Source organism: Podarcis vaucheri (genome assembly GCF_965113315.1).
Source record: "Podarcis vaucheri genome assembly, chromosome: 1".
NCBI classification, from domain to species: domain Eukaryota; kingdom Metazoa; phylum Chordata; class Lepidosauria; order Squamata; family Lacertidae; genus Podarcis; species Podarcis vaucheri.
The window spans coordinates 15,763,180-15,907,358 of record NC_138759.1 but is presented as its reverse complement, the minus strand read 5'-3'; the positions used below and the strand labels follow the sequence as shown (position 1 = coordinate 15,907,358).

Genomic DNA, 144,179 nt, shown 5'->3' with positions numbered 1-144,179 from the left:
CCTACATGTTAAAAACAACAACAACAACATCTCATTGAGAAAACCACAGGTAGCCATGATGGACCCACAGTAAGGTGGGAGTGGGGGCACAATCCAAAGCTAACTGTAGGCTAATAGTAATATGTAACAATGAAGTTAGTTTGAATCAGTTAAAACTTTATGACTTGGATCACAGGGACACACCAGATTTAGGGTGGTATGGGCAGTCGTCCCCCCGGCCAGGCGTCAAGCTGAGGGGGCACAAAAGAACAACAAGCTATATTTATGCAGGTACTTATTCAAAGTACCAAAGGTGTTATGTATTGAAGTTCTCACCCTGGCCACCAGGGATATTGTGTATATAGTTTTCACTCAGGTCCATGTAAGTTAATTTAGGTGTTAAGTTAATTTGTTGTTCATTTGTTGTTACAATGCTGACAGCCAGTTGCCTACAAAAGCAGGCTATCTGAGCTGTTCAGTTCAGTTCAGTTCAGTTCAGTTCAGTTCAGTTCCAGCTTACTTATAAAGAACTACTTGGAGAAATCTCTGTGTTGTCTGCTATGTCCACCCACTACTTAACAAAAAGGAATATTGCGAAGATAAGAAATATTTAGGGGGGGGGAGTGCCAAATTTTGCCCTCACTCATGATGCCATATTAGCAAAATCTGCCCCTGGCTAGGAGTTACCAGTCTAATGACTTCATTGGTGCCCCCAGGAACGGCCCCCCTGACTCGGAGCTTCTTCTTTCTTATAAAGTACGTCTCTGCCCCCCCCGAAATAAACTTATGAAGCAAAACATGCATGTACCCTTCTAAGCGACTGCTGTGAAATGAGTTACCTGGCTGCTCACGTCTGTCAGTGTTATTAGTCAAGATGGAGATGCTATCAGGCAAGTTGTTTAGACACAAAGCAATAGGATTCCCTGGGATCCTAAATTGCTGCTGTTTCTCCCTCCCCTTTAACACCCTTTTCCCGCTTCTGTCTTATTTTCTAGGCATAAATTCAGCAGGCTAAGCCTCTTCTTGTATGGAAATATGATTATAGAAACCTACTTGAGGAATGCTCTCCCCAGAGAGGCTTGCCTGGTGCCTTCATTACATATCTTTAGGCACCAGGCAAAAGCATTTCTCTTCTCACAGGCCTTTGGCTAATTAAATAATCTATGATCTTTTAAACTGTGGGTGGGGATTATTGTTTTTTGGTTGGCATTATGCACCTTTGTGTTTTTATATTTGTAAACCGCCCTGTTATCCTTGGGTAAAGGTGGTATAGAAATTTAATAAATAATACTAATAATATGGGGGGAAAGCTTCGCCGTGACTGAACTCTCTCTAGTCTGTTATGCCTTGATCCCCATGGCAGCCATTTTGTGTTATGCCACCGCCCCATGGCAGCCATTTTGTGTGATATGCCACAGCAGAGCTTTTTCACGTTGACGACACACTTTTTAGACATGCATCCTTTCGCAACACAGTAATTCAGATTTACTAGCAAACCAGAGGTTAAACTAACTCCTTTCCAGCCCTGGGAGGAACACAGGGAGTGCTTGCGCGACACACCTACACACTGCAACTGACACACTAATGTGTTGCAGCACGCAGTTTAGAAAGCTCTGTGCTGCAACCCCATGGCAGCCATTTTGTGTTGGGCACCCACAGCACTGTTTCAAAATTCAAAATGGTTGCCAGCCCCTGCAGTGAGCCAAACTATAGCTTTCAGGCTCCAGGAGAGTCACTTTGCTTCTCCCTGGTCCATTTTATTGCCACACTGCACTGAGCTAAGCCAACATTTGACTTGGCATGTTATTAGAACCTGGGTTCCTGGTTAAGCCCTCTCATCCCTGAACTATGAGCTGTAGCTGGGGGGGGGGAGGGAGGGGGTTGAAATTCAATTCAGTCCACATTTATAGGCAAATCTACCTAATTTGCCTTTTCCGAAACAATGCAAAGTAAAATGCAGCCATCCCTCGAAAGTCACACTTTTCTGAATTTTGCAACGCAGTTCTCCCTCCAACTAATGTGCACAAAAACGTACATATTAGTGAAAACAGCATATACAAAGGCATCATATACGGGGAAACTCCTTTGCAAAGAAATCTTTGCTTTGCAAAGAAAGTGTATTAGGCAAGATTCTATCCAAAGACGTGTATTTTGGAAGCAATTTGCACTGAGCTGCTGCTGAATTTTCATGAGGACTTGCTTCTTAAAATAAATATGCAAATTGAGGTGGAAATGTGGAGGACTGAACTTATGGTGGGGGAAATGAGAAACCGAGAGAAACTGAAATTGACAGATTTGCCCATTCTTAGCTGTAATTTACTTCTTGGCTACAGCTTATGGCATGGGTAGGCAAACTAAGGCCCCGGGGCCGGATCCAGCCCAATCGCTTTCTAAATCCGGCTCACGGACGGTCTGGGAATCAGCGTGTTCTTACACGAGTAGAATGTGTCCTTTTATTTAAAATGCATCTCTGGGTTATTTGTGGGGCATAGGAATTTGTTCATTTCCCCCCCAAAATATAGCCCGGCCCTCCACAAGGTCTGAGGGACAGTGGACCGGCCCCCTGCTGAAAAGGTTTGCTGACCCCTGGCTTATGGTTAATGATCTGGCTGGCATCCATCTATCTCAAGAGACAATGGAGGAGTGCACCTTTGGGGGATGAAGTCAAACCGTGGGAAGATTACAATGGCTGTAGAGACTGATGTGGGAGAGACATGTTTTGTTGCAGCTGGGGCAGGCAGATGAAGGCATCTGGTTGTATTGCTGCAGGTGCAACAGGGCGTTTCTTCTCTCTGGGCTCCTCCCAGTGCTCATTCCTCCTTTGGTCACTGCTGTGGCTACACAACCTGTCTGTCTGTCTCCAGGCCCTGTGGTCATCTGCAAGGGATTGCTACCTAGCAGGGTTGAGGTTGCCAGCCTTCATGTTGGCAAGGGATATCTTTGTGACACAGAGTTGGTCTGCCAGCGGGCCTGGTGCCTGAAGCCAGCTCCCCACAGAGCACATCCTTGGGATCCTGCCATCTTCCATGCTGTGGATATGACCAAGCCAGCTTAGATGTCGCTGAGACAGGAATGCGAACATGCTGGGAATGTTGGGCTTGGGACAGCTTGTGGTTAGTGAGGAGAGTGCTTAATTATAAGTCCTGGTTCCGATGATATGGGCAACACAGCAGTAAAAAAGATGAGGAGCACTGCATGGTTGCCCAGTCACAGTGAACTACGGTTTGGCCTACCGTGTTGCATGAACCAAGCCTACGACAGCCTGAAAGTTAAGCAAAAGAAAAACTAGCCAGGGCAGAGGAGGAAGGGATGTGCCTGGGCTAGAAGAGAGAGAAGGCTGTGCTTTACACAGGGCCAGATTTAGGTCTGAGGTGGCCCTAAGCTACTGAAGGTAATGGGGCCCTTTGTATGTCCAGCTGTCCTTTGTCAACAACAAATTGCCGCTGTTTTTTGTGTTGAATATATGCTATATGGTCATTTATGGACCTAATAGGTATCTAAAGCCATTTGCACATAACAAAATATGTATTTTATCAAAGTAATTGATATAGAAATGAGAAAACCAGTGATATTTTAGGGAGCAGGCTAGCAGGCGAGGCCCATTACTTACCTCATAGGAGCTTACAAAACACAAAACACTGGTGCCGTACATAGGTTTTATTTTATTTGTTTTTTTATCTTATATTTTGTAAATGTAGATCCAGTTGTCTTCCCCTTTGATTTTTTTGGGTGCCCCCCAAGAGAGTGGGGCCCTAAGCTATAGCTTGTTTAGCTTATACATAAATCCGGCACTGGCCCTACAGTCCAAAAGTATTAAGAGAAATGGCAGTGGTGTCACACTAAAAAATATTGCTCCTATGCTGACACTTTTTTTCTGGAATTGTCATTCTTTATTTTCACAATTTTTACAGATATTTCAAGAGATGTGATCATCAGTTCTTGTTGCAGTTCAGTGTGTTCTCCTGTTACTTTCTCTTGAGATCTCAAGTTTTTGTTTTGCCGTAGAATAGAATTACAGCACCACCCTGTCCGCGGTGTATCCTGTCCTTCAAAGTATTATTAAGTCTGTTCAGGACTCTGGTGCCTTTAATTAAGTTTCCTGTTTGCAGATCCCACCTGTTTTATTGCTTCCTGTTGAACTTGGCTGAGGAACTCGGTGATTTTGAATAAACTCTTAATAACCCCTTGGATCTCGTCTCTTAATTGTCCCAGCTGTAGTTTCTGTTCCCTGGTGAGGGGCAAGGAGGTAGACTTTTGTTATTGGTTTCCTATTCAGATTTAATAAAGCCATGTTGCTCTTGCTATAAAAGTGAAAAGTGAAATAAAGCTTTTCCTCTTGCAGAAACTGGTGCTGAGGCAATTAAGGGAGGCTATTCAAGGAATAGTTCAGAGGGCATATTCCTCATTAATCACCCCAGCCATGTTCAACAAGAAGTAATAAAACGGACAGGAGATGTACACAGGAACCTTTTAACGAACACTGGAAAGGAACTTTGTGGAATGAGACTTAAAGAGCAATCCTCACCTCTCCTTGAAGGTTGGGTGAAAGAGGTTCAGGACACTGACACTTAGGACACTGACAAACTGGAACGTGTCCAGAGGAGGGCAACCAAAATGGTCAAAGGCCTGGAAACGATGCCTTATGAGGAACGGCTAAGGGAGCTGGGCATGTTTAGCCTGGAGAAGAGGAGGTTAAGGGGTGATATGATAGCCATGTTCAAATATATAAAAGGATGTCACATAGAGGAGGGAGAAAGGTTGTTTTCTGCTGCTCCAGAGAAGCGGACACGGAGCAATGGATCCAAACTACAAGAAAGAAGATTCCACCTAAACATTAGGAAGAACTTCCTGACAGTAAGAGCTGTTCGACAGTGGAATTTGCTGCCAAGGAGTGTGGTGAAGTCTCCTACTTTGGAGGTCTTTAAGCAGAGGCTTGACAACCATATGTCAGGAGTGCTCTGATGGTGTTTCCTGCTTGGCAGGGGGTTGGACTCGATGGCCCTTGTGGTCTCTTCCAACTCTATGATTCTATGATTCTATGATCACCTTGCCAACAAAGGTCCGTTTAGTAAACGCTATGGTTTTCCCAGTAGTGATGTATGGAAGTGAGAGCTGGACCATAAAGAAGACTGATTGCCAGAGAATTGATGCTTTGAATTATGGTGCTGGAGGAGACTCTTGAGAGTCCCATGGACTGTAAGAAGATCAAATCAGCCCCGAGTGCTCACTGGAAGGACAGATCCTGAAGCTGAGGCTCCAATACTTTGGCCACCTCATGAGAAGGGAAGACTCCCTGGAAAAGACCCTGATGCTGGGAAAGATTGAGGGCACTAGGAGAAGGGGACGACAGAGGACAAGATGGTTGGACAGTGTTCTCGAAGCTACCAGCATGAGTTTGACCAAACTGCAGGAGGCAGTGGAAGACAGGAGTGCCTTGCATGCTCTGGTCGATGGGGTCATGGAGAGTCGGACACGACTAAACAACTAAACAACAACAAATGCCAGACCGTGGTTTAATAGAATTACAGTGGTACCTCAGGTTAAGAACTTAATTCATTCTGGAGGTCCGTTCTTAACCTGAAACTGTTCTTAACCTGAGGCTAATGGGGCCTCCTGCTCCCGCCACGCCGCCGTTTCTGTTTTCATCCTGAAGCAAAGTTCTTAACCCAAGGTACTATTTCTGTAACCCGAAGCGTCTGTAACCCAAGGTACCACTGTATAGAATTTAGAGTTGGAAGGGATCCCAAGGGTCATCTAATCCAATCCCCTGCAATGCAGGAATAATAGCTGAGTATTGCCTACTCTGTATTTGGCCACGAGTCGGACACGACTAAACGACTAAACAACAACAACAACATTGCCTACTCTGTCTGGGGTTTCAGACAGGGGACATTCCCAGCGAGACCTGGAGATGCCAGAAATTGAACTCAGGACCTTCCAATGTAAAGAAGATGTCCTACCACTTAAGGCAGCTCCACACAAAGTGCAATGGTGGTGAGTACAGAGGGCCTGAATGACTCTGGCAAGATCTGATTTTGTCAGGAAAGGTCATGGCTGGTGAACTATGGATTTACAAGGGGTTGGACAAATTCATGGAGGGCGAGGCTATCGATGGCAAGTAGCCACCATGGCCATGCTCTGCCTCCATGGTCGGGCAGTGATGCTTCGGAGTGCTGGTTGATGGAAATCACAGAGAATGCTCCTGCGCCTGGGTCCTGCTGGAGGGTTTCCTGCAGACACCTGGGTGGCCCCTGTGGGAACGGGATGCTGGATAAAGTGGGTCATTGGCCTGATCCAGCACCCTTTCTTATGTTCTAACCAGCCAAAATTGGAAAAAGGCACCCATCCCCACTGATTCCAAGAATGCTAGACGAAGAAGTACCCTCACACTGGAACTGTGCATTGCTATTCCAGTGTCATGAACAAACAAGTTTTCCTTCCAAGAATGTTTGGATCTTTCTAGTAGCTGTTATTTGGAATTACAGTGGTACCTCAGGTTAAGTGCTTAATTTGTCCCGGAAGTTCGTACTTAACCTGAAACTGTTCTTAACCTGAAGCATCACTTTAGCTAATGGGGCCTCAAGCTGCTGTCGCGCCGCTGGAGCACAATTTCTATTCTCATTCTGAAGCAAAGTTCTTAACCTGAAGCACTATTTCTGGGTTAGCGGAGTCTGTAACCTGAAGCGTATGTAACCCGAGGTACCACTGTATCTTATAGGTTTAACTAGACTTTTGCTTCTTCTGCTGGTTTTGTGAATCCCTTTCTACACACACACACACACACACACACACACACACACACACACTGCTGTCTCTTCCAACTCTGTGATTCTATGATTCTATGATTCTATGATTCTAGGTTAGATTGGAGTGAAAGCCCCCCTCTGATGGTGGAAAAGAGTTTTGCTAGGTGGTGCAGCAAATCTATTCTAGAGGCCCTTGGAATACCCACTGAAAACTCTGTAGTCACAGATCTATCGTTTCCAGTGTTTCTGCTGGAGGTGGAGGAGAAAAATCTGATATTTTGGAGCGGCCTTGGGGCCACCAGATTCAAAAACCCCTTGTTTCCCTGATGCCAGTGAGAGGGGGAAAACAGAAAAATAAATGAAAAAATAGCACAGTGGGGAAACAAGCAACACCACCCACACCCACACCACCCACACTTTCGGGGACTGGGGTGTGCACTGGGGGGGGGACTAGAGTCTGACTCAGGAGAGGGGGGCAGTAGTCTGTGGGGAACTGTACCAGCCAGGAAGCAAGAGTTGGAGGCAGGGGGAGGTTCAGAGCTGGAGGGTGGAGCACAGGATGGGTTGGAAGAAGAGGAAGAAGAGGTAGGCCAAGCAAGCGAAGGGCCAGGTGCTCCCCTAACCTCTCCTGCACCACAGTCTCCCAGAACCAGGAGCGGAGTGAAAAGGGAGGAGCAGAGGAAGCTTCCACGCAGGCACAATCTCTGGCTGCATGCACACAGCCCATTATGGGAAGGTACATAAACTAGTGGAGGGGGAGTGGTCCCCAGTAGCTGCAAATGCTCCATAGAGTAGGGTTACCAGACGTCCCCAGTTCCTGGGGACAGTCCCTGGATTTGCAAATCTGTCCCCGGGAAATGTGGCAGCAGCAGTCTCAGCAGCCCAGAGCCAGCCTGGTAGTGCAGTTGGCTCTGGCTGGCTTCAAGAACTGCTTGCTGCCGCCGCCACTGCCGAAGGGGAACCAGGGACATCCGGCGGTACAGATCTCCTGCTCCCTTCCCCCTTTGTTTTGAGGGATCGGAGGAGGCTCGGGAGTCGCAGGTGGGTGGCCGTTGCCCAGGAGGGGCGCAAGGCACGCGGTTTCTCTGCCGGGTAAGGTGCAAAGCCCTTATTTTGCACCCTGTGAAACATAAATGTGCAGAATTTTCAAAAAACTGGGCAATGGCCACCCTACGACTCCCGAGCCTCCCCCATCAGTCAAAACAAAAGGGGAAGGGGGGAGGAGATGGGGGGGCTCGGGAGTCGTGGGCTGGTGGCCATTGCCCAGTTTTTTTAAAAAAACTGCACATTTATCTTTCACAGGGTGCAAAAGAAGGGCTTTGCACCTTTATACAATATGCATGTGTGCTTGGGCCCAGGGTCTTTTCCCTCACCATCCCCACTACTGACTCCTGTTGCTACTCAGCTTCAAAAAAAAAAAAAAAAGTGTCCCCGGATTCATTGAAAAACATTTGGTAACCATACCATGGGACGTGGGTGGTGCTGTGGGTTAAGCCACAGAGCCTAGGATTTGCCGATCAGAAGGTTGGTGGTTTGAATCCCTGCGACGGGGTGAGCTCCCATTGCTCAGTCCCTGCTCCTGCCAACCTAGCAGTTCAAAAGCATGTCAAAGCTCAAGTAGATAAATAGGTACTGCTCTGGCAGGAAGTTAAACGGTGTTTCCGTGTGCTGCTCTGGTTCGCCAGAAGCGGCTTAGTCATGCTGGCCACATGACCCAGAAGCTGTATGCCGGCTCCCTCGGCCAATAAAGCGAGATGAGCGCTGCAACCCCAGAGTCGGTCATGACTGGACCTAATGGTCAGGGGTCCCTTTACCTTTAACCATACCATAGAGCAGTGACCAGGGAATAGCTGCCTAGATGCGAGATTGGTGTGTGTAGGTCTTCAGAGCTGTAGAAGCGACTTTAAATGTCAGCTTTGACAATAAAGAGCTAACTCTCTGTCCTGTGCATTTCCTGGAGGGGAAGTGCCCTTGGCACTGGCTAGGGCAAGCTATCACAGCTTTGAAGGTGATGTTGGCTCTGCGGTGTATCTCACATACGCATTTAGGATCGTTCTGTCCATAGCGGGAAAACCTTATAGAAGGATCTCAACCACGGGGAACGGTTGTGAGGAACCTCCATTATAATCCCACCTCCAACTAATTATGGAGAAGCAATGCCTAACTGGCCCTACGGAGATCTAGCATGTGGGCCATCATCATTAGATCAGGGCGTGCAGAAAGAAAGAAAGAAAGAAAGAAAGAAAGAAAGAAAGGCAGAATAAATCCCTCCGGTTGCACCAAAGATATGACAGCAGAGATGCGTGGCTGTTCTCTGCATGAAAATGTACAAGCCAGCAGTGATTCAGCTCTAGCATGGATAGGAGCGCACAGGTCCCTGGCAGTGAGGTAGTTCCTATCTAAATGCCTTTGTTGGAACAAACTTAAAGGTCACCCAAAGAGAAGCAACATTATGAGTTCATTAATTAAAAGTTTTAATCTGGCTGTGTTTTAAGCATGTAGAGAAGCGGGGCAAAGAATGCTGGTGGAAAAGATGGGGAAGGAAGGAAGTTCTAGCTTGCAGTTTTGTAAGGCTGTGCACCTGCAACATTTTATTTTAGAATCAATGGACTTTCAGAACTTGTTTTTCCTCCTACATAGCCCACATATAGCCTAGGTCTATGGCAAGCTTTTTTTTTGCCCCTGGAAAGTGCTTCTTGAGAAACTAGTTCATTCCAAAAATAAAAGCTCATCGCAGAAGGATTCTGCATGACTGCAGTGTGTTCATCTGAGAACAAATGTAGGTGGTTGCAGCTATGTGTATGCTTATCCGCACCTGAACACCCTGCAAGCTTCCTGGAAAAACTGGGACATCCCATTTCCCCCCCCTCCTGTGAGATCATGGCGGCTATTTTGGTCGCCGTGATTTTGCGTGATTTTGCGCTGCAGTCTCACCCCGAGAAAAGTGCCCTTGGGGCTCCATGATATTGTGCAGGCCACGTGACTCATGTGGGACCACAGACAGGAAGACACACGTCCTAATTTTGAGGCTGAATGTGTTGGAGGGTATGCCTCTGCCCAATGACATTGTGGGTGGGTGCACACCAACCTCACAATTGCCACTTCCATCTTCATTCACCTGGGCCATGTGCAGAGAAGGAAATGAAACAGATAATCTAACCAAAGGGAAGGTTTGCAAACGCATAACAAGTAACCATTCTTTTGGACGTCAGGATCTTCTTCTTGTTGTTGTTTAGTCGTTTAGTCGTGTCCGACTCTTCGTGACCCCATGGACCAGAGCACGCCAGGCACTCCTGTCTTCCACTGCCTCCCACAGTTTGGTCAAACTCATGTTGGTGTTGGGATACTGCCGGGAAGACGGGCGCATCAGGCAGGCATCAGGCAGGCCCCCAGTTGGCTCCAGCCACCAGCCGGCAGCCGGTCTCCCTTGGAACAGCATCAATCAGTGACACGAGCCTCAGATACGTTTAGAGACCTGTGCACGCTCTATCACCAGAGTGTGTAAATCTTCTCACAGCAGAAGAGGTGGACAGAGAAATGTGTAAGCATAATGCACAGCATTTTATTCAGCATTGTTCAGGAACAGAGGAAAACATGTCTGCTTCCCTTCGTCTCCAGCAAAACAGCAGTAAGCAAAAGCAATATACAAACGGAAATTCCCAGCAGATCTATGCTGGAAGTAAACAGGTATGTGACACTCAACAGTCATGCCTGTACCCTTTTAAGATGGAATAGAACTATATCTTAACATCTGGTAGCTTCGAGAACACTGTCCAACAGAAAGTAGCATGCTGAGGATGACCACGAGTGATTCTGGATTGAGAAAAACTACGGTATATTTTCGCGCTACAAATGGGTTCATTTGCACACAGCCTAAGTCTTAAAATGGATTGGTGGATTTTAAAAAGACATATTCTGCTCACCATTGCGTTCTCCTGCTCCTGTTCTTTTACATGTTTATTCTTTGCACTGTTGGCCCTTAATGGTGATCACGCACTGCAATCCCTATGCACATTGTCTTGATGGGAGTAACCTCAACTGAAATCAGTGAGATTTTCTTAGCTTCTGCTATTTATTAATTGAACCTTAGGACTTAAGCAGAAGAGCTGGGTTGTTTTTTAATGATTCCAAAGTCTGTGCCGAGTGCACTTTTGTAATTGTGCGGCATGAATGCCACCCAATCTACACTGTCCTTTGTGTAGCCTATAACATCACCGAATCTTGCCAGTGAAGGGTGCAGGAGCAAAGCTGGGTCAAACATGCTTCTGAATACATGTGCATGGGATGGGGTAGGGGAATATAAATCATTCTCCCACAAGATTAACATAATGTCCCCTATCCCTATTCAACAGCATTCAACACTGTAAATATTCTCCTATTCAATAGTGCAAATAGGAACGGCTTGCCCATTTAACTAGCAAAGTGTACCTATTTAATTGGTACAACATATTTTCCGTGACCGTGTGTGTCATCCGGCCCTCTGCCAAATTTCAACGGAACAAGGAACTCTTGGGTGACTTGCAAACAAGTGAATTTTGAAGTGCCAATAGTGTTTCCTGCAAAAGTTAATTTTTTTTAGTAGTTAAGAGTGTCAGACTAGGACCTGGAAAAAAAGGGTTTGAATCTCTACTCAGCTATGAAGCTCCCTGGGTGATTTTGGGCCATTTGCAGTCCTTCAGCCTAATCTACCTCGCAGGACTGTTGTGATCTATTCCAAGGATTACCCTTAGACAAGTTAAAAGCAGAACAAAAGTTACATCCCATCAGTCTGCTTACTTTAATTTTTCTCTTTTTGCTGCCGCAGTCAAAAATCAGAAGGTGCCAGGGTTCAGTCTTTCCAATGTTGGCGAGGTGTGTATTGTGTTGTGTTGGCATCCGACTGCCTTGGGAGACGATGGAAGAATGTGCCTTTGTGGGTGAAGTCAAACCATTGGAAGAGGTAAAGCCTGCTGTGGCTGCAGAGGCCGATACAGGAGAGACATGTTTTGTTGCATCTGGGGCAGATGAAGGTGTCCGGTTTCTCTGGGGCAGATGCGCCATGGCGCTTCCTCTCTCTGTGCTCCGTTTATTTATTTTCCATTACGTTTATTCTCCCCTGTATTTCCATTTAAATTACAGTAATTCTTTCTAAATCTGCATCTACACATATAAATTAGTATATGCACATCCTATGCGAACCTGTAGCCTCTCTATTAGCGATGGGTAGGCATCATTCTTGGCTGGCAAGGTCTAATACTAATTAAGCTGTTCTGCTCTTTAGCAAACACTGCTCTGATGACCCCATCGCTCTGTCTCTTCCTCCCTGGTGCGAAGTGACACATGCCTCCAGGGGTATTCCAAGGTTAATTCAAGGAGCAAAGGGAATTAATAATACGTTTTAGTGATTCACCTGAGCCATGGTGGGAACAGGCATAGAGAAATCTCTCCCGCTTTCGGCAGGCTTTGATCTGCTTCGGGGAGCTGAAGGCAAGCATCCCTTCTGCAGCCTGTTAAAAAAGTGCCGCAGGTATCCAGGCAACATTCCTGCTCCGGAGCTCAGAGAAAAAGAAAGCTATCAAGAAATATCTGCTAACTGATACAGAGTTCAGATGTGTCCCTTTGCCTGGTTTGGCCTCTTTCAAGTCCCAGTTCAAGGGAGCAGTGGGTGTGGAAGACTTCAACTGCTGGCACTTCCAGACCCTTGCTATTTGGGGGCAGGATTCAATCCCATGCCAGCAAATTCACAATTAAAGCTGACGTGGAGCTTGTGCACATTCATTGTGCGTAATAATGGAGGCTGTAAAGAAGGTGCTGGTAGCTGTTGGGTCTCGAACCTTTGGTGGGTTAAGGACTTCCCCTGCATGCGAAGACAGGCTTGGGTGGATTTTAAAAGAATAAAAACTGCTCCTTTTCCCTTATGAGGTACCCAAGAGCCTGTATAGAGTCCTTTTTTAGGTTGTCTATCAGTAGGAGAAAATAACAGAGGCCAGCCAGAGAATATTGAGAAGCAAAGCAGCTAGTAAGCCTGATCTTTATTAACTGTTGCAACAGGGTGCTCCCCTCACACGCAGGAGAGAGGAGGAGGACCCAGAACAAAGGTGTGCCTGCCCTTATACAGTGGTACCTCGGGTTAAGTACTTAATTCATTCCAGAGGTCCGTTCTTAACCTGAAACTTCTTAACCTGAAGCACCACTTTAGCTAATGGGGCCTCCCGCTGCTGCCGCGCTGCAGCCACGCGATTTCTGTTCTCATCCTGAAGCAAAGTTCTTAACCCGAGGTATTATTTCTGGGTTAGCGGAGTCTGTAACCTGAAGCGTATGTAACCCGAGGTACCACTGTATAGACTTTTGGAATTGCCCACCCTCAAACTCCAGACCACCCACAGAAACATCATGCCTACATCACAGAAGGGGTGTAGCCCAAGACCACCCCCCAGATACATCATACCTACATCACAGAAAAGGCGGTCAACAACAGAAATCTGAGTGTGTTGTTTATCTCCTGTCTGGCAAGTTACCTGATTGCATTATCTGGGTTTTGGCCACTCTTTTGTTATAACTACTTAATTCCTGAATCTAGGTCACAGGCTCACCCTGTTCATATCTTGAATGTGCCCTTAAGACAAGATTTGTGAGGACAGGATTTGTGAGGAAAGAGACAATGGGGAGGTTTCTCACTTTGACCTTGAGGAAATATTTGAGGTCAATTTGTTCAGGACCTTGTCTATGGGGTTTCAGACATGTGGTTTATATATACAGTTATGAACATTATATATATATATATATATATAATGTATTATATATATATATATATATATATATATATATAATATATATATATATATATAATTATATATATATATATATATATATATATATGCAGGTTTTGGTGTCTTCGGGTTAGAATTCATATAACAGGACCAATAATGGGTCCTTTGCTCCTTTGCACTGAAATGAATGGGGTGGAATAATGTAATTACTCCTGCCCCCATTCATTCATTCAAGACATTTATATGCTGCTTCATTATTCAAATGAGGAAACAATCCACAGAAAACAGGACAACAAAACAATAAAAAATTATCACAAAACCAGAACACTACCTTAAAATGCCAGCTGGAACAAGGAAGTCTTCATCATGTGCCCGAAATTCAGCAAGGAGGGCAATGACAACCTTATGTAGGTAAATTGCATGATTTCCTCACAGCAAGACACATAACTTTGGTTTTGCCCAAAGATGAACAGCAGCGCAATAGAAACCTGAGCTTAGAATGCAGGGTCTCGCTGCATTAACACTCCCCAAGATCTTGTTTTTCCTTCAGATTTCCAGGAAAGTCCCAAAGCCCAGCACAGGGCAAGACATGTCTCTTTCTCTGTGAAATATACTCGGAGTCAAGAGTGGATTTCATGCTCTTTATTCAGCTCATAGTGTTGAGGAGGAATGGAGGTTCCCCCAGAATGTCTGCTTTATATACATTATTTACACAATGGGCCCCACGTGATTGGCTAATTCCGGGATTCTCCTGTAGGCCAATCAGGTTGTGGATTCACTTCCACCTGGAGCTGGATTGGGTGGCTCCTGTGGACCAATCAGACTGCTGCACTCTGAATCCTATTGTTCTAGAACCAATCAGACTGCTGCATTTTGGATCCTGTTCAACTCAGTACTTCTGTGGAACGCCCTCCCACCAGATGTCAAAGAGAAAAATAACCACCAAACTTTTAGAAGACATCTAAAGGCAGCCCTGTTTAACTTTTAGAAGACATCTAAAGGCAGCCCTCTTCCCAGGAGAGTTCAGGAAAATGCCTACCCCTTTTCCTGGGGACATCATAACTTGGCTCATTCTTTGAGATGCTGATGAGCACATAACTGGCCACCTAAAGCCATTACCTTGACAAAGGGACTAGTTGGCAGGCTTCCCCCAATATACATGCTACCCTCACAGGTACAATTTGACAGTTTGTAAGGGTGACAGCAGTCACAAACTTAAAAGATACCTTCTTCTTGGGAGAAAAGCAATGACAAACCTAGACAGCATCTTAAAAAGCAGAGACATCATCTTTCCAACAAAGGTCTGTATAGCTATAGCTGTGGTTTTTCCAGTAGTGATGTATGGAAGTGAGAGCTGGACCATAAAAAAGGCTGATCTCCGAAGAATTGATGCTTTTGAATTATGGTGCTGGAAGAGACTCTGGAGAGTCCCATGGACTGCAAGAAGATCCAACCTATCCATTCTGAAGGAAATCAGCCCTGAGTGCTCACTGGAAGGACAGATCCTGAAGCTGAGGCTCCAATACTTTGGCCACATGATGAGAAGAGAAGACTCCCTGGAAAAGACCCTGCTGTTGGGAAAGATTGAGGGCACAAAGAGAAGGGGATGACAGAGGACGAGATGGTTGGACAGTGTTCTCAAAGCTATTAACATGAGTTTGACCAAACTGTGGGAGGCAGTGGAAGACAGGAGTGCCTGGCGTGCTCTGGTCCTTGGGGTCACGAAGAGTCGGACACAACTAAATGACTAAACAACAACAACAAAGGGCTACCCAGGGCATCATCCAGACTGACCCCCGCAACTCCTAACAATACATTTGTTTGAAAGAAAGTCAGAACCTGTCCCGCCCTGTGGTACCTAAAACTATTATCTCAAACAGCTCCCCACCACCACCTCCAGCTTTCCAGAGTCATTTGAATCTCCCTTTGTATGCAGTGCATTTGGAGAGACGACTTAAAACTCCATTTAAGAGGGTGAGGAGGGGGGAACAGTTTGAAAACAACATGGATTCCAAGGGGGCTTATTAGAGAGGCATTAAGCAGCAAGACGAAAAGGCAACGCTTGCATCTGTTCTTTGGTAAGCTGTAAATCGCCCTGCCTCCTCCAGTGATTGGCAGAGTTCGTGGTTTGTTGGGTAATTATTGCCCTGCATTAGATGCTAAGCTGCTAAATAGTTTCATTTTGTTTTGTAAAAAGGAGGACCCCCCCCCCCATTAACAGTGAGCAGCTAGAGAGCAGTCCGAGATGAGTTGTGGAGCAAAATAAAACAAAACCCGTTCCTTAACCGGGTAATAGTAATAGTAATTTATTATTTGTTCCCCACCCACTCTGGGCGGCTTCTAACAAAGATTAAAAATACATTAAAATGTCACCCATTAAAAACTTCCCTGAGCAGGGCTGCCTTCAGATGTCTTCTAAATGTCAGGTAGTTGTTTATCTCTTTGACATCTGATGGGAAGGTGTTCCACAGGGAGGGCGCCACTACCGAGAAGGCCCTCTGCCTGGTTCCCTGTAGCTTAGCTTCTCGCAGTGAGGGAACTGCCAGAAGGCCCTCGGCACTGGACCTCAGTGTCTGGGCAGAATGATGGGGGTGGAGACGCTCCTTCAGGTACCGAGGTCTTTGGTCTTTCAGATTTCAGCGGCGCCCTGTGCAGGGCCAAAATTGGACAGCCCTATGCCCCCTCGCCTTCTGTTCTGCTCAATTCAGTAACTATGCTATAGCTGAAATGCCCGGCAGTGCCCTCTCGGGTTGGCGCCCAGTGCAGTAGAACCAGTTACACAGCCCTGAATCTGCATCTACCTTAATAGTAGGTAATTCAGTGACAGCTTTAAAAGAAAACTAAGGACCTTTAGGAAGGCAGAAAGCTGCTTTATAATGAATCAGACCGTTGGCCCATCTAGCTCAGTGTTGTCTACACTGACTGGCAGAAGCTTTCCAGAGTTTCAGGCAGCAGCCTTTCCACACTGTCACCTAGAGAAACTGCAGACTGAAACTGGGACCTTCTGCATGCAAAGGAATTCTGGCCCTTTCCCTTCTCTCCCCCCCCCCCGTTTTTGAGGCCCTGTCTCATTGGCTGCTGAGTACAGTGTCACAGTTTTATCAACTATAGCCAGGGTGGCCACTTTCTCCTCTGGTGGCAGCAGCCAAGAAGGAATTGAGACAATTGTGAAAGTAGCAGGGGATGTCCTCTTTTCCCGGACACCACAGCTCTGACTTCCTCATCATTGGTGTCTTCTGATATTACCTGTATTTAAAACACACACACACAGAGAGAGAGAGAGAGAGAGAGAGAGAGAGAGAAACAGAAAGAGAGGAAAAGAGGAATCTGCCAACTCAGATGTGCCAACTCTTTGGGGCTGAGGCCTCTACAGCCCCCACAATGTCCACTGGGACGGGGCTCAACCTCTTCCCCCAACCTTGAGGAGCCCTGGCGGCATGTCGTCGTGTACTGTGCAGCATCAGGAGAAGTTGTGTGGACCAGCATGGCTTCGCACATGAATGTCGCATTGGGAGGAGGCCTGGTCAGCCCCCCCCCCAAATGTTGGGTGCAACTTGACACCTGTGAGCTGCCTTGCACCTAATTGGATCACTGTCCCAGCCAGCCTAGTAATATAGACCAGGACAGGCAGCAGTTGTGCGGGTTTCAGGCTGGGGACAATCCCAGCTCTACTGGAAGATGCCAAGAACTGAACCTGGAATGTTCTGCATGCAAGGCAGTTGCTGTAAACTACAGCAACGTGCATTTTCTGTATCACACCTGATTTCACCCTAAGTCAGTAACACATAGCTGTCAACTGTTCCCTTTTCTTGTGAGGAATCCTATTCGGAATAAGGGAATTTCCCCTTAAAAAAGGGAAACGTTGACAGCTATGTATTAACAGTTTCAGTCAAGCAAAGTGGCCCAGATTTTTTAAACACACAGGAGAGAGAGAGAGAGAGAGAGAGAGAGAGAGAGAGAGAGAGAGAGAACCCTCTGAATCCAGAGCGTTTTGTGAACATTGTTTCAGAACAGACAAGAATAGCTGCAGCAGCAACAAGAACAGGGCTTGTTAATAACATCAGATGCCATCTAGATTTGTCAAAATTTGGCATCCCTGGCTATACACATGCCTGCAAAAAGTGCATATGAGTACATGGGGGGGGGGGAGAGAACTGGATGGTTTAATGAGGTTGCTTCTAATTTTTCCAGTTACTGCATAAACCTAGTATTAGCTGAAAAAAGGCAAGACCATTGCCACAATAAACCAGATAAGCCCAGTCTGCACATTCAAAAGCTTTTTCTTAACTACCACCATCAGTTGGTAGAGCGCAAGACCCCTAATCTCAGGGTCGTGGGTCCAAACCCCACACTGGGCAAAAGATTCCTGCACTGCAGCGGGTTGGACTAGATGACCTTTGTGGTCCCTTCCAAATCTACAATTCCACGGTTCTATTATTTTGGGCTGCAGGCATTACGGTGCATGTTAGAATGCTCCCAGGTTTAAAGCAAGCAAGCAAACAAACTACTGCATATAAATTCTGGCATTTCAAGAAGCAGGAATCAGCTTCTCTCTTCTCCCTGCCATGCTAATGTTCTGCACATGAGGCGAAGAGTTCTTTTCCCACAGGAGTGGAAAGACGCAGTCCTTCCCTGCATCCTATTACTCAGGAAAAGCTTCACTTCTTGATCCTGCCAACTATATGAACTGGTCCTTGCAGTCGATGGCAAGGGTTGCCTTCTGATCACCAGTGGTCCGCAAGCTTCTATTCATGTGGTCCACGATGTGTCTTCTATAAGAAGTACTTATAATCTGGATTCTATGGAATTCAAATAGCAATACAATAGATTGCATGATAAGAATGCAAATATAATATAAATATAAAGAAGCAATGCAAATATAATTGAAGATGGCCCAGCAGCATTTAGCACAGTGCATTGCAACTGCGATTAACGAGCAGGGGGGAAATAATAATTAAGTGGTCCGCAAAAACCTTCAGCAATTTCCAAGTGATCCATGGGGGGCAAAGTTTGGGAACTGCTGATCTGTGTGTGTGTATTCTGGGTGTGTGCCCCCCTCCTGCCCCCCTAGTATTTGCATGCTAGAAGAAAAGGTCAACTGGCTCCTGTGTATTTGCCAGCATTGAATTACAAGCTGTTGGGATACAGTGTGAAAGCAAGCACATTATTCCCAGCTTTCCACCACCACCACCTACAAGGAAACGGGCTGGCAGCAAGAGTGGTACAGATTGCTTACAGAGCCATGCAGCTCTAAAAGTCACATCGATTTGCTGCGAGCTACGAGGTGACACCCACATCCGTTGCCAGTGTAAGCTCAGTTTGTGGGCCGGAAGGCCAAAACAATGCAGCCCTGCCCCCTTCTTTCCCCACTTCTCCCTTGCACAACAGCCCCAGATGCAGCTTCATTGAAGGCTCAACCCGGAGAGGGGCCAAATCTTAAAGCGTCCTCGGAGCTGAAGCAAACAACACCGTTTTGCTCCAGGGAGGAAAAGGAGTATGTGGGGAAACTTGCAAACAAGACCAGCTCAAACGACACAGAATAGAGAGGTTGCAGATGTGTCATTCCTTTAAATCTCATCTGCCTCCCAAAAAAATCTTGGGAACTGTAGTTTGTCCCTCGCAGAGCTACGATTCCCGGCACCCTTAACAAACTACAGTGGCCAGGAGTCTGGAGTGCTTTAAAGATGCGGTGTGGACATAGCACAAGTTAAACCATTGATCTATCCAACTCAGTACAGTGGTACCTCGGGTTACATACGCTTCAGGTTACACACGCTTCAGGTTACAGACTCTGCTAACCCAGAAATAATACCTCGGGTTAAGAACTTTGCTTCAGGATGAGAACAGAAATCGTGCTCCGGCGGCGCGGCAGCAGCAGGAGGCCCCATTAGCTAAAGTGGTGCTTCAGGGTAAGAACAGTTTCAGGTTAAGAACGGACCTCCGGAACGAATTAAGTGCTTAACCCAAGATACCACTATATTGATTACACCAGGGTTTGCTGACCTTTCTGAGTCCTGGGACATATGGGCAGCTTCCGTTCTGACTTGAAATGTTAATCTTGGGCTACTCAGAATAAGAATAAGAATTTATACCCCACCCATCTGGCTGGGTTTCCCAAGCCACTCTGAGCGGCTTCCAACCGAATATTAAAAACAATACGGCATCAGACATTAAAAACTTCCCTAAACAGGCCTGCCTTCAGGTTTCTTTTAGAAGTAAAACAGTTGTTTATTGCCTTGACATCTGCTGGGAGGGCGTTCCACAGGGCAGGCGCCACTACCAAGAAGGCCCTCTGCCTGGGTCCCTGTAACCTCACTTCTTGCAGCAAGGGAACCAACAGAAGACCCTCAGCGCTGGATCTCAGTGTCCGGGCTGAACGGTGGGGGTGGAGATGCTCCTTCAGGTATACAGGACCGAGGCTGTTTAGGGCTTTAAAGGTCAGCACCAACATTTTGAATTGTGCTTGGAAACATGCTGGGAGCCAGTGTAGGTCTTTCAAGACCGATGTTATGTGGTCTTGCCGGCCGCTCCCAGTCACCAGTCACCAGTCTAGCTGCTCCCAGTCACCAGTCTAGCTGCTGCATTCTGGATTAATTGCAGTTTCCGAGTCACCTTCAAAGGTAGCCCCACGTAGAGCACATTGCAGTAGTCCAAGCGGGAGGTAACTAGCACATAATGGCAAAAAGCAGCTGAGGGGAGTGCCAGCCTGCAATGCTACCCACCTGAGAGGTGTCCGAACTGCGCTCAGGTGTGCTCTGGCTGGAAAAAAGAAGCAGCCCTGGTTGGAATCCAGATGTGGATCTGTAACATACAAAGATGTCCTAGGAGGCACTCTCAAGTCTAAGGTCATACATTGTCTTCCAGGTGCAGAAACAACACCATTCCTGCTACAGGCTCATTCTTAGGTGGTTTCCAGGCTTTTCAACTTCCATTTACTTTGGCCCACAACATTTGCACTTCTAGAAAGTGATGCTTTTATACGGTGGCTCATTTGCCTACTGGATTTCCTGTTTGTAGCTTCAGGCCTCCACTACTCAACATTTATTGCGCTCCAATGATGGGCCAGCTTCCAGGAAAATGGAATTATTATTTGTCATGTTTATATTTAAAATTTATCAAGTTACCTTTTTGTTATTCTCTCGAGGTGTATGTTTTTTTCTTTTTTTAATGTCACTCACATAAAATGAGCAATAAAATGTTTAAGGTGCGTAAACCAGCAGCACATTAACCCATGATCTGGTGCTTAAAGCTATTTTTGTATTTATTGTTAAATGTACGTCCTACCCTTCCCCGCCAAAGGGTCTAGGGTGGCATTGTAGAGCAGCACAAAATCACAAAGAAGATTTCACAGGCAGACACACTCTAGGGATAACCGTTGTAACGTACAGTTACTGACTCACACTTGTGTGCATGAAAGGGTTAACCTGAGCCCTGCGCTCAAGTTGCCAATGTGGGTGTGGCTTAGCAGGTTCTCAGCAGCCTCTGCTGCCACCCCCTTTCTCTCTCTCTTTGTGCTTCCTGGAACAAGCAAGGAAGGAGCCATGCAGCCATGGTTCCCTGGAAAGTGAACTGAATCTCTCTTTAAAAGATTTTAAAGTCTGTATCTTTGCTAACCCAAAGATTGTATTATCCTTTTTGTATGCAAAACAAGTTATTTTCTTTTAAAAGGTGTTTGGAACTGTATTCTTCATTATTTTTCTGCCAGAGGATGGAAATTTGTTTACTGTAATTTGTTTGCTGAAAACTTGGTGAGTAAAACATTCACACATGCAAGGCTAAGTGTCTGTGATTTATTCTAGCCTAAGTATTTTCATGGCAGACATTTGTTTAAAGGTAGATATAAATCTAACAAAGTTTTAACGTACTACAATTAATCATCATTGTGCTTAACTCTGCTACTGAAGAGTAGGCTCTCTCTTCCAAATCTCTTAATCTGACCCCTATGGACTAATGTGGCCATGTGTCCTATGTTACAGAGGACTGGCCTAAATTTTGAGAAGTTCTCTATTGACAGTCTGGGTCTGGTTTAAAGATCAATAATCAGAAAATGGGAGATCAAGTGGGTCTTGAAATCACATCAACTGTCGACAGATGGACAGCAGACCGGGGTGGGATTCAGTCACATTCTGGCAAATTCAGGTTGCACAGTTATAGTTGACTGAGAAGTCTTGCACAACAAACTCATTTCTCCAACAGATCGGGTTTTGTGTTTGCTTTGCAAAAAGTGATTGAGGGGGAAATGCACCAAAAAGGATGGGGTAACACTTGCTTTGAGACAGCATCATCTAACCTCTCCACAAACAAATCAGGATGATGAATCTTCGTTAAACAGCCAACATCACCTAATCTCCCTGTGAGCAAATGATGATGAACGCTCAATACTCAGATTGTATGGAAATGTCCCGGGGTCACGGTCTTCCCCACTTTCTAATCACACTATAGTAGTTATTTTTCATCTGCATCTGGACATATAAATTACCATGTACATTTTTAAATGGAAACCTGTGACCCTCTTTTTTGATAATGGGTAAGGGGCCACTTTACTATTTTAATCAGTTTCAAATGCATGGAAAAGGGGTGGCTGGGTAAACTCATTAAAAGTTGCAAGAGATGGAGTCCACAATGTTATATCCAGGGCTTTTTCTTCCCAGCTGGAACTCGCCAAAGCTCAGTTCCAGCACCTCTCAGGTAGGAACCATTGCCATTATACGAGAATGAGGGAGGTCTTCATGATGAGTTCCGGCACCTTTTATTCTAGAAAAATAACACTGGTTATGCCTTGAGAGAAAATATTATGAAAATGATATATAGGTGGTACATGACCCCAGTCAAGCTTGCAAAAATCTATCATTTGCCCGATAACAAATGTTGGAAATGTAAAGAAACTGAAGGTACATTCTTTCACCTTTGGTGGACGTGCCCAAGGATTAAGGCTTTCTGGGAGATGATATATAATGAACTGAAAAAGGTATTTAAATATACCTTCTTGAAGAAACCAGAGGCCTTTCTCCTGGGCATGGTCGGCCAATTGGTGCCAAAGAAGGATAGAACTTTCTTTATGTACGCCATAACAGCAGCAAGAATACTTATCTCAAAGTATTGGAAGACACAAGATCTACCCACTTTGGAGGAATGGCAGATGAAGCTGATTGACTGTATGGGGCTGGCAGAAATGACTAGCAGAATCCGTGACCAGGGAGAAGAGTCAGCAGAAGAAGACTGGAAAAAAATTTAAGGACTGTTTACAAAAATACTGTAAAATTAAGGAATGTTGAATGATGTTGGATTGAAATTAAGTGGATTTTAGCTGTAATGGTAAAAGGAATTTGATAAAATGGTCTTCTTTTATTCAAAGTTATAATAATCTAAGATGTTGGAGAGAAAATAAGGCGTTTTTCTTTTTTTTCTTTTTAAACTGTAATGCTTTGAGATAAGGATTTGCTGCATAAATAATCTGAACTAGATATACAAGAAGGGGAGGTGTGAGGAGGTCGGGGAAAGATGTTATGAGAAAATAAGTTGTGAAATTTATGTGTTTTTTGTTTGTTTGCTTTTTTTCTTTTTGCTTGTAAAAATTGGAAACTCTAATAAATATTTTTTTAAAAAATAAATAAATAACACTGGTTATGACTGGATGCTCCATAATTTAAGCCCTTCATATTAGATGGGCATCAACATCCTGAGCAAATCCAAAGAGATCAGCCAGTGCCTCCAAACATATGCTCAGCACCCAGACCATTGCCTGGAAAACAGAGCAACCTCTGAAAGCGCAGAATCTATATTTACAATGGGATAATGCCCTTACAGCTTAGCAACCACCTTGTGAAACAGGTTCAGCTGACACACAGCTGAAGAGAAGTCATCCAGGGAGTTTAGTGGCTGAGCAGATTTAAACCTGTATCCCCCCAGTCCCACATTCTCCACTCTGCCACACTGGCTGTTCCCAAAGAGGAGCCAGAATGCCCATTTCAACATACGGTGGGTGTTATGTACTGGGTTGAATAGGATCCAAAATGCAGCAGTCTGATTGGTCCTAGAACAATAGGATCCAGAATGCAGCAGTCTGATTGGTCCACAGGAGCCATCCAATCCAGCTCCAGGTGGAAGTGAATCCGCAACCTGATTGGCCTACAGGAGAATCCCAGAATTAGCCAATCACGTGGGGCCCATTGTGTAAATAATGTGTATAAAGCAGACATTCTGGAGGAACTTCTATTCCTCCTCACCACTATGAGCTGAATAAAGAGCATGAAATCCACTCTTGACTCTGAGTATATTTCAGTTGGGCAGCTATCTTTACAGCAGGGATTGCCAGCTCAGCAACCTGCCAGTACCTCCAATGGCACCTGTGAACAGTCTCAGTAAATGTTGCCCCAAATATCCATAATGCACAAGAGACTTATTGCTTTTCCTGCTCACTTCCTGTTTGCACTGGTAATAATAATAATAATAATAATAATAATAATAATAATAATAATAATACTTTATTATTTATACTCTGCCCATCTCAGTGTCTGGGCAGAACAATGGGGGTGGAGACGCTCCTTCAGGTATATTGGGCCGAGGCCGTTTAGGGCTTTAAAGGTCAGCACCAACACTTTGAATTGTGCTCAGAAATGGACTGGGAGCCAATGAAGATCTTTCAAGTCCGGTGTTATGTGGTCTCGACGGCCACTCCCAGTCACCAGTCTAGCTGCCGCATTCTGGATTAATTGCAGTTTCCGGGTCACCTTCAAAGGTAGCCCCACATAGAGCACATTGCAGTAGTCCAAGCGGGAGATAACCAGAGCCTGCACCACTCTGGTGAGACAGTCCGTGGGCAGATAGGGTCTCAGCCTGCGTACCAGATGGAGCTGGTAAATAGCTACCCTGGGCACAAAATTGGCCTGCGCCTCCATGGACAGCTCTGAGTCCAAAATGACTCCCAAGCTGCGCATGTGGCTTAGCCTCTCTCCTTTAAATATGCCACATTTCATTGAATGCCGCAATTTGACACCCACCTTCCCATTTGTTCTGAACAAAGAAGAGGCACAAAGATCTCTGTGTGAGCAAGTACAGTATAGGCCGATATAGGTGCCTTTCCCCCATTGTTGTGGTGGGGGAGCAACACATGCCTGCACTGTTTTGTGGCCCTGAATTGGAGCTTCATTAATGTGTAATATTGACATTTTTGGATTCCCTCCAAACCGTGGCTCTCTAGGATTTCAGGGAAGGAACATTCCCAGTCCTTCCTGGACGTGTCAGGAAGTGAACGTGGGATTTTATTGCATGAAAAGACAATATTTTACTAGGCCTTTCCTGTACCTACAAACTGAACGTTGACTGTCAGTTCTGAAGCTGACTTACCCTTCTTGCATAAAGGCAGCAGACTTGATTTGTAATAATGGGTTTGTTTGGATATCTTGAAGTAACGTCATCCTCTGTGTGATGGTGGTGGGTAGATTTATTTGTTTGTTTTTTTAAAAAAGAGAAAAATATGCAAATATCTTAAGACTTGAATAAATAGGAAGGCAGTCCACCAGATGTGGTGGAAATGTCATGGTATTCTAGCAAAATGTCTCCAAAATCCGTCTAGTCTGTTAGAATCCTTACTCAGGTTGAGTATTGTCCTCAGAGGTTTCTTTTTCAAATGACATCTCGATTATTTCTAATACTGGAGGTTTAAATCTAAAGAAGTTGTTTTCAAACTTTCTGGCTTCAGCTCAGGAAACCATTCCCACATCTAATTATCTGACAAGCACCTCTGCAATAGAACTGCCACATCCTGCAGAGGAGCCTGGGAAGTTTTCAAGACCAGAGTTCTTCGATCCTGGGTCCTGTGCTGTGGGATGTTGTTTACTCAGAAGCAAGCTTTGCTGGGTTGATGGGTGGCTTACTCCAAAGTAAATGTACACAGGATCGGAACTCTCTCTCTCTCTCTCTCTCTCTCTCTCTCGATATACATTTTTATTAATTTTCCAATACATTTATACATTTTTAACCAAATTGTAACAAAACATCTCTTTTGGACTTCCTTCAGCTTCCCTGTCAATCATCCATGTTTATCTCTTAATTACGCATTCCCTTTACACATATTGCCATTTGTCTTCCCTCTCCCTTCTATTTCTTTTTTGACAATATCTCTCAGTTTTTACAGCGCCTCTCAAAACCCCACTAGCATTGTTTGTATATTGCATACATTTTTCAGATACTCTACAAACTTTCCCCAGTCTTCGATGAACCTTTGGTCTCGGGCATATCTGATTTTCCCAGTTAATTTGTCCAGTTCCGCATAGTCTGTCAATTTCAATCTCCATTCTTCTATTGTCGGTAATTCCTCTTGTTTCCATTTTTGAGCCAATAAAATCCTTGCCGCTGTAACTGCATACTGAAAGAGTTTACAGTCTTTTCTTCTTATATCTTTCCCTGTAATTCCTAAAAGAAAGGCTTCTGGTTTCTGCACAAAAGTAACATCTTTTTCAATTCATTATAAATCACATCCCAGAAACCTTTCACCTTCTTACATTCCCACCACATATGGTAAAATGTTCCTTCTTTTTCTTTACATTTCCAACACTTATTACATGTCTTATACATTTTTGCTAATTTTACCGGTGTGATATACCATCTGTAAAACATTTTCATAACATTTTCCTTCAACGCAGTACATGCAGTAAATTTCAGATTTTCTTTCCACAATTTTTCCCAATCGTCAAATTGTATATTATAACCAAAGTCTTTGGTCCATTGTATCATTACCGATTTAACCTCTTCATCTTTCATGTTCCATTCCAACAGTATTTTATACATTTTTGACAGAATTTTACATTCATTATTTATTATATCTACTTGAAACTTTGAATCTTTTTCTCCATATCCACATTCTTTTATGTCTTTTTTAAACATTTCATTAACCTGTAGATAATGCAACCAATCATATACATGTTCTTTAATTTGTTCATATGGCTTTAACTTCCATTTCCCCTCCTCTTTAATCACCATTTCACCATATGTAATCCAATTGCCTCTCATATTAATTTTCTTTACACTCATAACTTCTATACAGTGGTTTCGCTCCTTCCTCCTGGGCCGTGTTCAGAAAGTGGTGGGGGGGGGTGAGTGTTCAGACCCCTGGACCCTCACTTGTGGGGTGCCTCAGGGTTCCGTCCTCTCCCCCATGCTTTTTAACATCTATATGAAGCCGCTGGGAGAGATCATCAGGGGGTTTGGACTGGGTGTCCATCAATATGCAGATGATACCCAGCTCTACCTTTCTTTCAAATCAGAACCAGTGAAGGCGGTGAAGGTCCTGTGTGAGTGCCTGGAGGCGGTTGGAGGATGGATGGCGGCTAATGGATTGAAGTTGAATCCTGACAAGACAGAAGTACTGTTTTTGGGGGACAGGGGGCGGGCTGGTGTGGAGGACTCCCTGGTCCTGAATAGGGTAACTGTGCCCCTGAAGGACCAGGTGCGTAGCCTGGGAGTCATTTTGGACTCACAGCTGTCCATGGAGGCGCAGGTCAATTCTGTATCCAGGGCAGCTGTCTACCAACTCCACCTGGTACGCAGGCTGAGACCCTACCTGCCCGCGGACTGTCTGGCCAGAGTGGTGCATACTCTAGTTATCTCCTGCTTGGACTACTGCAATGCGCTCTACATGGGGCTACCTTTGAAGGTGACTCGGAAACTACAGCTAATCCAGAATGCGGCAGCTAGACTGGTGACTGGGGGCGGCCGCCGAGACCACATAACACCGGTCTTGAAAGACCTACATTGGCTCCCAGTACGTTTCCGAGCACAATTCAAAGTGCTGGTGTTGACCTTTAAAGCCCTAAACGGCTTCGGCCCAGTATACCTGAAGGAGCGTCTCCACCTCCATCGTTCTGCCCGGACACTGAGGTCCAGTGCCGAGGGCCTTCTGGCGGTTCCCTCATTACGAGAAGCGAAGTTACAGGGAACCAGGCAGAGGGCCTTTTCGGTGGTGGTGCCCACCCTGTGGAATGCCCTCCCATTGGATGTCAAGGTGATGGACAACTACCTGACATTCAGAAGACATCTTAAGGCGGCCCTATTCAGGGAAGCTTTTAATGTATGATATTTTAGTGTTTTTTGGTTTCTGTGGAAGCCGCCCAGAGTGGCTGGGGAAACCCAGCCAGATGGGCGGGGTACAAATAATAAATTATTATTATTATTATTATTATTATTATTATTATTATTATTATTATTCTAACGGAGATAGCCAGTGTGGAACTTTTGGTTCCAGTAAATTTTTGTACCTGTCCCATACCTCTATCAACGAATTCCTAAAGATGTGGTTCCCAAAACCTTTATGAATTTTCTTCTTATCACACCATAGGTATGCATGCCACCCAAATCTGTTATCAAAACCTTCAAGGTCTAATAATTCCTTATTGTCTAATTTTATCCATTCTTTTAACCAGCAAAGACATACTGCTTCATAATATAGTTTCATATCTGGCAGGGCGAAGCCTCCTCTTTCTTTTACATCTGTTAATAACTTATATTTTATGCTTGGCTTCTTGCCCTGCCAGATATACCCTGAAATCACTTTTTGCCACTCTTTGAAAATCCCTATCCCCTTTATAATGGGGATAGTCTGAAATAAAAATAACATCTTTGGAAGCACACTCATCTTTATCGTGGAAATTCTGCCCCACACCTCTAGATCTTTCTTTATTTCCTTCCAAACCAGTACATAATTATTCTGGAACAGGTCAATATTTTTAGGTGTTAACCAAATCCCCAAATATTTTACTTTTTTCACAACCTCTATCTCTGTCTGTTGTTGCATTGTTTCTATCTTATTTTGTTCCATATTTTTAGCAATTATTTTGGTCTTTTTCTTATTCAATCTAAATCCTGCCATTTTTCCAAATTGTTCTATTTCCTCCAAGACTTCTTTTACACTTTCCAGTGGTTCTTCAATTGTTATAACCAGATCATCGGCAAAGGCTTTCACTTTATATTCATTCTGCCCCACTGTTACACCTTTAATTGATTTATTTTGTCTAATCGCACTTAAAAAGACCCCTAGGACCGTTATAAATAATAATGGCGAGAGCGGACAACCCTGTCTTGTTCCTTTTGATATTTTTATATCCTCTGTAATTACGTTATTGACTAGCAGTTTAGCTCTCTGTTCTGTGTATATTGCCTTAATTCCATTGAAGAACTCTTTCCCCACATCCATACACTCTAAATTTTTCAGCATAAAATCCCATACTATATTATCAAAGGCCTTTTCTGCATCCACAAACATTAATATCGCTTGTTTCTCATTCCTGGCAGTCAGATATTCCAAAATATTAATTATATTCCTGATATTATCTTTCATTTGTCTGCCTGGAAGGAAACCTGCTTGATCTTTATGGATGGTTTTCAACAGTATCTTTTTCATTCTCTTCGCTAAAATTCCTGCAAATATTTTGTAATCCGTATTCAATAATGAAATAGGCATATAATTTTTTACTTGTGTTAAATCCGAATCTTGTTTTGGAATCAAAGTGATAAATGCTTCTTTCCATGTATCTTGGATCTCTCTTTCTTTTAAAATATTATTCATAACTTCTTTCAATGGTGTCGACAACACATATCTCATTTCTTTGTAATAACCTGATGTAAATCCATCTGGTCCCGGGGCCTTTCCTCTCTTCAATTCTTTTATAGCCTCCTTTATCTCGTCCATTTCTATTGGGGCATTCAGCTGGTCTTTTTGTTCTGCCGGGATCACAGGATCGGAACTCTAGACCTGCAGATCCAAATGCATATTGGAGGTACATTTAAAGAAGATTGAAAAATGTTCACTGAATATATGGGGGAAATTGTGTACATTTGAAAACATGGGCAGCATTAAGATAAATTAAACAGTGTAAATAAGTTTTGATGGATGTAATAATGGAATACTGAATGGTTTAAAGGTAAAGGGACTCCTGACCACAGGTCCAGTCATGGCCGACTCTGGGATTGTGGTGCTCATCTTCCTTTACTGACCGAGGGAGCCGGCATACAGCTTCCAGGTCATGTGGCCAGCATGACTAAGCCGCTTCTGGCAAACCAGAGCAGCGCATGGAAATGCCGTTTACCTTCCCGCCGGAGCGCTACCTATTTATGTACTTGAACTTTTGACGGGCTTTCAAACTGCTAGGTTGGCAGGAGCAGGGACCGAGCAATGGGAGCTCACCCTGTCACGGGGATTCGAACCACCGACCTTCTGATTTGCAAGTCCTAGGCTCTGTGGTTTAACCCACAGTGCCACTCGTGTCCCCACTGAATGGTTTAGTATGTATAAAATATGCAGAGATTTATGTTATGCAAAATGAACCATGCAAAGAGAAGAAGGGAAGTCATTGATATTTTGAGGTTGTTTAAATGAATATTCTAAAACGTAAATCAGAAAATTTAATAAGAATTATAGAAAAACACACAAAAATGCATATAGGAGGGAGGGTTGCTTTAAGTCATGGGTAGGCAAACTAAGGCCCGGGGTCCAGATCCGGCCCAATTGCCTTCTAAATCTGGCCCACAGATGGTCTGGGAATCAGTGTGTTTTTACATGAGTAGAATGTGTCCTTTTATTTAAAACGCATCTCTGGGTTATTTGTGGAGTATAGGAATTCGGTCATTCCACCCCCCAAAAAAATAGTCCGGCCCCCCACAAGGTCTAAGGGACAGTGGACCGGCCCCCTGCTGAAAAGTATGCTGACCCCTGTATTAGGGGGAAGTGTGCACAGCCACACCCATATGATGTACATAAATGCATTACATTAGGCTTGCAAAAAATGTTCACATTAGGAGGAATGCGTGTATTAAGAGAAATGTTTATAAATTTTCATTATTTTCATTATTTCCCCCCTTAAAGTTTGCAAACGGATGTGGAAATTGGGTGAACTAGATTGGAATACTGAGAAAAACCAAAATGGTGCATCTCTACCTGGAATAAATTGATAATTTAAGATTCTGACTTCAGTACCCACTAAGTCATGGGTAGGCAAACTAAGGCCCAGGGGCCGGATTCGGCCCAATCATCTTCTGAATCTGGCCCACGGATGGTCCAGGAATCAGTGTGTTTTTACATGAGTAGAATGTGTCCTTTTATTTAAAATGCACCTCTCAGTTATTTGTGGGGCATAGGAATTCGTTCAAACAGGCTGGCCCCCCACAAGGTCTGAGGGACAGTGGACCGGCCCGCTGCTAAAAAACTTTGCTGACCCCTGCTTTAACTCTTTGGCCCCCCCAATTGTCCTGTTTGCACACAGCCTTTTGCACACCGCCAATTTGCAATGGGAGGGAAGTTCCCACTGACATAAATGGGGCAGATTCTTACTGGGGTCATGATGGGACAAAGAGTTACATGCACTGCACCTATGAATGGTTAAACCACGATAACAAAAATGCCAAACTGTGTGACAAACTTACAAGTACTGAGTGCTTAGGCGTGTGCTGCTTGTCCTAGAATTCAGCAAGGATCCTGGCACCTGCCCTGACTTCAATTTTCTAGTCCACTTTAGCCCAGTCATTATAAGTATTACTAATTTCTCTGCTTAGTGTGTCGTAAAGTGCTTTCAGATTAACTCTCTCCCTAATCAAAACAGTTCTGTGAAAAGAGGTCCTTAATATAGACTCTGAACAAATGCTTCTGGAAGGGGAGCACGGCGGCGCTCACGGCAATCGCCTCGAGAATGTGGAATGGATCCCACTGAGAAGACCCAGACCGATCCCTCTCTTTTCTGGCCTTTTGCAGAGGGAGGAGGAAAGGCCGGCTCCTTCCTGGTAGGATTCAACTGCTTAGGATTTGACTTGTTTTCTAATATTTTATTTTGCTTACTTTAAATGTTACACCACACTTTGCACAAGCCGCACGCATGTGTGTGTGCATGTTTTGCAAGACAGATTTTTTAAAATGCACCAAATAACACAACCCTTAAAAATACATATCAAATCACGAAAGAACAATTACTAATAGCAGCAGGTCTATCCTGCTCCAAACACTTGCTGATAAAGTTGTGTCTTAAAACTATAAAATGATGGTGACAAACACACCTCAGTAGGGAGGTAAAGTAAAGGTAAAGGGACCCCTGACCATTAGGTCCAGTCGTGGCCGACTCTGGGGTTGCGCGCTCATCTCGCTTTATTGGCCGAGGGAGCCGGCGTACAGCTTCTGGATGATGAGGCCAGCATGATTAAGTCGCTTCTGGCAAGCCAGAGCAGCACACAGAAACGCCGTTTACCTTCCCGCCAGAGCGGTACCTATTTATCTACTTGCACTTTGACGTGCTTTCGAACTGCTAGATTGGCAGGAGCAGGGACCGAGGAACGGGAGCTCACCCCTGTTGAATGGTTTCTTTAAATGTAAAGGTTCATCATTGTTCCACTCCATGTGTATGTCTTTAAGGGGCCAGAGCAAGGGCCAGAGCAAAATAACGAGACCCAGCTTTACAGCTGTGAAACATAGCAGGTGCTGCTGAGTTGTATTGATTAAGCTGTGTCAGCAATTGGGTGTAGTATATAAGGAGCAGCACCTAGCTCTCCCATTACCCTGGGGGATGAGTTGGTGGTTGGGTCTGGTTTGTTGTTGATGTATTTAGTGTGTAAGGAGTTTTTGTAATTAAAACCTTGTTTAAGTTATTTTTGAGTCCCTTTTTAATGCATGGTCTCCCCAGCAAGCTCTCTGCAGCGCTACTATACTGCAAATAGCCAACAACCCCGTTACGGGGATTTGAACCGCCGACCTTCTGATTGGCAAGCCCTAGGCTCTGTGGTTTAACCCACAGCGCCACCCACGTCCCAACATACAGTGGTACCTCGGGTTAAGAACTTAATTTGTTCTGGAGGTCCCTTCTTAACCTGAAATTGTTCTTAACCTGAGGTACCACATTAGCTAATGAGGCCTCCTGCTGCTGCGCCACCGCTGCACCATTTCTGTTCTCTGTTCTGAAGCAAAATTCTTAACCCGAGGTACTATTTCTGAGTTAGCGGAGTCTGTAACCTGAGGTACAACTGTATTGCCATAGTGGAGGCCAGCCACTGGTATTCATAGAAACACAGACAGGAATGCCAACTTGAATAAAATATTGGGGGGGGGGTTCCAAGGAAGACCCGCCCCACATACTCCATCACGGCACACACACACCCATCTGAATGCCAATGCCCATCAACCTTGAGGAGGGTGGGCGAAGGGACCTCGGCCCCTAGGAATCGGCTATGATCACAGAAAGGAACAGTTGGAAGGGGCACCCAGAGTCATCTAGTCAACCCCGCACTACAGGCACCTGAACTAGGTCGTCCATGGCAGATGGCCACCCAACCCCTGCTTGGAAACCTCGCAGGAAGGAGAGCCCATGGCCCCTCTCCACGGTGAAGCGGCTCTTGCTGCCTCCAATTGCAGAGGCAGAGCCGAGCCATCGGGGCTAGCAGTATTATTATAATTATAATTATTGATTGGGTTTATATAACGCCTTATACCCGGAGGTCTCAGGGCAGTAATAATTTTTATTTATACCCTGCCCTCCCCAGCCAAGGCCGGGCTCAGGGCGGCTAACAAGCAATAAAAACAAGTTGAATGAATACAACTTAAAAAAAAGATTAAAATACAACATTAAAATATTAAAATGCAGCCTCATCGCAGGAGGAGAAAAGAAAAAAGAAAGGGGGAGGGAATCAAACTGGCTCCAAGCCAAAGGCCAGGCGGAGCAACTCTGTCTTACAGGCTCTGCGGAAAGAAATCAGATCCTGCAGGGCCCTGGTCTCATGAGACAGAGCGTTCCACCAGGCCGGGGCCAGTGTTGAAAAGGCCCTGGCTCTGGTTGAAGCTAATCTAACTTCCTTAGGGCCTGGGACCACTAGGGTGTTGCTATTTATGAACCTTGAGGCTCTCCGTGGGGCATACCGGGAGAGGCGGTCCCGTAGGTACGAGGGTCCTAGGCCGCGAAGGGCTTTAAAGGTCAAAAGCAGACCTTAAATCTGACCCTGTACTCCACCGGGAGCCAGTGCAGCTGGAAAAGCACTGGGTGAATATGCTCCCATGGCAGAGACCCTGTGAGGAGCCTCGCTGCAGCATTCTGCACCCGCTGGAGTTTCTGGGACAGCTTCAAGGGCAGCCCCGCGTAGAGCGAATTACAGTAGTCAAGCCTGGAGGTGACCGTCGCATGGATCACAGTGGCCAGGTCGGGGCGGGAAAGGTAAGTCCGCCAGAGCGCTGTGCTCCCGGAGAGAGAGAGAGGGGCGTGGATGCCTTCTTCCAGTCTCCAGCGTCGGGGAACTTCGCCAACCCCAGCAGCCTCGTCCGCACTCGCTACGAAGCGCCCGGCAAGAGACGGCGTCGGGTGGAGAGGAAGAGGGCGCGCCGGGATCGCCAAGGGAGGAACCCAACCCCGACGGGGGGCTGCCGCTCGCCCTCGGGCTCGCCGCCGCGCACAGCTCTCCCCCCACCCCAGCCCGAGGGTGGGGTTTGCTCGTCTCTCCTCCGCCCCAGCTCTCCACTCCGCCCCCTTTCCTGGAAGTCTCCGCGCTGCTTCGCGTGCCACGGTCGAGGCGCAGCGGCTGCCAGCTTTGCGCGGTGCCCGGTGCTGCGCCTGCTGAGTCGTCGTCTCCCGCTGGCTTCGCTGCTCCGGAAGGCTGCGCGCCCCGCGCTTGGATCGCCGCCCCGCGCCTCCTAAAGCTGCCTGGCCGATTCTTTCCGCCTCGGCTGCGCGCGCGCGGAGGAGGAGGAGGAGAAGCAGCAGCTGCGACGGCGGCGGCGGCAGCAGCGCCTCGGATCTTTGCGCCGCGGACAGGTAAGCGCAAGAGCCGCGTGGATTGCGCCGGACTTGCCAGGGCTGGTTTCCCGCGTCTCTCCCCGCCCCAGGAAAAGGGGATCGGGGTGGCCGGTTCGAAGGAAGGATGCCGTCCCGGCTCCCGGGGGCACAGGGAGAAGGGGCAAGGGAGGGGGGCAAGGGGGGCCGGGAGGGAAAGGGTGCTGGGACCCGAGGCAGGGGGAGGCAGGAGGCAGGGAGGGATCCGCATAGCTGCCAAAGGGAAATTCCCTTATTCCTAATAGGATTCCTCGCAAGAAAAGGGAAAAGTTGACAGCTGTGGATCCGGAGGGACGACGAGCGGGGCCGGAAGAAGCGGGTTACAGTTGAGGGGCTGGAAAGGAGGCATTCATAGAATTCATAGAGTTGGAAGGGACCCTGAGGGTCATCTAGACCAACCCACTGCAGTGCAAGAATATGCAGTTGTCCCATATGGGGATCGAACCTGCAACCTTGGCATTATCAGCCCCATGCTCTAACCAACTGAGCTATGCAGACATAGCTGGAGGGCAAAGCGGTAGCTGTGCCTACCAATGCTATTTTTCTCTAAAACTCACCATGAATGCAATCCCCCTTGTTCTCTTAGAATGGCCGTGGTACCCACCTGAGAGGTGCCGGCACTGAGTTCCTGTGAGTTCCTCTGGTGCTTGGCATGCAGAAGGTCCCAGGTTCATTCCTCAGCATCTCCAGGGGGGGGGGGCTTGGAGAGAAGCCTGCCTGAGACCCCAGAGAGCTGCTGCCAGCCAGTGTAGGTGATACTTAGCTAGATGTGACTCACTGTAAGGCAGGTATGATATAATGATCCCCCTGCCTGATCAAATGTTGGGGGGTCTCTTCGCATTTGCTCCTGGGAAGCTCATAGGCAGGACACAGGGGCAAGATCTGTAGCCAGAGCTATCCTTTGTCTAGATATGGGTATTCTGGTTCACCTGTCTCTGATAATGTTACCTGCAGGTGATTGTCTGGCTCTTTAAAAACAGCAGCAGCAGCAGCAACAACCCTGCACTGTTGGCTCTCTCTGGCAGTGGCTTTTGGAGCAGGGGCGTGTGGAAGTGTCACAGCGCAGAAGGAAAAAGCAGAGATGGGGAGCAAAAAGAGTGGGCTGTAAGCCACATTTACTCCAAAGTAAGCCCTGTCGGTTTTACCGGGACTGTCTTCCAAGAAAGCATGCTTTGGATGGCAGCTTGAGGGGTGGAAGGAACAGAGGTGAGGCAGTGGAAAGGATGAGGTAGAAGCAGAAGAATCATAGCATTGTAGAGTTGGAAGGGACCTCTGAAGGACATCTAGTCCAACCCCCTGCAGTGCAGGAATCTCAACTACAGCATTCAGGATGGAGGCGGGGGGGGGGTGGGCATCCAAACCTCTGTTTCAGAGCAAGCACAGGGGCAGGTGACTGGGGAGCACAAGGGAGAGTGCTGAGTCTGGGCTGATGTAAGGAAAGTGTGCAGAAATTTGAAGGAACTGTGTAGAGAACTGTGCATAGGTTCAGGAGAGCTAACCTGGAGCTTTCTCAGCAAATGCCTTTAAACCCAAGCAAGCCCCCACCCTTCCAGTAGTCCCTACTCCAGGGCTGGGCAGAAGGTAGATTGGGCTGTACTGGGAGATCTCTGTGTGTTTTGCAGTAGATTGTCAAGGGCTGCTGACTTTCGACTGATTAACATCAGCAACAGCAGGAAAAAGAAGGTGCCCTTTCCCCCTTTAAAGAAACAAAGAGCTCTTCTGGACTGGCTGCAATTTTTGGGTGGGATTCAGCCATATACTGGCAAATCCAGGTCTCACCATGGGCGTTGATTAGGAAGTCTTGTGCAACAGATCTGCTTTCCTGAACAGATCAGGCTTCTTGCGATAAGGAAAGTGATGGGAACATTTACTGGCACGCGTGAGGGAACTTTGACGCCATGGGTCCTCTTACCTCTGCACAAACAAATCAGAAGGAATGCTCCTTAAATAGCCAACCTTCGTCCGGAAGTGCTCAGAGGAGCAAACGGGAGCGGGATTGTGACTTTTGTGCAAAAGGATGAGTGAGCCCTCTTTAGTTCTGGTTCCCAAAACTTGTTCCTGAGCTCAGGAAGGTGTTCAGAGGCAGTTGGGACATTTTCTTAATTTGGATTGAAGCTGGTTTAAAGGGTGGGGTGGGGAGTGTGTCAAAACACTAGAAGGGACCCCAAGGGTCACTTTGTCCAACCCCCTGCAATGCAGGAATCTTTTGCCCGACATTCGAACCCAGAACCCTGAGATTATGTGTCTCATGCTCATAATGACTGAGCTATGCTTCCCAAACAGCACTGGGAGATCCATGGATGCAGAATAAACGGGGTTTGTACTCTAACTTATATATCTTTTGCACCCGGCTCAAGTTGGTGAATGTAAGAATAAAGGGGGGGGGGAGTAGATCCAAAAAGTCATAGAATTGGAAGGGATCCCAAGGATCATTTAGTCCAGCCCCCCGCAATGCAGGAACATGCAGTTGTCCCACAAGGGGATCAAACCTGCAACCTTGGCGTTATCGGCACCGCGCTCTAACCAACTGAGCTATGCCCAGGGAAGTCAAACACCGTTTTGGCAAGCACAGATCGGTGGCAGAAGAAAGAGGTGCAGCCCGAGAGTGCAGAATGCCAAGACTGAGCCAGGGTGGGGGGGGGGAGAGGAATAAGTGGAGAGGATATGAAGGAAATTGGTAAAGAACCAAGGTTAAGTATCAACAGCAGAACTAGCACCACACATGCATGATGGAATCAGAACAACAGTAGCTGTTAAGCCTGTGAGTTAGGATCATTTTTGTGGTCGAGGATTTTCTTTGGGGAGTTAAATCGGAGGATCTGGTAATTTCCCTTCTCCTAGCGCTTACTTTCCCAGAAGTTAAACCAGGGCGATGCTTTCCTCTGGTCTATCATAGGGGTTTGTGTCTTATGTACAGCAGTGGTGAAAGGTTTTAGGAGAAAGTTAAGATTTCAGCGTCAGTTTGCTAACAAGAATTTATTGGCACGCGGCATCACCAGCCGGGAACTGGCAGTGCTGTCCAATACATGTCTATTCAGAAGCAAATAGAATTTAGCTCAACAGGGCTTAGCCCCAGAAAAGTATGTTTAGGATTGCAGCCTGCAGCACGGAAGAGCAAAATGGGAAGGAGAGAGGAAGAATGAAAACACTTGTGACTCCTAGCTCCAGTTTTTGAGTGCAACCTTTTATTTGTAGAAATAAGATGGGTACTGTATATGGAATCGTAGTCTAATCTACAACCTGCAGCTTTTCGCCCTCAGTCACGAAACATCCTGTGTGTTGCATGAAGCGGAAAGAGAGAAATGGTAAAGATTTGCAACAGACAACCCAAAAGGGAACAAAAATGACAGTAATAGCAAACTGGCTTCTGTAACTGTCGGAGAAAGCAACTGCTGTCTGCGTGAACATCAGTGAAATAATTGCATGTCTCCAATTTGCCATTATTGATAGTTTGCATAGTACTTGCAAACTGAGCACAGAGAAGTTGCAACTATAATTATCAGCTTGTCTTGCATGTCCCAGCTCAGGAGCCCTCAGAAGGCGAACCAAGTTTCAAAGCGAAGGATTTGCCTACAGAACTATTGGAATGCGTTCTGCAGTTGCAAAGCCAGACTGGCTGCTGAACATACCCAAAAGCGACCCTCAATTCCAATTCTGATTCTCTGTATTTGTGTGATGTATGGGTTTGTAAGCAAGTGTATTGTTTCGCTCTCAGGGACATACGGTTTCAGTGCGAGCACCTAAAAATGTATGTGGGTGAAATAGTTCACAGTGCGATGTGGCAGATCCTGGTACCACGTCTTTCAGGTTTAAGGCCAAGGATGGTGACAGGGGAACATGTAAAACAGCTTTCAGCAACCCTGTAGGGCATTTGGCTTCAACTCCAGGCTGTATAAATCTTTCAGCCCCAACCACCACAGCCACAGCGTAGTCTAAAAAACAAACCTTGAAAACACCTGGCTGGCGAAGGCTGGTGTAAAAGTTAGGGATGCTGCTAGTAGCATCCTTCCAGCCGCATCTTTTTTGAGCCATTGTTTAGCATTGGTACTTTGCAAATTGCACACCCGCCTCTTCCTTAGCCTTGTGAAAGCAGAAAACGAGTGGGCGCAGATTCCTGTGCATTGTATTACGGCTGCTTGGAAAAGGCATTGTGCTCCTTCCTGTAAGTGCTTGTGTACCTTGAGCACATAATATCTGAAAGAACAAATACAAGCACATAAAACTCCCTTACACCAAGCCAGAGCGTTCGGTCCAGCTAGGCCAGGCATATGCAAACGCGGCCCTCCAGATGTTTTGAGACTACAATTCCCATCATCCCTGACCTGTTAGCTAGAGATGATGGGAGCTGTAGTCCCAAAACATCAGGAGGGCCGAGTTTGCCTATCCCTGTTCTAGGCCAGTAGTGTCCACTCTGGCTGGCAGCCATTCTCTAGGGTTTCAGAGCTCGTCTTTCCCACCTGTACCAAAGTGCCTGCAAGTGCATGACAAGTATGTTCGCCACCGCCATTCCACAAAATGAGGAGGGGTACGTGCATTGCCCCCTTCATGGATCACTGCCTTGCTGTGGCGAAGGGGCTTGAAGAACTCAGAGAAGCTATGAACTACGCCGAGCAGGGCACACAAGATGAACAGGTCATAGTGGAGAGTTTTGACCAAACGTGATCCACCTGGAGTAGGAATCGGCAAGCCACTCCAGTATCCCTGCCAAGAAAACTCCATGGACAAAGACAACAGGCATATAAAAGTTATGACACTGGAAGATGAGCCCCTCAGGTCGGAAGGTGTCCAACATGCTACTGGGGAAGAGCGGAGGACAAGTACAAGTAGATCCAGAGCTGATGAAGCGGCTGGGCCAAAGCCGAAAGGACGCTCAGTTGTGGATATGCATGGAAGCGAAAGGAAAGTCCAATGCTGTAAAGAAAAATATTGCATAGGAACCTGGAATGTAAGAACCATGAACCTGGGTAAGTTGGATGTGGTCAAAAATGAGATGGCAAGAATAAATATTGACATCCTGGGCATCAGTGAGCTAAAATGGACGGGAATGGGCGAATTCAGTTCGGATGACTACCATATCTACTACTGTGGGCAAGAAACCCGTAAGAGAAATGGAGTGGCCCTCATAGTCAACAAAAGAGTGGCGAAAGCTGTACTGGGATGCAGTCTCAAAAATGATAGAATGATCTCGATACGAATCCAAGGCAGACCTTTTAACATCACAGTAATCCAAGTTTATGCACCAACTACTGGTGCTGAAGAAACTGAAATTGACCAGTTCTATGAAGACTTACAAAACCTTATCGAAGTGACACCAAAGAAGGATGTTCTGCTCATTATAGGGGATTGGAATGCTAAAGTAGGGAATCAAGAGATAAAAGGAACAACTGGCAAGTTTGGCCTTGGAGATCAAAACGAAGCAGGGCAAAGGCTAATAGAGTTCTGTCAAGAGAACAAGCTGGTCATCACAAACACGCTTTTTCAACAACACAAGAGACGACTCTACACATGGACATCCCCAGATGGGCAACATCGAAATCAGATTGATTATATTCTCTGCAGCCAAAGATGGAGAAGCTCTATACAGTCAGCAAAAACAAGACCTGGAGCTGACTGTGGCTCAGATCATCAGCTCCTTATAGCAAAATTCAAGCTTAAACTGAAGAAAGTAGGAAAAACCACTGGACAGGTAAGATACAATCTAAACCAAATCCTTTATGAATACACAGTGGAAGTGAGGAACAGGTTTAAGGATTTAGATTTGCTGGACAGAGTGCCTGAAGAACTATGGATGGAGGCTCGCAACATTATACAGGAGGCAGCAACTAAAACCATCCCAATGAAAAAGAAATGCAAGAAAGCAAAGTGGCTGTCCAACGAGGCCTTACAAATAGCGGAGGAGAGAAGGCAAGCAAAATGCGAGGGAGATAGTGAAAGATACAGGAAATTGAATGCAGATTTCCAAAGAACAGCAAGGAGAGACAAGAAGGCCTTCTTAAACGAGCAATGCAAAGAAATAGAGGAAAGCAACAGAATGGGAAGAACCAGAGATCTGTTCAAGAAAATCGGAAATATGAAAGGAACATTTCGTACAAAGATTACCATAATAAAGGACAAAAGTGGTAAAGATCTAACTGAAGCAGAAGACATCAAGAAGAGGTGGCAAGAATACACAGAGGAATTATACCAGAAAGATATGGATGTCTCGTACACCCCAGGTAGTGTGGTTGCTGACCTTGAGCCAGACATCCTGGAGAGTGAAGTCAAATGGGCCTTAGAAAGCACTGCAAATAACAAGGCCAGTGGAAGTGATGGTATTCCAGCTGAACTGTTTAAAATTTTAAAAGATGATGCTGTTAAGGTGCTACACTCAATATGCCAGCAAGTTTGGAAAACTCAGCAGTGGCCAGAGGATTGGAGAAGATCAGTCTACATTCCAATCCCAAAGAAAGGCAGTGCCAAAGAATGCTCCAACTACCGCACAATTTCACTCATTTCACATGCTAGCAAGGTTATGCTTAAAATTCTACAAGGAAGGCTCAAGCAGTATGTGGACCGAGAACTCCCAGAAGTGCAAGCTGGATTTAGAAGAGGCAGAGGAACCAGAGACCAAATTGCAAACATGCGCTGGATTATGGAGAAAGCCAGAGAGTTCCAGAAAGACATCTACTTCTGCTTCATTGACTATGCAAAAGCCTTTGACTGTGTTGACCACAGCAAACTATGGCAAGTTCTTAAAGAAATGGGAGTGCCTGATCACCTCATCTGTCTCCTGCGAAATCTCTATGTGGGACAAGAAGCTACAGTTAGAACTGGATATGGAACAACTGATTGGTTCCAAATTGGGAAAGGAGTACGGCAAGGCTGTATATTGTCTCCCTGCTTATTTAACTTATATGCAGAATTCATCATGCGAAAGGCTGGGCTGGATGAATCCCAAGCCGGAATTAAGATTGCCGGAAGAAATATCAACAACCTCAGATATGCAGATGACACAACCTTGATGGCAGAAAGTGAAGAGGAATTAAAGAACCTTTTAATGAGGGTGAAAGAGGAGAGCGCAAAATATGGTCTGAAGCTCAACATCAAAAAAACGAAGATCATGGCCACTGGGCCCATCACCTCCTGGCAAATAGATGGGGAAGAAATGGAGGCAGTGAGAGATTTTACTTTCTTGGGCTCCATGATCACTGCAGATGGTGACAGCAGTTACGAAATTAAAAGACGCCTGCTCCTTGGGAGAAAGGCGATGGCAAACCTAGACAACATCTTAAAAAGCAGAGACATCACCTTGCCAACAAAGGTCCGTATAGTAAAAGCCATGGTTTTCCCAGTAGTGATGTATGGAAGTGAGAGCTGGACCATAAAGAAGGCTGATCGCCGAAGAATTGATGCTTTTGAATTATGGTGCTGGAGGAGACTCTTGAGAGTCCCATGGACTGCAAGAAGATCAAACCTCTCCATTCTGAAGGAAATCAGCCCTGAGTGCTCACTGGAAGGACAGATCGTGAAGCTGAGGCTCCAATACTTTGGCCACCTCATGAGAAGAGAGGACTCCCTGGAAAAGACCCTGATGTTGGGAAAGATGGAGGGCACAAGGAGAAGGGGACGACAGAGAATGAGATGGTTGGATGGTGTTCTTGAAGCTACTAGCATGAGTTTGATCAAACTGCGGGAGGCAGTGGAGGACAGAAGTGCCTGGCGTGCTCTGGTCCATGGGGTCACGAAGAGTCGGACACGACTAAACGACTAAACAACAACACGTGCATTGCATTTGTTAGAATGTACCGCCAGCAAGAAATGTTGTGCAAGGAGTGATTTTTTTTTTTTGGAGGGGGGTGGTGGCAGTGGGAGAGAAAATTAAGCAAAGTGTTTGGCAATAATGGTGGTTGCTCTGGAAAAAAGTCTCTGTTGTTGCATCGCGAAAATGTGCTGCCCAAACATCCTTGATGAATGACAGCAGTGTTTAAAAGATGGATCTTTGGATGCTAGGAATGTGAGAAACCTGAAGCTTTTACTTCTCTCGAGTTTCTTGCTTTGGCTCGCTCTGTGTTCTCAGTTCATGTCTTTGGAAATTCCACACCGTGTCTCTGATGTTTCTGCTTTTCTGAACAACCTCTGAGTTTGCAGGGGTACTTGGCCAGGGGCAGAGCTGTAAATCTTGCCGCAGGTGGTAAAAGCAGCATTGCCGCCCCCATCCCTCCACCCCCCATTGTGAACTCACGGGGCGGGGGGCGCTCCTCATTTGTGGCTGTGGCACTAAATTGCCACCTGCAACATGCAGTATGTATATATGTGTGTGTGTGTGTGTGTCTAATATATATATATATATATATATATATATATATATATATATATATATGCTGATTGATGCATTTGCATGGTGCAGAAGTGGCTCCTAAACTAGAAGCTACCAAAATATTACTACTGTATTATTATTATTATTATTATTATTATTATTATTATTATTATTATTATTATTATTTATTATTATACTAGAAATCTCTCTCTCTCTTGATCCCCCCACATTCCATCTCTGTTCACTCTTTCAAAAGCCCCCACCCCAGTTTTGCTCAAGAGCCGGGGGGGGGGGATGGACGGACGGATGAAGGGAACGTGTTTGGTTTTTTTTGCCCGGCTTTCCATTTGGTCCCTGCTTTGCCAAGGCTCACCAGGCTGTGCTCCAGGGCCCTCTAGTGGGCTGCTAAGGAAGCAGCGGCGATGGCAGGAGCCTGGCAGGAGGAGGAAGTGATGGAGCAGCGATAGTGCCCCCCGAGCATCGCCAGCGCAGCCTGCGAGTTTGTAGCGCCCGCTCTCAGCCTCTCTAGCTGGTCTCAGTGGCCCAGCCAGACACTGCCTGACACTGCTGTTGCTGCTGCTGCTGCTGCTGCTGGCAGGGAGCTCTGTTCACTCCTCTCCTCCCCTGTGAAGCTCCCGCCAGGTGCCACCTTGAGCACTGGCACTGATGGGTCCTGCCCATCTGTGAAGGCACGCAGTGCTTGAAACCGACTGCGCCTTGCTTTCCTCAGCCTCGAGCCCAGTGCACTGCCAAGCTGAAGATGGCCTTGCCCCTAGCTGCCAAAGCGGAACTCCGCTGCTGGATGGGGGCAGTTTGCACGGTCTAGGAGTCAGGCGCTCAGAGTTGAGCCCCACCAGTTTCACCGGGGCTTCCGCAGAGAGGTGCCGGGGGATAAAGAAGCAGGGCAACATGCTGGCTGTTTGCCATAATCAATATTGATAAGCAGTGGAGTTGCACCGCTCCCATGCAATCTGGTGTTAGTCCTTGCTAGAAAGTCTGTGCATTCTTCTTTAGTCTACCTGCTGTGGTTTGGGGTGGGGCGGGGGGAGAGCCAAACTGAGAATCCGTTTTAGTGGCGCTAAGAAATGCCGCCCCAGAAGGCAGAGGCTGCTTCAGCTGCGCACTTCCAGGTGGGGAACAGGGCAGCACTTCCGCAACAAGCCAGTAATCTTGCCACCTCCTAACATGCCCCCCTAGCAATGTGCCCGCTTTCACCCTCCCAGACCCAGCACTATTCTTGGCTTCCCTCCTTCCGAAAAGCCGCAGCTGCACAAACTGACATGCATTACAGCAGTGGACTAGCTTGTGTGTGCATCCCGTTGAAAGCAGGGCCGTGCAGAGATGCACCTGGGTTTAAATGCATGCACTTGTGTGTACATCCTGCCTCTTTTCTCTCCCACTCTTCTCCACTTGGTATGTACAGGCAGTGCTTTTTTCTTTCTTAAAAAAATGTTTAGGGACGCGGGTGGCGCTGTAGTCTAAACCACTGAGCCTAGGGCTTGCCGATCAGAAGGTTGGCGGTCCGAATCCCCACGACGAGGTGAGCTCCCATTGCTTGGTCCCAGCTCCTGCCAACCTAGCAGTTCGAAAGCATGCAGTGCAAGTAGATAAATAGGTACGCGGGTGGCGCTCTGGGTTACACCACAGAGTCTAGGGCTTGGCAATCAGAAGGTCGGTGGTTCGAATCCCCGTGATGGGGTGAGCTCCTGTTGCTCGGTCCCTGCTCCTGCCAACCCAGCAGTTCAAAAGCGTGCAGTGCAAGTAGATAAATAGGTACCGCTCCGGCGGGAGGTAGAGGGCGTTTCCGTGCACTGCTCTGGTTCGCCAGAAGCGGCTTAGTCATGCTGGCCACATGACCCGGAAGCTGTACGCCGGCTCCCTCGGCCAGTAAAGCGAGATGAGCGCCGCAATCCCAGAGTCGTCCGCGACTGGACCTAACGGTCAGGGGTCCCTTTACCTTTACCTTCATTTTCCTCCTCATATTGAAATACTGCCCCTCAATGAGGCCAAGCTTAGATCGACAAAATGTTTAGGGTATGTGTACCCCTGCATCCTCCCAGGAAAAAGGACTGCGTACAGGAGTTTAGGCATCTTAACTGCTGATCCTTCCCACCACTGAAAGTAAACTGGGTAGAACTGGGTGCAAGGAAGGTTTGGGGATATTTTTTTTTACCGCACCAGGGGCACCACCACCACAACTATGTCACAAATGGAACCTGGCAAATTACCACGGCATCTGTTTAGCATTCATTTGTTCCACCTTTTCCCAATTCTTCAGAAACTCCAAACGCTCCAAATTTAGTCAGCCCAGCAGTGCTCTCTTCCTCCCTTGCAGTTAACCTGGTGGTGTGAAAAAAAGCAAGCCTCACCCCCGCCTTCTGACATTTCCCCATCAGGTTGGCAAATTTCACACCTACAATTACATTTATAGAAATAATGAATCCACTATGCCCTGTAAAACTGGCAGCAACGTTCATTTCTGGTTGAAGGTATGAACTCTCTCCCTGTTTTGACAAAGTCCCCCCGTGATATTCTCGCGAGGAAGCTGGTAAGATGTGGGTTGAGCGAGGTAACTGTTAGGTGGATTTGTAGCTGGTTGACTGACCGTAGCCGAAGGGTACTCATTAATGGTTCCTCGTCATCCTGGAAAAAAGTGATAAGTGGGGTCCCGCAGGGTTCTTTCCTGGGCCCCTTGTTGTCCAATGTCTTTATAAATGACTTGGATGAAGGAATTGAGGGGAGGCTCATCAAATTTGCAGATGACACCAAACTGGGTGGGGTAGCTAATGCTGCAGAAGACAGAACCAGAATTCAAAATGACCTTAACAGATTGGAGATCTGGGCACAAGCTAACAAAATGAATTGCAGTAGGGACAAATGTATGGTTCTGCACTTAGGCAGGAAGAACCAGATGCACAAATATAGGATGGGGGACACCTGGCTTACTAGCAGTACATGTGAAAAGGATCTAGGGGTCTGGGTGGACCACAAGCTGAACATGAGTCAACAGTGTGATGCAGCAGCAAGAAAAGCTAATGCTATTCTAGGCTGCATCAACAGAAGTATAGTATCCAGATCAAGGGAAGTAATAGCACTACACTTGGAATACTGTGTCCAATTCTGGGCCCCACAATTTAAGAAGGATGTTGACAAGCTGGAACATGTGTAGCGGAGGGCAACCAAGAAGATCAAGGGTCTGGAAACTAAGCCTTATGAGCAGCACTGGAAGGAGCTGGGTATGTTTCACCTGGAAAAAAGGGGACTGAGAGGAGATATGATAGCCATCTTCAAATACCTTAAGGGCTCTCATATGGAGGAGGGAGCATGCTTATTTTTTCCTGCTCTGGAGGGTAGGACTTGAACCAATGGCTGCAAGTTGCAAGAAAGGAGATTCCAACTAAACATTCAGAAGAACTTTCTGGCAGTAAGAGCTGTTCAGCAGTGGAACAGACTCCCACGAGAGGTGGTAGAATATCCTTCCTTGGAGGTTTTTAAGCAGAGGTTGGCTGGCCATGATTCTATGAATCCCGGAGACTGACTGCCAGGCAGAAAAAGCACTGTAAGAATGTTCCCATTAATTTGCACAGATACCTGCTTTCATTCTCACCTCCTCATGTTAGGGGAAAAGCTAGCATTTCCCCTGTATGCTAACAGGCTTAGGGGAGTCGGGTGGGTGGAGGATTAAAACCCAATCCCTTAAATTGCAATACAGTGGTACCTCAGGTTAAGTACTTAATTCGTTCCGGAGGTCCGTACTTAACCTGAAACTGTTCTTAACCTGAAGCACCACTTTAGCTAATGGGGCCTCCTGCTGCTGCCGCGCCACCGGAGCACGATTTCTGTTCTCATCCTGAAGCAAAGTTCTTGACCTGAAGCACTATTTCTGGATTACTGGAGTCTGTAACCTGAAGTGTATGTAACCTGAAGCGTATGTAACCCGAGGTGCCACTGTAGTTTAAACAGCAATGGCTGCCCCTAAAGATTCTGTTGGACATAAGGAGTGAGAACCCATTTTCTATATTTTGGAGTGGTTTTAGGAATTGTTATTTTCATGCCATTAAAGGAGTGTGATTGAGCTATTGCTGGCTGTGATGAGCACACACTTTTCTTCTCCCCCCCCCCACTGTTATTGTTGTTTTGCGGAGTTTAGTAGCAGCACCAAAACATGCACAACTTTGTGAACAAAAATAGATCGCTGATGCCGCTGTTCTTGAGATGAGACAGTTGTGGTTGGTACCACACAACCACTGTTAGGACATAGGAAGACACCTTACACTGGCTACGTTTGCCTGTAACGCTGAGCCAAGGTGGGTGGTTTGCTTAAACCGCAATGTGCAAGTGTTGCAAGTTGGTGCATGCAGCTCAAGCGCTTCTCTTTGCACGACTCTCTTCCTCTAGCTGGAAACAAACAAACAAACAAACAAACAAACAACCCTGTCTGATGTCTGAACCAGCATTGGTGCTTTGCTTCTCTCTGAAAGCCACAACCAGTGGGAAGCCAAGAACAAACCTTGGCTTCACATTGTGGCTTGGAGAGTAACAAACCATGAATGTTGGTTTGGGCGTCATGTTAAGTCCGGACTTACTCCTGGATGGGCTAAGGGAAAAGTGGAATGGGAGCCCTCCAGAGCTCAATCATGCAACATCATGGTTTAAACCATTGTTAGAAATTCAGATATGTAAGCTAGGCGCCGAACGGCTCCTTAAACCAGGGTTACAGTCGCCAAAATGGAATGCCTAGCTGCCGTTTTTCAGCCAGACGGCTCAAAAGTCAATACAACTTCAATACTTTTGATTCCTGAATTTCGTTCTGATTGTGCAGCTAGAATATAACGGATAGAATTCTACAGGATGTGTTGTTAGTGTGTGAAAACAGTCAAGATCCAAGGACCCCCAGGCATGCGCCTCCAGATGGTGACGACGTCAGACGCCATCCTGGCGCCCGGGCATCTTCACTTGGTGTGAAATGCGCCTTGTGCCCTGGCGAATTTTGAACCCTGGTTTAAACCAGTGTTAGTCAATGTGCAACTCTCCAGGTGTTGCTGGACTCCAGGTCTCATCAGCATGGCCAATGAATCATAGACTCATAGTTGGAAGGGACCATGAGGGTCATTGAGTCCAGCCTCCTGGAATCTTTCACCCGACATGAAACCCGCAACCCTAAAATTCTGAGCCTCATGCTCTACCAACTGAGCTAGAATCATAGAATCATAGAGTTGGAAGAGACCACAAGGGCCATCGAGTCCAACCCCCTGCCAAGCAGGAAACACCATCAGAGCACTCCTGACATATGGTTGTCAAGCCTCTGCTTAAAGACCTCCAAAGTAGGAGACTCCACCACACTCCTTGGCATCCCTGACTCCCCAATGGTCAGGGATGACTGAAGTTGGAGCCCCACAAAAGATTTCTGTTTTGTTGATTCTCATCTGTAACCCTTTATTTCGATGTTTAGCAAGTAGATATTTTGTCTAGCTGGTAATGATGTTTCAAAACGTGGGATTTTAATTGTATCTTTGTAGCTGTTTTCCATGTGCAGTGCTTGTCCTGAGGCTTAAGACAATGCCCTGATTTGTAAGGTGTTTTACAATGTGGGATTTTGTTGTACTGGTCTTTATTTATGATGTGTTAAGATATGTTGTAGGCCGCTTAGGGATTCTCCCCTCCCTTAAAATGCAAGCAGCAAATAAATTCCTAAATAAATAAAAATATATATAGTCTGGAAGGTACCACGTTGGCTGCCCCTGGTTTAAACAAACCACGTGCCATGACTGAGCATAATAATAATAATAATAATAATAATATTTTATTTATATCCCGCCCTCCCCAGCCGAAGCCAGGCTCAGAGCGGCTAACAACAGTAAAATGATACAACATTCTAAAATCAGTTCATTATAAAATCAGTTCAAATCAGATGAATGGCAACCATTGGGCTAGAGTTCTGTGAGGATTGCCAAAGGAGGGGGTCAGGTTGTGCCCTGGCCAAAGGCCTGGTGGAACAGCTCTGTCTTGCAGGTCCTGCAGAAAGATGTCAAGTCCCGCAGGGCCCTAGTCTCTTGTGACAGAGCGTTCCACCAGATCGGGGCCATGGCTGAAAAAGCCCTGGCTCTGGTTGAGGCCAGCCTAACCTCTCTGTGGCCCGGGACCTCCAAGATGTTTTTGTTTGAAGACCGTAAGGTCCTCTGTGGGACATACCAGGAGAGGTACGAGGGTCCTAGGCCGTATATGGCTTTAAAGGTTAAAACCAGCACCTTAAACCTGATCCTGTACTCCACCAGGAGCCAGTGCAGCTGGTATAGCACTGGGCGAATGTGATTCCACAGTGAGGAGTCTCGCCGCGGCATTCTGCACCCGCTGGAGTTTCTGGGTCAGTCTCAAGGGCAGCCCCACGTGGAGCGAGTTACAATAATCCAGTCTGGAGGTGACCGTCGCATGGATCACAGTGGCTAGGTCAGGGCGAGAGAGGTAAGGAGCCAACTGCTTAGCTTGGCGGAGATGAACACAGCCACTGATTCAGACCATTGGTGCATCTAGCTCAGTATTGCCTGACCAGAGTCTTCCCCAGCCTGACCTGAAGATGTTGGGGATAAATCCAGGACCTCCTTTATGCAATGCATGGGCTCTTATTGTCTTGTTGACTTCCGTCTCCATCCTTGCAACTTAGCAGCTGCCACACCTGGGGTGTGGAGGGCCCCTACTCTTAAGTCCCTATTTACCTGCACTATAAAGCTATCCCTTAATTTGCCACCATTGAGTGATAAGTTGTTTAACAGAAGCCAGGGATTGAAAGAACAGTTTTCTCGACTTGAAGCGGAGGTGGAGGAAGGGAGCAAGGAAACTTGTGCGTTGCCCGCCTACACGTAACCTGGACAAAGGCAGCATTTTATGTCCCTGAGCTGGGCGAGCAAGGCGTTCAGTGCTTGGTGGGAAGAAAGGGAAAAAATGTCACACAGCACAGCCTTTTGAGAAGCGATTCCTGCCCCCGACACGCACCTCCGAAAGCAAAACAGAGCCTAGACGGCTGATTTTGGAGTCAATATTATGGGTACATTGGACGCTGCCCGTGGGTTTTGTTAAGCAACAGTCGTTTTGCATGCACACCCCCACCATGCAGCTAAACTATTTAACACAGATTCAAATGAATTAACATGTGCAACTGATGAGCCCACTTTTAGTTTTTCTACATGGATGTATGACGGTGCCTTACATAAATGTATGAGTCAGGCCACGCTGGAAGCAGATTAGATAGACCTTGATAACTCTCCAGCTCAGCGTGGCCTCCTTGGACATGCAACGACTTTCTTAAGCTCTGCTAATGGGGATATTTTAATTGGGCATGCTGGGAATTTTGCTGAAGATCTCGGAGTTCGTTTGCTCTGCCTCTGAGCTGGTGGACCCATCGCCTTTTTAGCTGGGACAGATAGTTGGTTAGATGCAATCTCCAAAACCAAGGCACTAATCACAGGAAATAATAATAATAATAATAATAATAATAATAATAATAATAATAATAATAATAATATATTTATACCCCACCCATCTGGCTGGGCTTCCCCAGCCACTCTGGATGGCTTCCAACAAAATATTAAAATACAGTAATGCACCGAACATTGAAAGCTTCCCTAAACAGGGCTGCCTTCAGATGTCTTCTAAAAGTCTGGTAGTTGTTCTCTTTGGCATCTGGTGGGAGGGCGTTCCACAGGGCGGGTGCCACTACTGAGAAGGCCCTCTGCCTGGTTCCCTGTAACTTGGCTTCTCGCAGTGAGGGAACTGCCAGAAGGCGCTCAGCGCTGGACCTCAATGTCAGGGCAGAACGATGGGGCTGTGTTTTCTCACTGCCCATCTTGAAATTGAACAAGCTCAGGTCCCAATACGTGGAAGGCTATGGATTCTGTGAACTGCTCTGAGATCTTATTATGAAGGGCAGAATATAAATCTTTTTCGTTTTTTAATACATGGCTGCCAGTGTTTTCCCCCACCCAACATTTCAAACTTTTGTTGTGGGTTGGAGTTGAATTCCTGAAGAGGGTTTGGATATACTATCTTACCTTATGCTCATTATTCCCAGCTTAAGCCCTACAGGAAACTGGCACCGAACGATGCCTAGAGTGGAGGAATCAGAAAATAAGCGATCCTGCCAATTTTGTCTAATCATGCACTATCTGTCTCTCTCACCTTTAGCTCCTTTCTACTGAGAGCCGGCACAGTTTGTTTTTTTCAAACTTTGCCTGGGATTCAAGAATCATAGGTCCAATTCTGGGCATGCCAAGCTGACTTGTGGATATAAGTTGCCATCCTTCCTAGAGGAAATGGGCAGTGGGGTGGGGTGGGGACGCCTCCGCAACCCCCCCTTCAGGCATGCATGCTCATTTGCATGTGCTAATTGATTTATGCAAGGAAACCGACTTAAAAGAAACTGTTGTGCGGAGATGTAGGGGCAGGGAGGGGAGCTGTCAGAATAAGTACAAAACAAGCCAGGTGGCAAATCAATGGTGTCTGGTTCTTCAAACGCTCTTTGTTGAGGATGATTTCTAGTCTCCTTTCTGATGTTTAAAGCCTTAGCATGGCTAGGGATTCAGGTACCTTGAAGAAAGTCCAACACCCTGGCTATTTAGATCTTCTGTAGAGGTCCTTCTCTGGTGCCCCTGTCATCCGAAACCTGCTTTGGGTGTTCTCGAAATTCAGGAATCCCTGGTCCCCATCACTTCTGTGAGTTGCAGGGAGACAGCTTTCACTCATGGAGGATTCCTGTGCTACGCAGAACTCTTATTTCCCAGAGTTCTCCATTGCACAGAGAACATTTACAAGTCTGTGCTTCCGACAGATGTCATGGACAGCAATGGCAATGGAAGGGAGAGGGGACCAAGCTGGCATGCTCGTTGCTGAGATCCTCTCCAATGCTCCTCTCCTGGATTAGAAGAAGGCTAGACATAAAGCAGGACGCAGATGGCGCTGTAGGTTAAACCACAGAGCCTAGGACTTGCCGATCAGAAGGTTGGCGGTTCGAATCCCCACGACGGGGTGAGGTCCTTTGTTCGGTCCCAGCTTCTGCCAACCTAGCAGTTCAAAAGCACGTCAAAGTGCAAGTAGATAAATAGGTACCGCTCCAGTGGGAAGGTAAATTGTGTTTCCATGCACTGCTCTGGTTTGCCAGAAGCGACTTAGTCATGCTGGCCACATGACCCGGAATCTGTACGCCGGCTCCCTTGGGGAATAAAGCGAGATGAGTGCTGCAACCCCCGAGTCGACCACGACTGGACCTAATGGTCAGGGGTCCCTTTACCTTAGAGAGAAAGCAAGTGGGGACCAGAGTAAGGGCCTTTTCAGCTGCTGAGCCTGGCTGGTTCAGGCGAAAGGCCCAAGTTGTCTGGCGTCCTGTTCTCACAGCAACCAACTGAATACATATGAGAAACCCACAAGCCGGACTTGCAATGGGATATCTTCTAGGCAAAAACCCTTCTTAGCCTCCCAGACTTTGGAATCATTTTTCACGTACTTAAACACAGATGGTTTTATTGTGCGATGATGATGTGACTGTGTTGTATGCATAGGCACTTTTAGTGCTTTTGCTGTTTGCTTATGAACCTGCGCAGGTCAGTATATAAATTCTCCCAATAAATAAGGATAAAGATAAGCAAACAAATAACTCCTGATAGTTTTCAAGGGGAAGATAGGAGCCCAAGTGCCAGTCTCCTGTGTGGCAGTACTTTGTCCTGTTACCATAGCAACCGCTGAGCCTCCTTTGCATAGGGCATCCAAGTTCTGCGCTGCTCAGTAGGCCTCGTACTTCTGGCAGGCCATTAAGCAAATCAAGCCTGGTGTGCTTTGTGGTATTTCACATGTGCTCATGGACTGGTTTGAATTTGGAAAAGTTGTGCCTCTTCTTGTCACAGCATCTGTTTTTGCCCACAGCCTGTAAACAGAACGCCTGCAATGGAAAGGCACCTTTCTTAGGAGGAAAGCTTGAGAATGAGATGGGGTTGGCTGGTGAGGAAGGGCAATCTGTTCATGCTCAGAGGCACTTCTCGGTCTCTCCACCCGTCTCTCTGGCATGGGGGTGTGTGTGCGTAAGCCCAACCAAAGTAATCAAACGAATTCCTATTTCGCATTTATTTGTTTTTATGAAAGTATTTATATACTGCTTATAGTGTGGTCTGGTAGAAATCAGCTTCCTGTTTCTTCCAGGGCAGTGCTTTCTTGAAGGCATTCTGTAACTACTTTTGAAACTTTAAAAAAGAATTCTATGAAAGAAAGCGCTGGGGGGGGGGGGGAATAAGGTATGGGTCCTTGTTTCATGATAAAGCTACACCAAAAAGCAAAAACCATTTCCCTAGGACAGGGGTCTGCAACCTTTAAGACAAAAAGAGCCACTTGGACCCGTTTCTGAAGAAAAAAAACCTGGGAGCCGCAAAATCATTGCGACATTTAAAACAAATATATCTCCGGAGCCGCGATCTGACAGCGGGCGGGAAGGTGACGTCGGGACGGTGCGTGACTAACGCACGCACCGCCCCCATGCGACGTCACAGCCAGTACAGCGCCCGCCACAGTGGGGAGTGTCGGGGCGCACAATGCGCCTCCTCCCCTCGCTAGTATCCGCCCCGGAGCCGCGGCAAAGGTGTAAAAGAGCCACATGCGGCTCCAGAACCCTGCCCTAGGATTCCCAATGCCAAATGGGAGTGCAGGATCATGACCTTAAAACCACACAAGTTGCAATAATCTAATGGTGGCAGGCCTGTCATTTTCAGTTCATTCTCTTGCTTTTACATTTACCTTCAGCACATCGACTACAGTTTCTTGCTTTGGAATCCACAGGGCTGGGTTTTTTTTTTTGTTCACTAACAATTTCCTTTCTTTTTCACCCCGTGGTCGAGTGCAGCCTTTTCTGTGCAACTGAACTAACTTCCAAGACACTACATTACATTGCTCTGTGGCAATCCTTATTTCATTGGAAACTGAGTTTAAATTGATTTTAGCTTTTTGTAAAAAGAAGAAGAAGAAGAAGAAGAAGAAAAAGAAGAAGAGAAAAGAAATCACAACAAGACCCCCCCCCCCAATTCCTTATAATGGTACAAACCTAACCATACATACATTGTTCGAAATAAACTCCCATAGAACAGAGAGTACCTATTATAACTGTAATCTGTGGGTTCAGTCTGTAGTTAATTGCAATGATTGACAGATGTCCCATTAAATTTTAGTGAATTGCACTCTAACCCATCTGTCTCTTTCCCTGTGTTCCTGCTAGAGCTGAGTGAATATTGCCTACCCATATTCAATATTATTTTTGTCGCTGCCATAAAATGCTCTTTGCTTTTGGCATTTGTTTATTAGGTGACTCACAATATTTGTCCAAGTTGGTCTGCGTTCTGAATTGCACACGGTCAGCAACGATGCGACGGCACCCACCGTTGTCGGTGCGGCATGCTGTATGCTGTCTTGTCTTAATAAAGTTCTGCATTTTCGTGCAACTATGTGGTGCTTCTTACGGTCTGTGCAGGTGGAAGTGAACGGAGTCAGGGGATCCTGTGCCCCAGTTGATGGAGTGGCCTGCTCTGCGGCTTTCAGGTCCGACAAAGCAAGAAGTGTTTTGGCTGAGCATAGGGAATGAGCATTGCGTGCATATAAGGCCAGGTTGTGGTCGATCCAAGCAAAATGTAAGCGTAATACAGTGGTACCTCTACTTACGAGCACCTCTGGTTATGTATCCTTCGGGATACTCAAGCGGCAAACCCAGAAGTATTTTTATGGGTTTCGCCATGCGCACATGTGCAGAAGCACTCTACCACACCAGGCGCATGTGCAGAACAGGCACCTCTGGTTGCGAAAACCTCAGGATCCGACCGGAGCTCCCGAATGAATCCCGCCCGCAACCGGAGGTACCACTGTCAGGAGTTCAGCCTACACTCCAGGAGGACCCTGGCAGAGACACATGCCCGACTGGCATGTTCCCTCCCTCCTGGTCTTTCGTTCGGGAGCTTCAAATCTTTCTTCAGCCCGAACCTCTCAGCGACCGATGCCAACCAACACCGGCACAGTTAGGGATCTGAAGAGTCTTCGCAGCATACATGTGACAGACCTCAGCAACTTAGCATTTTGGCTAATCTACTTTATTTACATATAAACACACACGGAGCACTGCAACATAACATGGCTCCCCCTCTCTCTAGCATCAGACAGCAAAGAGAAAAAGAACAAAGGAAAATAGTCCCACTTCACGGAACACAGTAACACAAACATCCTGTCTCCGCCACTTCCCACTCTGTGGAGTCAAAACATACACCGTCATGTGATAGACAACAATCCCATGACTGCAATCATGGAGCAGGAATTTGAACAAACACTGTATGCATGTTTCCTGGGTAGGAGGAATGGCTGGTGGAGAGGGGTGCTGCTGCGGACATCTCCTCCCAGCAGTGGTGTTGCTCCTTCATATTTGGATGGTGGGGCAGAAGGCAGAGAGGTCATGGTGGCTCAGTTGCGCCAGCAGAGCCAATCTTTGTGACCAAACTGTCCTAACCTTGCTACCACCCCACCCCTTGACATCCCAGTTAACGGTAGGTGGCCAGGTGGCCATGTATGCAGCACCATCCCTCCCCTCCATCTCCTCTGTTTCATTGGATTGCATGAGACTTATTCTAAAGGAATTGTGCACGTAGGATTACAGCCTTACAGTGCAATCCTACACGTGTGATACGGAAGCAGTCTTTTTGCTAGTGACACCAGTATTCTGGAAATATGAGGCGTCATCTCTATTGGCATTCCGCCGGCTTTTGAAGACACACCTATTTATGCAGGGATTCCACCGGTCTCTCGACCCAAGTCTCTTGTTCTACGTGCTGTATTGTCTTAATGGGATTGTTTTATTGTTAGCTATATTTACTCGAGTCAAATACGCCATCAAATCTAATGCACACCTTAATTTTCGCAGCGTGATTTGGCCCCAAAAGGTAAGCATTAGATTTAAGTAAATATGGTATTTTGGATATGGATGTTTATATTTTCATGCTTGTGTATTTGGCCTTTTTACTTCTTAAACCACTTAGAAGTCTGATTATATTTCATTGCCCATTGTTGTAGATACCAAGGACACAACCCAGTCAAAGATTTCAGGACTTCGGTGGGGGATGGAAGTACAGTGGTACCTCAGGTTACAGACGCTTCAGGTTACAGACTCCGCTAACCCAGAAATAGTACCTCAGGTTAAGAACTTTGCTTCAAGATGAGAACAGAAATCGCGTGGCAGCAGCGTGGCGGCAGCGGGAGGCCCCATTAGCTAAAGTGGTACCTCAGGTTAAGAACAGTTTCAGGTTAAGAATGGACCTCTGGAATGAATTAAGTTCTTTACCCGAGGTACCACTGTACTGAACTTCATCCAGTTTGTGCCCCAAGCTTTTAGTAGTATGTATCACCAGTGAACATACCGTATTTTTTCCGTGTATAAGACGTTCCCATGTATAAGACGATCCCTATTTTTTAAAACCCAAAATTAAGAAATTAAGTTATTTAGCTTTTGGGGGGAGGGGGAGGTCACTTCCACCAGTCACTCACCTGCCTGCCCACCACTGCCGATCGCTTGCCACAGCCACTGCCGATTGCACACCTCACTGCAGCCACCAATTGTCTGTCCCCTCGCTGCCACCAACAGCCCAGTCACCCGCCCACTTGCCACAGCCGCCAATCGCCTGCCCAATTACCGCAGCTGCAGCCAATCACCAGCAGGCCTTGCCGCAGCCACCAATCACACGCCCAATCGCCGCTGCCGATCTCCTGCTTGCTGCTGCCATTAATTGCACATCTCCCCTCTACATCCACTATCCATGTATAAGATAACACCCAACTTTTGCCTAATTTTTTAAGCAAAAAAATCTTCTTATACACAGAAAAATACAGTAATTTGCTCTTTTCTTGCCATAAATAATTTGCCTCTGTAGCTTGACTGTGTGGAATGAACAAACTGGAACATTATTTGCTGGTCAGGGGTCAGGGACAGGAGAAGAGAGAGAGGGAAGCAGACATTTTGGAGTCTCTTGTGCTTCTTTTTCTTCCCCCTCCCCACATTTTATTTCCCTCCACTGTCTTGACAATTGTCTGGTCCTTGCTTATGTTCCGAAAGACTTGCCCACACAGCCTTCTGCTCGGGGGAAGCCATGTACAGACATTTGGTCGTTGCACTTCAAGCTCAGTAAAGAACAGTGAGCAGCATGCGTCTCTGTCTGACGGATTGGGAACATTCGCATTTCTAAAACCCTGTCCAAAATTAAAATGAAAGGAAGAGGAGATGGTGGTGGAGGAACTAGGATCATGTCTGCCACCAGCTCCCTGTAGGTACTGAAAAATGCAGTGCAGCCATAGAATAATAAAATTGTAGCATTGGAAATGAACCCAATGGCTATCTAGCCCAAACCTTTGCAATGCAGGAATCACAGCTAAAGAATCTCTGGCAGATGGCCATCCAGCTTCTGTTAAAAAATCTCCAGTGAAGGAGAAAATGATGTTGATGATTCTTCTTCCATGGCATGCTAGAAACTTGGGAACCAGGAAATAAAATATATGTATGAGTCAGGGGTCCTTTACCTTTTTACGTTCGAGTGCAAAAGGGGGGGGAGGCGTGTAGAACTACCTCTCCTTCTGCATTTAAAATGTTTCTTCACCCTTGAATGTTGAGGGAAATCCTAAGTTAATCGAGATATAACTTAGTCCAGTAATGGTAGCGAAAGATGCATGCAAACTATAAAATAATTGCAGAAGAGATAAGTTTTTGGGACAACGCTCTGGTTAGCATACAAAAGAACATCCTAGAAGTTGCCATGTTCAGCTCAATGGAGCATGGGGTTTTTCATCCCCTGTTGTCAGGCTGCCATTATTAAAGGTAAAGGTAAAGGGACCCCTGGCCATTAGGTCCAGTCGTGACCGACTCTGGGGTTGCGGCGCTCATCTCGCGTTATTGGCCAAGGGAGCCGGTGTACAGCTTCCGGGTCATGTGGCCAGCATGACTAAGCCACTTCTGGCGAACCAGAGCAGCGCATGGAAATGCCATTTACCTTCCTGCCAGAGCGGTACCTATTTATCTACTTGCACTTTGATGTGCTTTCGAGCTGCTAGGTTGGCAGGAGCAGGGACCGAGCAACGGGAGCTCACCCTGTCGCAGGGATTTGAACCGCCAACCTTCTGATTGGCAAGTCCTAGGCTCTGTGGTTTAACCTGCGTCCCCTGCTGCCCTTATTACAGACAAAGAAAATCCCCTGTGTTACAATACGAAACAATCTAATCAACAAAAGGCAACATGTGGGCTAATAATGTACAGTCAAACCTCATGTTACGTTTGCTTCAGGTTGTGCATTTTCAGCTTGCGTCCCGCAAGTAACGGAATGGGTTATTTCTGGGTTTCGCCGCTCGTGCATGCACAGGCACACAAAATGATGCCACACGCATGCGCAGAAGCAGCGAAGCGCGACCCGTGCACACACAGACACACAGATACGGGTTGCGTTCTTTTCAGGTTGCGAACGGGCCTCCGGAACAGATCCCATTCGCAACCAGAGGTACCACTTTGGCAATATTTATGAAACACTATTGTTTCTTAATTCATAAACAACAGCCATATAATACATGGAAGAAGTCGCGAACTATAGAATCATAGAATCATAGAGTTGGAAGAGACCACAAGGGCCATCGAGTCCAACCCCCTGCCAAGCAGGAAACACCATCAGAGCACTCCTGACATATGGTTGTCAAGCCTCTGCTTAAAGACCTCCAAAGTAGGAGACTCCACCACACTCCTTGGCAGCAAATTCCACTGTCAAACAGCTCTTACTGTCAGGAAGTTCTTCCTAATGTTTAGGTGGAATCTTCTTTCTTGTAGTTTGGATCCATTGCTCCGTGTCCGCTTCTCTGGAGCAGCAGAAAACAACCTTTCTCCCTCCTCTATGTGACATCCTTTTATATATTTGAACATGGCTATCATATCACCCCTTAACCTCCTCTTCTCCAGGCTAAACATGCCCAGCTCCCTTAGCCGTTCCTCATAATGCATCGTTTCCAGGCCTTTGACCATTTTGGTTGCCCTCCTCTGGACACGTTCCAGTTTGTCAGTGTCCTTCTTGAACTGCGGTGCCCAGAACTGAACACAGTACTCCAGGTGAGTACTAATAGATGTCAAATAAATATTCCATCAACAGGAATGCATAGAATGGTGAGTAACCACAAAGAAGGGCTGAAGTTGAGGCAGAAAGCCTTTCCGAGGTTCATATCTGTATCAAAGTTTGGTTGAGAATGAACTGGAGCCGGGTGGTGCTGTAAGCACAGCAGCAACAAACAGCAAACACAACCGTTCTTCCGGGATAATGAACTGCGTCAACGATATTTCTTCATCAGCAGGTTAACAGTCCCCAAAGGTACATAGCGTGATTGTGGATCAGCTCTCACTCAAAAGTGTACTACAGTTCATTATCCCAGCAACTTCAATTGTTTCTTTGTGGTCACACACCATTCTAAGCATTTGTGGCTTCTTTCATGTATTATATGGCTTTTGTTTATGAGTTAAGAAACAATTGATAGTGTTTCATAAATATTGCCAATACATTATTAGCCCTTTTGTTGATCAGGCAGCTTGAAATTGCATCCGGTCCATTGTTTTGTTTTGAGCGCAAGACATTGCCTTGGTTCAGGTGGCACGGCAAGGCAAACTATGGCTCAGCGCAAATGCTACGGTTCCTAAAGGGGAGATTACAGTTGCTGCACTCTCCCCCCGCCCCCAGATCCTGTGCTGTAGCGAGCTAGGCCACAGTTTGATGTAGCATGTTTGAACCTGGACTCATGGTTTATCTCCTCCAGACGAAAAGGGTGAACTGTAAATCCCAGAACAAACCTTGGCTGCAGCTCATGGTTCGTCTGGAGCAAGGCAAATCGCGAGCCCAGGTTTTGGCGATGCACTTGGCTGCGAGCTCTAAGTCAATCTGCAACTTAGCTTGCAGCAAGTGCACCAGCAGCAGAATTAAATTGATTTCTGAATTTTGAATTTTATTGTTATTCATGAGCCAGTGTGGTGTAGTGGTTAAGAGCAGTGGACTCATAATCTGGTGAACCAGGTTTGCTTCCCCGCTCCTCCACATGCAGCTGCTGGGTGACCTTGGGCCAGTCACACTTCTCTGAAGTCTCTCAGCCCCACTCACCTCACAGAGTGTTTGTTGTGGGGGAGGAAGGGAAAGGAGATTGTTAGCTGCTTTGAGACTCCTTTGGGTAGCGATAAAGTGGGATATCAAATCCAAACTCCTCCTCCTCTTCTTCTTTTTATAGTGTATTTTATGCTGCTTTTATAATTAAGTGTTTTAAATTTGTTGCTAGCCACCCTGAGCCCGGCTTTTGAACTGGGAAGGGCAGAATATACAAAAAATTATTATTATTATTATTATTATTATTATTATTATTATTATTAATTGGGGTAGGAGCAACGCCACTGTGACCTCAAGGAGCCTCTTGGAATATGTGCGCAGGGTAAACACGCAGCCTGAAAGCTGAACCAATCACTCTGTCCCTGGTGGCAGGAGCATGCTTCACCCTTGGTTATGACCACATTGGAACTCTTAAGTTTGGGAAAATAAAAAGTTAATACATACTTGATAAGAAATATCCTAGTTCTAGCTAACTAAGGTGACAATACAAAGAACTGTGCCTTGTCTTTGTTCTCAGATGCTTCCTCTCCAAAGGTACCCTGGCCATCTGGCTGGGTTTCCCCAGCCACTCTGGGTAGCTTACAACATATCTAGAAATATAATAAAAACATCATTCCTTAAAAACTTCCCTAAAATGGACCGCCTTCAGATGTCTTCTAAAAGTCAGGTAGTTGTTTATTTCCTTGACATCTGAAGTGAGGGTGTTCCATAGGGAGGGGGCCACTACTGAGAAGGCCCTCTGCCATGTTCCCTGTGATCTTGCATGAATTCCCTTGTGTGGCACCCCAAATTGCATGTTTCTGGCCGCTGCACCCTTGAAATGTGTTTTTTTGTTTGTGGGGGGTGAGCTGCAGTGTGCAATCAAAATGGCCGCAGTCCTCACGCGATAAAAAAGGGGAAGATGGCATCTGGGAAAGTGGCGTCCTGGAATTTGGCTTCAAAGTGTTGGAGGGTATGGGCGAAAGGACAGCCTAGGAAGCTTAGAGGTTCGTCTCTCTATCTGCTTTCTCCCCATGTAGACTCAACAGCCTCCAGTACAAACTGAGTTGCATTCCAGTGCTTGCAACACACCCTGTGTTCATTCACACGAAGCCATAATCTGATTTAGCATTATGTTTGTTATGTACTGAGTTGAATAGGATCCAAACTGCAGCAGTCTGATTGGTCCTAGGACAATAGGATCCAAATTGCAGCCGTCTGATTGGTCCTAGAACAATAGGATTCAGAATGCAGCCGTCTGATTGGTCCAAGAACAATGCAGCAGTATGATTGGTTGGCAGGAACCACCCAATCATGCTCCAGATATAAGTGAATCCACAACCTGATTGGCTTACAGTAGAATTCCAGAATTAACCAATCATGTGCAGCCCATTGTGTAAATAATGTATATAAAGCAGATACTTTGAGGGGACTTTTATTTATTCCTCCTCACGACTATGAGCTGAATAAAGAGCATGAAATCACTTTGCGACTCTGAGTATATTTCAATGTTTTTAATTTGGAGTGCGCACAATAACATCAGAAGAGCCCTGCTGGATCAGACCAAAGGTCTCTCTCATCTAGTATCCTGTTCTCACAGTGGCCAACCCAATGCCTATGCGATGCCTTCAAGTTCCTTGTTCATCTGTTTATGGGCATGAACCAGCTTTTTAAGGACACGAAGGGTCCTTGCGCCAACGTGTCTTGTGCTCAGACAAAGTCTTGAGCCGGATGAGACTGTGGGCGAGAAGATTATGACAGTGGCAGTTAACATAAACAGCAGTTAAGGCTGATGCAGCAAAGGAAAATTACAAGATTAGTTTCCAACATGTTGGGTTTTTCTAATTATTGTTGTACCGATAAGAAAGAGAGACAGATTGCCTTGCTGACATGTTTAAACGTTTGAAAAACTAATTTAGAAAGAAAAGGAGGTACTCGCCCCCAAATATGGAGATTATGGGTTGTATTCAACTAAGTGTTACTCAGAGTAGACTCACTGAAATTAGATGACCTAAGTTATTTGTGCCCATTAATATCTATACCATGAGTATTATTAGTATTAGTATGTAATTGCTTTATACTTCACACTTTCCTACAAAGGAGCCCAGGTTGGAAACCATATCAATACAATTAAAACCACTATTTAAACAGTTTAAACCTAAAATTAATGACTTGCTCTCAAGCTAATAATTTCAGGGTTTCCATGCATAGAACTTTCAGTCATCAAATGCCTAGGTAACAGGAATGGTCCCATGCTGGGAGACTGGGGCACCTCACTAGGGAAGGCATTCCACCAATGTGGGGGACACCACCAAGAAGACAGTTTCATAGCTCACAGCCAACCAGACAACCCCCAGTGGAGCCACCACCAACAGGGCCTCTGTATAGCCAACATTGACCACAACCCATTGCACTGTCAAGGGGTAGCTACTTTTCAGCCATTTCCAATAGCAATCAACGATGAAAAAAGCCGATTCCGCATCAAAGTAGACATTCATTGCAACTTTCAGTAAGTATGCCAGCCCAGTTGTGGGCAGGCAGTTGGTTGGGATCTACTGTTAGATCCCTGGGCAATTTGTGGTACATCTGCAAGTTGTTTCGCTCCAGTGACCCCTGCAAACTAGGCTACTGAATTGAAGAAAGTTTGTGAGGAGGAGCAGAAAGTCAGGAGTTCATTTTTCAGAAACTGTTAACAGATTTGGGCCACATGTTTGAGCCACATGTTCAAAAGCACCTCATTTATTTATTTATTTATATTTAGGAAAATGCACAGAGCACTTAACCAACCCCCTCTTAAGCTGTCTAAATAATAAAATAATTACCAGCTAAAATTCTAGGGATGTGTCTTTCCTCCTGAGCTCCAGTTGAGGTAGACCTTGAGGTTCTAGTAGACCCTGGAAGTCACACTTGTGCACTAATCTGACACACACACACACACACACACACACACACACACACACCCCGGAAATAATTTCAGCGTTATTTTTGTGGTGACCTAGTTTTAACTCACAAATATATGCAGCTTTCCATTGTGGCTCCTGCAGGCTAGGATTTGCCTGCAATCCTGAAATGCCCCCAAATTCTTTTATCCCACGTATCGCTTGTTGTCTCAGAATAATGACGATGAGATAAAAACCTCTTCACTTAAGTTCTTATGTAGCTCTGCATTTTAAAGTCTAGAAGTTAAGAGTGCTACACCCAGGTTTTTACAGCTTGAATGGAGATAAACATGAATGATGGATGAGTGGTTTTTCATTTTTTGGAGGTCTAGTTAGAATTGCCTCAGAGTGTTCTGTTTATATAGGACGAACACGCACCTAACGTTTAGAACAAAATGCTATTGTGAATGGTCCTCCTTGCAATCTATGGCGTACATGTTTAGAAAATTGTGGCGATTTTCTTAAGCTGCTATTGTGAATCTGGCCACTTTCTTTGTATTGTAGCCTGAAGGAGCATCTCCACCCCCATCGTTCAGCCCAGACACTGAGGTCCAGCTCTAAGGGCCTCCTGGCAGTTCCTTCACTGGGAGAACTGAGGTTATAGGGAACCAGGCAGAGGTCCTTCTTGGTAGTGGCGCCCTCCCATCAGATGTCAAGGAAATAAACAACTATCTGACTTTTAGAAGATATGTGAGGGCAGCCCTGTATGTTGTTGTTTAGTCATGTCCGACTCTTCGTGACCCCATGGACCAGAGCATGCCAGGCACTCCTGTCTTCCACCGCCTCCTGCAGATTGGTCAAACTCATGTTGGTAGCTTCGAGATCACTGTCCAATCATTTCGTCTTCTGTCGTCCCCTTCTCCTTGTGCCCTCCATTTCCCAGCATCAGGATCTTTTCCAGGGATTCTCTTCTCATGAGGTGGCCAAAGTATTGGAGCCTCAGCTTCAGGATCTGTCCTTCCAGTGAGCATTCAGGGCTGATTTCCTTCAGAATGGATAGGTTTGATCTTATTGCAGTCCATGGGACTCTCAAGAGTCTCCTCCAGCACCATAATTCAAAAGCATCAAAGCCTTGTATAGGGAAGTTCTTAACATTTGATGTCTTACTGTGTTTTAATTTGTTGGAGGCCTCTCGGAGTGGCTGGGGCAACCCAGTCAGATGAGTGAGGTACAAAGAATAAAACTCTTGTTATCATTATTGTGGCCTACCTGTCAGCATGCAGAGGGTCGCGAGGTCAGCTGGCTAGCCCCAGCTGGGTCCTCTCCTTCCAGCCGTCCTGCTGCGAAGACCCATTGGCCTCTGCTCCGACGTAAATCAGCGACCTGGGCTTCAAAGCCAGGGCACACTATATCAGCAGAGCAAACTGCGCACACAGAATAGGTGTGAGGCTTGTGGAAGCATACTACAACTATGGATTTATTAATCATAAATCAGGACAAAGAAACATGTCTCTCTCTTTGTCTTCTCGGTGAGAGAGTCAAAAGCAAAAGCAATAACACAGCGGAAGTTCCGCTAATGCCAGCAAAACAGTGCTGGAATGTAAACAGACATGTGACACGTAACAGTTCCATGTCTGCTCCTTAAGGTGGAATGGAAATTTCCCAACATCCAGTAGGTCACAAGTAATATCAGACAGGCTCCAACCTTCTGTAGATCTCAAAAAGTATCCCAAAAGGCAAGCTCTGAGATCTCTATACAAGGTACAATGCAAAAGGTATCTTCTACTGTATCTTCCACCTTCCCAGTACCCCAAACATGTATCTGCTGCATATTGGAGAATACTTTCATTCTTTCCCTCCAAAGAAGATAAAGGCATTGCTTGGAAATCAGGGGCAGTAAAGGCTTTTTCTGAAGCAAACAAAAGTAAGAGCTATTGAAAATATGGATCCCTCTTCAATAAACTAAATCAAGGGGGAAACGCTTTGAGTTGGCTGGCGAGAACGTCTTCATGAGAATCTACCTCAAAAATTCTGCTTCTAGTTTGTCCTTATGGACTTGGAGAATCTGAGCACCCCCAACGCAAGATGGCGACAATTGTGACCAATGAAGGACCCATCCACCCGTGGCAAGTTGTTCAATGAATTGGTGTGTCGATATACTGATAAACAGAGGGTATCTATTGGTATACAGAGGAGGCTAAGTTGCTGAACTGCTTTATATTGTGCCCATTTCATTCATAGGCAAGTTAAGCATGGTTAGCCCTGCAGTGTTGGTAGGCCTGGCCCCAAAAGAGGTGACCCGAAAGAGTACCCTCTGCATATACAGGTATCTAGCAAGCGCAGGTAAAGGTAAAGGACCCCTGCACGGTCAAGTCCAGTCAAAGGCTACTACGGGGTTGTGGTGCTCAGCTCGCTTTCAGGCCAAGGGAGCCGGTGTTTGTCCGTAGACAGTTTTCCGGGTCATGTGACCAGCATGACTAAACTGCTTCTGGCACAACGGAACACCATGACAGAAACCAAAACACACAGAAACACCATTTACCTTCCCGCCGCAGCGGTATCTATTTATCTACTAGCACCAGCGTGCTTTTGAACTGCTAGGTTGGCAGGAGCTGGGACAGAGCAACGAGAGCTCACTCCGTTGAGGGGATTCAAACCACAACCCACAACCTTGAGATTAAGAGTCTCATGCTCTGCCAACTGAGATATCCCAGGGATAGATTTTGTAACCCTTCCAGCAGAATTCTCTTTAGATCAACAAATAGTTTTGGGACAGGGGAGGCATGGAGATGTACAGCACCCCAAAAAGGTGCCTTGCATCCAGCACTTGAATGTGCATCACCCAGTGTGTACATGCCCTTAGAAATACATGCGGCATTTATATTTGTATTTACAAAGTGTGCTGGCGAAAGCATCTTCTGTTTTCTCTACTGCGGAAAGAGGTGGCTTTGCCTATTAAAGGCATTTCCCAACCCCCAGAAAATTTGTAGGACCCCCCCCCCCACTATATTATCCAGAAAGAGCAGCCTCCCACTCCCTTTCGCTCTCTAGAACATGCCGTGTGCTCCATTTGGAGACGTCTGAATCTTCACATCAATAAGTTGCTTTATCTCCTTGGCTCTTGGAGATAAAACCAACATCATTAGAGCTAATCTACACATCTGTGTGGAGGAAGGTACCTTATCTCCGGCCGTATAGAAACCAGGGGGAACTCAAGCACAGCGTGGGTGGGAGGAGACAAGAGCAGCTTCTGGAAACAGAGAATAGAAAACAACTCTCTAATTTGTAGTCCCTGACATTCCTCGCTTTCCCCAGTTGCTTAGGAGAGAGAAGGGAGGAAGAGAGAAGAGATTTGAATCCAAAAAGGAGTGGGAGGTTTTAAACAGGATCCCCCACACGAGGGAGAATTTATCTCTGCTGGGTCGTGTTCGGAGAATAATTTTACACATTTTATATCATTGCCACTGTTGGTTTCAGGAACCTTCCAAAGTGCTAAATGTTCATATCTGCCCACCAATCCCTCCTGAGAGAGTAACCACAGAGAAGCACTCAGCACACAGCAGATAAGGATCAGAGTGAGCCAGAGAACAGACTAATTCAGCACTTGTACTGCAAGAGCCTCTGTGGGGATTAGAGAGGCCTGAATTCGTATCCACACTCGGCTATGAAACTGATGGGGAGACCTTTGGCTATTCAGCCTTTCCTACCATACAAAACTGGCGTAAGGGTGAAATGAGGTAACACATGAATGCTGCTTTCAGATCCTTGACAGTAGGGTGGGAAGCAGATGGGCTGAATGCCTGCGAAAAAAGACAAAAATTAAGACTTGGCAGATCGTTGTTTATTTCCTTGACATCGTTCCAAAGGGCGGGCGCCACTACTGAGAAGGCCCTCTGCCTGGCTCCCTGTAACCTCACTTCTCGCAGGGAGGGAGCCGCCAAAAGGCCCTCGGAGCTGGACCTCAGTGTCCAGGCTGAACGATGGGGGTATACTGGGCCAAGGCTGTTTAGGGCTTTAAAGGTCAGCACCAGCATGTTGAACACCAAAATGCCTGGTTTATGGAATTCACTCCCACAAAAGGTAGTGGTTATCACCAACTTGGATGGCAATAATAATAATAATAATAATAATAATAATAATAATAATAATTTTATGCCACCCATCTGACTTGGTTGCCCCAACCACTCTGGGCAGCTTCCAACAAATGAAAACATCAAACACAGCAAAAGATCAAGCATCAAAAACTTCCCTATATAGGGCTGCCTTCTAAAAGTCATATCGTTTTTTATCTGTTTGACATCTGATGGGAGAGTGTTCCATGGGGTGATACTACCAAGAAGGCTGGTTCCATGTTTCCTCACTTCTCACGGTAAGGGAACCACCAGAAGGCCCTCGGTGGACCTCAGTGTCTGGGCTGAACGATAGGGGTGGAGACACTCCTTCAGGTATCATCCTTTTAAAAGATGATTAATGGGGGATAATGATATCAGTGGCCACTAGTCGCAATGCCAATGTTCTACCATGGCTGGATGCTAGTCTCTGGGAAGCACAAAACAGGTCCTGCTTGTGGAATTCCCATAGACCTCTGGTTGACCACTGTGAAAACAGGAAGTTGGACTGCATGGACTACTGGCTTCACGGAGAAGGTTCCTATGTTCTTACATATTCTCATCCAGATAGATTGTTCCATGCACAATAGCAGCTTTTGAAACAGCTTGCCTTTTCACAGAGCAACATGAGGTCAACGGGACCAGGCAGAATTTTGGCGGGTGCTGATATCATGAGCAGAAAGCTTTCTCCCAGGGCTACTGTCCCTGGTCTCATTTTCAAAACAGATGTTAGCAACTTGAACTGGGTGATGAATTTCACAAGGAGGAAAGATGTCATCGTCTTTGATTTGATAATTGGGTGAAATTGCCTGGAGCTTTCAGCCGAATTCTGGAAGGGAGTTGGGGGCGGTGGCGGGGGGTGGGGGTGCGTTGTGTTAGGAGGAACAGGATTATTAATATTAGCTTGGAAACACGGAGGTAATTGCTGTGCACTCGCACAACCCGAATGCTGCCTGTGTGTGCTCTCTCTCTCTCATTCTAATGGGCCCGGGGCTTGGTCAAGGAATAGGCATTAAAGACAAGGGACAATTTTGCGTAATCACCCTCTTTGAATGAAATTCAGTGTGTCGTTAATCTGTTATTATGAATCCTGGCAAAAGAAGGGGTTCCTAAACAAGAAGGTTTGTTTAATCGCTTGGGCTGGGATCCAAGTCACCGGAGGACACGCAGCGCGCAAACTGCTGCTTTTCACTTTGGCGAAAACGCCTTTTCTGCGTCTGAGGAAATAGCTGTGGCTGGCATAAAAATACTTTTGGCAAAGGATTCCTTGGGGGTGGGGAGCAGCAAAGCGTGTGTGCTGAGCAGCTTTCATGACTGCAGCTTTTCACGTACTTTTCAGAATGCGGGAACTTCGAAGAAGCAAGGCCCTGCTGTAATTCTACCAGGGGGAAATAAAACTGGGCTTATTCAGTACCCATGTGGCAGCGATAAGCTGTTCTGTGGCCGTCGTGTGAGGGAACCTGGGCTGGAAAGGCTATGAGGGGAAGCAGCACCAGGGGTGATTTGGAGGGGAGACACAGCCGGTGGGAGGAGGGATGCCAAACCCGTTGTCACCTGTGCCGCCCACTTCCATCTGTAACTCCCAGCCTGCTGGGGTTAGAGAACCATATTTATATCCACGGGCTGGGAGATCGATGTGGAATATTGAAAAATTAAAAGTAGGAGTATCTACCAAGTAAGCAATGTTTAATGCTTGAGAACTACCCACCCACTGAAAGGGTAATCTCACACCTTCTTTCTTATCTTTTACGCTCCAGGCAAAGTCTGTCTTGCTTACTTAAAGTTGTTTTTTTGGGGGTGGAATTAATTTGATTTACTGCATTGTTTTTTAAAAAACATTCTGTTCTTTGCTTGCTTTGTCTTATTGGTTCAGTTTCCTAGCTGCTGGTGTTATTTCATTTTGTTCCAATTTAGTATGTGCTTTTGGCAGGGGGGCTATCCTTGTCCGTTTTAATAATTGTTTAGATCCGGGGTGGGAATTGTTTAGGCCTTGTGAGATGGACTCCATTTTCTTTCAACCAGAATCTCCAAATCTGCCAGCTCGAGTCTGTTGCAAAAGCCATACACTTAAGAACTTAAAAGTTCTGAGCCCAGGAAATGGATTAACAGAATTGAGTGGAGTCTTGAACCTCTTGTACGTACACCAACCAGCACCTTATGCCTTGTTACCCGAAACTCACTTCATTTTAGCAGTGTCCCAGGTTTGATCCATGAGATCTCCTGGTAAGTCTGGGAGAGACTCCCATCTTAGACCCAGTATAGTCAGTCTAGACAATACTGAGTTGGATGGACCAAAATAATAATAATAATAATAATAATAATAATAATAATAATTATTATTATTATTATTATTATTATTATTATTATTATTATTATTATTATTATTACCCCACCCATCTGGCTGGGTTTCCCTAGCCACTTTCGGCAGCTTCCAACAAAATATTAAAAATACAATAAAACATCAAATATTAAAAGCTTCCCTAAACAGGGCTGCCTTCAGATGTCTTCTAAAAGTCAGATAGTTGTTTGTTTCCTTGATATCTGATGGGAGGGCATTTCACTGGGCAGATGCCACCACTGAGAAGGCCCTCTGCCTGGTTCCCTGTAACCTCACTTCTCGCAGTGAGGGAACCGCTAGAAGACCCTCAGAGCTGGACCTCAGTGTCTGGGCTGAACAATGGGGTGGAGATGCTCCTTCAGGTATATTGGGCCAAGGCCACTTTTTCACCATAGGCAGCTCCTTACCTCCCTATGATGAATCAACTTTTGGGTGGAGACACCCCAGGTATTGCATCACCCAAAATAGCTTTGCCAGGTAAGCCTTCACAAAGATAAGGTGACAATATCATTTCTACTCATGAAAGGAGAGTTGGTTGGCCCCACAAATTTATACACCGGAACTGGCATTTGGTTTTCTTCTTGGCTTTGGAATTGTATGAAACTTCCAACGCAGGACTTTCTTCTCTCCTTGTCCGTCACGTTCGTCACACTCATCCTTCCTTGCCATTTCTCCAAGCTTCCTCACTTTCGCTACATCCTCTGATTCACTCCAAGGTTGTCATTTTCAGATACGTCGAGTGTTTGACGCAATTTGCACAAACACTTCCTCCCCAAAGCGAACATTGGCAGCAGGCATAGGTTTTTCTGGAGACAGCATCCATTCATGTGCTTGGAAGGTAAATGTGATATTTATGCTCAGATGCTGTGGCTGTTAGCATGTGCTCAACCTCCTCTTCCTGTTTTTGTCAAAAAATAATATTAATTTTTTAAAAAACAAAAACCCTAAAAAACTGCTTCATGTGTGGTTTAAACTCTCAAAATTATATCACGTGTCCTCCTGGCAGACTGCACTCTTGAGAGCATTTGTACCCAGTTGCAAACTTAGCTCCTTTTCATAAAAGGGAAAGGGACCCCTGACCATTAGGTCCAGTCATGGCCGACTCTGGGGTTGCGGCGCTCATCTCACTTTATTGGCCATGGGAGCCGGCGTACAGCTTCCGGGTCATGTGGCCAGCATGACCAAGCTGCTCCTGGCGAACCAGAGCAGCGCACGGAAACACCGTTTACCTCCCTGCCAGAGTGGTACCTATTTATCTACTTGGACTTTGACGTGCTTTCGAACTGCTAGGTTGGCAGGAGCAGGGACCGAGCAATGGGAGCTCACCCCGTCACGGGGATTTGAACCGCCGACCTTCTGATCGGCAAGTCCTAGGCTCTCTGGTTTAACCCACAGCGCCACCCGCGTCCCAGCTCCTTCTCATAGAAAAGAAATAATGCCTTTGTGGGGTCACAGAATCATAGAATCGTAGAGTTGGAAGGCATTGCCAAGGTTCATCTAGTCCAACTTCCTGCAATGCAGGAATCTCAGCTAAAGCATCCATGACAGAAGACCATGGATGGCCATAGATGGTTCACTGGCAGAACAAGAAAGCTGCATCTATCTATGTTATTGTGCAAACACTTGGTAGCTTCAACAAACTACCAAGGATTAGACAAATTCATGGAGGAAAGGTTCTATGGATGGCTACTAGCCAAGATGACCAAATTCTACCTATGACGCTGTGGTCTAAACCACTGAGCCTCTTGGGTTTGCTAATCGGAAGGTCAGCAGTTCGAAACCCCGCAACAGAGTGAGCTCCAGTTGCTCTGTCCCAGCTCCTGCCAGCCTAGCAGTTCGAAAGCACACCAGTGCAAGTAGATAAATAGGTACCACTGCGGCGGGAAGGTAAACGGCGTTTCCGTGCACCTGGCACTCGTCATGGTCCTCTGTGTGCCAGAAGTGATTTAGTCCTGCTGGCCACATGACCCGGAAAAGCTGTCTGTGGACAAACGCCGGCTCCCTCGTCCTGAGAGTGAGATGAGCGCCACAAACCTCATAGTCGCCTTTGACTGGACTTAACCGCCCAGGGGTCCTTTACCTTTACCTTTCTTACCTTTTACTCTACCTCCACTGCTGGAGGCACCAATGCTTCTGAATACTGGTTGCTGGAAATGACAGGAGGTTGATCTTGTGCTCAAGTTCTGCTCGCTTGTTTCCTGGTTGACCACTGAGAGACCAGGATGCTGGACTTCATGGGCTATTGGCCTGACCCTGAAGGCTCTTCTTATGTTCTTACATTATGTTCTTATGTAACTATATGTGATAGTTTCACTTCCCAAGTGAGGGCTGTATACCAAGCACATATACTGAACAAGACCACAGGTCCGTGCTAGAAGACTTTGAAGATACTTGCTTTCACTGAATAGCATAGCAACCATTTTTCCTTTCCAGACAAGGCGCAATAGCAGCAGATCCATGGTTTAAATCCAGGTCTGTGCCATGGAGGGAGGTGTCCTGTTTTAACATCTGAAGCTACACATGGCTAAGGAGTGCAGAAACCTCGCCAGACCCACTGCTGACCTCTCCAAAGCTCCTCTTCCAAAGTGACCTCCCCCCCACCAAAAGAAAAAAAAATCAGTTATAAAAAATATTTTTGCATTCCAGTTTAACTAGCCTCAGGTACGTAAAAATGTCCCAAAAGTTCCCTGCTAGAAGACAATAAAGGCTGCATATGAGCAGCTCATCCGTTGACGGAGAACTAAGTCCTTTGCTTCATTAGGCACTATTTATTGTTTTCATTTCCATTGCTATGGCTACTATTTATTACTGGCAATTTTAGCATTTACTAGTAATGTGAGAGATGGTAAAAAGTGCCATTAAAATGGGAAATGTTTTATTGTACACGAGCAATTAGTGTTTTAAATTTTAGACAAAGACTGGAAGAAATTTGCACAACATTGGACAGTGAAATGGGGCCTGGGTGAAAGATTAATTTTACATGTAGCGAATCATCTCATATTGACTGAGTTCATTGTGGATGAAGTTTGGTGGCCTTCTGACAGCACTTAATGATGATTTCAGAATATCTTTTTAAATTTTCTCTAATTTGTAGGTTTCTGTCTCTTTGTTGCCAGTTTGTTGTTGTTGTTTAGTCGTTTAGATGTGTCCGACTCTTCATGACCCCATGGACCAGAGCACGCCAGGCACTCCTGTCTTCCACTGCCTCCCGCTGTTTGGTCAAACTCATGTTGGTAGCTTCGAGAACATTGTCCAACCATCTCGTCCTCTGTCGTCTCCTTCTCCTTCTGCCCTCAATCTTTACCAACATCAGGGTCTTTTCCAGGGAGTCTTCTCTTCTCACGAGGTGGCCAAAGTATTGGAGTCTCAGCTTCACGATCTGTCCTTCCAGTGAGCACTCAGGGCTGATTTCCTTCAGAGTGGATAGGTTTGATCTTCTTGCAGTCCATGGGACTCTCAAGAGTCTCCTCCAGCACCATAATTCAAAAGCATCAATTCTTCGGTGATATTGCCAGTTACAGGAAGCTTAATAAAGAGATTTCAGAACCAAAACTGACTTCAATTTCAACGTGCCTTAGACCAGAAACATTAATTAAGTTTGGATAAGCCATACACAAAACCACAAAATCACCCTCTTCTCATGCAAATAGGCAAGGGAAGCAGAAGAGGCCTGTGGGGCTGTGCTTTTTGCCTTGGTCCTATGGTTGACCCCTCAGCTCTTCCTCTGCCATCCATGAATTGGCGTGACTGTCTGAGGTGGCACATTTCCTTTGTCCTTTGCAGGCTTCCCTGGATCCTGGAACCCTGACTGAGGTAGGCCCTTGACTGAGGTAGGCCTCACTACTCCCTTTCATAGTGTGAGCCGATTGTTTGTTTTTTAGAAACTATGGTTTGGCACACAGTCCGAACACAGCCTCTTCCTCAGCTTAACCTGCCTTAGGCAATTTGTTGTGAGAATAAAAAATTATATGAACCCTGAAATCTGCCCCCCTCCGCATTGTCTTCTAACTGCACTGCCAATATGCAACCTTTTCACATGCACTGTTTTATTGTGGGGAGCTGAACCCTTCACTTCCCGTCCTAAAGTGGTACAGTCCAGAAAGGACTAGGGCTGCCACACATCTGGGATTTCCTGGATATAGATGGGATTCGTCTGTCGAAAATGGCATCTGGGCGGAATTTTCGAAAAGTGGCAAAAATGTATGGGAAAACCAGACCCATATCGGAAGTGTTGATTTTTTGATATATATTTTTTGGTGAAATTGGTAAAAACTATATTTGGGAATGGGGGAGATTTTGTAGGAAAAAAGCTCAATGACTTTTGTGTCTGGATTTTCACTTTTTAAAATATGGCAACCCTAGAAAGGACAGGAACATGGGCTATTTCTGCATAATGCCATCAACCTTCAAACCATGATGGATCAAATGGTGCTAGCATGTGCATTATTTATTATTATTATTATTATTATTATTATTATTATTATTACAAATATGTAATATCAAAACATGAAAACATCATCAGCTGACATTAACAATATAAATAATCTGTCATTCCTGACTTCGTATAAGCGGTCCATACATCCAAATTGAAATCCAGATATTGGCTATTACAAGATGCAGAAAGGGCAGTGAGATTTTCAGTCTACTGAGAAATGGATGGTGAGTGCTTATCCTTCCAGCCTTGAAGTATAAGTCTCTTTGAAGCCATAAGGGCTCTCAGGAGTCACTTCTGTTGCCCATCTGTTAGTCCTCACATCGCAGGAATATAATTTAAAAGTGTGGGAACATCCGCAAAGATCAAGGATTTCTTCTAAACCAAAGTTTACAAGAAGAGTAATTATTGACCTGAAAAAAAGCACTATAGGACACAGCAGGACATATGCCTGAAAGAGGCATGGTCAACATTATGTTGCCAGCTTCTATATGACGAACCAGGTTTTTTTCCTATAAAGGCACTGTGGGCTGTTTAATTATTATCATTATTTGTGTGAGAGAGTGTAAAGATAAGGTAGAGGTAAAGGAGCCCTGGACGGATAAGTCCAATCGAATTTGACGATGGAGTGCAGCACTCATCTCCACTTTTAGGCCGAGGGAGCCGGCGTTTGTCTGCAGACAACTTTTCTGGGTCATGTGACCAGTATGACTGGTGCATGGAACACCGTGACAGATAGCAGAGCTGTTTACCTTCCTGCCACAGTGGTACCTATTTATCTACTTGTGCTGGTATGCTTTCGAACTTCTAGTTTGGCAGGAGCTGGGACAGAGCAATGGGAGCTCACCTCGTTGTGCGGATTCGAACTACCAACCTGATGATCAGCAAGCTCAAGAGGCTTGGTGGTTTAGACCACAGGGCTACCAGCATCCCTCTGTGCATGTACACACACACACAGAGGCAGTGCTTTTTTTCTAAAAAAAATGTTTAGGGGTACTCTCATTTTAACTCAAGAAAACCACCATTTTATATTTCAAATCGGGAAAAATAAATACAGTAAATGGACAAAAGCACAAAGATTCACAAAATGTTTAGGGGTATGCGTACCCCTGCGTACCCCCAGGAAAAAAGCACTGCATACAGGCAACCTCTGGTTTGCATGGGGGTTGCATTCTGTGTCATTGTGCATGTCAGCAGAGCATGCTTAAGTCTGCCCCACTGTGCCCATACCCTGCCCCTGTTCCACCCCATTCCTCCCTCTTCCAGGTCCGAAAATGGCCCACAGCCTACTTGTGCACGGCTGCACATTCTTTGAATGGACACAAAATAGGGGTAGCCTGTATATATTCATGATTTTCTCTGTAGTCCCCCCCAAAGGCAGCACACGTTTTTGATGCCTGCTGCAGCAATTGCGGAGAGAAAATTAGAACCAGCCACGTTTGTTACAACTCATGGTTGATGAGGAGAGAGCTTCACCACGAGCCTCAGTTGAGATGGCACACTAAAACAAACCTTGGTTTAGTGTGGCATGGCAGCAAAAGAAGACCACTGAGGAGCTTGCAGAGTCTTGCTAAGCTGATGTTTGGCTTAGTCTGCTGTGCGAACCAAACCACTGAGAGAGTGGCTCTTCAAGACTGACCCTGTGACCTTGCGCAGGCAAAGCATATCCTCTACCACTGAGCCACAGCCCTTCCAAAGTAGCTTCCAGAAATGCCATCATATTTTAAACCTTTGCTTTCCATGTGCAGCTGCGGCTCTTGTTTGCCGGAATTCAATCCTGGGCCCTGATTTTGAAAGCCATCCTTGCAACATGTTAAAAAGACGACAAAGGAAAGGTGTCCGTTGCACATCTGCGGAGTGGCATTTGTCACTGTGGAGTCGCTACAGATCCACCCCTGACATTGGATGGCGCTGTGGTCTAAACCACTGAACCTCTTGGGCTTGCCGATCGGAAGGTTAGTGGTTTGAATCCGCGCGACAGGGTGAGCTCCCGTTGCTCTGTCCCAGCTCCTGTCAACCTAGCAATTTGAAAGCACGCCAGTGCAAGTTGATAAATAGGTATCGCTGTGGCAGGAAGGTAAACAGCATTTCCATGTGCTCTGGTTTCCGTCACGGTGTTCCATTGCACCAGAAGCGGTTTAGTCATGTTGGCCACATGACCCAGAAAGCTGTCTGTGGACAAACGCCGGCTCCCTCGGCCTGAAAGCAAGATGAGCACCGCAACCCCATAGTCGCCTTTGACTGGACTTAACCGGTCCACGGGTCCTTCACCTTACCTTACCTTACCTTTACCCCTGACATCAGTGGTCAGGAATACCAGCACCTTACATATTTAAATCATTTATTTTAAAATCTTTGGTTTTGAAAATTCAGCCCTCACATTACTACACGCTTCTATGCACACCACATTTCTCTGCTCCCGAAGCAATTAAATTCTCCCTGCCAATGTTTCCCACCAAGCCGCAGTGCCAAGTTGCAACAATCTGGATTTCCTGGAGACCACACTAGCCAGAAACCACCAGCTCCCAAGCATCCTGGGCACATCATTTTTTATTCTGCCAGTTGTCCGAGAGCTCTCCCCCCACTGCTTCCCATCTCCCTTGTGGACTATAAGGGAGGCATCTTATGGTTTGACCTCAGTCTAGGACAGTGGCTTCAGTCCCTGCATGCCTCCCCACCCTCAGGGATTTTGAACCTCCTGGAGACTGACAGTCAGCTATAAAGAATTCTTAGCATGGAGCCCATTTGTTATCTTGCAACTGCATGGATGGGCAGGTGCAATTCCTCCCCATTAGCCGTATTTCTGCGGAGTATTTTTCAGGAGATACCTCGATATTTAAGCCTCGCTGCTCTTGCAGGCGGCATTATCTACTCCCGCGCTCCTTGCCCACCTCGCCTCTTCCCTTGGGCAAGCACTTCTGTGTGGAGTTCGTGAGCCGTTTTTAATTCCTCCTAGCTCAAACCTGATCCTCTGCCATGTATCTGGTTTTCTGTTCTTTTTTTTCTGGAATGGCATAAAGTATAACCCGTCCTGCCATCTTGCGCCACAAAATCCCCCCTTTACGTGCAACGGAAGCAGGGAAGAGAGAGGAGAATGGTCTAATTTAATCAGCACAGAAGCTGATTCATTCAGGCATCTGTTGTGGCTGTGGCATGCAACATTCTCCGCTTTCCCCCTCCCAGACGGAGCCATTTGTCTTTCCTAATTCTGGGCATGTCTGCAGCAGCTGTTTCTTGAGGGATAGGTCCCGTGGCGAGCAGCTGGGATGCCAGTAGCATCTCATTACAAGCCCCGATCTAGTCTGCTCATGAGGTTTTTCGCCCTTGGAAAGTTAGTGCCTCCTCCTTAAAGCAGTACTAACTTACTCCCAGTGGCATTGCCCCTTGTCGCAGTGTCCCAGACAACTGAACGCAGTTCGCCAGCGATGTATTGCATCTCAATTTCTGCCCCCTTCCTCCTCCTCTTCTCCTCCTCCTCTTCTTCTTTATTTTGGGGGGTGGGCCCTTTTATTTCTGCAGTCTCTTGATACTTGGCAACACAGGAGACTTTTTGAAACACTGGAGATCCACCATACATTGCAGATAGGCTGCATCTGGCTTAGAGGTTCGCGGATGTTTTTAGGCCTGTGTTAAACATGGTACAGGCGATTCTCCACTTACGCTTGCTAGACTCACACGACGTAGCACATATGCACGGCAATGGGAAACAATTAAACCCGGAAATGGTGGGAGAGAGCTGGACGGTCCTCGTGGCTTGCAAGGAGACCATCCTAAGGGCCGGAAGAGGACATCAATGAGGCTGGAGTAATCCCCAAAGAGACCGGAGGTGCAGCAAGTCTTGCTTCAGCTGCTCAGCCTCCCCGCCTAACAGCTGACGTGCGTGGTAGTGCAGCAGCAGCAGCAGCAGCAGCAGCAGCTGCTTTCCTGCCTGTCCTCCATCCTCCCAGTCCTCGAGCTTTAATTCTAGTTGTGGATATTTTTGGATACAGTATTTTTGGTCTGGATTGGAGAGCATGTTTCAGGGAGGGTCTTTAGTTTCTCAACCAGGAGCCATATGGCTCCCTGGGAGCCCCCCAGGATATTTTAAGGGGGGCACAGGTGAAAATTGTGCAAATGAGGGCCCATGGCACAAGATTAGGGAGCCACAGACTAGAGGAAAGTGAGAAGTGAAGAAAAGAGAGAAGTGACCAAGTAAAGAAAACATTCATGGCATTTTGTATTTGGGAGAATGAGGTTTCAGTCATGTGAATTTATTTATTCAACCTAACACGGAATCGCCTTAACATAATGAACAGAGGTGATCTCCGGTTATCCCTCACAACAACAGAACCAGATACTAAAAAGTTTGTTTCTGGTCATCAAGCCCAAGGGTCACATTGATTGAGAAATACCTAAAGTATAAATTTTTGTGTAATTGTATTTTGTATAAATTATATATAAAAAAAATCATGTTCTATTTACAAACAAAACATTTAAATAGCTACCTTTCTACTGGTAGGATGGGGGGGGCACAGGAAGGAAACAAGGTTGGAAGGGGGCAACAATCAGAAAAAGGTTAAGAAACATTGGTTTAGAGGGTGCTCCTCACTTTATTTGATTTCACTTATGTGCACGGACACCCTCTCCAACTGTGTCAGTGGGGCATCGCATGTACTCCAACTGGGGGTAAAGCCATTGCTCAGTGGCAGGACACTTGCTTTGGGTGTAGAAGGTCCCAGGTTCAGATTCAGCCTTGTGCATCTTCAACTAAAAGAGCTGAGTTAGAAGATCTGGAAAAGCCCTCTTGTCCGTGTACATTGCAGTAGTCTTAGTTGTCTTAATTACCAATGGATGGCCATCTGTCATGGATGCTTGAGCTGAGATTCCTGCATTGCAAAGGGGTTGTACTAGATGGTTCTATAGTGCATAGTCCTCTCCCTGCCCAGAAATCATTGTAATTGGTTGAAGTTGGCAGTTCCCATCATCCCTGACCACTGGTCCTGTTAGCTAAGGGTGATGAGAGTTGTAGTCCCAAAATATCTGGAGGGCCGAGTTTACCTATGCCTGATCCATAGGGTCTTTCGTATGATCAGGATTCAGGCCCAGTTTATTAGCCCATATCAGACCTGTGATTGCATCCAGGCACCAGCTTAGGACATGCACACAGCCTCTCTTGATTCAGATGTTACAGAGAAGTAGAGCTGGGTATCATTAGCATCCTGCTAACACCTTGCCCTAAATCTCCTAATGATATGCTTCACAGAGTCCGTGGCAATGAACTGGATGCATATCAACATGGTGAGCAGCCCGCGAGGCTTGACAGTAATTATTATTTGTCCTGAAAACATTTGCCTTCGGAATCAAAATGATTTTTTTTCTACACTAGAATCTCACCAGTGCAGAGTATTGCTCAGGAGAGTGGGTGGAGGGTGGGAGTAAAAATTGTGGGGCTAGGTAACTCTTATGATTACGGATACACATGAACGCCTGCTGTTTTGGTGCTGAATGAGGGACAACTTGAGGGTTTTGGTGGGGCAGGGCAGGAGGAGGAATGAATCTGGCCAAAGGGCCAGGTAGCTATCTCCCCCACACACCTTGTGGGCCGCATTTGACAGGCGGGGGGAGCCAGACACCTGTCACAGTGTGATTTATTTTAATTTTTATTCTTTCTGGATTGAAAGTAGGCAGTATTGGTAAAAAGATTAACAAGAATATGTGAACTCGGATTGATAATGGTTTAAAATATATAGTTATAATAGGTTAAGATATTGAGTAAAGATAAATGATAGAGGGTAAGGATTTGCTGAATTAACTATGTGAACTGGAATACAGAAAAGGGTGTGTGTGAGGAGGTCAGGAAACAAGTAAATGAAATATAAGATATGAAAATATTGATTTTTTATTTATTTTTTCTTACTTTTTATGTGTTTTGTCTTTGTATTTTTGTATCTCTTTTTCTTTTATTATTGTTATTCTTTTTTATTATTTTTAATTTTGTAACCTTTTATTGTCTGTAAAATTTCAATAAATATCTTTAAAAAAATAATAACAATAATTTTTATTCTTTGCCCACACGTGTCTTCAGAAGGCCCTTTCAAAGCTCTTATCTTGCCCAGCATTTTGCATAGGCCTTTGCAGGCACCGCCAATCAGCTGTTCACCAGTGCCAGCAAAACGCCTTTCAGCTGAGTCAGAGTTTTACCTACCCTACATTGGAGGCCATGCAGCAGCAGCAGCTCCTGGCTACAATGGCTATCTTCTACCTCTGCTGTCAGAGGCGTTATGCTTCTGAATACCAGTTGTTGGAAACAAGAGGCGGGTTTGGGGCAGTGCACAGGGCGCTGAGCTGAGAGGGCACCTTCCTGCCTGCTTCCCAAGGCCTACTAAGTGCTTGCTTCGGGAAGGAGTTGCGAGGGCTCTGGCGGGGTCCTGACTGCGTGCTTAACTTTGGAAAGAAGACTAAAGGGCTCTTGGAACCTCTCAGAGCCTCGTGCCTCCTTCCCAAAGCCTGGCACCTTGCTTACCCAGCTTTGGGAAGCAACAGAGGGGGCTTAAAGGTAAAGGGCCCCCTGACCATTAGGTCCAGTCGTGGCTGACTCTGGGGTTACAGCGCTCATCTCTCTCTATTGGCCAAGAGAGCCAGCGTACAGCTTCCGGGTCATGTGGCCAGCATGACTAAGCCGCTTCTGGCGAACCAGAGGAGCGCACGGAAACACTGTTTACCTTCCCGCTGGAGTGCTACCTATTTTTCTACTTGCACTTTGACGTGCTTTTGAACTGCTAGGTTGGCAGGAGCAGGGACCGAACAATGGGAGCTCACCCTGTTGGTAGGCCTGGCCCCAAAAGAGGTGACCTGAAAGAGTACCCTCTGCATATACGGGTATCTAGCAAGCACAGGTAAACGTAAAGGACCCCTGGACGGTTAAGTCCAGTCAAAGGCGACTATGAGGTTTGTGGCGCTCATCTCACTCTCAGGCCGAGGGAGCCGGCGCTTGTCCACAGACAGCTTTTCCGGGTCATGTGGCCAGCAGGACTAAATCACTTCTGGCACACAGAGGACCATGACGAGTGCCAGGTGCACGGAAACGCAGTTTACCTTCCCGCCGCAGCGGTACCTATTTATCTACTTGCACTGGTGTGCTTTTGGACTGCTAGGTTGGCAGGAGCAGGGACCGAACAATGGGAGCTCACCCTGTTGCGGGGATTTGAACCGCTGACCTTCTGATTGGCAAGTCCTAGGCAAGTCCTAGGCGCTGTGATTTAACCCACAGTGCCACCCGTGTCCCGCAGAGAGAGGGCTTAGGGGGTGCCAAATTTTGGCCTCGCACAGGGTGCCATATTACCAAGGTACACCACTGCTGGAAACCACAAGAGGGGAGAATAGCTCTTGTGCTCAAGTCCTGCTAATGGGTTTCCCACAGGCATCTGGTAGGCCACTGTGAGAACAGGATGCTGGGTGGGCTATTGGCCTGATCCAGTGAGCTCTTCTTATGTTCTTATGGTGTAGGGCAGGTGGGTGTGACTTGGGCGAAGTGGCCTGGCAGGCCAAATGGAGAGCCCACAAGGCAAAGGTTCTCCACCACTGGCGTAGGGGGAATGGTTGTCCTGCCATCTGGTTGTCCTCTGCTCCCGATGTTCAGCTACAGCAAGGGAACTTTTGATTTATTTATTTTTATTTCAATATTTTTATTAATATTTTGCTAAGAGAATTTCATTTATGAGAAGACAGAGTGAGAAAAAGAAGAAAGTGAGTTAGAATGAAAAAAGAAACAATAGTGTTACATTACCAAACGTTAATATACAGATATGTATGTTCTTATTATCCTAATACACATATACTTTTCGATAACCTAATATATTCTGTGTCAACTCATTCCAAATAGCATTGTGTTTATCCAAAGAAAGTCTGTGCCTATAAGGTGTCTGCTCATTTGTTGCCAATGTTGTCATGCCACCCCGTTAGGGTGTGTAGAATCCATTTTCTCTGTCCCGTTGTCCATTTCCGTACAATGGGTATATAGTTCAAGAGCATATTCACCTCTGAAAATCTTACAAGTGTCCATCACCTTCTCCCAAAACTTAGTAAGTATGGGAAAGTAAAAGCATATGTTTCAAAGAAGCATTGTCCGTGTAACTTCAGTCTCTTTCCTAGTGTAGGAGTTGACAGCTGCATTCCCTTGGGGGGGTCATCTGTTGGGGCCACGTATTGGTGGTGGATAGGGCTGAAGTCAAATGTCAGTGGAGCAGTTGAAAAAGGCTGGCATGGACAAAAAAGAGACCCTAATAATGTGGGTGAAGATAACAATATGTTTGGCGTGGTAAGGCAGAACATTGCCTACTAAAATTTTTTTATAGACTTGACTTTGACTCAGATTAAGTCCACGTCGACTGTGTACAATTGTCCTTAGCACAGAATTCACGTCTCGCTGAGGTCATTACCGCTTTCTGGAAGGGCGCCAGAGCAGGTGGGGAAGGAGACAGGTGTTGGCAAACTTAACCCCGAATGTGTTCCCTTGTAATGAAGTGAATGAGGCTGGGGGGGGGGGGAGAACTGACAGTTCACCTGCTTCATAAAACAATTGCTCCAGGCTGTTCCGTTGGGCAGAACCTCAAAACACCCTAGAATAGCATCAGCGTGCCTATGAATTCCAAGCATACCTCATAAGGGTAGGATTCTTAAAGAGCTTTGCATAACAGAACCCAGACAGAGGAGCAACCATCTGGCAGAGCTGTGAGCAGGGCGGTTCAATCGCATTGCTGCAAGGTATTTATTCTGTGCTGAACAGTTCCCCCAAAGTTCCGTTTAATGGATCTACAGTTATTATTATGCTGCTGGTGATGATTGATTGATTGCTCACTCTTCGCCCTGAGATCTAAGGGTGGGACACAACCGTTGAACGTACAACATTACTAACAGTTCAAAACAAATTATAGCTTCAAGAATAGAGTAGCATCTAAAAATATGCACCTCAAGTGTCAAAGGTTACTTCACTTGTATAGTGTAAATATAAATTCTAAAGGGGCACAGTTTTATAATGTATATGTATATCGGGGTAGGAAATTCAGCTCAGTTCTTACTTTAATGTGAACCTATCCGTTTCACAGTTTCTGAAATATTCACCTCTCCAAATTTTGTTTAAAAAAATGTTTACAAAAATGTATATACGTGGGGAAATTTTGCATACAGCGTTACGATGCATTAGGTGCAAGTACTTGCAACTATGTGTAAACTGGGGAGAGCTACATAACAAAATGTGCAAAAGCAATTATTTTTGTGAGTTTTTGGGGGGTTTTATATAATGGGAAATGATGTAGAAATGTGGCAAGCTGAACTTAAGGCTGGGAAAATGAGAGGCGGAAAGAAACCAGCGTTGACACATTTGGCCATCCCTTGATGTAGATTTTTAAATTGTGTATGGAATTCATCCAAACCTCTCCTAATTGCAGCATGACGGAGGTGATGAACACACGCGAACCTGTTATGGAGGAATTTACCTTGAGCCAGCCTGAGGAAGAAGGAGGCACCTCCAGCCAGGTAAATGTAGGCAAATTACACACCATGCTACAGCCAACTCATTTTATCTATTTAATGTTTGTCAAAAGTATTTAGCTTCCTGGAGCCACTGAGAAGGGCATGCTACAGGTACACCGTATATATAAATAGAATTCTTTTTAAAAACGTTTTATAAGGAGTAGGAGCCTGGCTTCCTTCTTTCCTTCTTTTGCTGTTCCTTTGAAGCCTGGGGCGAAATTCATGTCGGCTTCAATGGCAGCTAACAATGTTTCATCATAGCCCAGGCAGAACAGTCAGGTGTGCAGCCACTTGGACGTGTCATCAGTTAAGTGCATAAAACCGAAAAGGTATACCCAGGATCTACAGCAGGGATAGGGAACCTGTGGCCTCTCAGATGTTGGACTCCAACTCCCATCAGCCTCTTTCAATGGTCAGGGATGATGGGAATCATAGTCCAGAACATCTGGAGGGCCCCAGGTTACCCAGTCCTGATTTATGCATTGGAATGGTCAGCACTTGGAATGGGTACCCCATTCTGGCTGCAGCGATTTTGGACAGCTGTTTTTGGACCTCTGCTTTAGAGACTGGAGAGCTGCTCTCTGTCCTGGCTGGCATCCATTTACAGGGGATTAACATGCAAAATAATAAGGTGAGAATGATGCCGTCAGAGCAATCCATAGGCATCCCAAGGTGTTCCCCAAATGAACTTTTTTCAGACTGAGTTAATAACCACAGAGGTTTAGTAGGCCAGGCTTTTACCTGAGTCGAGACCTCGGTTTCCCCCCAGGACCCAACAGTAGTAATTCAATAAACTTTTGCAGCTTGGTTTAAAAGCATTCACGGTTAAGTCTAATCCTACTCAAGGGTAAGCTTTAGGCAAGTATGGATAGGATTGCAGTCTTAATGTCTTTAAAGCAGGGGCCAGCAGCCTTTTTCAGCCGTGGGCCAGTCCACCGTCCCTCAGACCATGTGGTGGGCCGGACTATATTTTTTTTGGGGGGATGAACGAATTCCTATGCCCCACAAATAAGCCAGAGGTGCATTTTAAATAAAAGCATTACATTCTACTCTTGTAAAAACACCAGGCAGGACCCACAAATAACCCAGAGATGCATTTTAAATAAAAGGACACATTCTACTCTTGTAAAAACAAGCTGATTCCTGGACCGTCCGTGGGCTGGATTGAGAAGGCGATTGGGCCGGATCCGGCCCCTGGGCCTTAGGTTGCCTACCTCCATTAAAGCAACATACACTTCTTTATAATAATTTGCACCTTTATGGCAGCCTTCATCAACCTGCTGTTCTCTAGATGTTTTGAACTACATCAGCCACAGCCAGTGCATGTTCAATAAACAAATGAATAAATAAGGATCCTCGTTTGGAACTCATCCTTGTCCCCAGTGTAAATCCTATTATACACAGTGGAACTTACACCAAATTAAATGAATGTAGAATTGCACTGTTACCAGGCTAAGCATGTCTACTCAGAATTTAAGCCCAACTGAGTGTAGAACATTACAGTTCTTAGAGATTTAAGTTTTTAATTAATTTGGGGTTTGGAACAAGGTACGAAAGGTATGGTCACTTCTTACCCAGATGTTGCCACAGATCTGGATGGCATCTTTTGGGGAATTATGTCTGATGCTAGAATATCACATGCTTCTTCACGCCTCTGATATTACTGGTAACAATTCCTGTGCCTACTGTGTGAATTCTTCTCAATATGTGTTAGTTACAGTAAATGTCAGAACTTGGATTGTGGTTTATATTTACTGGTAATTCTTAAGAGTTTAGGTAGCCTACTGGGAATTGTCATGAATGTATTGAGGTTTAACATTTATACGCCCATGGTGCGTGGCAAATTTCTTCTGCCAGCAAGTGATGAGAATGAAGATGACATTTTGCTGAGAGCTGTCAGGAGGACTTGAAATTTACTGATAGACCTTCAAATATTTCTGACCAGTTCCTCCAGACCTCGGAAGAAACTCAAGAACTACAAGTAAATGTCACGATCCACCAAGTTTCTGGAACTTAGTGCAACAGAACATGTACACCCACACAGACATATTAACTTACTAAGTGTTTTTCTTCTTCTTACGGTTCTCTCCTTCAGTGGTACTTGGGTATAGAAGACTCATGTAGTCCTTCACAACAGAATGAGCTTTTATCATTTTGAGTGTTACACTTAAAAAGAAAAGAAGGATTCTTGCTAACTGCATAGGCAGCTCTGAGATTGAGAATAGCTACCATTGCCACTCAACAGGTGGTCAGGCAGACGACACATATTTATTCAGGGCTGAGGCCAGAAATGTGCTCGAATGAATGAGGCATCTTTTCCCTTGCAGAGCTGCATTCATTCTCCTGAATAATATGATCCGACAAGTGGCATTGACAGCACCGAGATGAATGAGAAAGCATATAATGGTGGTGGCCTGGGACAGAGTGTCGTATCTAAATAAGTCCTACTTGGGGTAGACCCCTCATTGAGATCTGTGGACTTACATTAGTCATCAACTTGAATCAATGGATTCAACCATCCCTATTGATACTGATGGATCCATTTCAAGTATTTGCTACCTCCACTGTTGGAATGCTAGCTTACAAGAGTCTTCTAGTTGGCCACTGTCAGAACACAGATGCTGGAACTGATGTTCTGGCAGGTCTTCTTATATTTCCAGCTATTTATTTATTTGGCTCACTGGCAATCCTCTCTGCACCTACCAAAATATATTTGTTAATTGAGCATACACCGTGCTTTGGGTTGGGGATTGTCACGCATTTTCACAGCGGGTTATTAAACACCAGTTGTTGTTGTTGTTGTTTGCATTGTGCCATATTCTTCCCCAGAATGATGAGGCGTTGATAGCAACGCATCACAGCAAATGACTGTTGCCCCAAGAAACCATGAATAACTCATAACGCAGCACCGCTAGTAAAGCACAAAGGGTTGAAGATGAAGGTCTTGATTTAGTAGTGCAAACGTTGCCTTTTGTTACCAGAGACCGAGTGTGAATGTTAAACCGTTTTTCCTTTTCAATTGCCTCCATGGCAACCATGTCTGGTCGGCAACTACTTTAGCCAGCAGGCAACGTGGAGGTTGTTGGTGGAGGGACCCCTGGCTCTCGTTCCAATGAGAACAGCTTCAAATCATTTATTTGTAGAGAGGCAACCACATGGGTGCAAGGAAGGTTTTCTTTAAAACTCATTTTCTCAATGTTCTGGCATGTTTCAAGCTGACGTGTTCATCCTTGAGTGAAAAGGACTCCGCATTCAAATTGAGAAAATAAACCTTTATCAGTTAAATCCACTCTCCTCCAGATTAAAGGTAAAGTAAAGGGACCCCTGACTATTAGGTCCAGTCATGACCGACTCTGGGGTTGCAGCGCTCATCTTGCTTTATTGGCCAAGGGAGCCGGCGTTTGTCCACAGACAGCTTCTGGGTCATGTGGCCAGCATGACTAAGCCGCTTCTGGCAAACCAGAGCAGCGCACGGAAACGCCGTTTACCTTCCCACCGGAGCGGTACCTATTTATCTACCTGAACTTGACGTGCTTTCGAACTGCTAGGTGGGCAGGAGCAGGGACCGAACAACAGGAGCTCACCCCGTCGCGGGGATTCAAACCACCGACCTTCTGATCAGCAAGTCCTAGGCTCTGTGGTTTAACCCACAGTGCCACCCACGTCCCCTCTCCTCCAGATTACTCTCTAGTAAAATAACTTTCTCAACAAGGCATACAGCCACAGGAAGTCACCGCATTCAAAGCTACTGGTCATGAAGAAGCTGCCCCTTCCACAAACATGATAGGTATTTATTTATTTTAAAGGTAGGTGTTGTTAGGGCTTGCCGATCGGAAGGTCGGCGGTTCAAATCTCCGCAACAGGGTGAGCTCCCGTTGCTCGGTCCCAGCTCCTGCCAACCTAGCAGTTCGAAAGCACGTCAAAGTGCAAGTAGATAAATAGGTACCGCTCCGGTGGGAAGGTAAACTGTGTTTCCATGCACTGCTCAGGTTTCGCCAGAAGCAGCTTAGTCATGCTGGCCACATGACCCGGAAAAACTGTGGACAAACATCAGCTCCCTCGGCCAGTAAAGCGAGATGAACGCCACAACCCCAGAGTTGTTCACGGCTGGACTTAACTGTCAGGAGTCCTTTACCTTTGCCTTTAGATGATGTTAAGACCTTTCTTCTTTTTTGAAATTTGGAAAATCGGCTTGTTAATGAATCTTTGCTTTTGTCTTCCGCCATTCAAAATCCTTTTGGTGTGTGAAGCAGAAAATGCAAATGGTTCTCAACTTCCACTCATTAATATGGAGCATGATCCACAGAAAATTCTCCTCCATGCGCCTCCTTGAGCCGAACAGGATCTGCACAAGAACAACCCCCCTTGCTTTTGTGTAGTTCACGTTCATTTTCGGAGGGCCTCATGTCCTGATGAATTCCCCAGTGGGTTGATGTCCCTGAGAGCCAGACGCGTCTGCCCCTTGCTCTCTGTTGAGAAATGTCAAATAATAATAAATAATGTAAAAAATGAAATGAAATATCACCTTAGGCTTTTCCAGAGGCACACGAAAAGTACCCCAAGCTGTCGAAAAGATTACCCTCCATTGTGGTGGAGCCATCCGAGACGGGGGATGTTGAAAGCGGAGAGCTTCGTTGGCCACCGGACGACCTGAAATCCATGGAGGACAAGAAGGCTCTCGCTGCGCAGAGGGCTCAACAGCAGAAAATGGATCTTGAAAGTATGGGTCATTTAATTTAACCTCTACCAGGGGGTGGGAGGGGAGCCTGAAACGACACTTTCAAAATGGCGGAAGGGTAGACCATGCCTATATACCAGCTCACTGTTGTGCAACATCTCTAGGAAAAGAATATGACAAGATGGTGCCTCTTCATTGACTGTCCCTAAATATTGCCCCTAGTTGCTGCATTGATTAGTTGGTTGGTTGACTGTATTCATCGGTCACCTTTTATAGGGCAAAGCTTCTTTCTTCACCCTTCAGAGTACAGTGGTACCTCAGGTTACAGACGCTTCAGGTTGCAGACGCTTCAGGTTGCAGACTCTGCTAACCCAGAAATAGTACCTCGGGTTAAGAACTTTGCTTCAGGATGAGTACAGAAATCGCACAGCGGCGGTGCGGCAGCGGCAGGAGGCCCCATTAGCTAAAGTGGGGCTTCAGGTTAAGAACAATTTCAGGTTAAGAACAGACCTCCGGAACGAATTAAGTACTTAACCCGAGGTACCACTGTACTGAAGTAATAAAGTAACATAATCATAGAGTCGGAAAGGATCACAAGAGTCATCTAGTTAAACCCCTTGCAGTGTAGGAATATTTTGACCAACGTGAGGCTCAAACCCACAACCCTGCTCTTCCTGACTGAGTTATCCTGCTCTCATAGGACTGGTTCTTTCTTTGCCCCTCAGAGACACGAAGTGCCATGGAACTTGCTTTGCACCTCGTGAGTCACGAAATGTTACGGAACCTCTTTTGCTTCGCCCTCAGAGGGCGACTGGAATTCATTCTCGCTCTTTCCTCGGGCGCAAGAGGTCCTGCTCTTCATTGGGGAGGAAGAAGAGCAACCCTCCTGGCTCCTCTCTGAATCCCACATGCCCCTTTGCCTCTGAAGCCACAGGGACTGTGGGCATAATCTGCCGATTTCCTGACACCCCTTCCCAGCTCTTTGAGAGCTGCGAGGCCTCCGGTCTTCCTTTCTGTGCCACCCTCCAAGCTGCTTATCTGAAGACCATGGGAATGCAGAAGTGGTCTTCTCCAAGTTTCCCTACCTTCTTTTAGAGGCCCTCCTTGCAGGGGCACCATCTGGGGGGGGGGCAGGCCCCCCAATATTTCCAAGGAGAGGCCTGCCCCCCTCTGAAAGGAATACAGCAGGATGAAGCATCTCTACCCTTTGACAATTGCCAGAGTGCTTTCCTAGAAGGCTTTATGGACTTCTGGCAACCTTGCTGAGGTAGATTAACTGGTGCTCTGATGAAGGCCCCATCTGCACTCTATATTGCTATAAGGCTGTGTCATGCTACTTTAAACAGCCATGGCTTCCCACAAAGCTAAAGTTCCCGGACTTTTCCTGGGAAGAGGAATTCATGGTTGTGTTACGGCATGAGCAGAGCGCAGACAGCTCCACTTTGAATTGTGTCATTGAAACATAGCTGTCAACGTTCCCCCTTTTTTTAAGGGAAATTCCCTTATTCCAAATAGGATTCCTCACAAGAAAAGGGAAAGGTTGACAGCTATGCATTGAACACAGGACATTGCTTGTAGAAGAAAATATGCCAGATAGTTGAGTACGGTCAGCAATAGTATATTTTTACTGACAGGTAGTAGAAGAACTCAAGGGACGCAGGTGGCGCTGTGGGTTAAACCACAGAGCCTAGGACTTGCCGATCAGAAGGTTGGCGGTTCAAATCCCCGTGATGGGGTGAGCTCCCGTTGCTCGGTCCCTGATCCTGCCAACCTAGCAGTTTGAAAGCACATCAGAGTGCAAGTAGATAAATAGGTACCACTCCGGTGGGAAGGTAAACGGTGTTTCCGTGCGCTGCTCTTGTTCGCCAGAAGCGGCTTAGTCATGCTGGCCACATGACCCGGAAGCTGTACACCGGCTCCCTCGGCCAGTAAAGCGAGATGAGCGCTGCAACCCCAGAGTCAGTCACGACTGGACCTAATGGTCAGGGGTCCCTTTACCTTTAGCAGAAGAACAGTTCTCTAGCATTCCTAGGGTGCTCAGAGGTTTCAATCGCTTGTGTAGTTAAACACATTCAGGACTGTAGTAGAAAGGGGTCATACCTCGGTCTACCTCTCATTCCAGACTGGCAGCTTGCAGAATAGAGCAATGAAGTGCTTCCAGCAAAGCACCCTCACAGCAGCGGCCCAACACAGGAAGGTTCGGTTCCATCCCACAGATTGTTGATAACACAAGACCACTTATACTCTCCTTAGAGCAGTTATTTGCCTCTGACACACCTCACAAGTTCATTGAGCTCGTGACCTTGAGCTGCAGGTGGAAGACAAGAATGCTCATTTAACCATTTCTTGACTTTTCTCTCTGCAAGGTTGCGCTTATGCACCCCTCTGACACATTGAACCACTTTGGGAATTGCAATTCTGCAAGGGGACTAGGGCACTCTCCTAACAACGCTCAGTGCTGCTGACAAATGACACTTCCCAGGATTCCTGAGGGGAAGCCATGACTGTTTTAGGGTACAGCAGCACCTCGGCTTACGTAACCCTCTGGTTACGTAAACTTCATGTTACAAAAGCGTCAAACCCGGAAGTATTGGACTGGGTTTCACAGCATGCGCATGTGCAGAAGTGGTCTGCCGCTGCGCACATGCGCAGAACAGTCATCCTCAGGTTGCAGAAACCTCGGGATCCCACTGGACCTCCAGAACGGATCCCGTTTGCAACCGGAGGTACCAATGTACAGTGGACGCTCGGGTTGCAAACGTGATCCATACGGGATGCACGTGCGCAACCCACAGCGTTTGCAACCCGCAGCGGTGCATCTGCGCATGTGTGGGTTGCGATTTGGTGCTTCTGCACATGCGCAAAGCGTGATTTAGCACTTCTGTACATGCACAACCGCCAAAACCCGGAAGTAACCCGTTCCGGTACTTGGGGGTTTCGGCGCACCCGTAACCCAAAAAAAATGCAACCTGAAGCGTCTATAACCTGAGGTATGACTGTACTATGATGTTGATTTAATTGTGCAGATGAGGTCTCCATATAAGACAGCTTTCTGTGTTCCTATGAAGAGGCTGAAAAAGGAGTAGATGACATGAGTATTATTATCCCTTTGGAGCCGTATCTTCGTATTTTTGTCCTTCCTGGGGGTGACACTTTACATATTTGATACCCCCTCCCTTTTGTTTTATTGGCACTTTTAAAAAACAAATTGATTAATTTAAAAAAGAGAAAGGGGTAGATAAATGGGGACTGCTTCAGGCGGCTGAATGTTGCAGACGAGTGAACATTCATCTGAAACTAAACAGCCAGTACATGTTTTCTCCTCCAGGTGCTTTGCCACATCAGGACATGGGAGACAGTACAGAATCCGGTGAAACCAGAACTGAGGGTGATGACTGAGGAACTTCATTCAGTGGGCCAGAAGTCGGAGATTTGGTGTGAACTTAATCAGAAAGCTAGCATATTCTGAAGACGTGTCAGAGTGATCTATTTAAAAATTGCAAAAGGGTTTTTTCCCCTAAAAAAATAATAATTAAGTTAGTATGTGACCAGGAATTTGTAGGCTTTAGAACTGTTCCTTTCAAAAAGTTTACCTTTTCAGGCTGGCGTTCATATCATTTAAATCTCCTTTGGGAGGAAGCAGATCGCATTGCGGAAATACATTCCAGTGATTATTAAAGTAAACACGAAACATGTAAACTAAACATGAGCAAGCTGAATTTGTTGCAGTTAGCACTTTTAAATGAAATTGCCTTGTTCGAGCAAGGCTACGATCAGCAATCCGTGGCAATGCGAAAAGGGTTTGCATGGCTACAGAACTCTTTAAATCTATTAAGCCTCTCTTCTCTTAGCCATTTAAAAACTAGCACTGTGATATTATGGATAATTGATGTAATATAATGGCACCATTTGACTTTGTACCTTTTTTTTTTTTTTGTATAGAGACATGAGCTTAACTTTTGAATCTGGGCTATATAGAATATTTAGGACTGCCTTTTAAGTGGCGCAGAACAAGGGAAATATACCTAATCCCATTGCCCAAACTCTCTTTTTGTGTGCAAATCAAAATGAACCAGCCTTTTACTGACGAAGTGTATTTTAAAGACAACGAAACAAAAGTTTAAGGAGTTCTTTATCAGTGTGCATTTACTAGGTGTTCACCAGTGCTTGTGAATCGAATCAGTTCTGTGTTAGTTTGGTTGGCTGGGCTTTGCTTACAACTTGTGCAAACGATGCTCTCGTGCTCCAAATTCTGCCGTGGTGTAAGTGAGCGCCCCCTGCCAAACCAGGGGAACAATTGCTGCTATTTACATCAAGGTCGAATTTACTCCAGGGTGTTGATAGGAAATATTGTTGCTATTTTTATGACATTCTAAATATACAAATATATATATCTACACACACACACACACACACACATATATATATAGTTATAGATATATACACCCTGCTGACTTTTTTACATACATTTTTGGGGTCTCAAGACTGGCTGGAACAGGTAAGGGGTGCATCTTTTGCCTAATTAGTACTGTCCCTCACACCATAATGTCTTATTTTGACTATTTAGTCTGCTGAGGGTTTTGTGCGTGTGTGCGGCCAGGTCTGAGGCTTTAGTACAGGGGGGTGGAAAACCTCAGGCCCCGGGGGTTGAATGTGTCTCTTCAGGACTTCCTGTCCCTGCTGCCCTCGGGACTGTCAATAGGCCACGCCCCTAACTCACAGGCCACACCCCTCACAGGCCTTGATCCATGGCCTCCTCAAGTGCTTTTGCCTGGCTCGAACTGTGACAATGCTTCTTGCTTGCCTGCATGGAAGACAGAGAGCTGTGGCTGCAGGAACCTCTGACTTTTGTGTGTGGCTGGAATGTATTATTATTATTATTATCATTATTTATTCAATTTTTACACTGCCAAAGATCCCAGGGCGGTGTACAACCTTAAGAAGACATTTTACAGAGCACAATAATGAAAACATAATAAAAAGCATAACAACGGACAGAATAATACTAAAACAGTCATAATAACAGCTCCCCTACCCCACAGCTTTAACAGCCCATAGATTCAGTGGGTAAAAAGGAATGTTCTTCCTAGCGCCTAAAGACATGTGATGATGGTACCAGCCAGGCCTCTCTGGGGAGAGCATTCCACAATCGGAGCCACCACAGAAAAGACCTGTTCTCATGTTGCCTGCTATTTGAAAGTAAGAGTCACATATCCACCGGATTTTTGCCTCTGGTACCATCCATCACCGCCATTTGAATGTTCCCTGTGAGGATATGCAGCCATTGGATTGAAAAAGGTTCCCTAAATTGGCAGGTGCCGTGAACAGAGCCACTGATACTTGCAGCCTTATCTGCACCGTAAGCTTAAGCTGGCACAAGAGTTCTGTGTAGTTTCATGAGTGACGCCTAGTAATCTCCTAATTGTCAGCCCTCTCATCAAGCCACAGTTCCCAGGATTCTTTGGGAGGGAAGCCATGACAGTTTGACTGGGGTGAAGCTAATAGAGGTTTGTATGGTGTGTGCTTTGACAGAGGAGGCCGGTTGCACCTCATTCTTGCCCTCATTTTGATGTCGCAAGGTGATGACCCTCCCCACAATCTGTTTCAGCATGAAGGACCTTTCATTCTCAATGTACTGTTGATCTAATATTTTGAAAACCTTTGATGACCAAAGTTCTCCAGGACATGGTGGAAACCAAAGTTCACTCTTTATGTGCTTGGGTACGGGGGAATCAAACTCTAAAGAAAATGTAATCTTCCACAAATGATGGGCTTAAGTCAGTCATGTCTATTCTTTTTAATAGATCTACCGTATGTATGACTAACATTGCACACAACCCAAAGCCTTTTCCTCAGTCATCCTTTCATGCTTCCCCCCACTTTTGCATCACTTGCTTCCCTGCCTCCCCCCTTTCAATGACAGGCCCTGAAAAATAAGGCTGAAGAAATATCTGACATTGTAAGTGTAGCAGGCGATTTAATAACATCTCCAACCCTCTGTGTAAACAGCTTTTTCCTCCCACCAGAGGCGGTTTAATAACTCTGTTATATATTGTGCAACAGAATAAAGCAGGCCAGTTGAACAAACTCACAGAACCAGGGTTTTCTAGTCTCCGAACTTTGGAGTTACCAAATTCTAGATTTTTCTACTGGTAAGTGATACAGACTAATATTGCTCCTGGCTCCTTTCCAAGATGTCTTACGGACTTGACATTTTCTCCCCAGCGCATGGGGAACTTATTGAGATATTTGACCAACAAATGCTTTAATAAGACAGTTTTTTTATACATTCTTAGCAGCTGGATTTTAATATACTTACTTAAAGACTTCTGTGCAGTAGACGTTTTAGTAGTAGAGGGGAAAGAAACATTTTCTCCATTAAAGCAACCTTAGTGTGTAAAGGTGTGGTTTATTTTGGGGGCACTGACGGTTGGTGTGCCCCCCCTTTAAAAAATAAAGTAGTTGTCCAGGAAAACAATATGTTAAATTCAGTTGAGTTTTGCATTTTTATTGTCACCAAATGACCTTGTGGGCTGAATGTGTTTTGCCAAAGAATATCTGGAACCCCCAGCTTATAGTGTAATCGTTCAGGAGTGTCTCAGATGCCTCTTTGGTACCTGACAGTTCTCTCCTGTCTTTCTTTCACCAGTTGCTCTGAATAACTTTGCACTGACCAAAAATAAATGGGGAAATACAACATATCAGAATATCCCTCCAATTACCAATGTAGTCCATGTATGCCCTGTGGGAAAAGCATTGTACATTATTCCCCGGGGGGGGGGGCAAAGTATTGACCCTTGGAAGACATCCTTCCACCTGCCTGCAGCTGTGCACAACCTCTGCAATCTTGCATGTGGCTTGAAACAAGAATGATCTAAGCCAAGGAGGGGCAGCCCATGGCCCCCCAGACTCCAACTCCCATCCGCCCAAAACATAGCATGGCCATTAGTCAGGCACAGTGGGAGTTGTAGTTCGGTAATGCCAGGCAGGCCACAGGTTCCCCATCCCTGCTCTAAGTTATTTGCAATCTTCCTGTGCTTAAGGAGGTACAGGGGTTTGAAAGACCAGCATCCTTGTGCGACCACCATAGGAAGCATTCATTTCAATAGCTTCTTCAGGCATCTTGCTCCCTCTAAGTTTCTCTAAGTCTTCTCCCCATTATTTCAAGGGGTTGCGTGACTTTGTGGGGAAGCGCCTGCAGGCATGCGAAGTTGCAAAGCATGGGTCTTTCCCTGGATTTGCGTGCTACGCTGTTGTTGTTCTTAAAGAAGTGAATATAGCCGTGCTTGTCAACAAGAACGCATCTCAGCGCAGCCTTGGGAGCCATGGATGTGTTTAAGCATTGAGGCTTGGAACTGCTTAGCAATCTTGAGAGCAGGGTCTCCAAAGCTCCACAGTACTCCACTCCCATTTCCCTTTCGATACTTGGCTTGTTCAAGGAGGCATCACTTTAGCAAATGAGACATGATTCAGAAGAGAGGGACACTGGACTCAGCTGTTTCTTAGGTGAGGTTCACTTCCAGAGTAAATTAAGAGCTTACCATCAGCAACATGAGCAGAGTAAGAGGGACGCGGGTGGCGCCGTGGTCTAAACCACTGAGCCTCTTGGGCTTGCCGATCGGAAGGTCGGCAGTTCAAACCCCCGCAGCGGAGTGAGCTCCCGTTGCTCTGTCCCAGCTCCTGCCAACCTAGCAGTTTCAAAAGCACACCAGTACAAGTAGATAAATAGGTAACGCTGCAGCGGGAAGGTAAACAGCATTTCTGTGCACTCTGGTTTCCGTTAACGGTGTCTCGTTGCACCAGAAGCGGTTTATTAGTCATGCTGGCCACATGACCCACATGCTGTCTGTGGACAAACACTGGCTCCCTCAGCCTGAAAGCAAGATGAGTGTCACAACCTCATAGTTGCCTTTGACTGGACTTACCCCTCCAGGGGTCCTTTACCTTTGCCTTTTTATAGGAGGACAGTCCAGTGCTTGTGAATCCAAATAGCCTTCATTTCCTCTCTAACGCTTAAAAGAAAACCCTGCTATATGCATTTAGCAAATTAATAGCTTCTGACCCTCATCCAGTGGTGTGACTCAGAGTGCCAACCTACACATTTACCCAGAGAGACGTCCAACTGTGTTCAGTAGGGCTTTCTTCCAAGTAAGTGTGCATAGGTTTATAGATTAATCCCCATTAAAACCAGTAGGTAATGATGTAGAACTGCATCAGAACTGTCACTTCTTCTCCCTGACTTAGAGTGGGTAGGTGGAGCATACCTTACCTGCCTGCCCACCAGCACACCTGCTCCAACTCCAGCCACCATACCCTGGTTGTCGATGGCAGGGTATGACTTTTTAATGGGGAACCACATCCTGCAATCCATACATGCATAGGCTCAGATTGCTTGGCCAGTTTGCCGGAACTGGCCTGAGTCACTGCTCAGTTCGAATGGGTTTACCTTAATGTATTTTCCCCCTTCTCTCGAAGAAAATGCATGAGTATAGGATCTATTTTTTTGCAGTTTTCTGCGTTCAGGGTGGCACAGAACACCCTTATCATATTTTACCCCTCTGGGGACACAGTTAATGTACTGATCCTGGACTTAAATGTTTTATCACTTGAGTACTTTTTTTTTTTACCTCCCTCTCAGCGAGAAGCAGTGTAAGATCCTGTGCAAGGAACTGAGAAGAGAAAGAGGGGGAACTGTTTAGGAAAACAAATCTTTTATTGAAATCGCATATATCACATTGTTTTATCAGTGGTGTTGTCTTGTCTGATAAACCTAATGGTGGTTCCTGTATTATTATTTTTGCTTCTAGATAAAAATGCTTTGTAGAAACTTAAAAATGAGAAGAAAATCCCCCTTGAGATGTTTGATCATATTTTTGTAGTATATTACATGCAGTGCATTTTTTTTGAAGGGTGGGGGGGAGAGATTTTATGGAATAATATATTGTTGAAACCTGCTCCTTTGTAGTTCTTTCATTTTTTTGTAATTTGCCATCTGTATATAACCTTCAACAATTGCGTGGCCTGTAGACGTATTTGGTCAATTAAAAAGCCTACAATGGAGCTGATTTGATGAGCTGGTATAATAAACATTTCTTTTAAAAAAAACCTGTTCTTCTTTTTTAAAAAAAGATTTATTTCCACTCTCCTCACCCCACAAGCTGTTCTGGGAGTCCTCCCAACCTCTCCTCAGAGCACACACACCCCAAAACAAGGAGCTCACTCTCCACATTGCTGCAGTGGTGTAGCGTGGGTTGCCAGCACACAGGGCTACACAGAGGTGGGGTGGGAGGGAGAGAAACAGACAGAGTACGCATGCTCATTCAACTGCCTAACAGCATCCACATCACCCAGGAGATCACAGCCGCAGAGATAAGAAAAGAAGAGTTGTGGTTCGAGGACCCGAACCCCGCACAGTGGAATGAAACACAAGAGGACTTCCGGGGTTGGCGCGATCTGGGAATGGCGGATTCCCTCCGAGCTCCGGAGGGAATCGGCTCAGCGGGGGACGGGTCTTTGCCGTGCCGGCGACACGGGGACCCTTAAAACCGCAGGCACGGAAGCCTGCGGACTGAAGACTCGGTGGGTGCCTTAAGCGCCCCCCCTGATTCGCAAAGAGCCTTTTTAAAGGCTGCGGAGGGGATACGGGGGGTGGCGTGGCACCGAGAGTCCATCGCTACCTCTGCTGAGCGAAGCCGCGAGCCATGACCGGAGAGCGCTGACTTCCTTCCTTGAAATTCGGCTGAGAAAAAGAACCCGTGAGTTAATTGAATTTGGATTCTAAGAATTTCACCTATTGAATTTGAGACGATCGGGGGATGTGTTAAAAGGAAGTCCGCACCCCCCCCTTGCAGACGATCCAGAGCAACGATAAAAGAACTAAGCTGGAGTGCCTACCCTGTAAAGGGTGAGTTTAAAAAGACAGTAACTTCCAAGATTTGGAAAAGGAATTTTTTTTTTCTTTGAGCAGGAGAGAGGAGTGTTGGAAGGGGTATATTTCTGTTGTAAGCAACCCCCCCTCCCGGGCCCGGGAGTGTCCCACTTTGGAGCTGGTATAAGAAGAGCAGAGTTTGACAGCTGTCAAAGCTGTCAAATGGACTGTTAATAGTAGAAAAATTGCTACTTAAGACCCCTCTGGATTAAAAGGAGTTACAATTGAACTAAAATTGTTGGAAACAAAGAATCAATAATAAGACAGAGGACTGTTGGAGAAAAGAATATTAAGTAACCAGATTCCCTCTAGGGGGAAATCTGTGGAATTACAATGGCTGTGGATGGAAAGATACTGGGAGAAATCGAAAGGATGTTTTATTTGGTTGGAATCTTACAGGAACAGACTACGGCTATGAGTGAACAATTGATGACCTTGAATCCTGAAACAAGTAGTTCTGTTCAATGTAATGAGAACCTGGCTGAGAAAGAATCCACAGCTGAGCCGGAAATGATAACCAAAGAAGAGGAGAAGACAAAACAAGAAAGAGAAGAACCGAAATGGGAAAATATTGTCCAGAAGCTGACATCTGTGGAATATAAACAAGGAGACTATTGGACTGAACCTACTACAAATCTACGAAAGATCCAGAAGATGAAAGTGGAGGCCCTGGGAATCTATGAAATCAAGGAACTTAAAATAAAGAAATATAATTGGGGCCTCCACATAGACTCTGACTTTGATTATGTTCAAAATTCATGCCTTGTGGAAATTCCTCAGCAGTTGCTTGCAAATATGGGAAGAGACTTTGGACTGACTGTGAAAGAACTCTTTCGAGACGTGAAGACCGACATAAAGGACTGCCAACTAGGCCGGCGGAGAGGGACTGAAAGAGATTTGAGAGCCTCGGACGTAAGGAATCCGGGCTAATAATTGCTATTTTGGACATGTTTTCGGAAGGGACACAAACCGGGGAAGGGAGGGAGGGAAGAATTTAGTTTCAACAACATTTAAGATTATGGGATTTAGCTAACAAGATTATTATTTAAGACAAAATGGGAAATCGTTGGAAGGGAACTGAGGTCCAACTTAGAATAAATTTAATTTTGCTTTTTTTATATATATAAAGGACTAATATTAAGATGGATAAGGAAATGCCAATTTGCTGATACAAATTTGGGAATAGGGATGCAAGGGAGGGGGTGGGGGGAAGTCAATGACTAGGGTTAGAAAATAAGTTTCTTTTTTTTTTGGAAACTATATATGTTTGTTGTTTTTTTTCTGTTTGTTTGTTTTTATGTTTTTTGTGTTTTTGTCTTTGTCTATATAAAATGTGAAAACCCAATAAAAATTTTATATAAAAAAAAAAGAAACACAAGGACACGTGATATAAGGTTAATGGGCAAGAAAAGGCCACAACTTTATTGATTACAGCAAGTGAAAAGGTATTGGCTTAGGCACTGGATTACGTCAGCTGACTCCACCCCACCCAGAGAGGGGTGAGTCTAAAAAACAAAGGGGGTTTATTCACCAGTAGGTGGAGCCTGTTGATGCTAATCCAACTATAAGCTCTCCCCTGATGTCACCGAGGGTCGTGCCATGGCCTCCCGCCAAGCAGGCATCGGACAGAATACACGACCGCCGGATTCCTTTAACGGAATACCCAAAAATTGAAGGCGCAGGCAATGGCCACACCTAGCCCTTCGACACCACAACACATTATTCCAATGCCTAACCTACCCACCAATACCACGAAAGTTGTGACGATTGCTATGAGGTAGGCGAAAAAACCAAAAGGCCTAATGCCAAATGGGAAAACTCCTACCAGGCCCCCCGGACAACCAGGGCGACCAACCTAAGGTCCATAGCAAGGCCAAAAGAAAACTGGAAACCCTGCTCTAAGGGAGTGGAGGGTGGGTGACTCGTGACGGGACGACAAAAAGTGAGGGCTGGAGGCTGGCACCGCAGCAATTTAGGCTGCAGTACATGCCCCCTTGAAGGCACCTGGTTGGGTGGCTGGCCAAGGGCGTGGGCGCCAGCCAGGTGGGTGGGAGGCCCCCTGCTTGAGGCGGAGTCCGGCTCCCGGCCACAACCACTCCCCTCTCTTGCAGGGAGGAGAGTCTTTGTTCCATTGTCTGGAGTGGTCACTTCCTGGTTCCCATGGAGAAGCTGTTTTCAACAGAACCCAGCAACAGAAGTGTCATGAATGAGCCAGCTCCCAGGAAAGGTTTGCAGCCAGCTGGAAAAAGCAGCCAGGAACAGAGAGGGTTAACTGCTAGGCAGGCTGAGCCTCGGCTAGTGCCAATTCCCCCGCCCCTTGGAATGCCAGTTGACAAGGGAATGGCTGAGAGCGGGCAGAACCCAGCCAGTGCTCTCAAGAAGTGCAAACTGGCACAAACAGAGAAGGAAGCAGTTTGTCAGAACGGGAAGAGATTGGAGCTGAACCAATCCCTCCTAAGAGTAGGCTAGGGGGAGGACTGTTAGACTGGAAACAAAGCAGGAGGTGCAAAGTGAGAAAGTTCAATATCTTCTGTAACTGGAAGGAATCTTCAGAAGGGTCATCGTGATCTGGGAGGTGCGTTAGAGCCTTACGGAGCTGTCTGTTGTTTTGACAATAAATCATCCTTTTATGCTTACTGTGTGATCAAGCCGGGGACTGGACTCCTGACAGAAAGTGTGCAGCACCGGATGTTGAAATTTTGTGCCCCCTAACAATTTTGCACCTGGGACAACTGTTCCATGACCCCCCACTATGCTGGACATGCTAAACTGGCATTGCTGGACTCCTGGACATACAGTGTTATTTTTCTTTCAAAGATCTTAACATGTGGGACACAGCTCTCCCACCTAGAAATAGCCTTACCCCTTCTTTGCTGCCGCCCCAGTTTATTATTATTTTTTTCTTAGTGCTGCCACTGGTAACTACATTTGGGGACTGAAACCCACAGTGCTTCTTTAAAAAAAAAATGCCAAGGCAAATTCTTAATCTGTCTCAGTGTTTCAGACACATTGAGAAAGCGCTTGTCCTTTCCATTATAAGGGACATGTGCCTATTTTTAAACTTTTCAAAATCAGCACACTACATGAGATTGTGCCGGCATATTAGGAAGTCTATTAATTCTGACAGCCTATGAAAGGAGCAAATCTTAACCTTCTCTTTAAAAAAAAGAGAGAAAAAAGGATTACAACAGTTTAGACTCCCCCCCCCCTTAATGAATGAACTGGTAATTAAATTTATGAATCATACAGAATACCAACCAGCTTCTTCCATATTATTAGACATATGCAGTACTTTTGGGTGCTAATATACTTAAACTTATGGGACTCGGGTGGCACTGTGGGTTAAACCACAGAGCCTAGGACTTGCTGATCAGAAGGTCAGTGGTTCGAATCCCCGCGATGGGGTGAGCTCCTGTTGCTCGGTCCCAGCTCCTGCCCACCTAGCACGTCAAAGTGCAAGTAGATAAATAGGTACCACTTTGGCGGGAAGGTAAACGGCGTTTCCGTACGCTGCTCTGGTTCGCCAGAAGCGGCTTAGTCATGCTGGCCACATGACCCGGAAGCTGTACGCCGGCTCCCTCGGCCAGTAAAGCGTGATGAGCGCCGCAACCCCAGAGTCGTCCGCGACTGGATCTAACGGTCAGGGGTCCCTTTACCTTTACCTTTTATGCTTAAACTTAAAATAAACTTTTTTTCCCCTTTCCAGTAGCACCTTAAAGACCAACTAAGTTAGTTCTTGGTATGAGCTTTCGTGTGCATGGACACTTCTTCAGATACACCCAGACCAACATGGCTACCTATCTGTAACTTAAAATAAACTACAGATATTGCTAGGGGACAGGGGACTGACTTGCGCTCAGCTAATACAAAGTCCAAATATTACTTCCCTGCTCTCTTTAAAGTAGCGTTACTGGACCTATTAGATATCAGGGTCAGAAAGAGTGAGTGAACTTGCTTTTTCTCTTGTGTTTTTTCTTGCCCCATCAAGCCAACCCACACAGTCCCATCAATGCTAATGATCATTTCACTGCAGGGGAACAGAAACAGCCCATGGACACGACAGTTCTCTGACTCTTCAGGTAAGTGGGAGCATTTCTGCCTAAACACACAACCAACATTTCTTTTCTCATCCTCTGGAACTGATCAAGACTTTGACTCTTCTATGTGGAAGCATATAGTGAAGTCATTTGGCTTGCAGGCAAGGCTATTTTGATCATTTCCTGTCCTTTTCATGAGGAAAAATGCAATAATCAGAAAACCAGCCAAACAGCTCCTTGTGCTGATGTAGCAAATCACTTTTTTAGACTTCTTTCCGAATCACTTTGGGAACAAGGCAGGGAGACATTAGCTCTGTGTGTGTGTTCAGCGCCGGAGAGGGAGGAAGGGCTGAGACACACGCCTCTTTGTCCTCTTTGGAATTCATCTAGGATCTCACCGATGAATAAGCCACTTTATTTAACTTGGAGTCTGACTAAAAATAGGTACGAGTTCCTTAGATCTGCTGGTTCCTGACACATTTTCCCCGCTTTACTGACTGACTTTGTCATGGGAGCGCTGATGGGAGACGATACAAATCAGGCTTTGCTAACATGGTGCCCTCCAAATGTTTTCACCTGCATCTCCCATCATCACCCTGCCTTCCAGCCAGCACAGTCATTGGGAGCTGGTCAAAAAAATCCAGATGGCCACAGGTTGTTGAAAGGCTGATGGAACGACTGGGGACAAGCTCAAACTGTATTCCGAAACATCTGCAGGGACCCAGCTTGGTGAACCTGCATTTAAAGGACAAAGAGCTCTTTGATGCTGCCACAAAACAGTTGCCCAGCTTTTTGCTGTGGCAGTTTTTGCATTTTCTATCCATCAGGGTGTTTAGATATTTCACTCACACAGCGCTTTTATATTTGTCAATACTTGTCTTTCCCAACAGGCCCAAGAACCCAACTTCTCTGGGCAGTTTAGAAAAAAAAAGGTTAAAACCATAAACAATAGCTAAAATCTAAAACAGAATTAAAAACTGTGTTTTTAATAAGATTGCCAATACAGGACACCAGCAGAGTGAAAGTTCTAAGGGGCATGAAAATGTTTTCTAAAAAGCCTGGAAACAAACAAACAAACAAAAAAGGTCTCTATCTGGCACCAAAAAGCCACAGCATGGATACCAGGTGAGAGACTCCGGGGAAGGCGTTCCGCAAATGGAGAGCCACCACAGAAAAGGCTCCGTCTTTAGCTGTCTGTTTGAACCATGGAGTTGAAAGAGATCCTGAGGATCATCTAGTCCAGGGGTCAGCAACCCGCGGCTCCGGAACCGCATGTGGCTCTTTTACACCTTTGCTCCAGGGTGGATACTAGCGAGGGGATGAGGCGCATTGTGCGCCCCGACACTCCCCACTGTGGCGGGCGCAGTACTGGCTGTGACGTCGCATGGGGGTGGTGCGTGCGTTAGTCACCTACCCGCCCGCTACATTGTAAGGGGCATGTACGCTGGTCACTGCATTGAAAGGGGGCATGTACGCTAGTCACTGTTTTGAAGGGGAGTGAAGAACACACACACACAAAAAGGTAACTTGTAAATTTAATGTTTATTTCTATGAGGAGGAGTAATTCTGAGGGGTCAAACAAAGAAATAATAAAAAGTGACAAAAAAACTTATTTTTATAGTGACGAGTTTTGCGGCTCCCAGGTTTTTTTTCTTTGGAAACGGGTCCAAGTGGCTCTTTCTGTCTTAAAGGTTGCAGACCCCTGATCTAGTCCAATCCTCTGCAGTGCAGGAATCTTTCGCACAACAGAGGGTTTGAACCCTGAGATTAAGAGTCTCATGCTCTACCAACAGAGCTATCCCTCAGGAGTTGGTTTCTGAGTCTTAGAAACAAGTTGACTTAGTAGTTCTCAAAGGCTGCAGTGAGCCCCACTGGTGTAGCAAAACAGAATGACAAATGTGGCAGGAAGATTCAAGGGCAATCAAAGAAGCATTTAAACATTTCAGAATAACATAGTATAGCACAGTATCAGTGCCAGATTTAGGTTTAAGCTAAACAAGCTATAGCTTAGGGCTCCACTCTCTTGGGGCCCCCCAAAAAAATTTAAAGGGAAAAAACCTGGATGTACATTTCCAAAATATAAGATAAAAAACTAACAAAACCTACATACAGCAACAGTGTTTTGTGTTGTGTAGGCTCCAATGATGGGCCCCGCCTGCTAGCCTGCTCCCTAAAATATCACTGGTTTGCTCATTTCTATATATAGGGTGCCTACATTCTGCATGTGCAAATGGCTTTAGATACCTATTAGGTCCATAAATTAGCATATAGCATATATTCAACACAAAAAACAGTGACAATTTGTTGTTGACAAAGGACAGCTGGACATATAAAGGGCCCCATTACCTTCAGTAGCTTAGGGCCTCATCAGACCTAAATCCGGCCCTGCACAGTATCAAAATAACATTCTTTATTTTCTGAATATGGTTAGATGTGGAACAGGGATTTTTAACTCTGACAAATATGAAAGATCAGAAAAGAGGAGTGAAAAATCAGTGTGGCACGAGCAAATTTTTGCTCTGAATGTGATTAAAAACTTTAGAAACACTGGGTTAACCTATTTATATTGTTTTATGCAATGTTGCATGGATTGGGGTTTTTTTTAATTCACTTATTGATATTATTATAAGGTACGCGGGTGGCGCTGTGGGTTAAACCACAGAGCCTAGGACTTGCCGATCAGAAGGTCAGCCGTTCGAATCCCTGCAACGGGGTGAGCTCCCGTTGCTCGGCCCCTGCTCCTGCCAACCTAGCAGTTTGAAAGCATGTCAAAGTGCAAGTAGATAAATAGGTACCGCTCCAGAGGGAAGGTAAACAGCGTTTCCGTGCGCTGCTCCGGTTTGCCAGAAGCGGCTTAGTCATTCTGGCCACATGACCTGGAAGCTGTACGCCGGCTCCCTCGGCCAGTAAAGCGAGATGAGCGCCGCAACCCCAGAGTCGGTCAGGGGTCCCTTTTATAGATATTATTTCTACTTGATTCTAATACTTCTTAAAGTGTTCATGTGATTTCCTGTTAGCCAATTATTAGCCACTTTGGGCACAGTGAGGCGTACAAATGGAGAGGCGGCCATGACTCATCAGCAGCCTTGGCTGCACCTTGCGCTGCTGGAAAAGTTCCTGCTTTTGAGCACAACCGAAGCCCACGATAAACTTATTAAAATTTCACAAAGAAAGTCCTAAGCAATGACGCCTTCACCAAAGGCACCTTGCCCAGCGTGGCGCAGCTGCTTTCATTAACACCCACCAACAGACTGAGGGACTCGGAGAGCGCAGAGCTTCCTTTGGCATCTTCCTTGCCAGCTTTCTTCTGGCTGAACTTTGCCGGCTGTGTGAAGACGGTCATAAATGTTTCAGAGGAGCCTCATTAGCCAGCGAGCAAAGAATGAAGGCTGGTGACAGAGCGATTGCCGTTTTGACCTCTTTCTCTCATGCTGGGGACTGCCAAGTTGCATCTGGGATTCAGGGATGAAGAAGACTGCAGTGCAGTTAACATATAGCGAGAGAGCAATTACAAACCTAAGAAAACGACAAACAGGAATGTTAATAATAACAATAATTAATAATAATAATAAAAATTCTTTGTATCCCTCAATAGAAATAATGTTATATCATTGTATTATGGTTACAATAGAAAAGGGCAAAGATAGGGTGCAGCAATGAGACTTTAAAAACAAAACAAAAAACCCACAGAAAATGGAACAGGAAATCGATAAAACAAAAGATTTTTTAAAAAATGTACAGTGGTACCTTGGTTCTCAAACTTAATCCGTTCCGGATTAAGTCTATTCGAAAACCAAAGTGTTCCAAAACCAAGGCACGCTTTCCCATAGAAAGTAATGCAAAACGGATTAATCCGTTCCAGCCTTTTAAAAATAACACCTAAAACAGCAATTTAACATTAATTTTGCTATCTAACGAGACCATTGATCCATAAAATGAAAGCAATAATCAATACACTGTACTATAAAATAAATAAGACAGTAGTAAAATTATTATTTTTTTCTTACCTGCACGGCATTGTTTGGATGGGGGGCTTTTATCCATTTCCGCAGTCACTCACTCACTCACTCACTCACTCAATCAATCAATCAATCAGTAGCCAAACTGGGTTCCACACAGTCACAAAAACAAATTAACCAAAAAAGCTTCAAAAACAAAAACGCAAAATAAATAGCAAAAACAAAAGTGCCAAGCTTAATCCGTTCCGGATGTCCATTCGACTTCCGAAATGTTCGAAAACCAAGGCGCAGCTTCTGATTGGTGAAGGTGCCCCGGAAACAATAACTGACAGCAGCATTGGATGTTTGGCTTCCGAAAAATGTTCGAAAATCGGAACACTTACTTCTGGGATTTTGTGTTTGAGAACCAAGGTGTTTGAGTACCAAGGGTACCACTGTGTTGGAATTCTATGTGAAATTTGCAGAAATTTAATAAAATATATTAAAAATAAACTATGAACTGCATCAGATTTCGTTGCCACCCCTATCAGTAAGGAATCCAAGAAGTCAATGTATTTTGCTTCACTGAGATGCCTTTCCTGTGCCTTTTTTTCCCAACCCAAAATTAAGAAGCAGCGGTTTCTGTGCCTGACATTCTGAACGAGGGTTTAAAATTAATAGACTACAGAGTAAGCCTTGTAATGACTAGATAATATGACATGGAGCACTGTCACTTTGCAAATTAGGGAGTGCCATTAGAGGCTGTGTAGGAACAAGCACACCATGGGAAATTTATTGCCTGCAATTCCTGCAAAATAGTGCAGGTTTGAAGAATAAATGGTAGCTGGCAGATTAATATGAATATATGATACTTTCCAAAGCACACCATCACTGTGCAAACTTTCAGGGCAAAATGTTCAAACGAGGTGGTGCTAGTACAATTTTTTTTAAATAACTGCTGAGCTCACATGAAATTCATTTAAAGGGGGGGAGGGATCATAGAATCATAGAATCATAGAGCTGGAAGCAGTGGCGTAGCGTGGGGGGTGCAGGGGGGGCCGACCGCACCGGGCGCAACATCTGGGGGTTAGGGTTAGGGGGCGCAAATTCACGGGTTAGGGGGCGCAAATCCACGGGTTAGGGGGCGCAAATTACTTGCCTTGCCCCGGGTGTTGACAACCCACGCTACGCCACTGGTTGGAAGAGACCACAAGGGCCATCGAGTCCAACCCCCTGCCAAGCAGGAAACTTGAAATAGCAAAGAAATACAAAGAAATAACTTGGAATAGCAAAGAAATACAGTATTTCAAATATATTCTGTTCCAGTCAACGCCAGTAGAATTGGGGCAAATTCAATGTTCCTTTCGCCTCCCCCACTTTTAAAATGATGTGCAGTTAAGAGGTTTTTAAGGTATAGACTTGAAAAACACAAAGTGTCAACAAGAAGCTGAGTGGGAAATTGCAATCACATCTGTTACACTTAGCTGTTGTAGTGTGCCAGTGCTTCTGTTCAGGGATTCAGCCAGACATGCCCTTCGATATGAAACTCCATTCCTTCGTGCCATTTTCCATTCCTACTCACCTTGCCAACAAAGGTCCGTATAGTTAAAGCCATGGTTTTCCCAGTAATGATGTATGGAAGTGAGAGCTGGACCATAAAGAAGGCTGATCGCCGAAGAATTGATGCTTTTGAATTATGGTGCTGGAGGAGACTCTTGAGAGTCCTATAGACTCCAAGAAGATCAAACCTATCCATTCTGAAGGAAATCAGCCCTGAGTGCTCACTGGAAGGACAGATCCTGAAGCTGAGGCTCCAATACTTTGGCCACTTCATGAGAAGAGAAGACTCCCTGGAAAAGACCCTGTTGTTGGGAAAGATGGAGGGCACAAGGAGAAGGGGATGACAGAGGACGAGATGGTTGGACAGTGTTCTCGAAGCTACCAGCATGCATTTGACCAATCTGCGGGAGGCAGTGGAAGACAGGAGTGCCTGGCGTGCTCTGGTCCATGGGGTCATGAAGAGTTGGACACGACTAAACGACTAAACAACTACAACTCTCCCCCAACAGTCAGCCAGCATTCTATGCCCATTGAGCATGCTTGCTGATCTAAACACTGTTTATACCTAGGACTGTGTTTGCCAGAAATCATAATCTTGGTCTTAAGAGTAATTTATAGATAGGCTTTCCTGTTTACAACATGTGCTGATACACCTCCAAGAGGTTTTGAAGTCCCGATTGGGAAAGAGAGAAGGGCACTAAATCATCTGCATATATTTCTGTTCCTAATTCTTGGAGGGGTGGGGAGTTTTGGTTGGCTAAATATGGCACCAAAAACATTAATATAAAAGAAAAAGAAAAAGTGGGAGCCAGAATGCAACTTTGCTTCACTCCTTGCAACATTTTAAAAGCACCAGTCATCCCACCAAGTAAACTTACTCTGACCCTCTTTTCTCAGATCAATAGTAAATGTCTGCAGTCGGTATTGGCGATTTGAAATTTCTCCCGCCATCTATTTCGATTCACAGAGTTGAATGCAGCAGAAAGATCAATAATGGCTATGCGTTTCTTTTGTTGTCCATTGTGGTTTTAGATTTTAAGTCACACTTACAGAAACAACAATTACCTTGAAAGGCAGCCCATATATTGATTTAAAAACAAAGAAACAAAAAAAACCAGCATCACTTATTGTTGTTTTTCTGCCAGCTAAGCTGCTGTCGTAGGCAGAGAAGCATTTTAAGGTTTACTAGAAGAGATCCATTGCTTGCCACATAACCTCATTGCTTAACTTGCCCCTAAACAGCAGGGGCAGCCCTTAACTCAGTGGCAGAGCATGTATTCTGCATGAGCCAGCCCAAGACATTTTGCTGCCTGAAGCGATGGACAGGATGGCATCCTGCTGGCCATTCCACATACTTCCTTCCACATGGCTATGTAGGCAACAGGACACAGTCCTCCACCACCGCTAAGGCCAGCTGCCTAGCTTATGGGATGGAGGTCACATCTTCAGTGGCACACACAACTCTGTCCTCCCGCCATCTTGTTCTTGTGCTACGTTCCCCACGCTGCCTGAAACACCTGATTCACTTTGCTAAATGGTAGGGCCGGCCCTGTAGGCCAGCCAGCATGTCCCTCCATGCAGTTGGGCCTGGGTAGGGCTTAATACTCAGCCTCCAACATCTCACAGATAAAAATAAGGACAGACTTCACAATATCCCAACTGTCATACTAAAGATCACTGTCCTGAACATTTTCCCCACGCTCCACATAAACACATAGTGCCAAATTACCAAAAAGGCAGAGTAGGCACTGGCCTATGCGCCCCACACCTTTTAGGGGCCCCATGACAACGGATCAAAATAATATTGATTTGATCTTGAAAGAAAACTGCAATTAAGCTTTCTTAGTTCAATGTTATTCCACTAGAGTAGGGGTCGGAAGCCTAAGGCCCATGGGCCACAAGCAGCCCACAGGGGTTGTTTAAATGGCCCATGAGCCGTGTTGGATTCTCAAGCCTTATCAGGAGAAACTGGCCACTCTCCAGGCACCCGGCTTGAGATCCTTGTTGACCTCCCTGTCTGCGTTTCCCGGCAGGATACAGGCTAGGTCACTATCGGCGATCCTCCTCAAGCGTGAGAAGAACACACCACTCTTCCCTCCTCCCTGCCTCCATCAGGGAGGGGAAAGAGACAGACAGAAATGTATTTACATGTCTTTATTTCTGTCTTTGCAGCAGTACAGAGAAACGTGTCTGCACTCATCAGACTCCAACAGCAGAGAGATAAACTCCACCCCTGTACTTCCAGTACAGGTCAAATGACACTCTGAGCTAACATCCGGTGCTCAGCACAGTGAATAGACTGCCCCTTCATTCCCACGGTACAGTCCCAAACATTCACATCCTGTTTTGCTTTCCAGCCAGCTGCAGCTCGCTGCCGCATTGCTCCTTTTCCGTAACAAGCTGCCCCTGAACTGAGCTGCCCGTTTGGCGAGTCCCCGCATGCTGCACTAAACCGGCACAGTGCGGTGTGGGGACTTGCTTCCATGGTGCCAGAAATCACGTCTGCGCATGTGCAATCCAGTTCATGGAGGAATATCCATTGGAGGGAACAGGCCCCTGCACTACAGCTCTTGCACAAGAGTAGCCCCGAGATTTCGACTGCATGGGAACCTCCACTGGGTTTAATCCAGCACGATACACACAACTATACAATGCTGGCATCTCTACGGTGTATTGTAATTTTGCTCTGCAATAGCGTGCCTTCCACAGATTTTCAAATATTTGACCTAAAAAGTGCTTGGGAGGCCTTGGGCCTTCTTCCTGGTGAAAATGAAGCAAAGAGGAGCAGCTTCGTAGAAGAGATTCTGCAATCCATCCCTGGGGGGAATTTTCTCTGCTGGGGATCAGGGAGTGCTGGCTGCCTCTGCGATCTTTCCTTGCTCTGCACCAGGCGAGTTTCGGGGCTGTTGAGCACTCTCTATGCTTTTGCAAGACATGAAGCACACACACACACACACACACACTGTGAGGGGTCAGGCTGAGGGGTAGAAGAAGAGAAGAGTTTGGATTTGATATCCTACTTTATCACTACCCGAAAGAGTCTCAAAGCGGCTAACGTTCTCCTTTCCCTTCCTCTCCCACAACAAACACTCTGTGAGGTGAGTGAGGCTGAGAGACTTCAGAGAAGTGTGACTAGCCCAAGGTCACCCAGCAGCTGCATGTGGAGGAGCGGAGACATGAACCCGGTTCCCCAGATTACGAGACTACCGCTCTTAACCACTACACCACACTGGCTCTGAGGAGGAATGGTGGGAGCAAGGCTGGGATCCTGAAGCTCCACACGAGCAGGAGGATAGTATTGACCTAGAGCAATGGTTTGTGGAGGGACACAGTTCGGAGACTGATAGTTGGGCCGAACTGGAAGCAGAACAACAAGGGGAAGAAGAAGGGGAGGGGAGAGAGCTGGTTAACTCTCCCTCACTAGAAAGTGCACAGCCTATCAGTCCTAGAGCTAGACGATTGGATTAGGTGGCCTCTCAGAAGGCTTATTGGTGGAGAGATCACGTGGCTAGGAGACAGGAAGATGGAAGTAGCTAGAGGGAAGTGGGAGGAACTCAATTGGGAGCACCTGCATAGTAAGAACGGATGCTGGATTTTGTGCTGTGTTTAATAAACCTTTCTGATGCTGGAAAAAGACTACTTTCGCTCTGTGCTGGTATCTACAGAGAAGGGGGAAAGGTAAGCCTTGCCTAACAGCCTGACACACAACACAGCCCTTGCAAGTGACTTCAGCATTTGGAAAAGGCCAGTCCCCTTTCAGGTGCAGCAGCAAGATGTTGTGTTTGCCCACAAGAGGCACCCACATCCCCCTTTGATATATGCACTCTAGAGATCCTGGGAAGGGAGGTAAACCCTGAAGGATGATCAGGGTTTAGGAGCCTCGTTGGGGTCTGGGACATCGCTGCTGCTGCATCGTGAGTGCTGGAGAAGGCCTCTCCCTCCTCAGGCTAATCCCATCCGGCCTAGGGGGCGGGGCCCAGACTCACCTTCGCCACAGCTTTAAAAGCCTCATTGGGGTCTGGGACATCGCTGCTGCTGCATCGTGAGTGCTGGAGAAGGCCTCTCCCTCCTCAGGCTCATTCCATCCGGCCTAGGGGGCGGGGCCCAGACTCACCTTCGCCACAGCTTTAAGAGCCTCACTGGGGTCTGGGACATCGCTGCTGCTGCATCGTGAGTGCTGGAGAAGGCCTCTCCCTCCTCAGGCTCATTCCATCCGGCCTAGGGGGCGGGGCCCAGACTCACCTTCGCCACAGCTTTAAGAGCCTCACTGGGGTCTGGGACATCGCTGCTGCTGCATCGTGAGTGCTGGAGAAGGCCTCTCCCTCCTCAGGCTCATTCCATCCGGCCTAGGGGGCGGGGCCCAGACTCACCTTCGCCACAGCTTTAAGAGCCTCACTGGGGTCTGGGACATCGCTGCTGCTGCATCGTGAGTGCTGGAGAAGGCCTCTCCCTCCTCAGGCTCATTCCATCCGGCCTAGGGGGCGGGGCCCAGACTCACCTTCGCCACAGCTTTAAGAGCCTCATTGGGGTCTGGGACATCGCTGCTGCTGCATCGTGAGTGCTGGAGAAGGCCTCTCCCTCCTCAGGCTCATTCCATCCGGCCTAGGGGGCGGGGCCCAGACTCACCTTCGCCACAGCTTTAAGAGCCTCACTGGGGTCTGGGACATCGCTGCTGCTGCATCGTGAGTGCTGGAGAAGGCCTCTCCCTCCTCAGGCTCATTCCATCCGGCCTAGGGGGCGGGGCCCAGACTCACCTTCGCCACAGCTTTAAGAGCCTCACTGGGGTCTGGGACATCGCTGCTGCTGCATCGTGAGTGCTGGAGAAGGCCTCTCCCTCCTCAGGCTCATTCCATCCGGCCTAGGGGGCGGGGCCCAGACTCACCTTCGCCACAGCTTTAAGAGCCTCACTGGGGTCTGGGACATCGCTGCTGCTGCATCGTGAGTGCTGGAGAAGGCCTCTCCCTCCTCAGGCTCATTCCATCCGGCCTAGGGGGCGGGGCCCAGACTCACCTTCGCCACAGCTTTAAGAGCCTCACTGGGGTCTGGGACATCGCTGCTGCTGCATCGTGAGTGCTGGAGAAGGCCTCTCCCTCCTCAGGCTCATTCCATCCGGCCTAGGGGGCGGGGCCCAGACTCACCTTCGCCACAGCTTTAAGAGCCTCACTGGGGTCTGGGACATCGCTGCTGCTGCATCGTGAGTGTTGGAGAAGGCCTCTCCCTCCTCAGGCTCATTCCATCCGGCCTAGGGGGCGGGGCCCAGACTCACTCCCGTAATAGCTTTAAGGACACTGGTGCTGCTGCAGCATATGTTAAACATGTTTATATATATTTTAAGGTGTTTTAAAGGTGTTTTTATTGTTTATTTTGTTGTACCACCGTGAACGGTGGTTTTTATCCATGTATTTTGTTTTGTTCCGTTTTGTTTTGTTTTGGGGTCGGACATTGAGTGGGGTGGGGATTGGTTTTGTTTGGGCATAATTGTTTTTGGTTGTTTTGTTTTCTATTTTATAAATGGAGGTTAGTATGAGGCCTGGGATTGCTACCGTGGAGGGGCGAGGGAGGTATGGCGGTGGGGGCAGATATTATAGGCGAAGGGGATCGAGATACGGATATGCTCGTACCCCTTCCAATCTGCGCCCCATCCCGAGGGACAAGGGTAGGGTGAGCAAGGATTACTCACCTCCTTCACTGGTGTTGTGCAATGCCAGGTCTATAGGCAACAAAACCGCTACCCTGCGAGATTTCTTTACCTCGCAGGGGGTCGACCTGGCTTGTGTGACGGAGACCTGGGTGCGCGAAGGGGTAACTGTTACCTTACGAGAGATGGCGCCCCCGGGTTTCTCCGTCCTCCACCAGTCACGGACTGTGGGCCGGGGGGGAGGGGTGGCAGTATTAATCCGGGAAGATTGTTCTTTCAGGGCTCTACCATCGCCATCGATCCCCGGCATTGAATGTGTTGGCCTAGTGTGGGGCTCCGAGGAGAGCTTGGCTGTCTGGCTGGTGTACCGGCCACCTAGCGCACCAGCAGCCACCCTGTCAGGCCTGCTGGAGGCGGTGGCCGGCTGGGCCTTGGAGTTCCCTAACCTATTGGTATTGGGAGACTTCAACTTCCACGCTGATGCCACTCCCTCCTCACAGGCTCTGGACCTGGTGTCTTCCATGGCGACACTAGGGCTCTCCCAGTTTGTTTCGGGCCCCACACATCAAGCAGGCCACACGCTGGATTTGATCTTTGGCGCCGGTATAGATGTGATCATGTCTCCTTCGATGAAGGTGCCATGGTCTGATCACTACGCTCTGAAAGCCAGGATTGACTTTCCACCCCCACCCTGCTTAGGTGGCAAGCCGATTTGGGCTCGCCCGCAGAGGCTGATGGACCCTGATAGATTCCGTCAAGCCTTGCGGGACCTTGCTCCCCCTGGCGACTCATTGACTGAGCTTGTTGAGGGCTGGAATACCCAGCTCCTGGCAGCCATCGATGAGATCGCACCTAAGCGCCCTCTGCGACCCCGCAGAAACCGGGCTCCCTGGTTTACCGAGGAGCTTCGGAAAATGAAGCGGGACCTCAGACGGCTAGAGCGAGTATGGCGGGGTGCCCGTGACGGAGCCTCAAGAACATCTTATAAGGTTTTTATGAAAACCTATGAGATGGCAGTGAAGGCCGCTAAGAAGTCTTACTTCTCGGCCTCCATTGCATCCGCTAGCTCTCGCCCGGCGCAATTATTTAGTATAATTCAGTCTTTAACGTCCCTTGAAGGACAGCCAAATTTAAATAACAATCTGACACACAGCTGTGAGGCATTTGCGAGCTTTTTTGCGGAGAAGGTCCTGTTGCTCCGCCATGACCTCCCTGCCAACTTGGATACAATAAAGGAACTGGAGGCCCCTCGACTGTCCTCGGGTCCAGTATTGGACCACTTTGACCGGATATCTCCAGCCGATGTGGACAGATTCCTCCAAGCTGGAAAGCCCACCACCTGTCCTCTTGACCCGTGCCCGTCATGGCTGATTAGAGCGTGTCCAGACCAGGTGCGGGCCCCCCTGGGGGATATCATCAATTTGTCCCTTGGCACCGGGATATTCCCAGGGGAACTGAAGGAGGCGGTGGTGCGTCCGCTCTTAAAGAAAACATCATTAGATCCCTTAGAACTATCCAATTACCGCCCGGTCTCGAATCTTCCATTCCTGGGTAAGGTGATTGAGAGAGCGGTTGCTGAACAGCTTGGTAGGTTTCTGGATGAAAGATCTGCTTTGGATCCATTCCAGTCCGGCTTCCGTGCTGGTCATGGGACCGAGACGGCTCTGGTCGCCCTAACAGATGATCTCCGCAGGCAGCTGGATCGAGGCGGGTCGGGGCTGCTGATTCTTCTAGATCTGTCAGCAGCCTTTGACATGGTCGATCACGAACTCCTGGACCACCGCCTTGCCGACGTGGGGATCCAGGGCACAGTCCTTCAATGGCTGCGCTCGTTTCTCTCTGATCGGGGACAGAGGGTGGCGCTTGGGGGGGAATTGTCATCGCGTCACTCCTTGGTGTGTGGAGTGCCTCAGGGTGCGATTCTCTCCCCGATGCTTTTTAACATCTTTATGCGCCCCCTCGCCCAGCTTGTCCGGAGTTTTGGGCTGGGTTGCCATCAGTATGCTGATGACACCCAACTCTATCTGTTGATGGATGGCCATCCTAACTCGGCCCCAGACACACTGACCAGATGTCTGGAAGCTGTGGCTGGATGGTTACGTGGGAGCCGGTTGAAGTTAAATCCTTCGAAGACAGAGGTCCTCTGGCTGGGGCGGGACGATATGGGATCGAGGGGGCAACTCCCATCTCTTGCGGGGGTGCCAGCACCGTCCGTTAAGAGTTTGGGTGTAATCTTCGATACCTCCCTCTCTATGGAGGCGCAGATTACAGCTATAACAAAGGCGGCATTTTTCCATCTCCGCCAAGCTAAGCAGTTGGCCCCTTATCTCTCTCGCCCTGACTTAGCCACTGTGATCCATGCGACGGTCACCTCCAGACTGGATTATTGTAACTCGCTCTACGTGGGGCTGCCCTTGAGACTGACCCAGAAACTCCAGCGGGTGCAGAATGCCGCAGCGAGACTCCTTACGGGGTCTTCGCTGCGGGATCACATTCATCCGGTGCTATACCAGCTGCACTGGCTCCCGGTGGAGTACAGGATCAGGTTTAAGGTGCTGGTTTTAACCTTTAAAGCCCTATACGGCCTAGGACCCTCGTACCTACGGGACCGCCTCTCCTGGTATGCCCCACAGAGAAACCTACGGTCTACAAATAATAACACCCTCAAGGTCCCAGGCCTCAGAGAGGTTAGGCTGGCCTCAACTAGAGCCAGGGCCTTCTCGGCTGCGGCTCCAAACTGGTGGAATGCTCTGTCACAAGAGACTAGGGCCCTGCGGGACTTGACATCTTTCCGCAGGGCCTGCAAGACAGAGTTGTTCCGCCAGGCCTTTGGTCAGGGCGCAGCCTGACTCCCTCCTCTGGCAACCTGCACAGAATTTTGTTTAATCGGTTGCCATCAATTTGATTTTAACTAATTTTTATAATGAAATATTTTTAGAATGTGTTATTATTTGATTGTTTATTTGATTGTTGTTAGCCGCCCTGAGCCCGGCTCAGCTGGGGAGGGCGGGATATAAATAAAACTTATTATTATTATTATTATTATTCTCGCAACTCATGCTAAGAATGTTCACAAGACAACCTCAGAGCAGCAAAAGCAGGTTTGTATCCTGGCAATCTGGAGCAACCCAGGTAAATAAGGACAGTTCTAGCATGGTGAAACCAGCACAGAATGTTCACTTTCCAAATGTATTTCATGAAACGCGCCATCAGTTTGTGTCCAGAAGGGTGAACAAACCAATAAAAGCTGCTCTTCGAGGTCAGCCAGTGCTCAGGTGAGAAGTGGCTCTCTTGTGAACCTGTTTTCTTCCCTCACCTCTCCAGCCAAAACCTTTTTTTAAAAAAAATCTGCTTTTTCAAGCGACGTTTATAAATACCTTCTCACATTTTGTCACGGCCATATTCATAGGAGTTCCGTTATCAGTTTTTCCTACTTTTTCACAGTTTGGATAATTATACACTGCACTGAGCAAAGTCATCTGAGATGTGTTGATGGCACAGAAATAGCTGTGTGTGTCTAATGGGGTGTTTGCAGAAAAGGAGAGTGAAACATAAGCAGAAGAGAAAAGGGGGAAGCCATTGATAGCTTATAGGATAGGTGGCCTGAGGTGCCACTGACCTTTCAATCAGGCCAAGTGGAAATCATTAGCAGAGAGACCCCGCTATGCAGGGAACGCAGCAGCCGCAGCAGTGCCTTCTGGTGGCCTATGAGTCGTTAACATTGCTAGACTTGTTCAGCAGAATCCCTGAACCTGATCTTGTGTAGGAATAAATGAGCTTTCCACCCCAATAATGAGTTTCAAAGCTTTAGTGCAGAATAATCTTAAAACACACACATATAAGCATTAGAGTGGTACCTCAGGTTACGTACGCTTCAACTTACAGAATCCGCTAACTCAGAAATAGTGCTTCAGGTTAAGAACTTTGCTTCAGGATGAGCAGTGGCGTAGCGTGGGGGGTGCAGGGGGGGCCGGCCGCACCGGGCGCAACATCTGGGGGTTAGGGTTAGTGGGCGTAAATCCACGGGTTAGGGGACGCAAATTACTTGCCTTGCCCCGGGTGCTGACAACCCACGCTACGCCACTGAGGATGAGAACAGAAATCGGGCTCTGGCAGCGCAGCAGCAGCAGGAGGCCCCATTAGCTAAAGTGGTGCTTCAGGTTAGGAACAGTTTCAGGATAAGTACGGACCTCCGAAACGAATTAAGTACTTAACCTGAGGTACCACTGTATATGAACAAAACAACAAAGTAACGCACTGCAAACAAGCAATGCAGTTCAGTCCTATGTCACAGAATCATAGAACTGAAGAGTTGGAAGGGACCTGAGGGTCATCTAGTCCAACCCCCTGTGATGCAGGAATCTCAGCTAAAGCATCCATGACAGATGGCCATCCAACCTCTGCTTAAAACCCTCCAAGGAAGGAGAGTCCACCACCTCTCGTGGGAATCTGTTCCACTGCTGAACAGCTCTTACTGTCAGAAAGTTTTTCTGTATGTTTAGTTGGACTCTCCTTTCTTGTAACTTGAAACCATTGGTTCGACTCCTACCCTCCAGAGCAGGAAAAAAACAAGCTTTCTCCCTCTTCCATGTGGCAGCCCTTAAGATATTTGAAGGTGGCAATCATATCTCCTCCCAGTCTCCTCTTTCCCAGGCTAAACATACCCAGCTTTTTCATTTATGCAGTTCAGTAAACTTTCCTCTCTCTGCTCCCAGAGAGAGATCCTAAGCTTTTTCATCATTGTGCTGTGGGTTGAACCACAGAGCCTAGGACTTGCTGATCAGAAGGTCGGCAGTTCGAATCCCCGCGACGGGGTGAGCTCCCGTTGTTCAGTCCCTGCTCCTGCCAACCTAGCAGTTCAAAAGCACGTCAAGGTGCAAGTAGATAAATAGGTACCGCTCCGGCGGGAAGGTAAATGGTGTTTCCGTGCGCTGCTCTGGTTCGCCAGAAGCGGCTTAGTCATGCTGGTCAAATGACCTGGAAGCTGTACGCTGGCTCCCTCGGCCAATAAAGCGAGATGAGCGCTGTAACCCCAGAGTCGGTCACAACTGGACCTAATGGTCAGGGGTCCCTTTACCTTTATGAGCCATCTCTGATCTCTCAAGTTTCCTCTCTTGCTGTGAGATCTGAAGTTCAGATGTCCTGCGATGTATCACCAGGTAGTTTAGCTCACTGAAATGAGAAAACACCAGCTTTCTGCTTTCTTCAATTAATGTTCTTGGTTGTTTGTTCTAATGCTCTGGTGGGCATCATAAGGCCCCCCAGTTAGGAATGGGATAGAAATTGATTCAGTTAACATTTGAAGGTGAATCTACCTAATCCATGTTTTTCAAAATAATACAATAATTGGAACACAGCCATCCTTTGAAATTCACACTTCTCCAAATTTTGTGATGCAGTTTTTGCTTGGACAAAGTGTGTACAGAAAATACATATATTTGTGAAAATAGCTACAAACATGTGTTCTGTTGTGGTTTTAACTTTCTGACTGTAATAGTGATAATTTTATTGTTATGTTGTTGTCATATATTCACTGCAAACTGAAATTACTGTAAAGGATAATGCAGGATTAAAATGAGTGTTGAAAGATATGTGAAAGCTTAGAATCCAGAAAGTTAGAATCCAGAAAGTTAGAATCCAGCCTCTCTGTTGCGTATTTCTATCTAAGCTCTTTTTTTTATTATTACAAATCTTTTCTGAGTAGCAAGATAATTTCAGATAGAGATTGTGGAAGCTGATGAGCTGAGCCTTTGGGGGACACTTGTGCAAACTGCAGTTGAAACAGGTGATATTTAAACAGAAGATGTTAAGGAGATGAATCGAGATTGACAGGTTTGTGTCACCATGGCAACAACCTCTCATGAATACCAGGATCAAATGCTGAGGGTGCGTCGTGCAAACAAGCATTTAATCAAGAGATATCATTGCCATCCTACTTCCTTCAATTTTATCTCTGCCTCGCAGTTCTGAGAAGGGGCTTGGGTTTATACGAACCCTCAGAGATTTCTAAGAAAAACACACAGCAAGCGCATTCAGTAAGTCAAAAGGATTCCATATCTCATATATGGTGTATCATTTCCAAGTAGGCTAGCAAGATTATTTCAAGTGACACAGCAGCTACCTGCAAGTAGCTGTAGCTCAGGGGCAGAGAGTCTTTGATCCTCTGGGTGTTATTGCATTCCAACTCACATCATTCCAGAATCACTGGCTATGCTGGCTGAGGTTGGGGAGAGTTGAGTTCGCCAACATCTGGATGGCCACTGGTTTGCTGCCTCTTCCGTTACAGCTCCAACTGTTACAAACCATGGCGGTGATGCAACAAGAGATATCAGTGATTCACGTTTTCTCTTCATCACGCGTCTCTTCACACTTCAGCACCATAATAATGTACAAAGTTGGGTGGGGGGAATTAACTTGTGACCCTGGTTTGCTGTGTCAGTTACTCAGTTTGTGGGGTGGCACAAAACGTGGGTTTCAGGGCACTGTTGTTGTTGTTTAGTCGTTTAGTCGTGTCCGACTCTTAGAATAGAATCATAGAATCATAGAGTTGGAAGAGACCACAAGGGCCATCGAGTCCAACCCCCTGCCAAGCAGGAAACACCATCAGAGCACTCTTGACATATGGTTGACAAGCCTCTGCTTAAAGACCTCCAAAGAAGGAGACTCCACCTTGGCAGCAAATTCCACTGTCAAACAGCTCTTACTGTCAGGAAGTTCTTCCTAATGTTTAGGTGGAATCTTCTTTCTTGTAGGTTGGATCCATTGCTCCGTGTCCGCTTCTCTGGAGCAGCAGAAAACAACCTTTCTCCCTCCTCTATGTGACATCCTTTTATATATTTGAACATGGCTATCATATCACCCCTTAACCTCCTCTTCTCCAGGCTAAACATGCCCAGCTCCCTTAGCCGTTCCTCATAAGGCATCGTTTCCAGGCCTTTGACCATTTTGGTTGCCCTCCTCTGGACACGTTCCAGTAGCTTCGAGAACACTCCAACCATCTCGCCCTCTGTCGTCCCCTTCTCCTTGTGCCCTCCATCTTTCCCAACATCAGGGTCTTTTCCAGGGAGTCTTCTCTTCTCATGAGGTGGCCAAAGTATTGGAGCCTCAGCTTCAGGATCTGTCCTTCCAGTGAGCACTCAGGGCTGATTTCCTTAAGAATGGAAGGGGACGACAGAGGACGAGATGGTTGGACAGTGTTCTCGAAGCTACCAGCATGAGTTTGACCAAACTGCGGGAGGCAGTGGAAGACAGGAGTGCCTGGCGTGCTCTGGTCCATGGGGTCACGAAGAGTCGGACACGACTAAACAACTAAACAACAACAAGCTGCCTTGAGCAAGGTTTGAACTATGGAAAGGCAGCATACCAACAAAAGGATGGATGGATGGATGGATGGATGGATGGATGGATGGATGGAGTTGACCACTGTGAGAACAGAACGCCGGACCAGATGGGCCTTGACTTGATCCAGCTGTGTTTCTTCTTACGCTCTTACACCATAACAGTTGCAGAATTTATCCCACCCGTTTAACGCAGTCCTTTATCCTCATCCATCTGAGATGCGGAAGCCAATTGAAAACAGCTTTTCATGTAATGCGTCCTCTCGACCTCTCCTTTCATTGTGCTTCATGAAGGGATTGAAGAGGGTGGGTATAAATAGGAGACGGGCACAATAGAGCAAAGCATCTGAAATAAACGCCGAGCAATTAGTGCAGGAAGTTCTGGTCCCATCAAAGGAACAGAAACATCTCCCGCCTCCGTGGTGCGGTGATGGCACGTCGCCCCAGAGCACCACTTTCTTCCCATCTTGCCGAGGCGCTTGCAGGTGCTAAATTTGAAAAGAAATCCCTGGGCAGAGCCAGCAGTCTAGCAGCAAAGGCGCGTACTGGATTAATATCAATTATTTGTAAAGGGCAAATGTGAAGATAAAAACACCATGGTAAACGTTTTCATAAGTCATGATGGGCACTAAGGAGGTGCAAGACTCTGGAGAGAGGCGAGGGTTTTCAGGGGGACCCAGCGACCTCACGATGCTGTCCTCATTCCCTGCTGCAACAAATGGCCCAACTACGTGGGGTGCTAAGAATGTCATTAGGAGCACAGGAAGTGGCCTTCCCCTGAGTCTGACCCTTGCTCCATCTATCTCAGTACTGTCCACACAGACTGGCAACAGCTCTCCAGAATTTCTAGGCTAGGAATGTTCCCATCTCTTCCTGAAGGTAGGAAGTGTCAACATGCAGAGGGGCCAGGAGGCCAGCTGGCAAGCTCAGCTCGGACGTCTCCTTCCATCGGCCCGTGCTCCAGTGTAAATCAGCGACCCGAACTTCAAAAGCCAGGGCACGCAATTAGCAGAGTGTGGTTGGCACGCAGAAGTAGGCGTGAGGCGTAAGTCATGCTACAGCTACATATTTATTACACATAAATCAGAACAAAGAAACATGTTGTCTCTCTCTCATGTCGTCTCGGAGAGAACAGCTAAAGCAAAAGGTATACACAAACGGAAGTTCCCAGCAAGCTGTGCTGGAATGTAAACAGACATGTGGCATGCAACAATTCCACACGTCCGTTCTTTAAGGTGGAACGGAATTCTCAACAGGAAGGGGTTGAACCTTCTGAAGGCTAAGCAAATGGCCAAGCCTCTATGAGCTAGAGTTCTTCCCCAAACTACAGCAGCGTCCCACCCCTTGGTTAGTAGACTGGACAGGGGCCTGGTTTCCATAAGTACAACTGCATGCAGGATGGGATACCGAACCTTTCCCTTGCCCACCCTTGTTTCTGCTGCATTTGCAGCACCAAAGTGACCTCCCCGGACTGCAAGCGGAGGTCCTGGGCTGCCCAGATGACAAGACTCCCCTCTTGGCCTGGCTGATGTGGTCCAAAGGAAATCTGGTGGAACGCTCTGTCACAAGAGACTAGGGCCCTGCGGGACTTGACATCTTTCTGCAGGGCTTGCAAGACAGAGCTGTTCCACCAGGCCTTTGGCCAGGGCACAGCCTGACCCCCTCCTTTGGCAATCCTCACAGAACTCTAGCCCAATGGTTGCCATTAATTTGATTCTGAATTGATTTTAGAATGTATTAATTAATTGACTGTGTGATTTTATGTACAGTGGTGCCTCGCAAGACGAAAAGAATCCGTTCTGTGATTCTCTTCGTCTAGCGAAGCAAGCCCATTGAAGGGTTAGCGGATTAGCGCTATTAGCGGCTTTTAGAGGCTTTTAGCGACTTATCTGCTGATCGGATCAGCTGATAAGCGGCTTAGCACTATTAGCGCTATTAGCGGCTTTTAGTGGCTTATCTGCTGATCGGATCCACTGATAAGCGGCTTAGCGCTATTAGCGCTATTAGCGGATTTTAGCTGCTTTTAGCGGATTTTAGCTGCTTTTAGCGGCTTATCGGCTTATTGGATCAGCTGATAAGCGGCTTAGTGGCTTAGAAAAAGGGGGGGAGGGGGAAAAAACCAGCAGGAACTCGCAAGACATTGTCGTCTTGCGTAGCAAGCCCATAGGGAATTCATTTTGCGAAGCACCTCCAAAACGGAAAACTCTTTCGTCTAGCGAGTTTTCCGTCTTGCGAGGCATTTGTCTTGCGGGGCACCACGGTACACTGTGTTATTTTTACTTGTTGTTAGCCGCTATGAGCCCGGCTTTGGCCAGGGAGGGTGGGATATAAATAAATTATTATTATTATTATTATTATTATTATTATTATTATTATTGCCACCAGCTTGGTTGCAGAAGTTGCCGGAAGGTTACAAGGCACCATCCAACCATCTGAGGAACTCTGGATTTGTGTAAGGTTTACTCTTGAGCCTTTTCCACCCTTGAAGATATCTCGCAAGGCAGCAGAGTGTGTGTGTTTTAGTAAATGAACGTGGGAGTTGAAGCGGAAGGCAGCCTTGACATCCTGGTGGGATTTTGCCTGCTGATAATTGGGAGTGAGAGAGGCATGCAAGTCGAGGGGATTACTTGGGCAGAGATGAATCTGGAGGTTGTGAGTTCCATGCACTGCTCTGGTTTACGGTGAATTTGTTTTCATTTTCTCTCAAATAAACACACTGTCTGCTGTTAACCCTGAGAAATTGTCAGTGAAACCCACACTCAAAGGGCTTGAACACCTACCCGATGCTACGTGACAACAGGATATTACAGTGCTGGAAAGGTCTGGAGGGGAGACAGAAGTTGCCTTGCAGAAAGGTGACTGGGGAGAGTCTGGGACAGAGCAATTTCAATGTGGAAATGTCAAGAACGTTACAACAGCCTCGCTGGAGAAGTCCAAGGCCTCATCTATGCTATTCCAATTCCTAAATTGAAACTCAGAAGTTTCTGGGAGTTCGCAAGTGAAGCTAGTGACTTTCTCTGCTACTTGCTCATAGTGTCTGCTTTTCAGCTATGCATAATTTTTACATGTGCTTTCATCTGTTTTTTTTTTAGCTCATTGCCGATTTTAATTATAATTTGAATGTTTTCAGTAGCTATTGTTTTTACTGTTTTATTCTTGTGGTAAACCACTTTGAGGTAGGTTGGTTGGTTGGTTTTCACAATCAAGAGGTATATAAATTGTACGAAGTAAATAAATAAAGGTACACTGCATCTGAACATGAAGCTTCCATTTGGCTATCCTATATAAAGTGGTACCTCGGGTTAAGTACTTAATTCGTTCCGGAGGTCCGTTCTTAACCTGAAACTGTTCTTAATCCGAAGCACCACTTTAGCTACTGGGGCCTCCTGCTGTCGCTCCACCGCCGGAGCACGATTTCTGTTCTCATCCTGAAGCAAAGTTCTTATCCCGAGGTACTATTTCTGGGTTAGCGGAGTCTGTAACCTGAAGCGTATGTAACCTGAAGCATATGTAACCCGATCAGCTCCAAGCGGTATGGCCCAGCGGTCAGGGAAGTTGTAGCTGAGCGACATCTAGAGGGCTACATGGAAGCACCGATAACAGGGAAAGGGTTTGCCTGACTTGTATGGATTATGTAATCAGGAACGTAACCCTGCAGCACAAAAAGGCAAAAGTACAGTTCAGTAATTTCAATTACAAATATACACGCACTATGAATGCCCTCAAGGCTACCAGCAGCAGCAGCAGCCATGGCTTCAGTTACAATAGGGCAGTGTTTTTCAACCTTTTTGGGGCAAAGGCACACTTGTTTCATGAAAAAAATCACGAGGCACACCACCACTGTGTGTGGAGAGGGAGATGTCAGAGCCCCGCTGCTCTCTATGGGGAATCGGATGAGAGCAGACCGCCTGTCCGCTCTCATCCGATCCCATCCGATCTGATCCCCACCCAGGACGGATGGAAAATAGAATGGACACAGTCCAGCGCCCGCCTAGTGGGCGAAAATTTGACTTTTTTTAAAAAAAAATCTTTCGAATTTTTCAATTTTTCCCACGGCACACCAGGCAACATCTCGCGGCACACTAGTGTGCCATGGAACAGTGGTTGAAAAACACTGCAATAGGGGATATTATTTAAATTTATTGGTCGCCTTTTTTGCCATGCAGCAACTCCAAGCAACTTTCAATAAGCTTATTCCCGCCCCTCAAAGAATTATTGGCACCGTAGTTTTTTTAAGCCTTTCTGGGAACAGCAGCTCTCTGATGGGTAAACTACAGTACCCAGAATTCTTTGAGGGAAGGAATGTGTTATAAAGATCTAGTTGTGTGCACAGCATATAACATGCATCTCTGTGCTATACACAGATTCAGAACAGAATCTTTGCTTCAGTCACATCAACTTGACCAGGCTCCCCTTCTCTGCTGTATAGGAATAGCAAGATTCTTTATTCATCAAATTAGCACCATCCATGAACCAGAAAGAAAGGCATCGCCACATTTGAGGGAGAAGCAAGGTTAGCAGAAGGAAACCTAGGACGGGACCAAATAACAGGGACAGAGTTTTGTAATCTTTCACATAAAACAGTGGTACCTCAGGCTAAGTACTTAATTTGTTCTGGAGGTCCGTTCCTAACCTGAAACTGTTCTTAACCTGAAGCACCACTTTAGCTAATAGTGCCTCCAGCTCCCGCCGCACCACTGGAGCACGATTTCTGTTCTCATCCTGAAGCAAAGTTCTTAACTGGAGGTACTATTTCTGGGTTAACGGAGTCTGTAACCTGAAGCGTATGTAACCCGAGGTACCACTGTATTGCGCCCTGGGCAAGGCCAAGGTTTGGCGCCCCAATCATGGATCTTCTCAATTTTGCGCCCCCTTGGCTCGATACACTGTGTGGGGAACTGCTCACACTGCCCCAAATCTGACACTGCCAAAGACCGACCAATGAAGACTGTGCATGCTCAGTGGACAGAGAACAAAGCCTGGCTATTGACAGGGAATGGCTGGCTCGCACCATGAACCGGATGGCTGGCTCTGATTGAAACTGCAGGCCAAAATATCTGGCCGGTACCTGGTTGGCAGGCTATGGTGCTGTATCTTCCATGAATTCAGCACTGCATCTTGCCTGTATTGCCGGGCATTGGACTCAGGGCCGGCCCAACCATGAGGCAAGGTGAGGAGACTGCCTCAGGTGGCAGGATCCACCAGGGCAGCAGATCTTGATGTCAAACTGCTCTTCCCACCTTGTTCCTGAGGTAGATCTTTCCTCACCCTTCTTCCTTGTCGCCATTTTGGGGTCCACCTCAGGTGCCATATCTTGGGCCATCCCTCGTTGGACTAAATGACCCTCGAAAGTCCCTTCCAACTCTACAATTCTATGATTCTTAAAATGAACCTGTCAGTATAGAAGCCACATGCATAGCTGCCTTTAGGGAATGAAACGGGGAGCAGGTGAGGACTCCAACAGAGACATATTCTGTGTGATCCAAGGCTTTATATCAATTTTTGTCTCTTTGCTAAATGTCACCCTCATCAGTTCCCTATTAAGCCAGCTCAGCAGAGCACACCATTATTTTTTAATGCATCCAATTACTCGGGGCCTGATCCTTGTAAGCCTTTGTCCGTGCCTGTGGCCTTTCGTTTCACTCAGTCGTGCTTTCCAGTAGTCGCCACCACTGTCCTCCACAGATGTTGAATGGAAACTGCATAGATATTCCTTGCCAAAGGACATTATTTACATTTACATTCTGCATGCTCAGAAAAAGGACAGACCTTTTCCTGGCTGCCACTCGGCAAACACCAAGCATTTGCTCTGTGGTAGGTAGGCAGCACGGCCCCAGAAAAATAAGAACTATTTTTACTGTAGAGGAGACTCTTGCTCATAATTCAGAAGTTCACCAGAAAAATACATTTCTATCTGCTTGACAAGGAGAGATGTTTAAAGCAGATTTCTTTCATCCTGTCTTTGGTCACATCCACACCATACATATTATTATTATTATTAATTATTATTATTAATTATTATTATTATTATTATTTTTTATTATTATTATTATTATTATTATTATTATTATTATTATTATTATTATTAATTTATCACCTGCCCATCTGGCTGGGTTTCCCCAGCCACTCTGGGCAGCTTCCAACCGAATATTAAAAACAATACAGTGTCAGACATTAAAAACTTCCCTAAACAGGGCTGCCTTCAGTTGTCTTTTAAAAGTAAAGTAGTTGTTTATTGCCCTGACATCCACAGGGCGGGTGCCACTACCGAGAAGGCCCTCTCCCTGGTTCCCTGTAACCTCACTTCTCGCAGCAAGGGAACCGCCAGAAGGCCCTTGGCGTTGGACCTCAGTGTCTGGGCAGAACGATGGGGGTGGAGATGCTCCTTCATGTATACAGTACCGAGGCTATTCGGAGCTTTAAAGGTCACCATTAACACTTTGAAAGTAATATGATACCACTTTAAACAGTCATGGCTTCCCCCAAAGAATTCTGGGAGCTGTAGTTTGTTGAGGGTGCTGAGAGTTGTTAAGAAACTCCTAGTCCCTTCCCAGTGCTACAATTCCCAGAGTGGTTTAACAATCAATCCCTCTTTCCAGGGAACTCTGGGAATTGTATCTCTGGGAGGGGGATGGGGAACTTCTAATAACTCTCAACTACCACTCCCAGATTTCTTTGGGGTTGCCTTTTCTGTTTACAATGGTATCATAGCACTTTATGGTGTGAATGCGTCCCTTGTTGAGCAGTGAGGATACAGCCCTTTCAAGTACAGTGGTGCCCCACAAGACGAATGCCTCGCAAGACGGAAAACTCGCTAGACGAAAGAGTTTTCCGTTTTGGAGGTGCTTCGCAAAACGAATCTCCTATGGGCTTGCTTCGCAAGACGAAAATGTCTTGCGAGTTCCTGCGGGGGTTTTTTCCTTCCCCCCCTTTTTCTAAGCCGCTAAGCCACTTATCAGCTGATCCAATAAGCCGATAAGCCGCTAAAAGCCGCTAATAGCGCTAATAGCGCTAATCCGCTAATCCGTCAATGGGCTTGCTTCGCAAGACGAAAAAACCGCTAGACGAAGAGAATCACAGAACGGATTCTTTTCGTCTTGCGAGGCACCACTGTACTGTTGGACTACAACTCCCATTATTCCTGAACATTAGTCATACTGGCTAAGGATATCTGACCCCCCTGTCTTGCCATGCAAGCTTAACTTTTCCATCTTGAAAGTTTGCTTCAATACCTGTTGAAAATTGTGTGGGACATTAACAACAGCGGCAAGAGTATTGTTAGCCCAGAAATGGAAGCAAGAAGAGATTCCGACGAAAGAAGAATGGCAAACAAAATTAATGGACTATGCAGAATTAGATAAAATGACAGGAAGGATTCAAAACCTGCGGGACCAGAGATTTACAGAAGATTGGAAGAAATAGACGAACTATTTGAAGAGCAACTGTAACCAACAAATTACGCTAGTAGGATTACAAGAAGCTGTGTAAGGAGAAATGTATAAAGCATTGCAAATTAGAGAAAGAATAGTGATATTAGTTATGAGTTAAAAATAATTGAATAATAATAATAATAATAATTTTTATTTATACCCCGCCCTCCCCAGCCAAGGCCAGGCTCAGGGAGGCTAACAAGCAATAATAAAAACAAGTTGAATGAATACAACTTAAAAACAAGATTAAAATACAACATTAAAATATTAAAACATTAATATTTAAGAAGTGGGAAGTGTGTAGTGATTAGATTGGAAAATTTACAGATGATATTGATGGAACTCAAAAAATAGTATAAGATGTTAAAATATGTTTAATTACTGTTGAAAATGATATGCTGAAAATTAATAAAAAATTATTTTTAAAAAATTGTGTGGGACATTATTGCAGTCAAACTAACAAATCACGTTTTGTCAGATAGGCGCATGGAGATGCTGAGGCTCACAGAGCTTTCCTGCAAAATTTGCTAGCGAGAACTCTGTAAGATCACTTCCCTTGCCTGTCTTGGCAGGAGGCTGTAACATTACATCAGGCATAGGCAAACTCGGCCCTCCAGATGTTTTGGGACTACAAGTCCCATCATTCCTAACCACTGGTCCTGTTAGCTAGGGATCATGAGAGTTGTAGTCCCAAAACAGCTGGAGGGCTGAGTTTGCCTATGCCTGCCCTACATACTTCCTGACTGCCTGGACATCTTTCTTTTTCTTCGTTATGCTTCCAAGCTGACCACACGTGCATGTCTGAGCTCTGCAGCTCAGGCACCATTTTCGAATTTACATTTTGTACTTTTGTAACTTTTGTAATAGTTTTAAACCTGCCTTCATTTTGCTACTGTGATTGCTTCTTCAAGACCTAGTTTATGTAAGTAAATACTACTTTTATTTTTTCACAAAACCATTTGTGTGCAATTGTTTTTAAGGGGGACGGAAAGGGCTAATACAAGGAAAATCCAGTCTGCCTTAAAGCATCCTGGATTATTATTTCTAGAAGGTTAAAGCAACCTCGACTTAGCTTCAAAGTTTGAGCTGCAAAGGATGGTCCTCTGCTGATCTCACTAAAGTGAGCAAGGAAAGATAATAGCTAAACAATATATCCTCTCCTGGTGTCAAAATCCACTCCTACACTCGGGTGGGGTGGTGGTAGATGTGTCGCTTCCACCAACAGTGATCAGAATTTATTTGTATGTTTTCCTTCTCACAGTTAAACCATTACAACATCAAGAGAGTGATCTAATTACGAAAAATGACAACATTTGAATAGTCACAAAAAATAATTGAAAGCATCAGTATACAATAACATTAAACCACCTTGTCAGGGAACTGCCATCGGCTCAGGGGCGAGAGGGGAAAGGCTGGGTGGATTACAGAGAGCCCCCAAAGATCGTGGGAAGCAGCACTTCCTCAGCGGAGGAAGGTAGCCACACTCCTAGTGGAGAGGAGAGGCAGGGGGCAGAGGAGGCAAGGCGGTGCCAGGACACCTTGCTGGAGCAAAGCGGGGAGGAGGGAAGTCCCCCGTTACCCACGCCTTCCTTGCGCAGAAAACTTCCACGCAGAGAGGGGAGGTGCAGACTGGGCGTCAAGAAACTACTCTGCTGGGGAAGGTTTAAGAACCGCCCACTCTCAGATTCTGCCAGTGAATGAGCAAGACATGGAATACAGGCACTCTGCATTCTAAAGATTTTATCATTAATAAGAAAGCCTTAGAACACGCTTTGGAGGCATACTGCCTGATTGCTCTCGAGCAACCAACAAACCGATACCTCTAACACACCTCCTCATAATTAACAATAAATTACACCAATAAAGATACAAAGACATAATATGCTGAAGAATGCAAGCTGCTGTTACATCTGCAGCTTGCATGCCCTCCATTCACAAGTTCCTTCTAGAAACATCTCACTAGCAGCACAAAAGCTTTGGATGTGTGTGTGAAAACTCTTTTTATCCCTTTTCATTTCTTCTTGAACCCCATCAGAGCTGATGCGTAAGTCGCCCCCTGCACACTCTCGCCCCCATTCTAAAACCCTGAATGCTTGCCCAGGCTTTATGACTAAAATGTCAATTTCAAAAGAACCAAGTTTCGTTGTATTCTCTTTCTGTTTTGTTTTCTAAAGTGGGATTTTTCAGTTTGATCCTACACATACCCCTTGGGGAGGACTTCATGTTGCACCCCGTGCTTGACCTCAGATAGATGTTCCTGGAACACTAATGGCAGAGCGGTACATATTGTGTGAGCTTCAAAAGAACTGAATTCTCCTGGAAGGTAACTGGAATTGCGCCATAAGAAAATATAAAGGGTACCATTCACTTTCAGGCGCTAGGTTTTCTGTGGGAGGGTTATGAGGGGGTGGTGAGAGAACATGGCACACTCTTGGATGAAGCGGAATGGGGAGCCAGTAGCCCTCCATATGGGACTATACTATAACTCCCATCATACCTGAACGTTGGTGACATTCCTGAAGGCAGCCCTGTATAGGGAAATGTTTGGTGCTTTACTCTGGTTTTATGATTTGTTCGAAGCCTCCCTGAGTGGCTGAGGCAACCCGGTGGGATGGGAAGCATATAAATATATTAACAGCCATCTGTTGGGGGGAAAGAAGCACCAAATAAAGGTTATTGTAAGGGAGAAAAGAGTGAGCTAGAAGAGAGAAATTGAGCAGTTTCTTCATAGTAGCTAGATTATTCATAGTAGCCACAGTTCAGTATACCTGAAGGAGCGTCTCCACCCCGATCGCTCAGAGGACTGAGGTCCTCCTCCGATGGTCTTCTGCTGGTTCCCTCACTGAGGCCTCACAGGGACTGCTGCGTTCTGCTGCCCAGGAGTACTCTCCTGTGTGTCTGAGGGCCCTGCTCTTGCCGCTTACCACCTACCTGGCCCAGGGCAGGGCCTGAAGCCTCACAGGTACTGATGTGCTCTGCTGCCCAGGAGGACTCTCCTGTGTGAGTGTCTGAGGGTCCTGCTCTTGCCGCTTACCACCTGGCCCGGGGCGGCCCCTGAAGCCTCACAAGGACTGCTGTGCTCTGCTGCCCAGGAGGACTCTCCTGTGTGAGTATCTGGGGGCCCTGCTCCTTCCTGCCACTTACCACCTGGACTAGGGCAGGGCCTGACGGGCCTCACTAGGACAGTTGCTGTTACTGCTGGAGGGGTGCAGAGTGCTTTTAAAATGTTTTAGAAAATTTTCTTTTGAATTTTTTGTAAGTGGGGAGTGGGGGTGGGATGGATGTTTATTGGGCCTGGGAATTTGTTTGATTTTATGTTTTTGTAATTTTTACTGTTTTTTGTTTGAATTGTTTTATTGGTTTTTTTTTAAGGTGTTATTTTGTTCTTAAGGGGAGGGGTCAGGGCTGCCGGGGAGTGGGTCCCAGCCAACAAAATGGCTGGGGCATGTTCCACAGGGGGGGATGCGCTGGGACAACCGATCTCAGTGATCACGGGTAGGAGGAGGAGTTACGCAAAGACCAGACCATGTCATTACAGAGGAGGCAGGTTTAGTCATTGTCTGAGGACTATCCCTGCCTCCGGGTCTGGTCCTGACCGGACGGATACTAGAATCAGCAAGGGATACCCACATAGCCTGAAGGTGCTGCTGTGCAATGCCAGGTCTATGATTCATAAGACTACTGCCATCCATGACTTGATCATGGATGGAGGATTTGACCTGGCATGTGTGACAGAGACTTGGTTGGATGAAGCAGATGGGCCTGTCCTTGCCGCTGCTTGTCCACCAGGTTTCTCTTACGCACAGCAACCCAGGCCTTGTGGGCGGGGAGGGGGGGTTGCAGTGATTTTTAGGAAGTCATTAGTTTGCACCAGGCGTCCTATTGGGAACACAGTTATCCTTTAAAATCTGCACCTCTCTGAATTTTGGGGTGCCATACAGCAGCAGCAACAACAAAAGGATGCACAAACATGTCTAAAGGAGGACTCTCCTGTGTGAGTGTCTGAGGGCCCTGCTCCTTCCTGCCACTCACCATCTGGCCCAGGGCGGGACCTGAAGGACTCACAGGGACTGCTGCGCTCTGCTGCCTAGGAGGACTCTCCTGTGTGAGTGTCTGAGGGCCCTGCTCCTTCCTGCCACTCACCATCTGGCCCATGGCAGGGTCTGACAGGCCTCACAGGGACAGTTGCTGTCACTGCTGCTGCGGCCCAGGGGGGATCCCGAGGGGCGCAGAGTTCTTTTTACAATGTTTTAAAATTTTCGTTTTCCTTTTATTTTTTTGTATATGCGGGGACGGGTATGGGGGTGGGATGGATGTTTAGTTGGGAATTTGTTTGATTTTAATGGATTTGTAATTTTTGTAGTTTCTCATTTGTATTGCTTTTTGTTTTCTGGGGTTTTTTGGTTTTGTTTTTATTGTTTTAAGGTGTTATTTTGTTCTTAAGGGGAGGGGTCAGGGCTGCCGGGGAGTGGGTCCCAGCCAACAAAATGGCTGGGGCATGTTCCACAGGGGGGGATGCACTGGGACAACCGATCTCAGTGATCACGGGTAGGAGGAGGAGTTACGCAAAGACCAGACCATGTCATTACAGAGGAGGCAGGTTTAGTCATTGTCTGAGGACTATCCCTGCCTCCGGTCCTGACCGGATGGATCCTAGAATCAGCAAGGGATACCCACATGACCTGAAGGTGCTGCTGTGCAATGCCAGGTCAATGATTCATAAGACCACTGCCATCCATGACTTGATCATGGATGGAGGACTTGACCTGGCATGTGTGACAGAGACTTGGTTGGATGAAGCAGATGGGCCTGTCCTTGCCGCTGCCTGTCTACCAGGTTTCTCTTACGCACAGCAACCCAGGTCATGTGGGCGGGGAGGGGGGTTGCAGTGATTTTTAGGAAGTCATTAGTTTGCACCAGGCATCCTGTTGGGAAGACGAGTGCATGCTCTGGAAGTTGGGCAATAGGGGCAGTACAGGATTCCTTTTGGTGTACCGACCTCCCCGCTGCACCAAGGATTCCCTGCCCGAGCTGCTTCAGGTTGTGGCGGATGTTCTCCTGGAGACACCTAGCTTGGTTGTCCTAGGGGATTTTAACATCCATGCCGACACAACCTTACAAGGGGCCGCTCGGGACTTCGTGGAAAGCATGGCCTCCATGGGGCTGTTCCTTAATAAGTCTGGCCCAACCCATAGCCGTGGACATGCCTTGGACCTGGTGTTTACCTCTATGGATGTTGGTGATCTGACACTAAGTAAAAGCGAAACGAAAGAAGTGCCATGATCAGATCACTTCCTGGTGCAACTGGACTTCTCTGTGACCCATCCCCTCTGCAGGGAGGTGGGACCAATTCGGATGGTCCGCCCCCGCCACTTAATGGATCAAAATGGTTTCCCGAGAGTGGTAGGGGATGCTTTATCCCATGTTGATGGCCTTTCAGCCGATTCCCTGGTGGCTCGCTGGAATGTGGAGTTAACCAGGGCTATTGACTGTTTGGCTCTGAAGCGCCCTCTCCGATTGCATGGAGCCCGGACAGCCCCGTGGTTTTTGAGGGATCTGAGGGCAATGAAACAATCGTTGAGACGGCTAGAGCGCCGGTGGCGGATAACTCATTCCGAATCTGACCGGACACAGGTTAGAGCTCAACGTCGAGCCTGCCAAGTGGCGATAGCGACGGCAAAGAAGACTTTCTTTGCCGCCTCTATTGCATCTGCAGAAAACAGCAGCAGGAGACTTTTTCAGGTGGTTCACAATTTAGCGGAACCACCTGCGACATCTGGGCCCAGTACGGGCCACATGATCTCCTGCAATGATTTTGCAAAGTTTTTTGCAGATAAAATCGCTCAGATTCGGGAAGAAGTAGACTCCACCGTGGGAGCAGGGCCGGGGCGGGAGAGTGCTAGAGTCCTGTCTAGTCAAGTTGCGTGGGATCAATTCCAACTTGTTACCTCCGAGGATGTGGACTGGCTGCTTGGACGAGTGAAGCCAACCACCTGTCTCCTGGATCCTTGCCCATCCTGGCTTATAAAATCTAGCCGGGAAGGACTGGGCGATGGCTTCGTGGGGTGGTGAATGCTTCCCTCCATGAGGGAGCCTTCCCAGACCCGCTGAAAGAGGCGGTTATTAAACCGCTTCTTAAAAAACCATCTTTAGATGTGGCCACGATGGCCAATTATCGCCCAGTCTCAAATCTTTCATTCTTGGGCAAGGTGATTGAGCGAGTGGTTGCTGAACAACTCCAGGCACGCCTGGAAGAAGCGGACCATTTGGATCCCTTCCAGTCGGGATTCAGGCCTCATCATGGGACTGAAGCTGCCTTGGTCGCACTGGTCGATGATCTCCGGCGGGCTAGGGACAAAGGTGAGAGCTGTTTCCTAGTTCTGCTGGAACTCTCAGCGGTGTTTGATACCATCAACCATAACATCCTTCTGGACCGTCTTGAGGGGCTTGGAGCTGGGGGCACTGTCATACAGTGTTTCCGCTCCTTCCTCCTGGGCCGTGTTCAGAAAATGGTGGTGGGGGATGAGTGTTCAGACCCCTGGGCTCTCAGTTGTGGGGTGCCTCAGGGTTCCGTCCTCTCCCCCATGCTTTTCAACATTTACAATGCAGCCACTGGGAGAGATCATCAGGAGGTTTGGGCTGGGTGTTCATCAGTATGCGGATGATACCCAGCTCTACCTTTCTTTTAAATCAGAACCAGTGAAGGCGATGAAGATCCTGTGTGAGTGTCTGGAGACGGTTGAAGGATGGATGGCGGCTAACAGATTGAGGTTGAATCCTGACAAGACAGAAGTACTGTTTTTGGGGGACAGGAGGCGGGCGGGTGTGGAGGATTCCCTGGTCCTGAATGGGGTAACTGTGCCCCTGAAGGACCAGGTGCGCAGCCTGGGAGTCATTTTGGACTCACAGCTATCCATGGAGGCACAGGTCAAATCTGTATCCAGGGCAGCTGTTTACCAGCTCCATCTGGTACGTAGGCTGAGACCCTATCTGCCTGCGGACTGTCTCGCCAGAGTGGTGCATGCTCTGGTTATCTCCCGCTTGGACTACTGCAATGTGCTCTACGTGGAGCTACCTTTGAAGGTGACCTGGAAACTACAGCTAATCCAGAATGCGGCAGCTAGACTGGTGACTGGGAGCGGCCGCCAAGACCATATAACACCGGTCTTGAAAGACCTACATTGGCTCCCAGTACGTTTCCGAGCACAATTCAAAGTGCTGGTGTTGACCTTTAAAGCCATAAACAGCCTCGGTCCAGTATATCTGAAGGAGCGTCTCCACCCTCATCGTTCTGCCCAGACACTGAGGTCCAGCTCCGAGGGCCTTCTGGCGGTTCCCTCACTGCGAGAGGCCAAGTTACAGGGAACCAGGCAGAGGACCTTCTCGGTAGTGGCGCCTGCCCTGTGGAACGCCCTCCCATCAGATGTCAAAGCGATAAATAACTACCTGACATTCAGAAGACATCTGAAGGCATGTTCAGGGAAGTTTTTAATATGTGACATTTTAGTTTGTTTTTCATCTTTGTTGGAAGCCGCCCAGAGTGGCTGGGGAAACCCAGCCAGATGGGCGGGGTACAAATAATAATAATAATAATAATAATAATAATAATAATAATAATAATAATTATTATTATTATTGTCAAACCAGGTCACTCAGTTCTTTTTCCAATGCCAATATTTTGTTATTAATGATCAAATCATATTCTATCATGGACATGATCCACCCGACGTGAAATATAGTCAGGCTGCAATCCATGGACCTCAGTGGAGCTTCCTCCTTCTGAATTAAACTGGCCCCCACAATCCTGAGGGTGAGATGGTGCCCCTGCCAAGGTGGCAGTGTGGAGGGTGTTCAGAGGCTTTGTAGGTGCCAGCAGAAGACCTGAAGGGTGCCATATTGATAAATCCTGCACTAGCACATGCTGGTGATGAATGTTCACAGGCCTCTGTAAAGCCCTTCGTGAGACATCTATGTGGCAGGAACCCTCCTAGAGTGAGAAAGAGCCATGGATTGATCCCCTGAAATTCCACCTGGCTGGACACCTAAAATCTTGCTCGAGGTCCAAGTTTTGTAAAACTGCAGTGACAACTCATATATATATATTTGATCAAGCATGACCCATTTAGAAAGTCTCCCCAGAGATGCCGTTCTCTTCAGCACCGATCCTTAAATAGAAGCCTGGCTGTCAAATTGTGATAGATAAGAATCGGGCGCCCAGAGTGCAAATAGCAGCACTTTCATTTTTCTGTCCTTTGGCCAAATTAATGCCATCCGAGCCATGTGGCACTGGAAAGATCGCCAGCAGGGCGTTCATTTGAAAAATTGCGATATCGCTCCAAGCAGAGACTTTCTGAAGCCGCTAGACAACTTCAGATTTCGACTCAGAAACACGATAGTCCCTTGGCAACCAGAGATCACGAAAAGAGAAGGCAGGGCATGATGATTGTGCCCGAAGAGGATGGTTGGTGGAGAGGTGGACCGTGTGGACGGTTTGGTTTAACGAATGCTAACTGTGTGGTTAGTGATGTATGGAAGTGAGAGCTGGTCCACAAAGAAGGCTGATCGCCGAAGAATTGATGCTTTGGAATTATGGTGCTGGAGGAGACTCTTGAGAGTCCCATGGACCATAAATAGTGAGATCAAACCTATCCATTCTGAAGCAAATCAGCCCTGAGTGCTCACTGGAAGGACAGATCCTGAAGCTGAGGCTCCAATACTTTGGCCACCTCATGAGAAGAGAAGACTCCCTGGAAAAGACCCCGATGTTGGGAAAGATGGAGGGCACAAGGAGAAGGGGATGACAGAGGACGAGATGGTTGGACAGTGTTCTCGAAGCTACAAACATGAGTCTGACCAAACTGCGGGAGGCAGTGGAAGACAGGAGTGCCTGGCGTGCTCTGGTCCATGGGGTCACGAAGAGTCAGACACAACTAAACGACTAAACAACAACAAACTGTGTGGTAATTTCTCCATCTCCCTCAATATCTCAGGTGGGGAAGGAACCCCTCTGCTGCACATGAGAGGCAAGAAAACCTTCACAGAAGGTCCTACTATCACAACAGTCACAGAGCAAAACTGGCTGTGGAATTTCACCACCAAATAATCCTGTTAAAAATGCAGTGAGAACCGGCGTGTTGGCTTGGGCACCTGCATTCTGCCCCACAAGACCCAACGGGCACCATTGCCACTTTCTAGAGCAGGCATAGGCAAACTCAGCCTTCCAGATGTTTTGCGACTACAACTCCCATGACCCCTAGCTAGCAGGACCAGTGGTCAGGGATGATGGGAATTGGAGGGCCGAGTTTGCCGATGCCTGGTCTAGAGTTACAATGGATGTACACATTAGACTGTGTACACATTAGTGGCTTAAGATGCAGCGAGGTTGTTTGGTTTCTGCCACTGCGTTTCAAGTCATATTTCTGCCTTGATGTACGCTGCAGAGAGGAGGCGGGGGTGTCTCCCCCCAGCTCACATTGCCTGTTTGGGTGCCCTGCCCCTGCAGCACCCTGCACCCCAGAAGTGAAGCAGTCATCTGCACATGCGCAGCGACTGTCTCAAATGTGCACACCTGGCTTAACTTCAGAGCGAGTGTGTGGCTTCTGTTCTCTCGTCAGGTTGAAGCTGGTTTGAGGAAAAACACATCAAGCAGTATTTCTCAAGAAATGACAGAATCCATATGGGTTGTGCCGGAAGTCATGCGCGTGCCGCTTCAAAAACCAGCAGTGGGAGCGCACTGGATGTGTGCAGAGCCTTAGTCTACCTCCACTTACTCTTCTCATGGCTTGTGGGGGCAAAAGAATAGCTCCCACAGGTGGGATGCTTCAGGACAGGTAAACATGCCATGGGAAAATGAGGTGGGAGAAGTCATGGCCACATGACCCTATGTCTTGTTACAAAGGTTGGGTGCCTTTCCCTCTCTCAGCTGAGCAGTGGCAAAAGCCCATGGGGTCCCAGGCACTCACTCAGGGTCTGTGGTCCTTTGGAGAATGGAGAGACAGCAGAGACTGTCGTAGCTTTAAGAAATACGGTTCCTTCACCTATTTACACCTTCAGTCTGGATGGAGGGAATCCAGATCTTTCAGCATGGTCATTTCAAGAGGAGCTTGTCCCCTACAGCAGTGCAGTTAGCCTTCAGCCAACCTGCCCAAGGTGGATTCCGGTCTTCTTTCCTTCCTCTTCCCAGTCACCCTTGCTCAAGACTCTCTTTTCGTGTCACCTCACACCCAGTTAGCTGGCAACCTTCCAGACCACTCCCCTCTCTATTCACACCTCAGGGCAGTCGGGGGGGGGGAGGGACAGAGCTGTTCTCTTGCATTGCCAATAGCCCTCATCAGCCCTGTATTGTTCTTTAATGGCCTTAGCTTGGCCAGCTTGCAGAGGGGTGGAGCCACTGCCCGCTACTGAAGTTTTGGTGATTTATTCCAGAAAAGCTCAATAACTTTTGTTGCCCCCCTTAAAAAAGCTGAATAACTTCTATTTCCTACAAAGAGCTGAGCAACTTTGGTCTGCCCCGGGCACTGGCAGGAGCTGCTACGCCACTGAGAATCCCTACACCAGGCGCCCCCAAACTCGGCCCTCCGGCTGTTTTGTGACTACAACTCCCACCATCCCTAGCTAACAGGACCAGGCATGATGGGATTTGTAGTCCCAAAACAGTTGGAGGGCTGAGTTTAGGAGTGCTCTTAACCAAGAAGCCTTCTGCTCTGGGACACTCTTATTCAAAAGGCCCAGAAGCAAGAGTTTCATCTTTCGATTTCCTCCTCCGCTTCTGTGCTCGGATGGACATTGTAACAGGGATGCCTTTGTTGCCTCATTTCCTCCTCTGTGCTGTTCCGTCCTTTGGCGATGCGGCCAGCATCTTTGCCAGCAAAGCAGATAATTGCATTTGCCGCACCTAAGTCACGCCATGCCGTCCTTGATCCAGCGCCGTTTCTGCACGGCGGTGCAGTGGGAGGGGTGGCCTTGCCCCGTGTTCTTTGCGCGGACGAGGCCCCGGTGCTTTGGAATGGAATAATCATTAAGCAAAGAGAAAGGCAAGCGTGCCTTTGTTTGCCTCCCACATGATCGCTTTGAATCACCATCTGGTTGGCGCATCATGCCTTTTAGTCTTCTAATGACACACCAAGTCCCGGGAGTTAAATAGGATTAAATACTCACCATTCAGAACTGGCAGGAGGAGGCACCATTAATCAGATGAATCATGGGGGGAAATTAAGCTTGCATTACGAGACGGGGTTCGTACAAAAAAATAAATTAAAAAAAACGGGTGGGGGAGAGAAAGGAAATAAACAGGGCTTTTTTATTTTTACAAAAAAAAAATCTATAGCATTTTCTCCAAGGAGACAAAGCCTACACAAACTTGATTGTGTACATCTCTGCAGCACCCACCACCCTTTCCCATACTTATGTATGAATTGGAGGAACAGCCTAGTAGGATGGAGTGGTTAGGTCAAACACTTCCATCCATTGGTTTGCATGCAGAAGCAGGCTGGTGACCCACAGTTGTGGACCACTGACTCCTGCAGTTCTTCTGGGCAAGAGGAAGAGTGGCTAAGCCCCAAGGAGCCTGAATCCAGTGGTGAATGTTCGCAGAAAACACATGCAATGCTCGCCTCTCCGCAACCCACGCAGCCATGCAGTTCACGATATATTTTCCCTGCGCCTCTCAGCGATGAATGTGCGGCCTGATGGGGGCTTAATAACTTCGCACACAAACACACACACACACCTGCTGAGTCCTTCACAAAGGCGATTCCTTCAATGGAGGGCTGTTTGGTGCTCCTGGAATATGAGGCCCATTCCTACCCCCTTCTCTAAAGAGATTAAGCCACTTAACGAGCAGCACTTTCCACACACATTCCTGGAGGCTTTTGACATTGTAATTGCTGATCAGGACCTGAACTGTACATGCTAGTAACTTAGCAAGAGGGAGTTACCATGCCAACTCACACAGGCTACTGTGTGTGTGTGTGTGTGTGTGTGTACAAGAACGCACACAAGAGTAGGCAACGTTCCCTCAAGATCTGATGAAAGGCGATAGGAAAAAGCAGCGCCACCTGAAATGCGCCTCCCTCTTTATTCATTAGCTACAGGGGACAAAAAGCTCCATTTTTAGGAAGCCAAGGTAAAAGGTAAAGGACCCCTGGATGGTTAGGTCCAGCCGAATTTGACTATGTGGTTGCAGAGCTCATCTCGCTTTCAGGCCAAGGGAGTCAGTGTTTGTCCACAGACAGCTTTCCGGGTCATGCGGCCAGCATGACTAAACTGCTTCTGGCGCAACGGAACACCGTGACGGAAGCCAGAGTGCATGGAAATGCCCTTTACGGGACACGGGTGGCGCTGTGGGTTAAACCACAGACTCTAGGGCTTCCCGATCAGAAGGTCAGCAGTTCGAATCCCTGCGACAGGGTGAGCTCCTGTTGCTTGGTCCCAGCTCCTGCCAACCTAGCAGTTCTAAAGCATGTCAAAGTGCAAGTAGATAAATAGGTACCGCTCCGGCGGGAAGGTAAACGGCGTTTCCATGCGCTGCTCTGGTTTGTTAGTCATGGTAGCCACATGACTGTACGCCGGCTCCCTCGGCCAATAAAGCGACCGCAACCCCAGAGTCCGCGACTGGACCTAATGGTCAGGGGTCCCTTTACCATTAAAAAAAAAAAGGAAATGCCGTTTACCTTCCCGCCAGAGCGGTACCTATTTATCTACTCACATTGTTGTGCTTTCAAACTGCAAGGTTGGCAGAAGCTGGGACAGAGCAACGGAGAGCTCAGCCCATCATGCGGATTTGAACCGCCAACCCTCCAATTGGCAAGCCCAAGAGGCTCGGTGGTTTAGTCCACAGTGCCACCTGCTCCCTTTTAGAAAGCTAGCCAGGTGCTGGCATTTCACCTTTACTCCAGCGTTCAGTAGCCCTTCCTCAAACCAGGAGCCCTCCAAATGTTGCTGAGCTGCAGCTCCCATCATTCCTGGCCATTGGCCACATTGGCTGGGGAAAGTTGAGTGTCTAAGACATTTTTTGCTGGTTTCCCCTGGTAGAAAGCAGCAGGACGAGAGGACGTTTGGAGCTTTAAAACAGTCATTTTAAACCTTACCCTGAAGACCAGCATACTATCCACTACACCAGGGATTGCCAACCTTTACTTGGTCCTATGTGCACCTGTGGATAGCTCCATTGGTTAGAGTGTGGTGTCGATAACACCAAGGTTGCAGGTTCAATCCCCATAGCTGTATATTCCTGTATTGTATATTCCCTCAGGGTCCCTTCCAACTCTTCTATGACCAATGCTAATATTCTAGCAGGGGCAAATCACTACTGATTGCCTTCATCTCTGCAAACCTGGGACATGCATATCGAGACAAACCTGAAATGGAAACAATATTCCTTTGTCATGTATTCATTAAGCAAAAACAGCGAAGGATTTCCAAGCATTGCCTTTATTCAGCGCCCAACATGCAGGCACATAGTTCCTTAATTCAAGAGTTCTGAGAGTTTGTCAAGGATGAAGAGTAGAGATAAATATAATCTATGATTTGCAAATGAGAGAAGCTCTCTCTCTCACTCTCTTGCTCTCTGTCACACACACACACAAAGAGAGAGACACAGAGAGAAATGAAGCGCATAACCTATCCTATTGGCACGATTTAATTTCAGCAGGAGAAGGGGGCCGTGTGGGTGTCAGAGAGGGCCTTTGCGGGTGCCCCCATTCACGACCCTCCTCTACATGGTAACGGCTCTCTGTTTAGCTCCTTCATCCCAGAACGATGAGCTCCAACCTCTTACCACATCCCACCGCAGCAGAGCAAAAATGTTTATTCCATGATGAAGCTAGGGACTGTTCACTCCTTATGAATAACCTATAAGGTGGTGGAGTTTTGTCCCTGGGGAATTTTGGCAAATCACTATAACGCTTCCCGCTGCTTAAAGCCTGAATCCTGCCTATGTGTGCACAGGTAGCTGTTAGCAGACTGCAAAATAGAAGGCCTATTCAATTAACTGCTGGCATGGCCCGTTTTCTGGCAGCAATCCTGAAGTTCTTGGCACTCGGTGAAGCCCGAATACCGCCAAAGTGGCTTGTGCCTCCATGCTGGACAGTCGATGGTGTCAACATTGTTGTTTATTTATAAGGTGTCTCTAGCAGCTGCATGTAAATGGAACAGCATGTTCTGTTCTGCGGTTCCCAAGGGCAAGAGAGGTTTTGGTTACAACGCAAGGTGGGATTGGGAACAGGTTTGCTGGCTTTGCCTTGGGGTGATTGTTGGGTCTTGGTTATCTTTATTAATTGGTGTGGTTTTCTGAAATGGAAAGAGACAAAGCCTTGGCTACCTCTGAAGGTGACCCAGAAACTACAATTAATCCAGAATGCGGCAGCTAGACTGGTGACTGGGAGCAGCCGCCGAGACCACATAACACTGGTCTTGAAAGATCTACATTGGATCCCAGTAGGTTTCTGAGCACAATTCAAAGTGTTGGTGCTGACCTTAAAAGCCCTAAACTGCCTCGGTCCAGTATACCTAAAGGAGCATCTCCACCTCCATCGTTCTGCCCAGACACTGAGGTCCAGCGCCAATGGCCTTCTGGCGGTTCCCTCGCTGCAAGAAGCCAAGTTACAGGGAACCAGGCAGAGGGCCTTCTCGGTAGTGGCACCCGCCCTGTAGAACACCCTCCCACCAGATGGCAAAGAGAAAAAGAACTACCAGACTTTTAGAAGACATCTGATGGCAGCCCTGTTTAGGGAAGCTTTTAATGTTTAACAGACCGTTGTATTTTAATATTTTGTTGGAAGCTGCCCAGAGTGGCTGGGGAAACCCAGCCAGATGGGCAGGGTATAAATAATAAATAATAATAATTGTTGTTATTGTTATTATTATTGGCACTTGGTATTAGAGCACAGAATTTAGCTGGTTAATTGGTGACTCGTTTTTGCCAGGATTTATGTTGCTGCTGTTGTTGTTGTTGTTGTTGTTGTTGTTGTTGTTGTTGTTGTTGTTGTATTCCCCACCCATCTGGCTGGGCACCTAGGGAGGTTAGTGGGGCAGGACCCCCACCTGTCATCATCCTCTGTCTGGCTCTGTCTAGCACAGTGTTTCTCAAATGTTGATGTTGTTGGACTACAACTCCCATCATCCCTGACCACTGGTCTTGCTAGCTAGGGATGATGGGAGTTGTAGTCCAACAACACCTGGAGAACCAAGTTTGAGAAACACTGGTCTAGCATATTCAGGATGAAATGTCTCAACAACTGTTGTTTTAAATTACTTCCTTTTGACCCCAAGTGCTCAGAAAATATTTCTACAATTTCTACTTTTAGTTAAGTATTTTTATTTATTTACTGCATGGGGGGGGCAGCTGCCTCCCATCCCCAGCTATGCCCATGAGGGTATGCCAAAGTGAATTACAGTAATAGAGTATGAAATACATTTTTAAAAATCAACAAAAATACAAATATGAAACCTCTAAAAGTAAAAAGTTGCCACATAGGAAGGCTACCAGTAGGGACCATCAGTGCTGCCCATTCAATAGAAAAAAATTTGGCTGCTGAGGTCAGCACCAAGCAAACTTCCTTGTGGAATTCTGTGCCACAGAAAAGGCCTGTTTTCTCATTGCCACCCTCTGAACCTCTCTCAGAGGGGCACACAGAGAAAGGACTCAGGTGCTAGTCCACCTCAGAGCAGACTCATGGGGCAGTTTTCAACTAGGTTTGACTCAGTGTAGACCCCCCGAAATAAAGGAACATGACTACATAGGAGAGGTGCAAGGCAGTTGGAAGGAAGGTTGCTGCGGTGCGGACACATCAGCAGAGTCAGCCCAACACTCCTGCTGGTGTATTTGCACCATGCTGACCTCCCAGCCCCTGCCGCTGCCTTCCCCCCTCCCAGCAGGCAACCAAGACCCACCTGCTGGGAAGCCAGCACAGCCACTCCACCCCACCTGGTGAGCTGCTTCTCACCACAGGAGCATCTGTAGCTCTCCGTCTCTGTTGGCAAGATCTTACCAAGAGACTAGGAAGATCCTGTTGCTGGTTGCCTTCTTCAAACGGTAGCTGCAATTTCAAATGAGGCAATCTCCAGTATGAAACATAGCTAAATCCTTTCCTCTTGCTTGGCCAAATTGCCAAGGAAATGGGAAAGATGACACTGTGTGTTGCTTGGGGAGGGATTTGATTTTTCATGAGGGTTTCTTTGGTGGGTGCATCATCCTGCCTTCCTGAAATATGAAAATTCAGTGTTGCTCTACAAATCCCTGCTTAGTCCGCAAGGTTCTGCACCTATGCCAAAGCAATTATATTAATTGTGCGCAGTGATGCAGAAGCTTTGTTCCCATCCCGACAAGGTTCCTGGTCATGTTGTGATCTACCATACGATAAGTACTTTGCAATAATTCTGGAACTGTGTACCCAACAACCCAAAGCCTGTAATCACAGCTTTAGAAAAATGCGAACAGATTGTTAGCAGTGGATGGCAAGTGAGAGCTGGTGTGTGTTTGTTTAACCAAAAATAATATCCCCCCCACCCCCAAGAATGTTTCTTTGCATGAAAGTGGCCTGCTCTCCTTAGCCATTGATGCAGAGTGAAGCAAGTTCAACCATTTGATGGCAGGTTAAATGGGTCTGAGAAAACGAACAAGATTGACACTTCTGTGCGCTGTGGTGGAAAGGTAAT

The 144,179-nt window shown here is 46.5% G+C and overlaps 1 protein-coding gene and 2 long non-coding RNA genes across 4 annotated transcripts; 2 read left to right on the top strand and 1 right to left on the bottom strand.

The window, feature by feature from the left end:
* Positions 1-33,968: 33,968 nt before the first annotated feature.
* On the top strand, positions 33,969-91,359 carry LBHD2 (LBH domain containing 2). 2 transcript variants are annotated; one of them, XM_082220180.1, is made up of 4 exons: positions 33,969-34,245; positions 82,893-82,980; positions 87,508-87,697; positions 90,984-91,359. In XM_082220180.1, exons 2-4 carry the CDS (start codon positions 82,894-82,896, stop codon positions 91,052-91,054), a joined length of 348 nt encoding a protein of 115 aa, XP_082076306.1. In that variant the 5' UTR covers positions 33,969-34,245; position 82,893; the 3' UTR covers positions 91,055-91,359. The 2 variants fall into 2 exon arrangements, with proteins under 2 accessions (XP_082076306.1, XP_082076305.1); XM_082220179.1 differs by lacking the exon at positions 33,969-34,245 and adding an exon at positions 82,096-82,209.
* Positions 81,236-82,002, bottom strand: LOC309531085. Its single transcript, XR_014219062.1, has 2 exons — positions 81,808-82,002; positions 81,236-81,702 (listed from the first exon to the last, which is right to left on the bottom strand). It is a non-coding gene; the product is annotated as an uncharacterized lncRNA (long non-coding RNA).
* Positions 91,360-121,368: 30,009 nt separating the features above from the next.
* LOC309527680 lies at positions 121,369-123,225 on the top strand. The gene is made up of 2 exons (XR_014217289.1): positions 121,369-121,440; positions 122,479-123,225. It is a non-coding gene; the product is annotated as an uncharacterized lncRNA (long non-coding RNA).
* The last annotated feature ends 20,954 nt before the right edge of the window (positions 123,226-144,179 follow it).

Bases quoted from the DNA above. Each gene is read 5' to 3' on its own strand.
- LBHD2 (XM_082220180.1), top strand. From the start codon at position 82,894: ATGACGGAGGTGATGAACACACGCGAACCTGTTATGGAGGAATTTACC. The intron at 82,981-87,507 runs GTAAATGTAGGC...ATATCACCTTAG, and splicing joins AAGGAGGCACCTCCAGCCAG to GCTTTTCCAGAGGCACACGA. The intron at 87,698-90,983 runs GTATGGGTCATT...TTTCTCCTCCAG, and splicing joins GCAGAAAATGGATCTTGAAA to GTGCTTTGCCACATCAGGAC.